This window comes from Arabidopsis lyrata (genome assembly GCF_000004255.2).
Source record: "Arabidopsis lyrata subsp. lyrata unplaced genomic scaffold ARALYscaffold_3, whole genome shotgun sequence".
NCBI lineage: Eukaryota > Viridiplantae > Streptophyta > Magnoliopsida > Brassicales > Brassicaceae > Arabidopsis > Arabidopsis lyrata.
Window position 1 is genome coordinate 21271092 of NW_003302553.1, and position 142096 is coordinate 21413187.

The 142096-nt window shown below is 33.9% G+C and overlaps 18 protein-coding genes and 2 long non-coding RNA genes across 29 annotated transcripts; 10 read left to right on the forward strand and 10 right to left on the reverse strand.

Moving 5' to 3' along the window:
* Positions 1 to 10797: 10797 nt before the first annotated feature.
* Positions 10798 to 11922, reverse strand: LOC110230226. Its single transcript, XR_002333346.1, has 2 exons — positions 11152 to 11922; positions 10798 to 11068 (listed from the first exon to the last, which is right to left on the reverse strand). It is a non-coding gene; the product is annotated as an uncharacterized LOC110230226 (long non-coding RNA).
* Positions 11923 to 14834: 2912 nt separating this feature from the next.
* Positions 14835 to 30155, forward strand: LOC110230221. Of its 4 annotated transcripts, XM_021032344.1 has the most exons (3): positions 14835 to 15435; positions 29715 to 29777; positions 30016 to 30155. In XM_021032344.1, exons 1-3 carry the CDS (start codon positions 14865 to 14867, stop codon positions 30075 to 30077), a joined length of 696 nt encoding a protein of 231 aa, XP_020888003.1. In that variant the 5' UTR covers positions 14835 to 14864; the 3' UTR covers positions 30078 to 30155. The 4 variants fall into 4 exon arrangements, with proteins under 4 accessions (XP_020888003.1, XP_020888006.1, XP_020888005.1 ...); XM_021032347.1 differs by lacking the exons at positions 29715 to 29777; positions 30016 to 30155 and adding an exon at positions 26999 to 27092 and having other exon boundaries at positions 14836 to 15435; XM_021032346.1 differs by lacking the exons at positions 29715 to 29777; positions 30016 to 30155 and adding an exon at positions 19631 to 19862 and having other exon boundaries at positions 14837 to 15435.
* LOC9320072 (amidophosphoribosyltransferase 1, chloroplastic) lies at positions 24699 to 26731 on the reverse strand. The gene has a single exon (XM_021032343.1). It carries the CDS (start codon positions 26587 to 26589, stop codon positions 24898 to 24900), a length of 1692 nt encoding a protein of 563 aa, XP_020888002.1. The 5' UTR covers positions 26590 to 26731; the 3' UTR covers positions 24699 to 24897.
* Positions 30156 to 34030: 3875 nt separating the features above from the next.
* On the reverse strand, positions 34031 to 35136 carry LOC9322124 (auxin-responsive protein SAUR50). The gene has a single exon (XM_021032360.1). It carries the CDS (start codon positions 34865 to 34867, stop codon positions 34430 to 34432), a length of 438 nt encoding a protein of 145 aa, XP_020888019.1. The 5' UTR covers positions 34868 to 35136; the 3' UTR covers positions 34031 to 34429.
* Positions 35137 to 38106: 2970 nt separating this feature from the next.
* LOC110230224 lies at positions 38107 to 39282 on the forward strand. The gene is given in 3 exon segments (XM_021032364.1): positions 38107 to 38410; positions 38413 to 38472; positions 38475 to 39282. Coding segments are annotated over 3 exon segments (183 nt in total). The 5' UTR covers positions 38107 to 38331; the 3' UTR covers positions 38519 to 39282.
* A 3524-nt stretch (positions 39283 to 42806) lies between these two features.
* Positions 42807 to 44368, forward strand: LOC9320073. Its single transcript, XM_021032362.1, is given in 2 exon segments — positions 42807 to 43084; positions 43087 to 44368. Coding segments are annotated over 2 exon segments (309 nt in total). The 5' UTR covers positions 42807 to 43024; the 3' UTR covers positions 43336 to 44368.
* A 6762-nt stretch (positions 44369 to 51130) lies between these two features.
* Positions 51131 to 51816, forward strand: LOC9320074 (probable non-specific lipid-transfer protein 2). Its single transcript, XM_002883961.2, has one exon. It carries the CDS (start codon positions 51263 to 51265, stop codon positions 51566 to 51568), a length of 306 nt encoding a protein of 101 aa, XP_002884007.1. The 5' UTR covers positions 51131 to 51262; the 3' UTR covers positions 51569 to 51816.
* A 263-nt stretch (positions 51817 to 52079) lies between these two features.
* LOC9320075 (translocon-associated protein subunit alpha) lies at positions 52080 to 54093 on the forward strand. 2 transcript variants are annotated; one of them, XM_021032357.1, is made up of 9 exons: positions 52104 to 52144; positions 52211 to 52326; positions 52433 to 52585; positions 52658 to 52708; positions 52792 to 52877; positions 53151 to 53228; positions 53318 to 53521; positions 53632 to 53703; positions 53804 to 54093. In XM_021032357.1, exons 2-9 carry the CDS (start codon positions 52263 to 52265, stop codon positions 53849 to 53851), a joined length of 756 nt encoding a protein of 251 aa, XP_020888016.1. In that variant the 5' UTR covers positions 52104 to 52144; positions 52211 to 52262; the 3' UTR covers positions 53852 to 54093. The 2 variants fall into 2 exon arrangements, with proteins under 2 accessions (XP_020888015.1, XP_020888016.1); XM_021032356.1 differs by having other exon boundaries at positions 52080 to 52326.
* A 372-nt stretch (positions 54094 to 54465) lies between these two features.
* On the reverse strand, positions 54466 to 55355 carry LOC9320076 (probable non-specific lipid-transfer protein 2). The gene has a single exon (XM_002886013.2). The coding sequence runs from the start codon at positions 55024 to 55026 to the stop codon at positions 54721 to 54723; it is 306 nt and encodes a 101-aa protein (XP_002886059.1). The 5' UTR covers positions 55027 to 55355; the 3' UTR covers positions 54466 to 54720.
* Positions 55356 to 59274: 3919 nt separating this feature from the next.
* LOC9322126 (peptidyl-prolyl cis-trans isomerase CYP19-1) lies at positions 59275 to 60324 on the forward strand. Its single transcript, XM_002883963.2, has one exon. The coding sequence runs from the start codon at positions 59640 to 59642 to the stop codon at positions 60159 to 60161; it is 522 nt and encodes a 173-aa protein (XP_002884009.1). The 5' UTR covers positions 59275 to 59639; the 3' UTR covers positions 60162 to 60324.
* Positions 60325 to 71482: 11158 nt separating this feature from the next.
* LOC9322127 lies at positions 71483 to 73276 on the forward strand. The gene is made up of 3 exons (XM_002883964.2): positions 71483 to 71868; positions 71943 to 72417; positions 72810 to 73276. Exons 1-3 carry the CDS (start codon positions 71715 to 71717, stop codon positions 73150 to 73152), a joined length of 972 nt encoding a protein of 323 aa, XP_002884010.1. The 5' UTR covers positions 71483 to 71714; the 3' UTR covers positions 73153 to 73276.
* A 133-nt stretch (positions 73277 to 73409) lies between these two features.
* LOC9320078 (translocase of chloroplast 132, chloroplastic) lies at positions 73410 to 77946 on the reverse strand. 2 transcript variants are annotated; one of them, XM_021032337.1, is made up of 3 exons: positions 77745 to 77946; positions 73702 to 77374; positions 73410 to 73587 (listed from the first exon to the last, which is right to left on the reverse strand). In XM_021032337.1, exon 2 carries the CDS (start codon positions 77355 to 77357, stop codon positions 73797 to 73799), a length of 3561 nt encoding a protein of 1186 aa, XP_020887996.1. In that variant the 5' UTR covers positions 77358 to 77374; positions 77745 to 77946; the 3' UTR covers positions 73410 to 73587; positions 73702 to 73796. The 2 variants fall into 2 exon arrangements, with proteins under 2 accessions (XP_020887996.1, XP_020887997.1); XM_021032338.1 differs by lacking the exon at positions 77745 to 77946 and adding an exon at positions 77549 to 77713.
* A 99-nt stretch (positions 77947 to 78045) lies between these two features.
* Positions 78046 to 81137, reverse strand: LOC9322128 (proteinaceous RNase P 2). Of its 3 annotated transcripts, none has more exons than XM_021032351.1 (7): positions 80803 to 81137; positions 79626 to 80664; positions 79078 to 79179; positions 78810 to 78988; positions 78598 to 78718; positions 78435 to 78503; positions 78046 to 78361 (listed from the first exon to the last, which is right to left on the reverse strand). In XM_021032351.1, the coding sequence occupies exons 2-7, from the start codon at positions 80610 to 80612 to the stop codon at positions 78227 to 78229; spliced, it is 1593 nt and encodes a 530-aa protein (XP_020888010.1). In that variant the 5' UTR covers positions 80613 to 80664; positions 80803 to 81137; the 3' UTR covers positions 78046 to 78226. The 3 variants fall into 3 exon arrangements, with proteins under 3 accessions (XP_020888010.1, XP_020888008.1, XP_020888009.1); XM_021032349.1 differs by having other exon boundaries at positions 79626 to 80670; XM_021032350.1 differs by lacking the exon at positions 80803 to 81137 and having other exon boundaries at positions 79626 to 80790.
* A 3224-nt stretch (positions 81138 to 84361) lies between these two features.
* On the reverse strand, positions 84362 to 87512 carry LOC9322130 (protein NUCLEAR FUSION DEFECTIVE 4). The gene is made up of 3 exons (XM_002886018.2): positions 86885 to 87512; positions 85747 to 86579; positions 84362 to 85042 (listed from the first exon to the last, which is right to left on the reverse strand). Exons 1-3 carry the CDS (start codon positions 87215 to 87217, stop codon positions 84571 to 84573), a joined length of 1638 nt encoding a protein of 545 aa, XP_002886064.1. The 5' UTR covers positions 87218 to 87512; the 3' UTR covers positions 84362 to 84570.
* On the forward strand, positions 87198 to 87655 carry LOC110230225. The gene is made up of 2 exons (XR_002333344.1): positions 87198 to 87289; positions 87409 to 87655. It is a non-coding gene; the product is annotated as an uncharacterized LOC110230225 (long non-coding RNA).
* A 22613-nt stretch (positions 87656 to 110268) lies between these two features.
* LOC9322131 (actin-depolymerizing factor 5) lies at positions 110269 to 111382 on the forward strand. The gene is made up of 3 exons (XM_002883965.2): positions 110269 to 110385; positions 110472 to 110731; positions 110965 to 111382. Exons 1-3 carry the CDS (start codon positions 110365 to 110367, stop codon positions 111113 to 111115), a joined length of 432 nt encoding a protein of 143 aa, XP_002884011.2. The 5' UTR covers positions 110269 to 110364; the 3' UTR covers positions 111116 to 111382.
* A 3656-nt stretch (positions 111383 to 115038) lies between these two features.
* LOC9320079 (subtilisin-like protease SBT1.6) lies at positions 115039 to 117504 on the reverse strand. Its single transcript, XM_002886019.2, has one exon. The coding sequence runs from the start codon at positions 117480 to 117482 to the stop codon at positions 115185 to 115187; it is 2298 nt and encodes a 765-aa protein (XP_002886065.1). The 5' UTR covers positions 117483 to 117504; the 3' UTR covers positions 115039 to 115184.
* Positions 117505 to 120471: 2967 nt separating this feature from the next.
* LOC9322132 (iron-sulfur assembly protein IscA-like 1, mitochondrial) lies at positions 120472 to 122833 on the forward strand. Of its 2 annotated transcripts, XR_002333343.1 has the most exons (4): positions 120472 to 120810; positions 122249 to 122366; positions 122448 to 122606; positions 122682 to 122833. XR_002333343.1 is itself a non-coding variant. In XM_021032361.1 (3 exons), exons 1-3 carry the CDS (start codon positions 120618 to 120620, stop codon positions 122548 to 122550), a joined length of 414 nt encoding a protein of 137 aa, XP_020888020.1. In that variant the 5' UTR covers positions 120472 to 120617; the 3' UTR covers positions 122551 to 122830. The 2 variants fall into 2 exon arrangements, 1 of the variants encoding a protein (XP_020888020.1); XM_021032361.1 differs by having other exon boundaries at positions 122448 to 122830.
* Positions 122834 to 133258: 10425 nt separating this feature from the next.
* LOC9322134 (transcription factor MYB7) lies at positions 133259 to 134584 on the reverse strand. Of its 2 annotated transcripts, XM_021032355.1 has the most exons (3): positions 134046 to 134524; positions 133745 to 133944; positions 133259 to 133708 (listed from the first exon to the last, which is right to left on the reverse strand). In XM_021032355.1, the coding sequence occupies exons 1-3, from the start codon at positions 134306 to 134308 to the stop codon at positions 133398 to 133400; spliced, it is 774 nt and encodes a 257-aa protein (XP_020888014.1). In that variant the 5' UTR covers positions 134309 to 134524; the 3' UTR covers positions 133259 to 133397. The 2 variants fall into 2 exon arrangements, with proteins under 2 accessions (XP_020888014.1, XP_002886068.1); XM_002886022.2 differs by having other exon boundaries at positions 133259 to 133944; positions 134046 to 134584.
* Positions 134585 to 137840: 3256 nt separating this feature from the next.
* On the reverse strand, positions 137841 to 140960 carry LOC9322135 (L-ascorbate peroxidase 3, peroxisomal). Its single transcript, XM_002886023.2, has 10 exons — positions 140803 to 140960; positions 140592 to 140721; positions 140330 to 140454; positions 139854 to 139903; positions 139059 to 139124; positions 138924 to 138972; positions 138671 to 138753; positions 138502 to 138581; positions 138299 to 138404; positions 137841 to 138217 (listed from the first exon to the last, which is right to left on the reverse strand). The coding sequence occupies exons 2-10, from the start codon at positions 140702 to 140704 to the stop codon at positions 138011 to 138013; spliced, it is 879 nt and encodes a 292-aa protein (XP_002886069.1). The 5' UTR covers positions 140705 to 140721; positions 140803 to 140960; the 3' UTR covers positions 137841 to 138010.
* Positions 140961 to 142096: the final 1136 nt, after the last annotated feature.

Genomic DNA, 142096 nt, shown 5'->3' on the forward strand with positions numbered 1-142096 from the left:
GTACACTAATCATTTCTTCTTCGTTGCCCTTGATGAGGACTGCGTTCCCGAGGGCTGCCTTGGGAAAGTCATTAGAAAATGGGACAAAATTGGTATTTTATCCGAAGTTCATGTTTGTCGGTTGTTATAACTTGGCCTTTTCGGCTGATTGCTTTCTTGGTTTTGTGAGCAGACCGAGCCCCAAACTTTTTCGAACGTATTCCCGATGACTTCTTTAATACGCACGAAGAGCTAGCTGCCAGGAAGTGTCACTGGCTAAAGCACTTTAAGTGCGAGAGAGTCGAGAGGGGTTTGAAGCTGCTTCACGGTGTACCATTTCCTTCTTCTTCAACTTCTTCGGATCAACAAGCAAATTTCTTCTTGGAGATGCAAGGAGCAAAGATGACGCTGAGGGAGAAGAAAGCTGCTGAAAAGAAAGCAGCGGAAGATAAGAAGGCCCTCGAGGCGATTTTCAGGCCTCAAACTCCGCCCGAGGTGACTGACGAGGCTGAGGGGTCATGAGTTAATCTTGCTGTTGTTGCAGCTCTTCCCGAGGCAACTGAGGTTGTCCCAACTAGGGACGTTGTCGATCGGGTTCCCGAGGTAAAGAATACTTCAGTAGTTGTTGGCTTGCCTACCGGTGGGCAGGCAAAATTGAAAGGAAAACGTACCCGAGGTGAACATTCCGGGGATAAGAAGAAAAGGTCGAAGAGAATCGCAGTGATTCTCGTCCGATCTTTAAAGATAAGGTGGCTTCTGCCAACCTTATTGCTTCCTGTGTGTGGTCGTTGCTCCCTGCCCTCGAGAACTTGGTCTATGCGGAACAGTACGGCGAAACTTCGGCTAACTTTTTGAAGGTAAATGGGCGTAAAGTATTTTCATTCCAAGGTGACTTTGCCTTATTTTGTACTTAACATGCTTTTTACTATTCTGTTTCTTAGGCCTTCTCCTCGATGAACACCATGGTCCACTCATATGATTCTGCGGCTCGTAAGTGCGAGGCGGCTAAAGAACGATTAAAAATAGTCCGAATTGAGGCAGAATCAAAGGTAGCAAAGGCCACTATGGCGAGAGATTGCGCCGAAGCGTTAGCCGCCGCTGAACAGGATGCGAGGCGAAAAGCAGCCAAGGAGAATCTTCTTTTTAGAATCATGAGAGATGAATCGAGAACGCTTCCTTTTCAGCAGTCGTGAGGATACAGACAGACATGTTGAGTCAGCAGCTGGTACCGATTCAGACGCATCAGAGATTTGCACCACTTGAGGATTCTAGTCATCGAGTGGTTAAACCTGGTCTCGAGTCTGATTTCTGGACTCAGCTTGAACAGATGGCTAAGATCTATGCACAAGAGCAAAGGAAGATTCTCCTTCATCTGGAAGTTCAGCAATCATCGAAGGCTTTGGATAAGCGACCGGTTGTTCATCCTGTTTGGTGACTCAGATCTAGGAGATGTTGATTTAAGCTCAACATACGATACCATTGCTCTGTTCGGATTCTCTTCGCCTTTAGCCTTTAGAGACAGCGACTGATGCTCTTTTGAAGCTGCTCCCGACGAGTCTGATGACGGCATCATAGATCTGGGTTGTACGAGCCTTCAAAGTCCAGAGAGAATCCCATTCATCTTCAAGCAATATCTCGGAATGGTTCTCTTTGAGCACAAGTCTTTGACTTATCGACTCCCTAGGCGAGTTTGATTTGACATTAGAAACCCAAACTCTTTTCCCTCCAACCTAGATATTAAGCGATGGGCTTACTCTTCGTGGACCTTCGAAACAAATAGGCTTAGGCTTAAAACACCTAAAATAAATAAAACTTGAAACACTTAACAAACTCATCAATGCACACTTGATAGCAAGTCATTGATTTGTACACCCCATTGATCAACATCACATATTAGCACAGTTCAGATTTTAAATCATTTAGCACGTATTCATTCACTCATGAACAGAGTTTAGTGACCCAAAAAGGCATTGATACATTAAGTACATTAAGTTAGATTCAGATCATTTTCAGAACTCCACAAGAAGCTGCCACAACCTTATAGATCTTTGATAGATCGACTCTGGGTTTAGTGGCTAATCTTTCACACTGTCATGCCTTTAATTCCAGTACTTCAGACCAACATGTAACAGGCCGTTGGAATTTTATCTGGAGATTTCTCAAGAATCAGAAGTGTGATGTTTTTATTTCCACACTTCTTCAGATTTAGAGACAACAAGTTTTTCCCGTTTTTTCTTCTCTTTTTTATTTTCTTTTTCAGATTCCTGTTACACTATGAGTTTCATATCAGCATCATCACTTGAGTTCTCAACTGCTGATATCAGTGTATTGTAACCTTGACAAGTATGTATCATTCGTATCACTTGGTATTTAGAGAACCATCAAGGCCTAGACACTGCTTAGTCAAATTTGCACAATAGGTTGCTCTCCTAATATCTTTTACTTCCTGTTACACGGCAACGTTTTACAACCGACTACTAAAACCGGGTCTGACACCAATTGTAGAGGTATAGAGGATACACAACACGGTGATTTTGCTTGGAACGCGCCAAGCAAACTCTTTTCTATTTATTCTTATTGTTAATAATTTTTTTACAAGGATTATATTATCTCGCCAGTTACTTGATCTATTGTACCCGAATAATCAAATCCAACTAAGAACAAATCTAAGCCTAATTCTCTCGTCTGTTTCTTATCACTCACCCGTGAAGACAAAGAGAATTAGAAACACTCACCTTCTAAGCTATTGCAAGGCTTCGAAGATAACACACTTATAAAAATATTCTAGAGTGCTTAGGCGGCTTAATGTCAACTCCTAGAATATTTATACTATTCTCCAGAACCCTAAATCGTAGGATCTCTGAGAATCAAGAGCGGCAACTTCCTTGATCTTCAAGCTTATCCCTTTCCTTATTTATTGAGAAGTATATTCACCAAATCTTCTCAACCGACTTTCGTCTTTGATGACCACGCCAAGTCAGTAAGCCTCCTTGGTTTGTCACATCACCCGCCCCAGCTTCGCCACGCCACCTCACGCGTCCATGTCAGCAACTCAAACGTTTGATGTAGATTTGATGCAGCTTGTTGTTATCCAACAGCTCTCTGATATCTATCAGCTCGTTGTTGTCAGAATCTACATCTTCAACTATATCATATTGACATATTTTTATCGATGATAGGTTGTTCTAATACTTGTGATAGATTACTCTGGTTGATGATATTTTTTGTGGATGAATAATATACATATTGTTATGATGTAATTGAAATAGTGTTAGGTGTACAAGTACCTGAATATTGTTTGCTGCAAAACTGAATCGTGCTGGGTAGATGAACATGAGTTTTGTTAGATTTTTAATATGTATATTTTTTCTCACTAGGTTATAATTGTCCCAAACCTATATGATTGTTGCTCATGATTTCCGATGCCGGTGGCTCTACTCATCTATTTTGTATGATTCTACAATATATATGATATATTATTTAATTGTATGCTTGATTGTAACACTTAATAATATCTAGCATGCATACATATATAATCATCCTTACTGTAATTGTTATTATATTGATTCATAATATCTAGCATGCATACATATATAATTAAATTATTTTTCTTCGCTCTTATTTTCAGCGGAAGAGATAGATGTCTTACTTTTTCCCAACAACAGTTCAGACAAGTCATATATATCATTAATTGATTTTGTAAGAACATCTAATCTACACCTTAATTCTTCACTCACTAAAGTATCATCTTCTTCTTTTTTCTTCTCCAAGTAGAGATAATATTTGTTAGCTTCCTTGCAAGCCTTCTCTATCTGGTTAATCTCTATTTCTATTCCAGCAAGCATCGCCAACTTATCATCACTATATTTCTTAATACTTTCTGCGAGTTCCTCTATATTTTTTCTTGTTTGATTAAGCGTCGCTAAAACATCCTCACTTTTTAGTTCATTAGAAGTCATTTCTTATTGGATAGATAAGGTAAATGAAGAATATATGTGCACTTGCTAGAGAGGTGATGGGTAATGGTGGTAATTGAGTGTATATGTGGGGATGACTTATGAGTGAAGTATTGGTAAAATAATAACTAAATCTTTTTTAAAAGATCTTTTCCATAAAATTTAAATGACCTAATATTGTAATGTGGTTGACTCACCAGCATTGATTTTTATATATATTATATATATATATATATATATAGTTTTTCAATAATATTTATTACTTTCATAATATTTAATTAGATCATATCCACTTCTTTTTAATTTGGTGATCATAACTTTTTAACTCTTCACTTTTCCTTTTTAATGAAATTTATTATATCCCCATTGTATTTCCCTGTCTTAGGAATTTCTTTAACAAAACTACACATTATTATACCTTTTTTTTTACATCAACTAGATAGCATTATACAAAATAATAACCAAATATTACATATATATGTAAGATCTTTTTCCATAAAACTTAAATGACCTAATATAATGTGGTTGACTCACGAGCATTGATTTTTACATATGAGATATATGTATATTTTTTATAATATTTATTCTTTCTATAATATTTAATTTGATCATATTCACTTCTTTTTAATATGCAGATAATAACTTATTACTTTACACTTTTCCATTTTAATGAAATTTATTATATCCTCATTGTATTTCTCTTTCTTAGGTATTTCTTTAACAAAACAACATATTATTATACTTATTTTTTTGCATCAACTAGATAGCATTATACATTAGTATGGATAGAAATATAAAATTCTTTTAATTTTATTGTATTTATGCTTAAGCTTTTCTAGTTTTGTTATGTTCTTTTTGTTTGATATATTTATTTATATATATAAATATAATGTAAGGCATATAATGTAAGGCATACAAAAAATATTTATATATATATATATATATATATTTTTTTTTTTTTCAGAACCAACATTATGTTTAACGTCCAAATAATAACGTCGGTTGTTGAAAAATTATTCACGTTGATTATATAACTGACGCCATGTTCATTGTCCGTTTATTATTTATTTTTTTATTTATGGTCATTTTGTTTAATAAAAAGAAATATTGTAATTAACTATAAACTTTAAAGAAACAGTTGACCAATATCAAATATTCAATTAATTAAACAAGTAGTTCTACATGAACATAAATCATATATATAAAAGTTGACCAACTCTCTCCATATGGGTGGCACATCATCACACAAGAAAATGACATGTGTCATTCAACATTATTTAAATTAAAAATCAGCAAAATTAATTAAAAGAAAATCAAAAGTCTCCTATTGTGTTAAATCCTCCAATAATCCATTTCTTAAATGATTTCTTCAAAATAAAAATAAAAGTATAAAATTATTTTAATAAATCAATTACTACTTTTATTTTACTTTTATTATTTTTCTAATTTTTTTTTAAAATTTAATAGTCAATGGTCATCACTCGATAACGACTAAATAATTATTTGTGTTGTAGTTTAGTTGTTTGCTACCTAATATCTTATTAGTTTAGTAATTTTACCTTGAATATTTTTTTATTATTACGTTATGTTTCATATCTTATCATATGACATTCTCTCTTTTCATTTTTGTATCTTATGGTAAGTTCGTAACATTGACATGCAAAATTTTACAAGTAATAGGCTTTTGAGACGTTAGACATACCACGAAATTCAAAACAAATTCATTTCTCTTATATGGCTATATGCAATAACATAAAATCTAAAAGTGTTACTTAAATAACTCTTTAATTTTTGCTTTCTTTTTCTTCTTTTCATACGAAAACTCTTGCGATCAAAATATCTTATATTCTTGTTGTCTGTATTCATGATAATGAACAAATACTAGAATCTTAGATATACAAATAATTAGATTATATATGAAAATGTATAATTTGATATTTAGAGTCAAAAACGAATCTAACAATAAAAATTGTAAGTACAATTCTAATTAAAAGATGATGTGTAAAAAATAAAAGCTGAATCAAATTAATGAAATGATTTGATTGGAAGATAGAAAGCTGATGTGTCAGCTCCAGAATAGCCTAAAATGCTGACGTGGCGGAAGGATGGAGAGAGTTGGCCTCCTTTCATATATATATATATATATATATATATATATATATATATATATATATGATTTTTTTGCATCAACTAGATAGCATTATACATTAGTATGGATAGAAATATAAAATTCTTTTAATTTTATTGTATTTATGCTTAAGCTTTTCTAGTTTTGTTATGTTCTTTTTGTTTGATATATTTATTTATATATATAAATATAATGTAAGACATATAATGTAAGGCATACAAAAAATATTTATTTTTATATATATTTTTATTTTTTTCAGAACCAACATTATGTTTAACGTCCAAATAATAACGTCGGTTGTTGAAAAATTATTCACGTTGATTATATAACTGACGCTATGTTTATTGTCCGTTTATTATTTATTTTGTTATTTATGGTCATTTTGTTTAATAAAAAGAAATATTATAATAAAAACTTTTCTTTTTTTGATTCTGGACCCCGAGAGTTATTTCTTTCAATCTCTTAACTATAAATTTTTAAGAAACAGTTGACCAATATCAAATCTTCAATTAATTAAACAAGTAGTTCTACATGAACATAAATATCTTAGAAAAGTTCTACATACACATAAATATTTTAGAAAAAACGGTCAAATCCATGATATATCATCTAGCATGCTAATCTTATAGCAGTCTGAAAAAATAAAGACTTCGAGGAGAAGGTACAACATATGCATATTGTTGACCGTGCAAGATTCAAATGTTAACATAAGAACAGAACAACAATGAACCATATAGAGGAAAAGTCCAATTTATATGTAAATGCAAAACCTTTACTAAGGCTCACAAAACAGCTAAAGCATCAAAAACTTCCCGTGGACAAAACGTAGAGAAAGCCATAACATCAAAATTGTTTCATACTTTCATTTGTATGTTATTTCTCTATAAAGGAACTCAATTCCACTGCTAAGTCAAGATTTTATGTAAAACAAGACTAATTTCCATAAATTTTATTTTCTAACATTAGTGATTCAATAGCATGACGAGAAATGAACAGATCCAAATCCAAAACAACCATGGGAAATGTGAATTATTCATCTTTCGACATTGAAATTGGAAAAAAAATCACTAAAGATTGAATCAAATCCTTTGTTTTAAATCAAAAGACTTAGAGCATCTCAAATGCCTACTTCTATTTTAGAGCACCTTTATTTTGGAGGTGATTTACGAAATCGATTTCAGAGCAATCGACGATGCAAGTTACGAAAGTTTCCAGTGTTCTCCAATATCGAAATTTCAGTTTCCAGTGTACTCTCATATCTTTTTTGTATGCCTTACATTATATTTATATATAAATAAATAAATAAAAAACAAAAAGAACATAGCAAAACTAGAAAAGCTTAAGCATAAATACAATAAAATTAAAAGAATTTTATATTTCTATCCATACTAATGTACAATGCTATCTAGTTGATGCAAAAAATAAGTATAATAATATGTAGTTTTGTTAAAGAAATACCTAAGAAAGGAAATACAATGAGGATATAATAAATTTCCTTAAAAAGGAAAAGTATAAAGTAAAAATTTATTATCTGCATATTAAAAAGAAGTGAATATGATCAAATTAAATATTATAAGAAAGAATAAATATTATAAAAAAAAACTACATATATCTCATATGTAAAAATCAATGCTTGTGAGTCAACCACATTATATTAGATCATTTAAGTTTAATGGAAAAAAATCTTATATATATAAAAATTTGGTTATTATTTTGTATAATGCTATCTAGTTGATGTAAAAAAAAATATAATAATAGGTAGTTTTGTTAAAGAAATAAATTAAAAAGGAAAAGTGAAGAGGTGAAAAGTTATTATCTGCAAATTAAAAAGAAGTGTATATGATCAAATTAAATATTATGAAAATAATAAATATTAGAAAAAAACTATATATATATATATATATATCATATGTATAAATCAATACTGGTGAGTCAACCACATTATAATAATAGATCATTTAAATTTTATGGAAAAAGATCTTATATAAAAGATTTAATTATTATTACCAATACTTCACTCATAAGTCATCCCTACATTATATATATATATATATATATATATATATATATATATATATATATATATGTGTGTTTAATCTTATACACTCAGTTACCACCATTACCCATCACCTCTCTAGCAAATGCACACATATTCTTCATTTACCTTATCTCTGAAATAAGAAATGGCTTCTAATGAACTAAAAAGTGAGAATGTTTTAGCGACGCTTAATCAAACAAGAAAAAACATAGAGGAATTCACAGAAGGTATTAAGAAAGAGAGAGATGATAATTTGGCGATGCTTGCAGGAATAGAAATAAAGATAGACGAAATAGAGAAGAATTTCAAGGAAGCTAACAAATATTATCTTTATTTGGAGAAGGAAAGAGAAGCAGATGATACTTTAGTGAATGAAGAATTAAGGTGTAGATTAGATGTTCTTACAAAATCAATTAATGATATATATGACTTTTCTGAACTGTTGTTGGAAAAAAGTAAGACAACTATCTCTCTTGCTAAAAATAAGAGTGAAGAAAAATAATTTAATTATATATGTATGCATGCTAGATATTATGAAACATCATAATAACAATTACAATAACGATGATTTATATGTATGCATGCTAGATATTATTAAGTGTTACAATCAAGCGTACAATTAAATATCTTTTATATAAAATAAACAATTATATTTTTATATTCTATCCTAATATACTTTATTTATTTAAATCGATTTGTCAACGTTTTTAATTTTTAAATTAAAAAAAAAAAATTTTAAATTAAAAAAAAATTGTTGATATTATGTTAACCATGATCAGAAAACAAATGATCAGAAGCAACAAGAACAATCGACACCTTTCTATGATTTTTATTGGTTTATATAAGAAAACACTTTAAGAGATTTGGTACTATCAAGTTCCAGTAGAATAAAGAAAATCACCTAAACACAAACACCAAGAGATAGAAACAATATCCCAAATCAAAGTAAAACTATTAAACTAAAACGGTAAGACATGATGTCTTAGACATCTAAGACTAAACCGACTAATCGTTGTAGCGAGGATTAGGTCTCCCTAGCACATCGTATATATTGTAGAATCATACAAAATAGATGAGTAGAGCCACCGGCGTCGGAAATTATGAGCAACAATCATGTGGGTTTGGGACAATTATAGTCTAGTATATATATTTGAAGAATATAACCAAACTCATGTTCATGTACCAGCATCACGATTCAGTTTTGCAACAAGAAATATTCAGGTACTTGTATACCTAACACTATTTCAGTTACATCAGAACAACATGTATATCATCTATCCACAAAATATATCATCATCAAGAGTAATCTATCACAAGTATTAAAACAACCTATCATCAATAAAAATATGTCAATATGATATAGTTTTTAGGTGTTAAGAAATATTCTACTAGCACTGCAATTTTGTATACCTTTGTTTCTGGATTTAACACGACAATCCAAAAATGTGCGGTTTTGACTAAAAAGGATCCTCATTAAACTTGTTTCTCAAACTAAGCTAAGCTCTAAAAGGCGAACTCTAAGCCAATTGAACTCTAATAAATGACATTGTCATGTCTACAAATAAACATTAACAAAGAAAGATTCAATTCACAAAAATAACCCTTTTAGAGAAGAACATGAGAATGGGAGATGTCTACAAATAAGATTGAATTCTCATGAAAAAAATATCATCAACAAGAGTAATCATTAACCTGGTGAAACTGCTCGTCTGATACTCAGGCCTACCCCCAAAAATATTGTTCACAACATGTACCTCAGCGAATTGATTTCTGGTGAAATTGTTCAGAAAAGCCAGCTTTGTCTCCTACCAAGTTGTCAAAGATCCTGGCTTCAACTTTCTAAACCAATAAATCGCTTCCCCAGCAAGATAGTATGGGAAAAGCATGTAGAAAAAATTGTCAGCAGAGACACCTTCTACCTTAATGCTTGAGACCAAGACTTCAAATATCTCGATATGATCCAGTGGTAGCTCATTGGAAAGACCGCGAAATCGGATCTGACCCACCAAAGTTATAGTTTCAGCTCAAAGTCATCCCTTTTGAATGCAGGCGATCTGATCGTAGACAGATTGGAATAGAAGAGATCAGGTCTGTTATATTCACCAATCGGCATTGGCATGTTGCCCGTGTGGTGTCGGTCGTCGAAATCGTACATCTGTTCGTAGTGTTCGAGTTCCTCAAGCCCCTGAAACACAAGAAACAAAAGAAAAGAAAAAACAAGAGTAACAAAATAAAAAAAAGAAGTTTAGACTTAAATCTACACCTAGTCTAATGGTAAATCGAAGAAAACTTCGGCAACGACACCAAATTTGATATGGGTCAAATTGCCTAAAGACCATTCTTTCAAATAAGAGATCGTGTGTGGCACTTTACGATCGAATTTCACAAAGCTCTTGTTGTTCACACAATAGATATACAGGTTTTGAATTAAGCTAAACAGAAAATTAAATAAAGTAAAAGACAAGAAAGCAATTAAAATTGAGTTATAAAATAGATCGATGAAACGTTAGACTCAGGAATTTCTCAAAAAATATTAGAATGGTAGATCTAGCAATTAGTTAGGAATTATTAATGAGCTGTTCAAGAACTTAAATCACAAAACTATAATCAAATAGCAACTCTGTCTGTATTGACTATCTATGCCTAATAGCAGGATTAATAAAAAGAAATCAGAAAAGAGGAGAGAGAATGCAAACTAAAACAAAGGTTTTTTTTTTTGATTATTGTATAGTACATATGAGGACTACATGTCGTTTTATCATATGTAGAAGAGAATGTCGTCTTTCTCCTAGCTCTGATTGTGTACATTCCAGCTTCAGTGCAAAGACTTTTAAAATCATCTCATGCAATCTCAAGCATAGTACGTTGGACTTCATTATCACCAACTACACCATCATCAAATCTTGCACCACCAATGACCTCAACTTCGTCAAAGAACACAATACAAGCTTTCTTGAACAATGACATCTGAAAACAGAGTATTTTACAATTCAGAACAAAATATAGCAGCATTGGCTTGACAAATTCAAATAGCAAAAATGAGTGTTTACCATCAATTACATGAACAATTAACTCCTTCACCAACATACTTGTGAACAAGCTCACTGCCAATAACCATGATAAAGCTAGCATCTGTTGTATTGGCCATAAAACAACATATTTACATCACACCACTTAGTTTAACTTTAGCAAAAAATCTGTTTCGAACACCGGTTTATAGACACTAAACCCTAATAACCAGGGGAACCCAAACCAAATACGATAAGAACACAGTGCCTATAACAGTAGAACCACCACAAGAAGGAATACTAAACCCTAATCATTCCAACCGAGGGGAACACAAACCAAGTGTCATAAAAACAGAGCATCACTAAGAAATAGCTGATACTAAGTGCACGCAATTTTTGTAAGCCAATTCAGTTCCGATTGTAATTGAAAGCAAAAATGGTAAACCTGTCGACGAGCGATGTATCGGCCTTGATGGAAGAAATATTCTGCAAAGTTTCATGCATGGGTAAGATCGAAGTCAATATATGTCCAGATTACCATATATAATTAAGTTCTTAAATATGTTTTATAAAGAGAATTAAAGCTGAATTTGGTTGAAATGGAAATTTAAAACAAACGAAAAAGACTCAAAAAATAATGGCCAGCAAATCAACAATTACAAAGCAAAATTAGATAAGTTTAAGCATAAATACAAGATAATATAAAGCATTTTTTATATTTTATTTATGCATACTATTATTTAAAATAATATATAGTTTATGAGGAAATTAATACCTAGAAAGAAAGAAATAAAATGAGGATAAATTAATGTCCTTGGAAAGGAAAAGTAAAGAGTTAACAGAATTTGTAAGTTGTAAATATAAAATAAATTGATATCATAAAACTAAACTATGAGAAAAAAAGAACTTAAATGAAAAATAAAGATAACTCATACGTAAAAATTCAAGGGGCTTTTGCAAAAATGCCACTTTTTCAATGCCACTTTTCAAAAATACCTTTTTTTAAAAACCTTATTAAAAATGCTCTTAAAAATATAAGAATTACCCAAATATGTATGTAATATTATTAAAACATACACAAACTACATTTATATGTATCTAAAATCTTATAAATACTTTATAAATACCTTATAAATGTATTTTAAATACCTTTAAAAACCTTTAAAATATCTTGTAAAACCTTTGAAAAATCTTTAAAATCCTTTAAAATAACTTGTAAAACCTTTTAAAACACCTTATAAAACCTTATAAATACTTGGATCGAGTCTTCAAGTAGTAGTTACAATCCATAAGTACCTTATAAACCTAATAAAACTTTATCAAAATTTCATATTTAAAAAGGGGCATTTTTGAAAATGGACATCTAAAAGGGGCATTTTTTAAAAGGAACACACCAAAAGAAGTATTTTTAACAATTTCCCAAAATTCAATGCTCTTGACTCAACCACACTATATTTGGTAATTTAAATTTAATGGAGAAAGATCTTTTCTCAAAATTTTATATATTATCTTACCAATACTTAATTCATAAGTCATCCCACATTTATATATATATATATGCTTGTTCTTCAGCATTCAATTACTCATCACCACCCTATCAAACACGCATATTCTTCCTTTACCCTATCTCTCAAATAAAAAATGGCTTCTTGTGATCCAAAAGGAGATGTTGTCTTGACGATGTTTGCTCGAACAAAAAAAATTTAGAGGAATTCGGGGAGATTTTTAAGAAAGTTGACCACATAAATAAAGGAACAGAATTTGATGTTGGTTTTGCTCAAAGAATAGAGAAAATCGATAAGAATGTTAAGGAAGCTAGCCAATATTATTCTTATTTGGAGAAAGAAAAAGCAGCAGATGATACCTTTGTGAGTGATGAAGTAATGGAAATGGTTAAGGATCTTGATAGCGTGAGTATTGGTCTGAACAACCTCTTAAAACAAGAGTGGAACTCATCTCCGTCGATGATGATTTGATAACTCCAAACCAGAGAATAAAAATTAATTGTCATTGATTTGAAGACTAATCCCTACATATCATCATACTAATACAAGAACAACAATAATAACGATGATGATAATTTATGAATACATTGGATGAAATTGATATTTTTCTATATAATAATATTATTTTAATGTATAAATATGTAACATGCATATTGATTAATTTAATAAGATTTTTACAAAAAATAATAATTCGTATTGCATTAATTATTACAAGATAAGAAGCGGATATGTGACGGCCAAATAAGTATGATACATATTGCATATGGCTTACTACAACAGATTTGTGAACAAAAATAAACGTCGCAAATAGCTCAAGGCAAATGAAAATTGTCAGTGTATTCTGTTGCGAGAACAGCCACGCTTCGTTGTTCTGTTGCAATTCTTTTGTAAGTATTACAACGTTCATGTTTGTAAAGAAAAATTGTGTTGCAAAAAGAATAGTCACAGTACCATCACAAAGTTTGTATCACTAGTGCAACGTTATATCGTTTGTATAGATTTTTTATCGTCGTAGTCATGTGTACATTTTTTGTTAATATTATGTTAATCAATTTAGTAGTCATGATTATGTTTATTACACTATCACCTCATGTTTAGTACCCTTTCGAAAACGGAGGTCCTCTATTATGGTCTTGATGGCTCTGTTCTAAAATGCTTCAAATGTGTCCATAATGAATGATCCCTGAAGATTTTGAGAGCTCTTTAGAAAACAATATTAAAGCTTACAATGAAGAATGGAGAATGGAGAGCTAGCAAATGACGTTTGAATGTTTAGAGCCATTTCACTCTTCCAACAAGTCTCATTTTTTTTGGAGGCTACTATTATAATGTTTAGATGATTTGAAAGAGTCGAATACAAGAGAGACTGCCTCCTACATTGTCGGAGTTCTTTAACAAACTTGAAACAATCAACTAAGTACTTTCTAGCTATGACTCCTTTAACTTATATCGGAACCTTATTATAATAGCTGATGACTAAGTCTAAACGACTAAGTCCAACATAACTCAACACAGACCACCCAATCACATCTTCTTTCCAAGAACTCCATGCTGCTCCACAAACTCACCTCCGCTTAGCATCTCTGTAGTTCCATATACAGCAACCGCATACAAATATCTGATAAGTTTTATGTTGTTTAGAACCGCATCACCCAGATGGTGATTGGCGTAGGGGATTATCAACACGGACTTTATTGTTTTAGAGGCATTGAGATGGTGACAATGGCACAAACCATGGAACAGCAGCCTTATGATGTGTGGCATCGTCGATTCGATCATCCTGTTTACTAAGGTTCTTATAATTAAAATATTAAAATGAAATCAGAAAGGAGGAGAGAGTGTGAGAGCCGACTCTCGTCGAAAATTTCTGAAAAACCCTTGGTGCCACATGCTTTAATTGTATTGGTCAAATACTAATACTATTTATTATTTAAATATTAATTAGATAATAAAATAAAAATAAAAATATTATTTTTTAATAGATGACAATCCCACTTGGAGAACTCTAGCAATGTGGATGCTCTTGTATATACATTCTCTTAAATGCTATATATAAAAAGCTAATAATACGTTCAAAAAAATAAAATAAGGTTAATTTTTCCAATGTTTGCAAAATTTATAGTATAACTGAATAATAACTTGGTCAACATCACTAATAATATTGACTGATCGATGAATTCACGTAACATGTATTTCAAATACAATGATGGATGAAAGGCTAAAAAATTTGGTTCATAGAAAAGTATCTATATGAACGGCAGATTTTTTTTCCTAAAAAGGACCATTGAAAAGAGAAAGCTCCCAGGCACAATTATCGAAGTCGCCTCACCAAAACCTTTTTCCGGCACCGGTAGAGCCTCTGCTTGCCGGTGCCGGGATCTTTTTCCTTCTCGGCGATTTCTCTTCAAAATCTCTCTTGGTTGGATCCTCTTCTTTTCGTTTTCTAATCTTTTTGCTCCTTTCAATTTGTCCCTTACATCCAAAAGTGTTGAGACCGACACATACACGACCGTGCTTACTGTTGGAGCTAGCTCCTTTACCCTTAAACTTCCCGCGATTCTCATGGGTCGTCCTTCTCACCGGCTCCCCTCGAAGTCAAGACCAGCAACTCACGGCTCCTCTCTGTTGGATTTAGATCCCCCCACCAAGCGTTTTGCTTGGATGCGGTTGGACCGGAGCTCTGCTTTGACGTCGGAACCGATGAAGAACACGATAACGGATCTCTCAACCCACTCCTCATCTTTGGCAGCGCTGGTTCGGCCAGATCTCGTACCTAGAAAACTCACCGCCGTTTTGCAGCCGCCGTCGGCGAAGATGGGAGGTAACAATTTGCTAAACCTAATGTTGCTCTTTTTATCTTGTTGTGGGCCTAGCCCAAGAGAAATCTACTACCCCTTTAGCCCATTATCCCCTATTTCGAAGCCCATTAAGAGTTTGGTTGGTTTAAGTCCACATATTTTATGGCCCATGATTGGTTTTTACTTTAGTTTGGGAAGCCCAATTGTTATGAATTCCTTCTCGTTTCTGGAAAATAGAAGACGCCTTCTAAGATCAGGAGCTATGGGTTTAGGTTGGGCATGCTTCTCTCTTTCACGAATCATGGAGGATAGTTTTGTTTGTTTGCCTTATGATGCAAGTCTGATCTCGAAACGCTTTGGGCTAACTCCACTTTCTAAGTGTCTTAGAGTTTCTCTGCCCGTGTCTAGTAGTGATAATTTTCTGTCAAGCACAATCCCTTTAGCATCTTTTAACTCTGGTTTGGCTGGTCGAGGACTCCACGCTAGCAGAGTAATGGTTTCTTTAGGCTGGTTTGATAGATACCTTTGTCGAGGTCAGATGATATATTTACATCAAACCCTATCAGAGACTCCCAACCCCAGCCATTACCAATTGCCCAAAAGGGTGAAGAAGAACGGCATTATGATCCCGTCTCTACGGAGCGGTGGTTACCGAAGCTTCTTCAACTCTCTATCTCCGCCTCCCCTGAAAACCAAGCTCATTCATGTGCAAATCAAAGAGTTCAGGTACAATACTCAAACATTTAAAAGCTTGAAGAAGAATGGCATTATGACCCCGTCTCCGAGGAGAGGTGGTTACCAAAGCTTCTCCAACCTCTTATATCCGACAGCCTCCTCCGTGGAGCATTTTCTCAAAAACTCGTTTGCGTTATTCGCGCGAGCCGTCTATGACCATCCGTTGGTCGAGGATTTCGCGAAGCTCGTCTTCATGGTCGAATCCGCTATGGCCTCAAAAGATTCTTCAAACTTTGCAAACCTTTTTAAGATGAGCATCATTTTGGAAAACTCATGGAGCCTTTATCTTTATTCCTATTGCATTTCCTTAGCTTCAGCTTGTATGAACTTCCCTCTTTTGAGGTTTTAAGTGAATGAAAGCTTGTTTGACAAAAAAAAAAAAAAAGTATCTATATATACATTTTTGGAACACTTTATGAAATAAATCCTCAAGTTGCAACTTATTTACAAAGAATGTCATTGACATTAATTATTATCAATTAATTAAGATTCTTAATTACTAGCATTTCTTTATCTAATATATTCCATTAATTCTAATTACTTAAGAAAAGGAGAAATCTTAGGACATTATTAATATTATACTTTATTGAAAGATAAATATTATAGTTATTTAAAGTTTATTAAACGTTTAGAATATTTAACGGAAATTTTTTTTAGAATATATAATATATGAAATCTATAAAAATTAAATAATCGTTTGAAAGAAAACTTTAAATTGGTTTGAATTATAAATATTTTAATAAAAGTATTATTCAAACAAAAAATAATGTTTAGTTTCATCGAACATGATTAGATGGTATGACGGATTTATATTATTATAATATATGAAATTTATAACAATTAAATAACCATTTGAAAGAACATTTTTAAATTGATATGAATTAGATATCTTTTAAATTAAAGTATTATTAAAACAAAAATAATAAAATAATGTTTAATTTCACTGAACGGGGTTAGATGGTAGGACGGGTTTGGGTCGATAGTAATACGAGACGGTATACCACGGTGAAATCCATTAGATATGTTTAATTTCACTGAACGGTATTAGATGGTAGGACAGGTTTGGGTCGATAGTAATACGAGACTGTATACTACGGGTGAAATCCTAGATATAACAATCAAAATACAATTATACTATCTTAAACACTAAACAAAACAAAAAATTTTAACAAAATAAATATAATTTAAATTTAAATTATATAGTTATAATCTAGATTTTAACTTAATGAACTGTATGTTATTGTTTATATATTTTTAAACAGTAAAAATTAAACATAGTAACTGTACACTAAAAATATATAGATATAAGAATGGTACATTTAAAAAATACAAAACATTAAATTATATATATTTTTAATCTACTAAACAAATTAAATTTTTATTTTAAAAAAAAATTATAGTCCCGCGGTGTACCGCGGGTTATAATCTAGTTAAGAATATTTTTATACCTATATAACAATTTTTTTTGCCCAACATATGGGTCAAATAAACCTAAAGACCACTTTCGCAAATAAGAGATCGTTGTGACATTTTAGGGTTGAATTCCACAAATCTCTTGTTGTTCACACAATAGACATATAGTATTTGGATTAAGCTAAACATAAGAGATTGTAAATTAAAGTAAAACAAGTAATTTAAATCGAGATGAAAATCAGATGGATGAAACGTTAGGCCTAGTGAATTTCTCGGGAAATATTAGAATTATAGATCTAGCAGCTAATTAGTATTATTATCGAACCGCTCTAGAACTCAAATCACTAAGCTATAGTCAACCAACTCTCGTCTGAATTGACTAACTAAACCTAACAGCAGGAAGTTCTAACTCTCATCTGTAAACTCCTAAAATTAGACTAGCATTAAAACCAGGTTTGATATGTTCATAGAGATTCCTAAACCAACTCTCGCCTGAATCTAGTCATTTCTGTCCACCTAATATAGTTCCAGTAATAAGCGCACTCTTATGTCTAACCTATTATCCTAAGATCAAGTTCTAGTTAGTTACTCTAGAACTAGCATTAAGAACAATCCAAAGTGAAGAACTCTATAGATTTTATCCTAACAAGTTATCGATCTACCAATTCATCTAAATCTCTAATGAGAATTCTTAAACCTAACAAACAAACTACTCAGCCATGGAGATTGAAATAAACAACATGATTGAATAGAATTGCAATAAGAAATCAAGAGAAAAAGTAAAAGAGTTTAAGAAATCTTCTCTAGAGGGGAGCCCTCTCCAATTATCTCCCAAAAGGTTCAAGCTTCAAAATACAATAGATTGAGAGATATCTCTAAAACAAAACCCTAAACAACTATTTATATGTTCTTCAAAACGTGCAGAGACTTCTTTGAAAATAGGAAAAAGTTTTGAGGCGATTCCGCAAATTTTCAGAACTTCAAAGAGACGCGAAATTGAATTGCCGTCGGATATTGGTGTCGACCGACACCAGGGGTGGTGTTGATCGATACTCACACCAATTTTGGTCTCTAGACTGCTCTTGTAACATAACTTCTCGGTTTTGCTCCAGAATGATCAATAATCTCCAAATTGGTTCTGAACTTGTAAAGACCTGGAAAAAAAAACTAGAAAAGACTCTAGAAATAATAAAAAGACTTTAAAAACCATACATATATCATGGTTAAAAACTGTAAAAACCATGATATATATATATATATATATATATATATATATATATATATATATATATAAAATTGTAGTCTTATATTACCACATATTTAATTTTAGGGAGACTCACAAAAATGCCCCTTTTTCAATACTCTTTTTCAAAAATGCCCTCTCCCTAATAGCTTCCCTGAAATTGACCATTTTACCCTTAATGAGGCTTTGACCTAAAAGACAAAATTGTTCCCCAAACAAGCACGAACCAAAAATCTCGGCGGCTCTCATCACTTTCACCGTCGACGAATAAAAGGTCAATCTCCTGTCATCTTCACCGTCGTCGGACGATGCCATGTGCTTGATATTCACGCCGTCTCCTGTCACCACACCACCGACAAGACCAAAACCTCATCTTCAATCTGTCGAGAATCTTCATCTTTGCCGACCAGAGCTTCGCCGGGAGTTAAATCGGCGAGGATATCCTTCATCTATTGTCGTCGTCGTAGTCGATTTGGTCATCGATTTGTGTCCGCAGTCCAAGATCCGAGTCTGCCTCAATCTGTCATTACCTCTTTCACATATCTGAATTGAGTTAGTCCATCAATTGATTTTTAAGAGATTCGCTTATGTGTTTATCTATTTTCTCGATTTGGTGGAGAATAGGATTAAGAATTGGTCTAACTGTGTAATCTCCTCGATCTGGTTTCTCAACTTTCTGTAATCACACAAAAGTCCTCTTTAATCTCTTCTTCTTCGGTTTAAGTTTTGTTTCACAGCTTCAGTTTTGTCAGTTGTGATTTCAAAATCGATTGTTGTTTTTGCTGCAGAGTGATGAATCATGGGATTAGATTATTGTTTATGTGCAGTGGATTACATTTTTTGTTTCCCGGAGAAGAAAGGCTTCTTGCATAATGGCCTAATGGGTACCTGTGTAAAATTTTAAGGCTGGAGAAGATCTTAAGACTTGATGTTATATTGATTAGTTTGAGTTTTATGTGGTTTTGGTGTTTCTGATTTGTGTTCTTAAGAACTTTAGAACAACGATTGTGATTTGTGTTGTGGATGTGATCTAAAATATATTGTAAACTCTTTTAAATCCACGTTGTATAACCTTTAAAATACTTTGTAAAACCTTTTAAAACCTTTAAAATACCTTGTAAAACCTTTAAAATATATGTTGTCGAACCTTTAAAATACATGTTGTAAACCCTTTTAAAATACCTTGTAAACCTTTCAAATACCTTTAAAATATCTTGTAAAATCTTTAAATTTTAAAACCCTTATAAAACCTTTATAAAATATTTTCAAAGTTTTATAACTCATCTTATACCGTATAAATACTTTGTAAAATCATTAAAACACCTTGTAAAATCTTTAAAATATCTAGTAAAACCTTTTAAAACACATTGTAAAACCTTTAAAATACATTGTAAAACCTTTTAAAACACATTGTAAAACCTTTAAAATACATTGTAAAATCTTTAAAATACATTGTAAAACCTTTAAAATACATTGTAAAACCTTTTGAAACACATTGTAAAACCTTTAAAATACATTGTAAAACCTTTAAAATACATTGTAAAATTTTTAAAACACATTGTAAAACCTTTAAAATACATTGTAAAATTAACTTCACTATTTCATCAAATCATGTATTGAGCCACATTGAGTCACTTGTATAATAATAGCAATCACTTTAACAATTAAAGCACTAAATATAACAATCAATAGTGTTACATGGAATTTTCTTAAGTTACAAACTTACAAAAGACACATAAAAGTTGAGTAAAAACTTTTTGGTACATAACAACATGTAACGAAATCATCATCAAGTTTTCTTCTATTCCAACTAATGGAATCGTATCAGAAGACGAGTTAGGAGAGTTTGGACATGTTTGATTCATCTTGTCAAGCTTCTTAGCAATGCCCAAAACTGCAACGACTTTACGTGATTGACTACATCGAGGATGCTGGTCTTGAGGTGTTTTGCTTCAATCTGCAAGGACCTATGCTAGCTGAGAGTCTGTGCCATTTTTCATGGAACCAAACGTTTGAAGTGGAATAAATCAGAGATGATATACACAAAGTTGAAGCACTAAAATCATTAACAGTAAAAACAAACCTTTAAAAAAACATGTAAACCTTTAAAACACATTATAAAATCCAGAAGTTGAATAAATCAGAGATGATATACACAAAGTTGAAGCACTAAAATCATTAACAGTCAAAAACAAACCTTTAAAAAGCATGTAAAACCTTTTAAATACGTTGTAAAATCCAATGGGTCATTGTTAGACATCTGCGTAAAAACCAAGCATTAAAAGTATAAAACCATATCCAGTAAAAACAAAAGCAAAAAAGTTTAAGATAAACAAACCTTTAAAAAGCATATAAGACCTTTAAAAAATGTTGTAAAATCCAGAATTCCAAATCAAGCAGTAAAATCAATCATTAATAGTCGAAAATGATATCAAAAAAGCTTCTAAAAGAAAAACCTTTCACAGAATCACAGAATCTAACCTGCAAAAGACAAACCTTTCAAAACAGAACCACATAACCACATAATCTAACCTCTAAAGACAAACCTTACAAAGAATCTAACCTGGAATCGATGTGGGACTCGAAAACTGAACGAAAAGGGGACAGAAGAGGAATCTAACCTGGAATCGATGTCGGACTCGAAAACAGAAGGAAAAGCAAAATCGGAACAGAGAGAATAGATCTGAAATGAAAGCGAAATCGAGATCTGTAATCGGAATCGAGATTTAAAATCGGAATCGAGATTTGAAATCGGAATCGAGATTTGAAATCGGAATACTCGCCGATCAACGTGAGAGAGCGAGAGAGAGAGAAGAGATGAGGGAACCGATAGTTCTTAGGTTATGAAAGGAAGGGTAATTTAGTCATATTAGAAATAATTAAGGGGCATTTTTAAAAATGGTAAGCAAAAAAGGGCAGTTTTAAAAAAGGGTATAAGAAAGATGGCATTCTTAACAATTTCTCTTAATTTTAAGTTTTGTTATACGTATATATGTTACACATGTGTTACTATCATTTAAGTAACTTTGATTTAAAATTGTGTATTAATTGAAGATTAATGCCTAGAAGATATAATTAACCACAAAATTTATTATTTTAAAATAATTATTGGTGGAGTCCATAATATTATTTTGGTGATGATATGAACATCCGAAGAAGAGAGAAAACTCTCCCATTATATATATAGATCGTGACTACTTTTTTTAATTTCAGATTTCTGAAAATGGAGACATACCTTCTCTTTGGTAGCATACTTTTCAATATTTTTCTTTGAAAATAAATTTTTCCCAACAAAAAACTCAAGTTTCTCTTAGCCAACAAAAAAATTTAGCCGAACAAAAATCAATAAATTTAAACCATTATTGAAGTCAATTATGTACATTCATGATATCAAGAATAAAAGATAACCATATGAACAATGACATACATTGCAGATGGTTAGAGTAATTTAAAATGTGAAATATTCATATAAATTGTATGAAGAAAAATGTAAAAATCCATTTAATTTAAACTTTATGATAAAAAAAAATTATAGCGTAAAATTTTCACAATTCTAAAAATATTCACATATACATAAATTTCATAAATAATAATCAAAAATTATTAAAGTATAATAGAGATGGAATAAATTGTATAAGATGTTAGTGAATAGTGATACAGTTAAACCTCTATAAATTAATAATGTTGGGACCATGATATTTTATTAATTTATAGTGATATTAATTTATCTATAAATTAATATTTATTAATTTATAGTGTAAATTAATATTTATTAATTTATAGTGTAAATTAATATTTATTAATTTATAGAAAGTTTTGTTTTCATTGTTGAATTTTTTTAAAAAAAAATATGAGGAAAACAATGTGATCGAAATAAAATTAATGTTTTGGATGTTATAAATTTTATAGTTTTAGACTTAAACATTTAATATTTCGAAGAGAAAATAATTGTTTTTTTACAATGAATAACAAAGATTATAGAGTTTACATATATAAACGATATACATAAATTAAAATTTATAAATAGCGACATCTATAGTTGTATTTGAAAAACCTACGATTATTAAAACAAAATTGATGCATATTCTAAAATTTGAAAACTTCAAGTAAATTTTGGCTATTTTTATGAAAACCCCTAATATATATATAATGTAAAAATTTACATGATTATTAATTTATGATATTATTGGGACCATATTTTTATATAGGGATTTCAAAAAAAAATATTATCTTATTATCTTATCAAATTTAGTTAATTTTTACATTGGTCCGACTCAGAACCGGCAAAATTTATTAATTTATCGTGTTTATTAATTTATCGAGTATTAATTTATAGAGGTTCTACTTGAGTTTAATCTTATGTTATCTTTAATAACTATATTACTATGTGTTGTAAAGTCAATGGGTGTGTTAACCGTGACTTGTTACGAACCGGTGTTAATTTTGGAAGTTGCAATGGTTGCTTTCGTGTCTTTAGAGAAACTATATAACTAGGATGTTGTCTTATTGTAAAAGTTGTCGAGAATAATAGAGAATTTTTCCACTTTTTCATTCTCTGTTTTCTCTACCATGCTCTGTATTTAAAGCAATGGCTCCTAGTGAAATACAAGAGCAAAAATCTCAACATAAGAGCCTTAAGGCAAAAAAATTTTTTTGTCTATTGTTATATATAAAAAGAAAATTTACTTATTTTTTTCAAAAATATGTGGTTTTTTAATAGTGAAAATTGTCATTTTCAAAATATTGGGCCTTTTTATACTTTTTCTTATAATGAACGCCTGTTAAAATATAATTCTCATATTAATGATATTTTTATAAAATATTTGGGCATTTTTTATATATAAATTAAAAAAAAATCCTCAGACCGTTGCACCTCCGCCCACCCCTCTAAGCCGGGGCTGCATAAGATAAGTGAAAAAGATACGAATGGATCTTTTTTACCATTCAATACTCTTGTGATATTGCCTTTCACTTGAGTCTTATGTTCCTTTGAAGCATACTCTATTGTCTTTTCCTTTTTCTCGTCCTTAGTTTTCTTGATTGTTTTCTTAATCTCTTCGCAAAAATATCAAATTTATTTTGAATCAATCAAAGTTTAGGTTTATATAGATTGATTTAGTGAATGTTAACTGAAAAGAAAACCTACCGTAGCCCATCTTCTCTCGTTGCATTAGAAACTTCGGACTTCTCTACTCGCTTTTTTTTTTAACCTCTAAAGTAGCGAAAACGATTGACCGTGAGTAGATTTCATATCAAATCCTCTTCACAAATTCTTGCAGAAGTGACAAAATAATAATATTGAAATCTCATAATTACAAAGAAGAATGTTATAACTTACCAATAATTTGAAACTTGAAATATGGATGATTAGTGAGATGTGTTTTAAATTATTTATAGGAAATTTGTTTTTTTTTGCAAATATAAATTAATTATAAAATTAGTATATAATAAAAACGTATTTACGTTTTATAACCATTCAACTTTCTTTCACAATTATGTTTGAATATCATTTAAAAGTAAAGCTAAGAGTTGTGTTACACATTAAAGCTAACGAGTCTAGTGAGAATCTTTAGACATAGCGAGTCAAATGTTTTATAATAGGTGTTTAGAAAGATTCTAACTAGGCTCCATTTATGAATACCTTTGTTTCTGGATCTAGCACGCTGCACGACAATCCAAACAGGTGCGGTTTTGCTTCACTTTGGCTAGAACATGTAAAACCAGTCACTAACCGCATCTAAGCTCTAAAACGCGTATAAGCTTGAAACCAATCGGCAATCGAGCCACATAAATGACATCGTACTTGATGACTTAAGAGGAAAGATTCAGTTCAGAAATAACCCCTTCCCGAGAATAAGAGATGTCTCTCAGCGAACACAAGAAATCCTTGAGAAATGGCAATCTTAACAATAACGATTGGATTCATAAAATGACAAGAGATCAAAATCTTTTAAGATTAAAACCATAACAACTTTAACAACATAAAAAAAAAAAAAAAAAAAGATATCTAAAGATGACAATAATGTCAAATGGATAAAAACCAAGCATAGACTGGAATGCAAGTAAAGATCTTTTCATCACTATTAGTCTCACATTATCGAACCCAACCTGCTTCGATGCTTTCGAAGCTACCAACGAGACCGTCATCAATGAAATCCCCTCCTCCTCGTTTGACCTTAACTTCTGTGGGCTTCACGGGATAATCACCCGTGAAGCACGCATAGCAGAAGCTCTTAGAGTCTTTCCCTAAGTGTTTCTTCAAGGTATCGAACGATAGAAACGCAAGAGAGTCGCTCCCGATGAACTTGTTAATTTCCTCAACTCTCAATCTGTTGGATATTAACTCCTCTGAGCTAGGTGTATCCACACCATAGTAACAAGAAGCTACAATAGGTGGACTAGCAATCCTCATATGAACCTCTTTTGCACCCGCTTCTCTCAATAATCGCACAATCTTAGACGAAGTTGTGCCTCTAACAATCGAATCATCCACCACAACAACTCTCTTCCCTTCTAAAACCCCACGAACAGGAGACAGCTTAAGCTTCACACCAAAGTCTCTGATCTTCTGCGACGGCTCAATGAAAGTCCTCCCTACATAATGAGACCTAATCAACCCCTGTTGAAACGGCACACCGGATTTCGCAGCATAACCAAGAGCAGCCACAACACCAGAGTCAGGCACAGCGATCACAACATCGCACTCAACAGGGGACTCTGTAGCCAAAATCTCCCCAAAAACATGCCTAGATTCATACACAGACCGACCAAACACAATCGAGTTAGGCAACGAGAAGTAAATATGTTCGAAAATGCATTGCTTAGGCTCAAACTTCGGCATCAAACACTGAGACTTCACACCATCCTTATCCACAACCAAAACCTCACCAGGATAAACCTCTCTCTCATAAGTAGCTTCAATCAAATCAAGAGCACAAGTCTCCGAAGCAAAAACAACAGCTCCATTACTTCTCCTACCCATTACTAATGGTCTAAACCCATAAGGATCACGAACAGCAACAAGCTTATCCTCAGTAACAAAAACCATTGAATAAGCACCTTGAAGTTTCTCACAAGCATCAATAATCCTCATAAAAAACGGTCTAGCTTTAGAAATCGCAATCAAATGAAGCACAACCTCAGTATCAGAGCTAGTATTGAAAATAGAACCGTTCTCTTCAAGCATAGCTCTCAAAGTTTTGTAATTTACTAAATTACCATTGTGGGCAACACCGATAGAACCGAATCGATAACCGGCGACGAAAGGCTGAACATTCTTGAGCATAGAAGCTCCAGCAGTTGAGTAACGAACATGGCCAATAGCGAATTCACCAGGTAATTGATCAAGTTTGGATTCGTTGAAAACCTCAGAGACTAAACCAACACCTGTAATGGTTTGAAGAACTTTTTCATTGCTAACTGTTACAATACCTGCACCTTCTTGACCACGATGTTGAAGTGCGTGGAGAGCTAAGTAACAGAGCCGTGAAGCTTCTGGATCGCCGTAGATTCCGACGACACCGCACTCTTCTCGAGGCTTTTCGTCGTCTTCGTCGTTGTAATCAAAAGGGGTATGAGAATGGTCTTCGGTTGGTGAAGGAGAGGAGAAGTAGGAAGAGACTCCATGGATGAGTGAAGGAGACGGAGAGATGGAAGAAGGAAGGAGAGAGAGATGGGGAGGTTTAAGGAAGGGTTTGGGGAAGAGAAGGAGAGGTTTATTGGTGTGAGGATTGTTTGGTTTAGGGATTAAAGAGAGGGAAGAGGAGAAGCTTGTTGTGGCCGCCATGGAAGACAAAAAAGGGTTCGTAGGTTTGGTCTGATTTTGGGACTAAACTGTTTTTGTGTCTGTGTGAAAGCGATAGAAGCCGAGCGGCGAAGGGTTTTGACTTTTTTGACTGTGTCGCCTCCTGAGAATATTTTCTTTTGCTTTCAAGGGTTTTTTGGGGGTTTTCAAATAAATTAAATTCCATATAGATAAGACAAAAATAATACATAAATATTCAGTAAATTTCTATAAATTAATAAAGTAAATTTCTTTTGCTTTCAAGGGTTTCTTGGGGTTTTCAGAAAATTTAAATTTGAAATAGAAAATACAAAAACAATACATAAAATAATATTCAGTAAAATTTCTATAAATTTATAATGTCAAAACTTCAAATTCTTTATTAATTAATATAAATATTACTTTTACCTAGGTTGCATGGAAACGGAAATGCGAAAGCGAAACGTGTGGAAACGTGGAAACGGATTTTTTTAATAATTACGAAATGGAAACGTTTTAGAAACGTGTATATTATATATGTATGTATATATATATATATATATATGAAACACTAAACATCAAAATAATATTAAAAATATATTTTAAATAACATAAATCATTAACAAAAATATTAAATAGTCTAACTAAAATAATGATAACAACACTCAAAATCAAAAATTAAGACCATATATCATGATCACAAATAATAAAATAAGTGTTTCATATTCCTCATACTAATTAAGTTTTTTTTATTTTATATATCAAATAATATTCTTAAAATAATTAATTTTAATGGTTCAAAACTAAAAATTAAGTTTTCGATGTGTTTCCAAAATGGAAACGCGTTTCCATGACGTTTCCACATGTTTCCAAGAGTTTCCGATTCCGAAACGTTTCCGAAACGGGAAACGCACTTTGGATGGAGTTTCCATGCAACATAGACTTTTACCATAAATTATAAAGGAAATCATTTCAAAAAACTTCAATTATTAATCTAAGCTATATTTTCTAGAACTAAAGATATAAACCAACAAAAATAAAATTACCCTTATGTTTATTTATTGTCCAGATTACCATTTTAAAAAAACAAATTTGGAGCTGTTATTCTTTTAACAGTTTATAATTTACCATTTTTTTATAGACATAAAATGACTTTTTTTATCTTTGTAACCAAATTAAACTTGTTTGTTCTTCATTTTTTGGTGTCACAAGACAGTAGTTTAGATGATCTTGTACCTTCTGATGTGTTTGCCAAAAAACGAATCAGGAGCTATAGGATTTGAATGGAACCAGTTTTTGGACCACTTTTTAAATTATAATTTTGTAAAAATTCAAAAATTAACCATTCATGATTCTACAAAAAATAGATTTCTTGAAAAATAGGGAAACAGATTTTGGCAGATTTTATCTATTTATTCATAGAATCCAAAAACCAAGTTTTGTGGGGTTTTTTCAATTCTTTTTCTATTATTTTAAATATGCTATTTTCACTATTTACCAATTCATTTAAAACTAAAACCTATTCTATGGGTTTTTACCTCAAGACTTGCCGTCACTTTGATTTATTTCTTGTAATTTTTTTGAATATATTTTCTTCTATAAAAGAGCAAAGTTTCTTCATACTTGTCTTCTACACACACAACATCTATGCAAATCAAACCTATGTTTATATGCAATATACCTATGTTTAATTTTTTAATTTTTTTTATTATTAAAATTTTTATTTTCAATATTTTAGTAATTTTTAAACACAAAATATAAACCAAAAATTAAAATATATAACTTAAAAAGTTTTTAAAATTAATATTATGTAAAAAAACTAAAAACTAAACAAATTACCATTCAAAATTTTGTAAAAACTAAAATCTACACCAAAAAAATCAAAAACCAAAAACCAAAATCCAAAAACTAGAATCTAAAAACCAATAAAAACTACCAAACATTGAGGGCCATATTCAAAGATGGAGGTTCTTACCGCTTCTTGGAGCCAAGTGTTACATCTTGTAATGAGAACGTCACTAAGGCACACTATAGAGAAACTATAGTCTTACATCCTAAGTCTTGCTTTAGTGGTTCTGCCTAAATATTTAAGAACAAAGATCGTTCCTATAGAGTTGAGAGAAAGGGAGTAGGCACATGTTTTTTGTCCAATGTTTATATAACAGTATTTGTTTTCATAAATTTCTATAAACAATATGATTGTGTGCAGAAAACATGATGAACATTAAGATCCTTTAACAAAAAAAAAAACATGATCAACTTTTACTTGAAAAACAAAATTTAATAACTTTTGACTACAAACAAATTAATTAGTGTGTAATTAATTTATCATATCTGATTAAAATACAAATATTTTATCTTATATAATATCTATGAGATAATCATTCTTAATTTGAGGAGTTTTGATTGTTCTTAGATGTTGATTTTGTTAACAATGTAGAGAATAATAGGACTAAACTCGACTTGGCAAGAAAGCTTATATAAGTAATAGTAAATTGTTTTCAAATTGCTATGGAATAATTATTACTAATCCATGATATTTTGTGACAGATTCAAAATTCGAAAATAAATACAAAATTCGCTTGAAATGTACTCGAATAATGCTCAAAATATGATTAGAAAAACATATGATTTGCTAGTTATTTTTGTTAATGTTATCAATGTGCAATTTTTCGGATCTAAACTCAACATAATGCATGTTGTAGAAAAAAATTGATTCCATTGACCATTTGTGGCAAATTTACTATGTTTTTTTTCCCAATATTCTTAAAATAACTCGGAAGAAACTCTATGTTAAAACTGTTTTCACCAAACGTTGTAGCTAAATCTACCAAATTAAATAGATCATTATGTGTGTGTTTATAATAAACTAGATCATGATCCGTACTATAGCACGGGTTAAATTTTATTTAGTACAAACTTTTTATATTATATATTTTAAAATAAATTTTTGATATACTATAGTAGTAAGTGAATAAATATTAATTTTTTTTGTCAGTCCCAATAATGTATATAATTTTAGAATGAATATATAAATTTTTTTATAATACTCAATTATGGATAAATTTTCGTAAGATATGAAAATATAAAATAATATTATTTTAGAAAAATTAATATTGTTTGAACAATGAGTTAATTTATGTTAACAGGAGCTGCTAATGCATGGAAAGTTGAGAACATCATCTATGGAGCCATGGAGATGCTTAGTGGAGGTGAGTTTATGGAGTAGCAGGGCCGGCCCATGGCTAAAACCCATGAAGCAAGGGCTTTAGGCATCAAATAATTATAAGTAGATTTAAGGGCATCAATTTTTAAAATGTTACTGTAGTCTAGTGGTTAGTTTGAAGTCTTTTGTTGTACAAGTCACAGTTTCGAATCCCAAACATGTTAAAACTTGTATTTTTTTTTATAACAGTTTTTCTTAATGGGCCAAATTTTTTTTTGCTTTAGGCACTCAAATAGTTTGGGCCGGCCCTGTGGAGCAGCTTGGAGTTCTTGGGAAAAAGATGTGATTGGGTGATTCATGTTGAGTTATGTTGGTTTTAGTCGTTTAAACTTAGTCATAAGCTATTAAGAATAAGGTTTCGATATATTATAGCGTATGTGTTCATTGTTATTATTTTTATCAACATCTTTTAGAAGTTTGTTTTTCTTTATAGAATTTATAGAAATGTTAAATTCATTTCTCAAAAAATTTATTTACATGCTTGAAAAAAAAAACTTGCTAGTTGTGATTCTTTCGTCGATCAAGCAGACCCTCAGGTCTATGTTGGGCTTTGTAGTCGAGAGAGGTAATGCGATCCAAAAAGTAAGGTGCGAGATTGAGTGACTATTTTGGTGGTGGTTATATATATACTTTATTTGCATATATGCATTCGCATATAAAAGTTTCAAATAGTATTTGGTAGTATTATTTAGGTTCAAATTAGTTGGACTTTTTTATCAAATAAAAAAATTATTGTGTGAGGAGATGCATTCAATTTTTAGTAAGAACTAGGTCGAAATCCGCGCTACGCCGCGGGATATTTTTAAATGATTTTTTTTCAAATATTGAAGAAATTTAAAATTTAAGTAATGACAGCCAATAATATTTAAAATAACTTGAAGGCAAAAAAGGAACCAAATCAAATTGGAATGTTAAACCGAGACCAAACCGTAAATCAATTTTAGTATTCGGATAAAATTTGTATCTCGAAAAAGTTAGAAAACAATCATTTTTTCTGAAAAAACAAACGAACAAAGGAGAGAGATAGATTAGAGAAACAGTTAACGGAGAAAAAAAAAAGACCTTTGCTTTCATATCTGAAAGACTCTCACTAATGACAGCCAATAAGAGACGATTGCTTCACTGTGTGTCTAAAAGAGTTTCTATCGCCGGAGTGCGGCGGAGCTATGTCGGTGTCAATCGAACTCTAAATCTCCTACGTCTTCGTCTCAGCGATTGATGGAATTGTAATTTGGATTCAGTGTCACAAGTAAATCTCTTTCTTTCCTCTTTTTTTTTTTCTCAAGTTCCCGTTTTTGTTTTCTCCGATTTGAATATATCGTCGATGAAATCGCTGAGCTTTTATCTTTTGACAAAAGTTATGATATATGTATGACTTGGGTACTTGAGAATATGTTATATGGAATGATCATCTTTGCTTTTAATGTTCTATATGCATACTTGATTCATATGTTGAAGAGGCGTAAGAGGCTAAGAGCTTTGTTTGTTTGTTTTTCAAAATTTGAAAATTGAAATTTTGTTTAATTTATTTATAGGAGTATAGAACGTTACTCAAATGATTTTTAGTTGTTCATTAAGATCTATGATGACGCTTATTAAATCTGATGATATTTTTTTGCAACGGTTCTTATCCAATTCGATTTGTATCCAGTTTTATCCAAAGGGTAAACATTACAAGTAAATTGAAGTCCAACAATTCTATTCTAAAACATTAAGCTCATATGTTAGAGCTCAAGAACAAATAGGACAACGATTAAGAAAAGAGGAGGGATGATTATTGGCAAAAAAATCTGATGTGTATTAATCCAAATGTTTTCATTGGATGATGATTTTAATGATGTGTCATGCCCAGAACACTCCAAAAAGCTGAGGTGTCAGCACTGTAGAGAAACCTTTGTGTTTTTATTGTATTTGTAATATTTTCATTCCTTTGACACTTTTAAAAATTGAAATGTGATAAATCAACAAAAGAACGGAATCAATGTTTTGTACAAGCAGTTGTACGGTATGCTATAAATTTGTAAACTTGTAGCTTTGTGCCTTTGCATGATCTTTGGATAGCTGTTATGATATGATGATGATTATATTATGTTCAGAATGATGGTTATTACTTTGTCGAATAATAGTTTATGAAAAATGGGTAGAAAAACTCTTATTTTTAAAAAAAACACATAAAAACCCCCCAACACTTTAATTGTTAGCATTAGCATAAAGGTTAGGAACGAGTAATTGGAAGATCTCGTCCCATATCTAACCTGTTATTGTATCTGTTGGAATAAACTCAACACTTTAACAGTTATGAACATTTTTGAACAAGAAATTTGTCTCTGCTTAGTATTTGGGCTCCAACACCTACTTCTTGTAGAGTTATATTGGAAAGTTATTCTTAGCTGTTTATGTTTCCACCGGATAAGGTGTTTGAACTATGACTTATGGAATGTGTGTGTGGTGTGGACTATTGGGTCTACTTTTCTTTTGGCCCATATTACAAGTCTCATTCCTCATCAAAAGATCTCTGATTAAAACATGATTACCTTAATCCTATAAACTCTTCCATTGGTTCCAAACACTAATCCAACAAACTCTTCTTTTGGTTCACAATTTTCAGTAGTTCTTTGTAGTTGGGCTATTTTATGGCTTTAAATATAAATTTGGGCTAGACCTACTAAACATTATGGACTAGAGTGGACATGTAATTGTTTACTTTTGCTATTTCTATTGAAAACCTTTAACCCATACAAAATTATTATTATTGTATGTTAAATACGAAATATGAAAATCAAAATTTCATCACTAACTAAACATTATGCCCTTATAATATTTCTCGACCTCCCAAACATTTAAAGCAAAACTCTACATAATCCACTACCCTAATCATTCAATTGGGAATTAGTTTGTGCTGTAATGTTATATTTCACACACAAAAAATAACGCTTCATGTCCTGGATTTAAAAGGACTGTGTTTTTGAGGGCACATATACGCTAAAAAGATGCCTTGGTACGAATAAGAATGTCTTCAAATTGTGTGTGATTCAACTATCTAAGCTCTGTCTTCAATGTTTTGAGTTTGGTTAATTAGATTTTAATTGTTGAGTTTATTGATATTGGGAGTTATTTTACGTTTTAGTTTTTTACTAAAAGGTGAAAGTTTAAAAATCCATTAAAAAAGAGGTTTTAAAATGTTTTTAGAAAAAGTGGGGTTTTTTACCCATTTCCATTATTTTGTAAAGATTTATTAATGGTATTGATTACTGAATATTACTTTGTTCTCTCATTACTTAAATCATTTGTTTCGGCATTAATTGATTGCGACTCCATACATGATTAAGGGTCAGAAATTTTTGGACACAGCTATATGTGTTTTGAAAAAGGTTTGGACACAACCACTACTCTTCATCACCATGACTCATTTCTTTTGCTTTATGTTTATATTAATATATCCTTTAATATAGTTTCATCTTTCCTTCATATAGTATAGTTTTATGTAACATAAAGGCAATATATCTTTTCAAATGAGAAGATTTTGTTACAATAAACTTATCATCATGCACGTTGACAAATCCATGGTCGAAGATAAGACAAGAAAAACATTAAGAAATGAATCAAGAACAGCTACCACACGGACTACAGAACAAACCCGTGAGTTAGCAAAATAAAGAAGTGGTAAAATCAAAATCATTCTTGTGTTTAGAAAGTAAATTCAAATGTTTTAGGGACTTTTTTTTTTTTTGGTATTCATAGTAAACCACTTCGGTATTCGTATGTTGAGTGATCATATTTCATGAAATCGGTTTTTAAGAAAAGCGAAGTAAAACATTGAAGGTTCCTTAAGTGATCAACAGTCCTGGTGATCAAACTACTTGACCAACCCATGTTTAGAGTATACAGTATATCCACTCTACCCAAAGGTTTGGTAATTAGCTTTCGGTTTCACATGATCTTGGTTCTACTAAAGTGTTATGTATAGAGACTAGAGAGAAACAGTAAGATAGTATTTTTGTGAACTATATTGACCAACGTCAATTTCTTAACTCCAAAAACATTTGTGTATTCGATGCTAAACAAAAATAATAATAAACAGTCTCATTTCCTTTTTTTTTTCTTTTTTGCGTAAGAACTAAAACCTAGAGATCGATCTCTTTCTTAAAAAATAATTTTTTGGCCTTAAAGCTAAGTTGAATATGCTTGTTAAGAAATTTTCACAAGAGGTAATTTTCTTTACTGGATGTAAAGTTACAGTTTTTTTACTCAGAACATAATAATCATCAAAGATCATAATTAAAGTCTATCACAGATACAATAACAGACGAAATAACCGTGAGGAAAATATTACAAGCTTTCTTGACAGAACTTAAAAAAAAAAATCATTTCGTGGGTTTTTTTTTTTTGTTTGCCGAGTCAAATTTTATTGACCCGTAAAAAAGACCCAAGATGAGCTTAAAAATAGAAAAAAAAAAGAGAGAAAATATAGGAAAGACATTGAAGAATCATTAAACTAAAGGAAAGAGAGAGGATGTTAAAAAAAAAAAGAGAAGCTACTAAAAAATAACTAAAAAATAAACTTCATCTTTAACCATCTCGATCTCAATCTCCTTTAGCTTACTTCTTCTTCTTCTTGTTCTTAAAACTTTTGAGATCTCATCTGATCATGGAAGTCAGATCTTGAAAGAAGAGTTCATCACAAGGAATGGTGAGACCCATGTCATGATCAAAACCAAACTCTTCCTCAGCTCTTCTAAGGAGACATTGAAAGTCAAGATTGGTCAAGAAAGAGATAGGAACTATGTATGTGCTTCTGTTGTGTCCTACATAGACAGGGAAGTGTCCTTTTGGTACATCAAGTGGGAGATCATCTTCTTCGTATCCTCCTCCATTCTTCTTACCTAAGCTTGAACATCTCTTCAGAATCTGCCTAAGCATTGCTGTTTGAGCCAGTTTTGTAGATTTCTTAAGGATGGCCATTTTTGTTTTTGGGTGGGTTTGAGAGAAATGCTTTTGGTTGTGTTTAGAGAGAGAGAGAAAGTGAGTTGGGTGGATATTGAAGGATGATGTGTAAATATTTATAAAGGCATGCATGTGTTGTGTAATGTCTATGTGTCTGAGTGAAAAAGTGAGATATATGTGTGGAAGCCACAATGGCAAAAGTCATTAGAAGTTATAACCATTTTTTCTTGGTCCTCTTATGAGTTATGACATTATGGTCCCTTTGATCTCCACCTGGTTTGTAACAAGATAACCCATAAATGCTATGTGGATTTAAAACATACTCCTATATATGTACACTACTTTACGGATGTTAAAAGTGGATTCAAAATCTGTGACTCGGATCTATTTATGTTTTAGTATGGCCTGATCTTTAATTAATGGTTTTGGGAAAGAAAAAAAGATTGAAGTAAAGTTAGACCGGACATGTCAAACATAGTATTTTGTATGCTAATTCTGCATGCTAATTAATCCTCATTATCACAAAAGTTATTTAAAACTAAACCGCCCATTTTATACAAATAACGGTTGTTTGAGACTTAGTCAGTTACACAACCACACTATATGAAGTCATAACCACACTATATGAAGTCATAATTCTAGAGTTTCAAAAAGAAATGTTTCTGTATAAACTCTGATGTAGTGTTGGAAAAGATAAACACAAATGTTATATATATATATATATATATATATATATATATATATATATGTATGTAATAGATTTTCACAAAAAAGACCAGTCTTCTTCGCATCCCCATAAATCATCTCGCCCAAGTGAGATTCAAATTTAGGCAAAATAAATGATTTTTGTATTTTAATATTAATTGGCAAAATAAATGATTTTTGTATTTTGTTAGTTTTTTCTTGCTTAAGAAATTTTTTTTTTTTTTTTTTTTTGTAAATTAGCACAAGACATATTTGAAAGCACATTTTAAGATGTGTCAATTCGTGTCTCTCTACCTGCAGAGCAGAGGTGTCGTTAAAGTGCGTCAATCACGGACTTTGGAAACATCAATGTACTGAAGAGTACAAAGAAGGGCAGGATTTGTGGTAAGGAAGAGCTTGTGACACTCTCAAACAAAATTTTTATTTTTCAGTTACTATTTTAATTTCCTTCTGCACACACCACCCATGTGCTCTCTCAGTCTCTCTTCCATTCCTATTTTCTCTTTATTTTGTTCATGTTTCTCAAAACTCTGAATTTATCTCTGTTCATCTTTTTCCAAGGTTAGGTTTCAGGGATTCCCTAAAATTCAGCCCCTTAAACATCTATCTTAGTGCTGTCAAATAAAAAAAAACTGCGATCGTGTATACTCGTTGTTTTGAGATTTATCGTGAACAATCTTAAAAAATAAGTGACCTATTCGTTTTTAGTATCGTGCATGTGAGGACATCACGTAAGACATATCTAATGTTTTGCATATTTGGTTATAGAAAAATGAGTGCTTGTGGGCTCTTGTATTAAATATTTGAGTGTTATAAAACTTGCTTTCAATAAAAGATACCGCTTTTTAAAATGGAAAAGAAGATGTCCCGAGAAATAGACCACAATTTCCATAATCAAAGGAGCTGATTTGGTCAAAAAGCCATTTGATGAACGGTTTAAAGGTAGACGATTGCCATATCAAAAACAAGTATTTGTTTTTCAACAATTCTATCTGCATTTTTCTTGGGAGCTATGGCCCCATGTGTTTAGGAGAAACACCTATGTCTCTTAGCTCAACTTTTTGTTGTTATATTCTTTTAAATCTTTATTTATATATTTTATTTTTCCTAAAATATACTTCCTTATAAAATAGAATTAACAATTAGGCTTAGAGCTTATTTGATAATTTCATTTGCTCATATAATCTCTTCACATATTTATACAACAACTAACACTTTATTTATTCATTTCCAGAAAAAAAAATCATGATTTAACATATATAACTGTATTTTTTTTTGTTTGTTCACTATGATTTCACGCGATGCAAACCAAAAACCTTCACAAGTTTTCGAAAATTTTCAAACTATAGAATGTTAATTTTGGTGCTATAAGTTTCCAACTATATATCAACCTTTTTCACAAATTTACAGAAAACAAAATTCATAATTATTCTGAAATTTAAATAAGTTTTACAAGTTTTCAGAAACTTTGTGTGTTTGTCATGTAAACGCATTGTTCATCTTCCTCATCTTAATGGTTATATTTTAACCCTGATCGGAGAATCTAAATTTAAATTCCAATATTTTAAATTAAAACTGCCGTTTTAATCTACGTCAAAGCTCATATTTAAATTATAACCTAGAAGTTTTAACCTAAACCGCTATTTAACCTGTCAAAGTTCATTTCGAATTTTCGAATATGTTTTCCTTTCTTTCTTTTCCTCGCTCCTTCACCATCATGCCTCTTCTAATGACATTAGTTTCTACATTCTAAATACAAAAATAGTTGGCATCTGAAATGAGTTATTGAAATAAATTACTTATTATACATATCTTTCCGTAAAATAAATAAAAACAATTAGAGAATAAAAAGGGACTAAGTTAGGGGCATGGCACCCAACTAGTATATTATCCATTCTCCAAATAGTGATCTCAATATATGTCGATAACTTTGGAAATTTTTTCGCTTACAATAAATTTTGATTGTTGTTGCATTAAACAAATATTAGTTGATATATTTTTTAATCAAAAATAAAAACTAATCAACCTCTAATACGAACTAGTCAAATGTATTTATATAGATATGTTTAATAAACAATGATTTTTAAGCTATGAATATATATTGCAGTTTTTTTAGTTAAGAAAAGAAGAAGAAAGAGTTTTCTTTCTTGCATTTTTTAAACAACGGGCATACTAAACAGTAACATAAAATGAAAGAAAATTAGTAGTATATAATAGCTGGACAGTTAACCAAACTAAAAATAACTAAAGCGACTTTAAATAAAAATGAATTCATCAAATCGAAATTATTGTCTTACATGAACCAAATGACTTTCAAAACCCTTAATGCAAAGACAGACACAAGTCTGGAGCTGGTCGGAAAGCAGATCTTAGCATACATTTTCTCCAAAATTTGTTTCAATTTTCCTTTTAACACGTCTTCTATTTTCTTGGACACCATTTAATTAATAATTAATTTTGGCTTGTCTTTTTTCATATAATTTACGAAAGAAAAATCAGCCAAAGATAGAAAATGGATCGGAGGAATATACGTGATTAAAACACAAGAGGACATTTACATTTTTTTTTTTTTTTTTTAATAAATTCTTCCTTACAAATCTATTGAGCAATTCAAATCAATGCGCTTAATTTTTTCTCTTGTAAATTTGGTTCGTATTACCCGGTTTTGGTACCACTTGGTCACTGAAGATGAGAGAATTAGGAAAATCCAAATTTAAGCATAGAAAATGGATAGAAGACTAAACTAACTAACTATTGTCTTTGACTCGCGCTAGAAAATTATGCTTTAGGCCGAAAGTGCTTGGCTAAACAAAAAAATGTTGGTCTTATTTTGGTAGTTTTGTAGGATGATATGACATTAATTATGCTTGAGGTTAATTAGCTGTGAGCACATGAACGCCATGTTACTCTTCACCCAATTCTCTTTTACTAAGACAATTTCTTTAATGTGCATATCGATCCTACACTCTTTAGCTTCTATAAATGGCATATACCTAACTCGATCAACCTTATCTATTGGTTGTGTTACTGTACGCTCAGGTTTGTGACATGTATTTAGTTTACGGTGCACGTTCATGATGTCACACTGTGTTCCTTCTGTTTCATCTTTTGGACCAAATATTTCTTTAACCACCCATGTCTCCTGTTGCACTTATTACTCAAATTATCGCCCATCAAGTATACACATATCTAATGTGATTTATACATATATTTTTTTTGCCAACAGCTTTATATGATTTGGATGACTCAAATAAGCCAATCCGAGAGAACATTGTTTACATACGATATAAAACACGATTGTACATGAACCGTTCGTGTCAATTTATCCGCTTTAACATTAGTTTGACGAAAAATTAAAGATACATACTTTTTATTATTATTATTGAGATAACTTGAAAACTTAGAAATATTAGTTACACGAATCTTGGGATATATGTATGGTCGCTAATTTAAAAGTTAAAGAAAAAAAAGTAAATTGAAAATTTTTCACGATCAAAATATATTTTAAGATGAATTTGCTAGATGATCATATATTCATATGGGTTTATATTTGTGAAGAAATCATATGTTGGTAAAATCGTAGATAAATTATGTGTGTGTTTTTTTTTGTGTGTGATTAATTCAAATAGCATCGTTATCATATTGAACAATGTGCCGTCAGGTACTAAAGTAGCTAGGTATTTGTTAAAATAAACGAAAAATGTATGCTTTTATGAAAGTTACATGGGTGATAACTCAAGTTATTTACGACTTTGATCGGTCATTTCTGCAAATAAGTGACCAACAGATCGTCATTTAGTGTATATACTCTCTACTTTGTATGAAAATCGACTTGATGAAATTTTTAAAATTAATAATTACTCTAGAAGACCAAGGGATATCAATTTTTTTTGTAAAATAAATTGAAAACCTATATTTGTCAAATTTGTCTTGATATAACAAAATTATTTTGAGGGGAGATAACAAATATATGTGAGTGATGTACTCATGTAATAAATGCAACACACACCCTTTGTATAAATTATGGATTGGTGGTTAGATAGTGAAGTGGGCAAAGTGAAAGAAGGATAAAGATACCTTAATTTATACAGCCCAATATGTAAAAGAGTGCATATGTCACTTTAATCATTGCCTCCAAAGGAGCTGCAACAGGAACCTCTCTTTCTGTGTAATTCAATTTTTGTAGTACAGTTCTTATTTATTCCTCCGGTTTACTTTGTTAAACGTCACCAAAAATAGACATCACCGGTAATGTAGTGCATTCATATTCACTTTACTATAAACACATATTGTAGCTGCAAATTAAATTTTTTTTTTTCTTTTGATAAATGCTACAAATTAGTTTTTGTAGCAATGACTTATAAATTTTTTTTTTGTGTGCACCTCAATTACTTATTAACTAGCTTGGATTATTTTTAATGCTAATTACTACATTTGTGTTTACATTTGAATTGTTTTCACATAGTTTATTTTCTATAAAATAATTTTGTAGAGTATAAATGCAAAAGAAAAATGCATAAAGAAAGCTATATTTTCATTTGCATTTATAATTTTACTTAATTTAGTAGATTCTGTATATTATTTTTTATTTTTTTAAAACAGAGACTAAGTATAGGAGGATTATATGTTCTTTCGCTTCATGCGTACCAGTGTACGGCCCCTAGTTTTGGAAAGGACAGATCATCATATGTGGTCTTAGCATTTCTCAAAGTAGGGTATAAAGTATAAACTACTATTATAAAGCGGGTCATGGTTAAGACTTAAGACTTAAGTCCCACTTGGTCTGATGAAAGTAACATTATTTATATACACATCTTTAGTATGTGGTGTTTTAAAATTATGTGCTAAGCCATGTTAGCCAGATCACATATAGATAACAGAATGATCCAAACAGCCCACAACTTTTGGGTTTATTACTAAATTATTGTTCTTTTAAAAAATTTAATTCATTTATTTTGCATTTTAATATTTGCCCATCTTGAAAATGTATACGTGATCACACCTTTTGATCATAATGTAACCCCCATCAATTTGAGAAGAGATCTTCTTTTGAACTCAGAGCATTATCATAAATAAAAGTCCTCTTGTACTTGTTTTCTTTCAAGCCACTCTGTTTTTAAACTTCTGCTTCATCAATCTGACAAAGTTACACAAGATGGGTTTAATGCGATTTATGATTCCCAACCGGAAGCAACTTTTCAAGTCACAATATTTGAAGAATAAATATATATATTCATCAACACCAAATTTAGGCCTAGTTCCAAAGGGACATGTTACGGTTTATGTAGGAGAACAAGTGGAGAAAAGAGATTTGTGGTCCATTGTTCAGAGATAGTGAGTAGAATCAAAACAAGATAGATTCAAGCTTTATTAAGATGGATAAATAAGCTAAGAAGTTGAAATAGCTTATTAGAGCTTTATTTAGTGCAAGAAGTAAATGAAAAGGAAAGCTTAGTTTAAACACGAAGATCAAATTGACATTTAGACTGATGTCATAAAATGGGAAAGAAAGAGAGCTGTTACAACTGGCAATTCTCTAGGTTAACACCATTGATGTTCAATACTAATTTATATGAATCTATTTTCTTAGTTAGACCTAAATACATGGGCTAATATCATGGACTTCTCATGTGTGCTTTAACCTAGATGTTGGGATTCAATAACACGATGGTGGCTTGACGATCTCTAGTAATTAAGGAAGAAACCTTTCGTAAGCATATCTCTTTACTTCTCGGTTGCATTGATGAGAATTTTGTTTACTTAGTATATCAATCTCACTTTTAAGTTAGGGTTTAGGTGAAACTTCTTTCTCTTTCAAGAGATATTTCATTTTGTTTTAACGTCGTTTTATTATTTAAGTTCATAAACTCAACACAATGGCGGCGAGGTGTCATTTTGTCTTTATAAGTGTCAATTTGTCTTAACTAAACGACATCATTTATTTATGGACTCATATGACCAATACGATGTCATTTTGTTGAGTTTATAGACTCAAATGACCAAAACAACATCTTTGGTTGAAACAAAATGACACATCGTCACCGCCGTATCGTCTAAATGAGTGAAAACAAATAATTGACTAATTATGTTTGAATCCATTTAATTTTACGCTCAAATCTAATAGTTTGTGTAGTTTATTTGAATTGGTTTAGCGTTGAGGTTGAAAAAAGCATTAAGTCCAATCAAAACAGCATATTATTTGAAGAGAATGAGGCGCTGAAAGCACTTACCATATCAGGAGCACATGAATCTCTATGTGCACAAGTTTTCCTTTTGTCATGTTCTTGCATTTTTATGGCTGACGGCCATATTCTTTATTTTGCATACTTGTTTCCTTCTTTAGTGTTTTTGAACATTATTCTAGACTTGTTTATGAGCTCTTTATAAGCTCCTCATTTCTCCATTGTAATATTCAACTCTTTTTTTTTTTTTAATCAATGTAAAATTATATTCAACCAGAAAAACTGTTTTACAAAAAATGCATCATAGAGAGCTGAAGTTTTTGAGAGATTTGTTTGATATTACATTTCCAAATCGAAATTAGGTGCTACGAGTTTGGAACCATAGTCGACTTCCGCCTTCGTATACATCTTGATTTCATATGGAGCTGAGTTTGTTCCTTACACTTTTGTCAATGATGCTGATGACTTTTTGAGCCGGTATGGGAGTGTAGCCGTGGCGTCTACCGTTTGTTTCCCTCCATACACTATGGATTGAAAGCTGAAACGTGTAACGCATGAAGAACTTGGAGAGACTTTTCTGGTTTGGATCGAGAAGTAATGGAAGAAGAGTTTACCAACTTATTGTGAAATGATTGCCTATTGCCTAAAATCCCTTAGATAAGCGATGATATTCAACTGTTCTACAAATTAATAAGCTTTCGATTTTATACAAAGTGTGTCTTTGTGTTTTGTCATCTCAAGTCTAGTGTGTATTCACTTTTCTTGAGTGATTTTCGAGCTGAATAATAACTTGTGGATTCAAGTTGTTTAAATTGTATGTTGAGTGTGGATTCATTCAAAACTTCCGTCTCCATCACTACTTTCATCCATCCGACCATTCAAGCTTCGAACCTTTGCTTCCGTTGATCAAACCATTGGTGGATTCCCGTGGCTGCGTCAGTTCTATTATACTTTCCATTAAAGATGCTTCGAAGTTACTTCAAGCAGATATTTTGTGAATGGTTTTAAGTTATTATTTCTGTCTATTTGAGTTTTTGCATTTTCTTGTAGAATTTGCTTTCTAGTTGTGATATACTTCACTATGTATATATTGACTCACCTTTGGTCATCCAAGTCTATACTAGTTTATATATACTTTCATACAGTAGAGTTCGGATCCTATATCTAGAAGATAGATGAGCAACTGACGACACGTGACGACTGGCGAGGTCCTTAATGAATCAAACACCATATAAAGAGAGCTAACAATAGGATAACCATCCTCTCTTCTCTCCGACTTTCCATATTTTCTTTTCTTTTTTCAATTTTCTATTTAGAGACAAAATAAAGAAAACAAAGACTATTTCTACGAAGTAAACTCATCTTGTTTTGATTGTGATTTCTAGTTACTAATGCATCAGACATGAAGACCATTCCATTGATATTCATCGCCACCATCATAATCTTGACATCATTTCCAGCTACGATATCAAATTCGTCGGTGCCAAAAAAGAGCTACCATTTTGCGATGTGGAGCTTCTACCTTGCGTCCTACCTTTTCAAGTTCGCGGTCACGGAAGCAAACAACTGCCTAATGGCTGTTGTGAGAAAATGAAAAAGTCAACATCATGTATGTGTAGATTCCTAGCGGCCAAGGATCGTAACCTGAACGCAGCTGCTCATAGAATATTCTGGTTTTGCCAAATTTCCGTCCCTAATTGTCAAAAAATCTAGAGATATAGGTTATGGTTTTGTTCTTTAATTCCGACAAGTTTCCGAGCAGTTTCCGATGACATTGGATTGTCGGAATTTTCCATGGTTTCCGACAAATATTTCCGACGAAATTCCGACGAATTTTTAATCGTCGGAAAAGTTTTTATGTTTCCGACGAATTTCCGACGAAATATTATTTTCTTGGAAGTTTGTCGGAAATTCCCCGGAAATCCGTCGGAATAATTCTGACTAAAAATTTCGTCGGAAATGTTCGTCGGAAATTGCTATGTTTTCTTGTAGTGGTAATGTTCCTCGGGTATATTTAAGGGGCAAATTATTATTATTTACTTTATCCACCTTTGTAACTAACACAGAAACATGATGAATTTGTGAAAAGAATAAGTGCCCAAATTCGAGCTAAAGGATAAAGTATATTTTTCGACGAAACATAAAAATAATAAATTATCGACTCCTCATATATTCTTCGACCATTAAAATTTGTTCGAGATTTCTTTCAAAACGCAAAATAATTGACTAGATTGAGAAATCAAACTTCACAACAAATGCAATTTTTTTTACTAAAATGTTGTTAAAATTGGGACACGTATTAGTATGCTTATGTCACTTGTGAACAATGTCCGTTTTTCGTTTTTTTTTTTCTTTGTGGTAAACTAGGAAGTTCCGACCGAAACATATACATCTTCCTAGGTCTGTACTAGCCTTTAATATTTTTACTTGTTCCAGCTGCCACCTTTCCAGTCGAGTTATCGATCTCTGCTAGTAATGTATGTTTCTAAATTGGCAAGTGAAAACGTCGTGTACAAGTTCGATCTACATCACACGTCGTTCTTCGTCAACGCCGGTGAAAAAAAGCATAAAACACGTCAAAAAGACAAAACCACCTTTGTCTTCTTGCTTTCTTCTCCCTCAACCCACGACGGTCAATTCAAGACCAATCTCAAAACCATCATGACGACAAGGATTAGACTTCTCTTCTTTGATTTCCTTCTCTTTGCCTCACTTTTTCTTAAAGGCAGTGTTCTAAAATACGGTCTACATGTTGTATATACGATGTACGGTGAGAAGCTGTTAGGATAAGGATACATCCTTATTAGATATATGTCAATATTCGGTTGTATATTCGATTAGGTCTACGCAACTACTCTCTTGTACTATATATACTTTGGTTGTACATTAATAAGACTCAAGGAATTCCATACACTTTGGCATGGTATCAGAGCCAAATCTAAAAAAAACCCTAAAATTTTTTCCTTCAATCTCCTAACTTCTCTGTTCTAAAACTTCTCTGTTCTCTCTTCTTTAACAACATCATGACTAAACCAGTCGATGGTTCTCCTTCTTCTGAAAAAGATGCGATCTCAGCATCTCCCTACTATCTACACCCATCCGATCATCCTCACCATGTTCTTACTCCTATGCTATTGAACGGTGACAACTACGAACGTTGGGCTAAGCTTACTCGCAACAACTTGCAGGCCAAGCAAAAACTTGGTTTCATTGATGGAACACTTACCAAGCCTCCATCCGATTCTCCTGACTATCCACGGTGGCTGCATACTAACTCGATGTTAGTGGGTTGGCTATACGCGAGTCTTGATCCACATGTGCAGAAATCAATCTCCGTTGTTGACAATGCCAGAGTCATGTGGGTGATTGCTCGAGTAATTACTCAATACACTTAACCGCTAGGTAGTATATTCGAGGTCGATCCACAAGGACCAAAGATACTCTAAAGACTTCCGAGACTCGTTCTTAGCTAAAGCGGAAAGATTTTTTTGTTTTGGGTTTTCAGAATTGTAAATAAAAATGCAATTAAAATAGACGATTTATCTTCAAGATTTAAAGACATTGGGCGTTAGGATATTTCAGAGATCAACGAATAATGGAAACATGAAACCAGGAATTCAGTAATTAAGAACCGTTCTCGAACATGAACACATTTAAACCAATTCTCTTTCAAGACATTAATCACTAACGGTTTCGAGTCTTGGTTTAGTCCATGTTTTGAGTCATCTATCGTGTCAAAGTCCGTCTTTTGGGCCTTTTCGGTTGTGTCTTGAGTCCTTTGCAGGCTATAGGTGCTCGAGCTGGATTCGGAGCATCTTGACTAGGAAATTGCATGCGAAAGTTTAGTAATCGAATAGTCAAATTCGCATTACCAAACAAGTTCATTAAGTTCACAATGCGTCCTAACGTCAACTTTCGTTGGCTAGAAATACATTGCTCAATCCACATTCTTTCAGGCATTCTATCGAACACTTTTGATGCATAGAAAAACCTAGAATCTACAACAGGGTGATCAATCCTATTCTAGCATTAAGAACATGTGAATCAAAGAACCTAGAGAATGAGAATTCCTAACACAACCAATCCATTAATCCATTGAATCTCCTAATTGGAACCCTAAAACCCAATTGGAGAACTACTCACACATAGAGAAAGAGAAAAGACAAATAGATATGAAAGAAAACATGATTCAATAAAATAGAAAAGGAATAGGGTTTAGAAATCTTCTCCAAGTGTCAAGAGGATGGATTCCTTTGCCCAAAGTTGTTTACAAGAGAAAAGTCTCAGAAAAATTGCAGAAAGAAAACGTGCCCCAGAAAATTAGGTCTCTGGGGTTTTTATACCCAAGTACAAAAAAAGGAAGACAAAACCCGGTTTAGGAAAACCGTCTCGGGGCGTCGAGGCTCGGATCGATCGATCCCATGGGTGGATCGATCGATCCAGATATGCTGAATCAATTGGTCGGGCGAATGAGGGTTGGATTGATCGATCCCCTCCTGGGATCGATCGATCTCGAGCGACTGGAACTTTTGGCTTCATCATCACAATTGGGATCGATCGATCCACGCCTTGGATCGATCGATCCCCAGCTCCTGGTGATCTCTTATACTGTTTCTCCATTGTTTTAGCTCCGAATAGGCTCAATCATGCACAAGATGCTCCGAATCCAGCTCGAGCACCTATAGCCTGCAAAGGACTCAAGACACAACCGAAAAGGCGCAAAAGACGGACTTTGACACGATAGATGACTCAAAACATGGACTAAACCAAGACTCGAAACCGTTAAAAACGCAACACATCAGTGGGAAAGTCTCAAAACTCGATACTCTGTTGGTAACGCCTCTCGTGTTCACCAACTAAAATCTGATTTAGTTGCTTGTCGTCAAAATGGTCTGACGGCTGCGGATTACTTTGGTAAACTCAAAGTCATGTGGGATGACTTAGATGATTAGAACCACTCTTGATTTGCTTATGTGATAAAATCACATGTCCTCACATGCTTCGTCAGATCAAACGTCGTGATCATAAACGAATTCACCAATTTCTAATGGGTTTGAATGCAGCAAAATTTGGTACCACTCGCACCAATATATTGGGTCGTTTAAGCCGTGATGAGTCTATCACTCTTGACAGCATTTACTCAGACATCATCGCAGAAGAACGACACTTAACTGTAGCAAGGAGTAAAGAAGAACGCGTTGATGCAATTGGCTTTGCGGTTCAAACCGGAGTTAATGCAATAGCCTCTGTGACTCGCGTCAATAATCTCGGCCCTTGTACTCACTGTGGCAGGTCAAACCACAATGCCGATACATGCTTCAAACTTCATGGCGTTCCCGAATGGTACACTGAAAAATATGGTGAGACTGCCTCCGGACGTGGTCGGGGTCGCAACAGTGCTCCTCGAGGCAGAGGCAGGGGACACGGCTACTCATATCGGGCCAACAACGCACAAACATTGTCTCCGCCTTCTGTTTCTGCTGAATTCCCAGACATACCAGGAGTAAGCAAAGAAGCATGGTCAGCTATCAAAAATCTCTAAAAACCAGAGTCTTCTGCTTCAAATGAAAAACTCTCTGGTAAGACAAATTGTGTTGATTTTCTTATTGATTCTGGAGCTTCTCATCATATGACTGGCTTTCTAGACTTGCTCACTGAAATTTATGACATTCCTCATAGTGTTGTTGTTCTACCTAACGATAAACACACGATAGCTACAAAAGAAGGAACACTTTTACTTGGTGCAAATATGAAAATTAGTCACGTTCTATTTGTGCCGGATCTATCGTGTACACTAATCTCTATGGCTCGTCTTCTTCGTGAACTGCACTGCTTTGCAATGTTCAATGATAAAGTTTGCGTGATATAGGACCGTATTTCCAAGACAGTGATTGGAGTTGGTGAAGAGAGGAATGGAGTTTATCACTTGCAAGGTACTGTTTCAGCAAGTGCTAATGCGGTTAAGAGGAAATCTGGCAAGGCCTTGTGGCATATGCGACTAGGACATCCATCTTCGAAAGTTCTTGCTTCTATTTTACCTACTTTAGATATTTTAGACAGTTGTAGTTCTGATTTAAAGACGATTTGTGACGTTTGTGTTCGAGCCAAACAAACTAGATCAAGTTTTTCTGAAAGTTTCAATAAAGCAGAGGAGTGTTTTTCTTTGATTCATTGCGACGTTTGGGGAGCTTACAAACTTGCTTCTTCTTGTGGAGCTCATTATTTTCTGACCATTGTCGATGATCACTCTCGCGCCGTTTGGACACATCTCATGGTTGCTAAAAGTGAGGTAGCTCCTCTTCTACAAAAGTTTATTGCAATGGCACTTCGTCAATTCAACAAACAAGTTAAGATAGTGAGAAGTGACAATGCTACTGAATTCATGAGTCTAAAAGCTTACTTTGCTTACAATGGTATTATTCATCAAATATCATGTGTTTATACGCCTCAGCAAAATGGACGCGTCGAGCGTAAACATCGTCACATCTTGAATGTAGCACGGTCGCTCTTGTTTCAAGCATCTCTTCCTACAAGATTCTGGGGAGAAAGCATACTCACTGCCGCTTATCTCATAAATCGAACACCTACTCCAATTCTCAATAGCAAAACACCCTATGAGATCCTCTACTCTTCTTTGCCAGCTTATGATCAACTCTGTGTGTTTGGCAGCCTCTGTTTTGCAAAGAAACAGTTACCTCACTCCGATAAATTCCAAGCACGAGGACGCAAAGGCATTTTCGTAGGCTATCCTCACGGACAGAAAGGATGGCGGATTTATGACATTGAATCACACGAATTCTTTGTCTCTCGTGATGTCATATTTCAAAAAGACACATTTCCTTTTGCTGCAACAGAGAATATGACTTCAGCGACCAACTCTTCTCCGGGTATAACTTCTCCAGTTTTGGCTTATGATGATGATGATTTTGACCTGCCTACTAGCCCAGACAATACACAGCTGGTTGTTACTCCTACTACAGAACCTAATCCGGTTCTAGATACCAGTCCCGACTCTACTCCACGCCCTTCTATTGTTCATACAACGCCTGCAGCTACACCTCCTGCTCCTATTGTTCCTCTTCGACGTGGTCTAAGAAATAGACAAGAATCAGTCCGTCTAAAGGATTACGAAACTTATTCAGCCCAATGTGACTACATTACTCCTCCTCCGACACTCTCTTCTTCAACTGAAGCTGTTTGTAAATGTGTCTATCCCATGGCTAATTTTGTATCTTGTGAAAGGTTCTCTGAGAGTCATCAACATTTCCTTGCTGCCATTAGTATGTTTGATCCACCAAATACGTACAATCAAGCTGTTAAAGAAAAGGAATGGCGTAATGCAGTTTCTTTTGAAGTTGATGCTCTTGAAGATCAAGGCACTTGGGACATTACACCGCTTCCTCATGGAGTTAAACCTATTGGCTTAAAGTGGGTTTTTCGTATCAAGTACAACTCTGACGGTACTATAGAACGATACAAAGCACGTCTAGTTGCCTAGGGAAATCATCAAAAAGAGAAAGTTGATTTCACTGAAACGTTTGCTCCGGTGGTCAAGATGCAAACTGTTCGACTCTTATTAGATGTAGCGGCAGCCAAGAATTGGGAACTCCATCAAATGGACGTTACCAACGCCTTTTTCACGGTGATTTGAAAGAAGACATCTACATGAAACCACCTCCGGGATTCAAGACAGCGGATCCTTCTCATGTTTGCAAGTTAAAGAAATCTATCTACGAACTAAAACAGGCGCCTCGTTGTTGGTTTGAAAAACTATCGGTCTCTCTTCTCAAGTATGGCTTTGTTCAGTCTAAGAAAGACTACTCTTTATTCACATCAATTCGAGGCTCCACTGTTCTTCATGTGATTGTCTACGTAGATGATCTTGTTATTTGTGGGAATGATGCGTCAGTAATTGCTAAGTTCAAAACCTATCTCAGTCAATGCTTCAAAATGAAGGATCTTGGTCCTTTGAAATATTTTTTGGGCATTGAGGTCGCCCGCAATCCGGAAGGTATATTTTTGTCTGAAAGAAAATATTGTTTTGATGTTATAGAGGAATGTGGTCTTTCGGGTTCACGGCCTGCGGAAACGCCTTTGAAACAGAATCACAAGCTCGCTTCCTCTACAAGCTCGTTGTTTTCAGAACCCGAAAAATATCGTCGTCTCGTTGGAAGACTTGTATATCTCACTCATACAAAACCAGAGATCTCCTATGTGGTTAACATGCTAGCTCAATTCATGCAAAAACCTCTCTTGGATCATTGGGAAGCTGTTCTTCATCTAGTTCGCTACTTGAAAGGATGTCCTGGCCAAGGTATTCTTCTATCCTCTAGTTCTGACTTGCAACTCAAGGCATTTAGCGATTCCGATCATGCTGGCTGCCCACTTACAAGGAGATCCTTAACCAGCTATTTGGTAAAACTTGGTAAATCTCCGGTCTCTTGGAAAACAAAGAAGCAAGATAAAGTTTCTCGCTCTTCCGCTGAAGCCGAGTATCGCGCCATGGCTATGACATGTCAAGAACTAATCTGGGTGAAAGAAGTACTGATATCTCTCGGCATAACACATAATCAACCAATGCAATTGTTTTGTGACAGTCAGTCCGCTCTTCACATTGCTTCTAATCCGGTGTTTCACGAACGCACAAAGCATATCGAATCCGATTGTCACTTCATACGGGACGAACTCATTGCCGGCAACATTGTCTTCTCTCACATTTCTACGACAGTCCAACCTGCAGACATTTTTACTAAAGCTCTAGGAAGTCAACAATTTCGATTTTGAAGAGACAAGTTGGGCGTTTGTAATCTCCACGCTCCAACGTGAGGGGGAGTGTTAGGATAAGGATACATTCCTTATTAGATATATGTCAATATTCGGTTGTATATTCGATTAGGTCTACGCAACTACTCTCTTGTACTCTATATACTTTGGTTGTACATTAATAAGACTCAAGGAATTCCATAACTTTGGCAGAAGCCTTACTATATTATGGTTATACAGTTGTTTAACACAACTAAAGTAGTCCGCTATTTGTTAAATTGTACGTTCATTGTGGATTCATTCAAAACTTCCATCTCCATCACTACCTTCATCCATCCGACCATTCAAGCTTCGAACCTTTGCTTCCATGGATCAAACCATTGGTAGATTTCTTGTGGCTGCGTCAGTTCTATTCTACTTTCCATTCAAGATGGTTCAAAGTTCTGCTTCAAGCATATATTTTGTGAATGGATTTAAGTTATTCTTTCTGTCTATTTCAGTTTTTGCATTATGTTATAGAATTTGCGTTCTAGTTGCGATATATACTTCACTATGTATATAATTGACTCAACTTTGGTCATCCAAGTACTTTCATATGGTATAGTTCGGGTCCTATATCTAGGAGATAGATGAGCAGCTGACGACACGTGACGAGGTCCTTAATGAATAAAACTCCACATAAACATAGCTAACAATAGGATATAACATAGCTAACAATAGGATAACCATCCTCCCTTCTCTCCAACTTTCCATTTTGTTTTGTTTCTCAATTTTCTATTTAAAGACACCTAAAACAAAATGAAGAAAACAAAGATTATTTCTACAAAGTAAACTCATCTTATTTTGATTGTGATTTCGAGTTACTAATTCGTTAGACATGAAGATCATTTCATGGATACTTATCGCCATCATCATGATCTTGGCATCATTTCCTGCTCCGATCAAAGTCGTTGGTGCCAAAAAAGAGCTACCATTTTGCAATTTGGAGCTTCTACCTTGCGTTGAACCCTTTCTTGTTAACGGTCGTGGAGGCAAATTGCCTAAAGGCTGTTGTGAGAAAATGAAAAAGTCAACATCATGTATGTGTAGATTTCTTACGGCCAAGGAACATAACCTAAACGCAGCTGCTCATAGAATATTCTGGTTTTGCCATATTTCCGTCCCTAATTGTCCAAAAATCTAGAGATTATAGGTTATGTTCCTCTGCCATAATTATGATACTTTGGTTAATTGAAGCTCGACTTGTGTGAGACACAAGCTGAGTTTCAACATATAACTTTTTAAGGGGCAAATTAATCTCTTACTTTATTCTTCTTTAGTACATAAAAAGAAGTTGTAACTAACACAAAAACATGATGAATTTGTGAAATGAATAAGTGCTCAAATTCGAGCTAGGAGATCGTGGATTAAGAAATATATTTTCCGGCGAAACGTAAAAAAAAATTAATTAATTGATACGGTTGAAATTCTTCAACCATTACAATTCATTCGAGTGCAAAATCATCGACTAGATTGAGAAATCAATCTTCACAACAATGCAAAACTTTGTACTAAAATGTTGTAAAAAATGGGACATATTAGTATGCTATAAGCCTATAACACATGAGCAATGTGTTTCTAAATTGGTAAAGCCTAAACGACGTCGTTTATAAAGTCCGATCTAAACCATCACATGTCGTTCTTCGTCAACGCCGGTGAAGAAAGCATAAAACACGTCAAAAAGACAAAACCACCTTTTGTCCTCTTGGTTTCTTCGCCCTTACTTCAACCCCACGACGATCAATTCAACAAGACCAATCTCAAAAACCACCTTTTGTCCTCTTGGTTACTTCAACCCCACGACGATCAATTCAACAAGACCAATCTCAAAAACCATCATGACGACAAGTACTAGACTTCTCTTCCTCGCTTTCCTTCTACTTGCCTCACCTTTCCTCAAAGGTAACACCTTTCTCTGCTCCTCCATAGCTATAAATCTTCTTCATCCATTTACTGACATGATCTTTGTTAAATTCATTATGATGGGTTTTGTTTTGTTTGCTATTAGTTGCTTTGTGCCAATCGGATTCGGAAGATTCTGGCTTTGAAGTTTCTGATGTTAGTGAAGAAGAGAGTGATGCAGAGGAAGCTTTTGGTTTGGAACTTAGCTCAGCTCCTGGAATTGAAACCCTTTGCGTTTTCCCCAAAAACAGTGCAAAAAGTACAGATTTTTACTCTGTTTTACTCTGAAATTAGGGATCTTCTCACTTTGGTTTTTTCTGATTTTCTGTAGTAATAAAAGCTGGAGTTGAGACTGAGGTTCTTGTTGGAATGAAAAATGATGGTAATGAAATTGATTTTTCATCAAATGATTACTTGAAAGTTAGCTAGAAAGTTTCTAATTTTGTGGTTGGGTTATATGAATAGGTCAATCCAATGTAGATATTGTTGCTGTTAAAGGCAGTTTACATCTTCCTTTTGATCAAAATGCTGTTCAGAATCTCACTGCTCTGGTAATTAATGATCTTGCTTCCTATTGTTGGTTCCCTGTCCTTCTCTAGCTTATAATCTTTGATCATGTATGTTTTGACTTGGGTTCGTCACATTTATACCTAGCAACTTTCTTTGGTCGTCTCTCTAAGGCATAGCTTAATTCCATTTCCTCATCTTTGGTCGTCTCTCTAGGCCGTAGCGTTGCTGGATACAGAGATTCCTTCTCTTTTCCTATTATGCCGTTAAGTTGTCTACTTTATATTTGTTACTTTTGTCGTATCTTGTATTTGTAGAGTTTCAGCAACGCATCTGTGCCAACTTCCGCTCAAGCTACCTTCCCATATGTTTTTGCTGTCAGCAAGTTCCTCCAGGTATGTTTGTTAATCATATAGTTCTTTCTAGTCTCCCAAAAGAATATAAAGGATAGAAAAGAATCTGAGCTAACCATTTGTTCATGCAGGCGGGTGCTTTTGATTTAGTTGGCACCATCATCTATGAGATAGATGGTAAGCCATACCAAAGCACCTTTTACAATGGAACTATCGAAGTTGTTGAAGACAGTCCTCTCTTCAGGATGGAGTCAGTCTTCCTTAGTGGCCTTTTGATTTTTGTTATCGTTCTTCTAGCCATATATATCCAAAATGGTTTGAAGCATATGACCAAGGTACATCCCATTTCGCTATCTTATTACACTTTCCATTCCATGTGTCATTTTCTATTAGGCAAAACTCTGGTACTTATTATGAGAATGGTTACTGTGAATTCTTCGCGCAGAAAGCAAAGAGAGCACCAAAAGTTGAAGTTGGGACCGCAACTAAAAATGCTTCGCATGATGAATGGCTTGAGGTATTCGTCACACAAGACCTAAGAACTTGTCCATACTGGTTTTTACTTTATTGAGCATTTTGGTATTGATATATTGCTCTCAATGTATTGCGTAATGCAGGGTACTTCGTACACTCAATCATCGAGTAAGTCAAAGAAGAAGAAGTAGATTAAGAGCAAATCTCACACGCTTTGTTAGGGGACATGAGATAAGAAACCGAAAACATACTAACGTTGCAGCTGTTGGTAGCGAATAAACTTCACAGAATCTGTAATGCTTTTTTTTTTTTTCTCTAGCTATAGATGTTGGAAGGAAACAAATTTCTTTTTCATTTGTTTAAAAAAACATAAATCTCTTTCCAAAGTTCATGAACATAGTAAAGAAAAGTTGAAAAATCATTAGATTAGCAAGGTTTAAAGTTTTTATTTGAAATTTTTTTTGTTTATGGTAATGTGATACTCAAACCCTTTTAGGTTTTAGTTTCTTTTAAATAAAAAAAAAAAACAAAAATTGTATTCCACTGCCGAGGTTTGAACCCGGAATTTTCCATTTTTAGTAGAGAATTTAACTATTGTCCTACAGTGGAACTTTTATTAAACTATGACTGTATAGTGGTTATATTATTTTTTTATTAAACTTTTAAGATTTATTAGAGCAAAATAATAAGGAAAAAAGATGGATTGCTACACGAAGTATCCGCGAAGACATGGCCACACATGCAAAGTTTAATAATGGCTCCTAAACTACATTTATTAGAGCATAAATAATCGTTGTTTCCTTCATTTTTTACGTTTCGCCGAAAAATATTTCTTAATCCATGATCTCCTAGCTCGAATTTGAGCGCTTATTCATTTCACAAATTCATCATGTTTTTGTGTTAGTTACAACTTCTTTTTATGTATTAAAGAAGAATAAAGTAAGAGATTAATTTGCCCCTTAAAAGGTTATATATTGAAACTCGGCTTGTGTCTCACACATGTCGAGCTTCAATTAACCAAAGTATCATAATTATGGCCGAGGAACATAACCTATAATCTCTAGATTTTTGGACAATTAGGGACGGAAATATGGCAAAACCAGAATATTCTATGAGCAGCTGCGTTTAGGTTATGTTCCTTGGCCGTAAGAAATCTACACATACATGATGTTGACTTTTTCATTTTCTCACAACAGCCATTAGGCAGTTTGCCTCCGCGACCGTTAACAAGAAAAGGTTCGACGCAAGGTAGAAGCTCCAGATTGCAAAATGGTAGCTCTTTTTTGGCACCAACGACTTTGATCGGAGCAGGAAATGATGCCAAGATCATGATGATGGCGATAAGTATCCATGAAATGATCTTCATGTCTAATGAATTAGTAACTCGAAATCACAATCAAAATAAGATGAGTTTACTTTGTAGAAATAATCTTTGTTTTCTTCATTTTGTTTTAGGTGTCTTTAAATAGAAAATTGAGAAACAAAACAAAATGGAAAGTTGGAGAGAAGGGAGGATGGTTATCCTATTGTTAGCTATGTTTATGTGGAGTTTTATTCATTAAGGACCTCGTCACGTGTCGTCAGCTGCTCATCTATCTCCTAGTCCTAGATATAGGACCCGAACTATACCATATGAAAGTACTTGGATGACCAAAGTTGAGTCAATTATATACATAGTGAAGTATATATCGCAACTAGAACGCAAATTCTATAACATAATGCAAAAACTGAAATAGACAGAAAGAATAACTTAAATCCATTCACAAAATAGAAAATTTTAAATACTCTCTAGTCTAAAGTTTTTTTATAATATGTTGTTAATTTTTTTTTGTATTATTAAAAGAATTTTTCGTAATAATTTTAGATACAAAAATTAACAACATATTATAAAAAATTAACTAAAAATTTCATATTTACAAAACATATTATAGAAAAATTTCATATTTACAATTATTTTACCTAATTGGTTTTTATTTTATTTTTAGTTTAGTTTTGAAATTATCAAAACTAACTAATTATAAAAATCAATGCATTGAATATATATACAAAATATTTTTATATTGAATATTGTATATATTTTTTTAATTATATAATATTATAAATGATTCAATAACATAATTTTCTAAATATTAAAAAACTAAATTTTTTTTTTTTTTTGAATATTTATGTTGGTCAACGCCGGTCAAACTGGTCAATATCGGATTCCGGCGAAAAATGTAACAAAAAAAAATGTTTGTAATGTTGGCGACATGACTACATATAGTTCGTAATAATAATATAGCCAGCTATCTTTTTTCCAAATAATAATTTAAGGTAAAACTCATCTGATTTGTTGACTTGAGCCTTTTACTACGAAACTGGGCCTGACTGTTCTTAGCCCATAGTTATTGAAACGATATAGTTGCGGTTAAACGTAGTTTACATCTTCCTTTTGATCAAAATTTCAGAAGAATCACATTGCTCTGGTAAATGGTAATTAATGAACTTTATTTCCTCTCAAATTTATTGCCTCTGATCTCATTTGTTAATTTGGTATTTCCAAATCAGTCTTAGAGATCCTCCTTCCTTGTGTAACTTCACATAATCGTTAAAGCTTCTCTTTCTCTCTAGCTATACACATAATCGTTAAAGCTTCTCTTTCTCTCTAGCTATAAATGGTGCAAGGAAGCAATTTTCTGTTTCTTTTGTAAGTTTTCAGAATTGTATTCTTTTGTTTTAAACATAGTAAAGAAAACTAGAAAGAAAAAAATCAATAAGTAGCAATACAGATTTAAATTTTTTATTTGGATACTCAAGATCCTATTGTTTTGTATTAGACCGTATTGTCCAAGGTTTAAAATTTGAGAGTTGTTTCATTAGACTATTATTATGCTTTGTGAAGGTATATGTCTCTATCTCTACTAATAATTTAAGAGAAATGTGGGCTATGTTTTGGTGGAGTTCAAATGCTCAAACAGAAGGGATGCATTGGCTCGCGTGGGACAAATTGTGTCATAGTAAAGCTAATGGAGGGATAGAATTTCGGAATGTGGATGACTATAATACAGTTTTACTAGCATAACAATTATGGCGTTTGATCACGGTCCCTAACTCGCTATTTGTGAAAATCTTTAAAGGACGGTACTATAGGAAGTCAGATCCAATGGATCCAATTAAATCATACTCTCCATCCTACGGTTAGAGAAGTATGGTATCAGCTAGATCTCTAGTTAACAAAGGACTAATTAAAAGGGTCGGCTCTGGTGAGTCCATCTCAGTATGAGAGGACCCCTGGATTCCAGCTCAATTTCCGAGACCATCAAAAAGTAATGGTTCCTCTTCTGAACCTTTACTCAAAAGTTATAAATCTAATCGATACGCGGACGAATTCCTGGGACATAGATAGGCTAAATGCCATTTTTGATTCGGAGGATGTCCAGTTGATTAACGCTATACCCCTGGGTACGTTGTCAAAACCAGATGTGATGGGATGGCATTTCACAAAATCTGGTAAATATACAGTAAAATCAGGATGCCACACAGCTCGTCTTGATAACCCGACGAATTCTTTATTAGGTGGTTGTGGGCCAGATATTAAACCACTTAAAGCATTTACGTGGAAGATAAAGTGTCCTCCCAAATTAAGGCATTTTATGTGGCAGACATAGAATGGGTGTGTTTCGGTTACATCCAATTTTCGGAAACGAGGTATAAATTGCGATGTAGGATGTGACAGATGTGGGGGGTCAGAGGAGAAAATTAATCATGTCCTGTTTGAATGCCCACATGGACGCCAAACATGGGATTTATCACATATCCCAACGGCACCTGAAGCTTTTCCTTTAGGCTCACTCTATGCAAATATGGATTACTTATTTTGGCGAACATCACCTGATGTCTATACAGCTATGTTCCCATGGATTCTTTGGTACCTTTGGAAAGCTAGAAATGATAAAGTTTTCAATAATGTGGACAAAAGTCCCATTGACATTTTACGGCTAGCAGAGAACGAAGAGCAAGCATGGCAGTTGGCTCAGGTAGAAATCCTGGATGACAATGTAGATCCCGGGGTGGTGGATACTCATTTGGTTCCTAGAAGTGAACATATACGGCTGCCCGAAAACGGCTATCGGTGCTACGTAGATGGTTTTTGGAAAGATAGTGACTGTTTTTCTGGATTAGGATGGTTTTGTTGTTATCCGAATGATGGAACGCAAGACATGGGAGCTTCAAACCTTAGAAGAAGCTTAACCTCACTTCACACAGAGGTCGAAGCCTTAATCTGGGAGATGAGATGTATAATCGGCCAAGACAAGAGAGAAGTAGCTTTCCTCACAGACTGCTCTGACCTGGTGAAGATGGTGTCTTCCCCGCAAGAGTGGCCAGCGTTCGCAACATATCTAGAAGCAATTCAGAGTGACAAAGAAGAGTTTGAATTTTTTTCCTTATCGTTAGTTTCTCGAAATGCAAATGTGAAAGCGGATAAATTGGCTCGAAATGTTTGTACCCAATACTATCACCTATGTAAACAATATTCCTCAGAATTGGCTTATTTGAGTCAATCTAATATAGCTATTGCCAAAAAAAAAAAAAAAAAAAAAAATTTGGGCTATGTAGTTAAAATGCGATTTGTAAATCTGATATATTAGTTTGGATACTCGAGACCCTTTTATAATTTATACATTAATCGATAGAGTAATATAACGAATCATATAATTTTCTAAACTTAATAAAACTCCTTGTGCACAACTTTTTCTAATCTTGAAAGAAGAATAAGAGAACAAAGACATGCAATTTAAGGGATGTTTTGGAATGTGGATTTTAAATCATTTGGTGGATTTTAGAATTGATGAGATTTTAGGTGAATTTGAGGGATGTTTAAGTGATTTACTAGATTGTAAGATTTATTTTTAAACTTCAAGTTATTAGTCGTTTGTGATCAATATTACTGACGTCCCTCCTACAAACAACATACATAAAAAGAACATGTATGATGTTTGTAGTTTCAAGTAAAGTAAATACTTTTTTTTTTGTGCGGCTCAGAGATTAGAGTGATATTTTTAAGAAAAAAATATCGTGTATGATATTTATAGTAGTTTCACAAAGAGTAAAGTGAGGCGTCTCAATTAATTTTGTAAAGCTTTTTTTTTAAGTACAAAATTAAAACAAAAAAAAAAAGAATTTTCCGCTGCCGGGCTTCGAACCCGGAATTTTTCTGATTTTTGAGAGAAATTTAACCATTGTGCTACAGCGGAACTTTTTTAACAAATACGAATATATCAAGATATATACATTTATATATTAAACTTTTAAGATTTACTACATATTTTTAGAGCTTAATAATAGTTCATGATGAACGTCATATAACTGTTTCGAAATTGGGCAACGTGAGGCTTTCTCAATTTTTGTTTTTTTTTCAAAACCTGGCAACGGAAATTTACTAATCAAGTAAAGTTTAACCATATTGCTACAACGAAACTATAGTTAGGTTACGAATTTATGATACATATATGCATATATATATATAACAAATTTGAGATATATTAAAGATTGTTTAGGCCTGATTATAAAAATTGTAAAAAAAAATTACAAAAGCGTACGCACAAAAGGTTATCTTATTCTTATGTTATCTTTATCGGAATTTTTAGTTTTCTCCAAACAAATGGGCTTTTTATTACGATATTGGGCTTAACTATTCCTGGCCCGTAAATAAATCAATGTAACGACAGCGTATTCTAGTCAATATCTATCCAGTAAAAAGATAGAAAAAACACACAATATTGAATATTCTCTGCCTCGGATCCACGCAACTATCAACCCTAGTCAGATTCAACACTAACCACAGTTAACACAAACCCTTTTAATCTTCCTCCACGTGTCCAAATCAACGGTCAAACAAAATCTTTCATCGTCTATATAAAACACTACCAAAACCCTAATCTCTTTCACACAAATCACAAAACCTAATCTTCTTCTCCAATCAATCTCAGAAAACAAAAAATGGCACCAAACCCTAAAGTTTACTTCGACATGACCGTCGGTGGTCAACCAGCTGGTCGTATCGTGATGGAGCTTTTCGCCGACACAACACCAGAAACTGCCGAGAATTTCAGAGCTCTCTGTACCGGAGAGAAAGGAATCGGAAAATCCGGTAAGCCATTACACTACAAAGGGTCAAGCTTTCACCGTGTGATTCCGAAATTCATGTGTCAAGGAGGTGATTTCACCGCCGGGAATGGTACCGGAGGTGAATCTATCTATGGACTGAAGTTCAAAGATGAGAACTTTGTCAAGAAACACACAGGACCAGGTATTTTGTCTATGGCTAACGCTGGTATCAACACTAATGGATCTCAGTTTTTTATTTGTACTGAGAAGACTTCATGGCTCGATGGGAAACATGTTGTGTTTGGTCAAGTTGTTGAAGGATTGAATGTTGTTAGAGATATTGAGAAGGTTGGATCTGACTCTGGAAGAACTTCTAAGCCTGTTGTTATTGCTGATTGTGGTCAGATTTCTTAGATCTCTCTGAGAGAGAGAGAGTGAGAGGTTGATGATGATCTACAATGGTAGCTTTGTGTTGTTTTCTTTTCATGTTTTGTGTTTTTGATGTTTCTTGCTTTTGTGAACTTTGAGTTTGGTTGCTACCATTGAATAATAATGAGAATAAATCTTTAGGCTATTATTGCTTCTTGTTATTAAGCATTATTATCTAATATCAAGCATCTTAGAATTGTAATTTGGATATTATTGGAGTGCACGAAGCATCATCATCAAGTGTTGAGAATCTTAGAATTGTCAAGCTTAATATATAAAAATATATATGAGAAGTAGACTTTGGTTCTTATTGGATATGGTCAAGTAATGATATTTTGGACTATGCGACAAAAAGAAAATGATTTTTATGAACAAGAAAATGAAATGGATGTGATTGGTCGGGCTTTTAGGTATCATAGAGAGGCCATGGAAAAAGGTTAAACTTTATTGATATTTTTCTATCGAATTAGTGAGAGTTGGTCTTTTTCTATGTGGTCATATTTTGAACACGAGGAAGAAAGCAAAACCAGAGAGCCCCAAGTATGAATTTTTAGTGAAGGCCCATTATAGATTTTACTCTTGATTTCGAGGCCCAATTGCATATTTTAGCTTTACGAAGTACGGATTGCTGCTGCATTTGCAAGTGTATGCGCTGGTAAGAGAATGAGAATGAGATAGTGTTATTTTTATTTACAACAAACACACTATTTATTGATTAATGAAAAACGTTTGCTATATACGTAATTAACCAAATGAAAGCAAAATTGTTGATAAAAGAAACATAAATTATTGCTACAAGATTTTCTTGGGAAGAGGTTATGGTCTTGACATTTTTTGTTTTACTCGTAGATTAATTTCTTTGAATATCATGTATCCAATATGATGAATTGCCCAAATCAACCCATATGAATCTAGGTGCAAAACTGATAAACAACGCCTTAAACCCTTGATCGATAGAACATTAATAGAAAACTAAAACAAAAATTATTTTTGCCGCCGAGCTTCGAACAAAGAATTTTTCAAATTCAAAGGAAGAATTTAACCATTGTGCAACAGCATAAGTTTTGTTAAGCTATGAATATATCGTGTATTTAGACAATTATATTAAACTTTTTAAGATTTATTACAGATTTTAAGATTTTTTATAAAAATTATTTACGCTATTGGGCTTTGAACCCGGAACTTTCTAAATTCAGAGGAGGAATTTAGACATAGTGCTACAACGGAAGTTTTGTTATGCTATGAATATATCGTGTATTTATACAATTATGTATTAAACTTTTTAAGATTTATTACAGATTTTAGACTTTTTACAAAAAGTATTTCCGCTGCCGGGCTTTGCACCCAGAATTTTCCAAATTAAGAAGATGAATTTAGCCATAGTGCTACAGCGGAAGTTTTGATTATATATGAATATATCATGTATATATACAATTATGTATTAAACTTTGTAAGATTTATTACAGATTTTAGATTTTTTACAAAAAGTATTTCCGCTGCCGGGTTTTGAACCCGAAATTTTCCAAATTCAGAAGAGAAATTTAGCCATAGTGCTACAGCTGAAGTTTTGATGATTTATGAATATATCACGGATGTATACATTAGAGTATTAAATTTTTTAAAACTTATTACAGATTTTCTACAAAAAGTATTTCCGCTGCCGGGTTTTGAACCCAAAATTTTCCAAATTCAGAAGAGGAATTTAGCCATAGTGCTACAGCGAATATTTTGTTAAGCTATGAATATATCGTGTATTTATAAACACTAGTAGAAATTTTTCGTATAACCACGGTTTAGCCATGGACATTCGTGGCTAATTTCATACCAGCCACGAATTAGTCACTAAAAAATAACGTGACAATTTTTGTGGTTTCTGGTGGTTTTTCGTGGCTAATTTTTGCTATGAAAAAGCCACGAAATTTTCGTGATTATTTTATTTTCGAATTTATTTTATTATATAGCCACGAATTTGCTACAGATAAAATCTGTGGCTAGACGAAAACCTAAATCTTAAAGACAAACTCTAAATTTATAAACTCTAAACAAAAATCTAATTACCAATGTATACCCTAATTAAAATTAAGATCCAACACTTTTATAAAATTCTTAGTTTTTAAATCAAACATTTCAAATCTATACCCCAAACCCTCAATTTAACTCCAAATCCTAAAATCTAAACTTTAATTAAAATTTTCATTATAGAAATTAAACCATAAACCATCAAACCAAAATATAACCATTACATTTACATAAAACCAATATTTAGAACCATTTACAAAAAAATCAGTTGTTTGTTAAGAAGAAAATAGCAAAATATTTGAAATCTAATCAATTTTTTAACCCTAAACCAAAACATAATCAGTATAATAAACTAAAATCAAATAAAAATAAAGTCTTAAAATATAATCATCATTTTATAAATTCTAAACTGGAAACCATAATTAATAAATATATTGAACAAATAAAAACAAATGTATTTAATAAAAACACATACAAACAAAAGTTATAAAAAATATAGACAAAATGCAATAAAAGAGACTTGCTTCTCATTGGTTACGCCACATTGACGAGGATCACAGTTTTGTTGATCATCCACCGTTGATAACATTAAATCTAACAGACATAAATCTTCCATTTATTTTGTTTCTCATTCCCAACAAAAGCAATTACTCTCTTCTTCTTCTCTTTTTTTTTACGATCTCTACTTCTCTTCTCCTGTTTCCTTTTTGTTTTTCTGGGTAAATTTCTCTTTATTTTTCTTCTTCTCTATTTCCCATGAATACTAATCTTTTTTGTGTTCTTTTTTTTTTCAGATCTCGCATATCAAGCCTCCGCCACCGCGTCTTGAAACCATCGTTCACCACCACCACCACCATTGACGATGTTCAACGCATCAGCGCCGTGACATCAGCCCTGGAGTTCAACGCAACGACGCCGTCACATCAGCCATGGAGTCTGATCCAAATTCCGATTGCTGCAATGTTTTCAACGGGCTACAATGAGAGCTCCTAGATCTGATGCCCGACGAACCCTCACCCTCCACCTCCATCCACCACCAGATCCGACGCCACGAGACCACCGAAGATGCTTGACGGAAAGACATCTCGTGAAGCATTTTTTAATTTTTTTTTTTTTTGGTAAAGTTTTCATTTTTCTTTTTAGTTAAAATCATTGTATTTTATAAATAAATCAATTTCACATTTTAATTAATAAATAATAATCCTTTTTGTTTTTGTTTTTTTTTTTAATTAAAATTATACGAAAAAGTCACGAATTAGTCAGGATTATTTTCATGGCTATAGACTTGTAGAGCCACGAATATTTAAGTGGCTATCTGTGATAAATCAGCCACGAATTAGTCACGAAGCTATAGCCACGAATATTTTTAGTGACTAGTCGTGGCTATATTGACTTATAGCCACGAATTTTTAGGTGCAACCATGAATATTGAAGTGGCTATATGTATTTTTTTTACTAGTGAAAATTATATATTAAACTTTTTAAGATTTATAACAGATTTTAAGATTTTTTACAAAAAGTATTTCCGCTGGCGGGCTTCAGACTCAGAATTTTTCAATTCAAAGAAGGAATTTAGCCATTGTGCTACAGCGGAAGTTTTGTTATGCTATGAATATATCGTGTATTTATACTATTATGTATTAAAAAATTTTAAGATTTATAATAGATTTTAGATTTTTTACAAAAAGTATTTCCGCTGCCGAGCTTCGAACCCGGAATTTTTCAAATTCATAGAAGGAATTTAGCCATTGTGCTACAGCGGAAGTTTTGTTATGCTATGAATATATCGTGTATTTATACAATTATGTTTTGAACTTTTAAAGATTTATTACAGATTTAAGATTATTTTCAAAAATTATTTCCGCTACCGGGCTTCCAACCCAGAATTTTTCAAATTCAAAGAAGGAATTTAGCCATTGTGCTACAGCGGAAGTTTTGTTAAGCTATGAATATGTCATGCATATATACATTTTAGTATTAAACTTTTTAAAATTTATTACAGATTTTAATATTTTTTACAAAAAGTATTTCCACTGCCAGGCTTTGTACCCTGTTGGTACCGGATCCCGCAAGGGGTCCATTTTACATGTTGGAGAACCATCACTTTACAAAATCCAAGGAGCCCTATCTTGCAAAAGGGGTGGTCAAACTTTGACATTAATTTGTAGTTTAATTCATGAATTAATGGTCATGGTCAAAGGAGTAAACTTGTCATTCAAGTTTAGGAGTTAATTGCCAAAATTGGAGTTATTTAGTGGAGTTAATTCTGAAATTAATGGCCAAGTAAAGACATCCTAGAAGGAAGGAAGAGGCTATAAAAGAGAAGTGAAGACTCCAAGAAAGGGACACTTATATTCTTGGACACAAAATTCATCCTCTATATTTCTCACTATTATTTTCTCCACAAACTTATACGATCTATTCAACCCATCTTTGTGCTTGTCTAATGAGAGCTTTGTCCCATCTTCAACAATGATGTTACCAATCCTGGGGGGGGTTCGGGTTCAACATTTGGCGCCGTCTGTGGGGATATAAAGCTTTCTTACTTCTAAAGCACTAATTCGAGGTGAAGAACAATCAATACTGAGATAGAAATCAACGTCGTAACGATGTCAATCCGAAGCAGAACAAGGTCGTAACGATGATGATTTGGAGACCGACACGTAAAGGTGTTGATCCGAAATGGATCAAAGTTGTAGCGATAACGGTCTCAGTCGTAACGGTGGTGGTCGAAGAAGGACAAAGACATAACGTCCACGGCGTTACAACAATGACAACAAGAGGACTAAAACAGTCACATCCCTAAACATGTGACGAGGAGAGCATATGGAGGGATTACACATACTTACAACCATGTCTAAGTTGACATAAATTATTCTTTTTTCTTTTTCTTTTTTGACAGAAACTAAACGGAGCGATTCCAAGTTATTACGTCATACCATTGACAGAGTGAAGAGGATCTAAGTTGATGACTTAACGGAGGTAATCCGAGTCATACCAGAAGCCACCCAAGTCATGATGATGACTTGGTCACACATTTCCCGAAGACTGAAGATCCAAAACATAGCGTCAACGTAATGGCAACGACACGATCTCGTATTGGTGACTTGATGTTACAGTATTGTTACGGCGATGTAGTCATCTCGCAATAATAACTTAGCGTTCAAGTCACAACAGTGACGATTCAAGTCATAATGATGATGAATCGTGGCTTGATACCACAATGATGTTAGCCTTGGTGTTACCGTGACGACCTAACGATGTTGTAGCAGTGGTGTTATAGCTGTGAAAACCTTCACATATCTGGAGTCCAAGGCGAGACAAAGAAGATGAATTCATATTTGTTGATGAAGTCGGAAGTCTAAACAATGATGGTCTAAGTCATAACCATGACTTAACCGGAGACGACCTAGTCTCGCACATCCATCTAGGTCATAACGTCATAGTTCAATTCACAACAACCACGAATCCACGATCTAGAGACAAGCTAGTTCTTACATTACGGAGATGATCCAGTCTCTAAACGACCGGTGCGAGGAGACACGCCAAATCAAAAAAGAGATGTTATAGTCTCAGGTCGGAGATAACCTCTCCACCTTAATATTTTGATTCGTCATCATGATGAGTGATTCGATTATAAAATAATCAAAAAAGACGATGGAGCTCGTGGCAATGTGCAAATAAAAGGCTAGAAGGAACTCGTCACCTCCACCTCCTAAATATTTGCTTGGTTCCAAAGAAGATGGAGCAATTCCAATTCGTAACGTATCCGAGACAAATGACGAAGTCGTATTGATTGAAGACAATAATTCAAGTTGTTACGAGACCAAAGCAACCGTTGCATTAAAAGATAAAGCTCATTAAATGCAAAATAAAAAAGTTAAGGCCCAAGCCCAACAAATTTGCCGAGTTGACTAAACCCGAAGTGGGGAACTCGCTTTAAGCCGAGCTCAGTTCTCGCATTCTAAAGAGAAAGGTCTGATCAGCCTGAAAATCTCGAAAGCATTGCCACAAGGCCACAAAAGGTTAAAAGCGGACTTTGCAAACCCGCATATAATTTTAACCAAACCCCCTTGGGCCACAACCTAGAAAGGTTTAAAAGCCTCCTCAGGCAAATATCTTGTTCAAAAGAAAATAATAAAAAAGCCTCCTTAGGCAAAAGACATACTTATCCAAATTTAAATTTCAAATAGATGGGACAAGATCTCATCTCGCATCTAAGCCGAGATCTCATCTCGCATATAAAGCCGAGATCTCATCTCGCATCTAAGCCGAGATCTCATCTCGCATCTAAGCCGAGATCTCATCTCGCATATAAAGCCGAGATCTCATCTCGCATATAAAACCGAGATCTCATCTCGCATCTAAGCCGAGATCTCATCTCGCATATAAAGCCGAGATCTCATCTCGCATATAAAGCCGAGATCTCATCTCGCATCTAAGCCGAGATCTCATCTCGCATATAAAGCCGAGATCTCATCTCGCATATAAAACCGAGATCTCATCTCGCATATAAAGCCGAGATCTCATCTCACATCTAAGCCGAGATCTCATCTCGCATATAAAGCCGAGATCTCATCTCGCACCAAACTACATTTAAAAAAAAAAAAAAAAAAAAAAAAAAAAAAAAAAAAAAAGCTGAGCCCGTCTCGTGCTAAACTATGTTCAAAAAGCCGAGCTCAATGCTCGCATTTACGTGAATAAGTCTTTAGACAAAAAACGAGTTCACCTCGCATCTAACAAAGTTTGAATGCCTAATCTACTAATCAAAGTTATTGCCGCAGGATTGTCAAGAATATTAGTTCTCCGAGCAAATCATCTTACTCGAAGAACTGGGGGGCTAATGTTGGTACCGGATCCCGCAAGGGGTCCATTTTACATGTTGGAGAACCATCACTTTACAAAATCCAAGGAGCCCTATCTTGCAAAAGGGGTGGTCAAACTTTGACATTAATTTGTAGTTTAATTCATGAATTAATGGTCATGGTCAAAGGAGTAAACTTGTCATTCAAGTTTAGGAGTTAATTGCCAAAATTGGAGTTATTTAGTGGAGTTAATTCTGAAATTAATGGCCAAGTAAAGACATCCTAGAAGGAAGGAAGAGGCTATAAAAGAGAAGTGAAGACTCCAAGAAAGGGACACTTATATTCTTGGACACAAGATTCATCCTCTATATTTCTCACTATTATTTTCTCCACAAACTTATACGATCTATTCAACCCATCTTTGTGCTTGTCTAATGAGAGCTTTGTCCCATCTTCAACAATGATGTTACCAATCCTGGGGGGGTTCGGGTTCAACATACCCGGAATTTTCGAAATCCAGAAGAGGAATTTAGCCATAGTGCTACAGCGGAAGTTTTGATGATTTATGAATATATCATGAATATATACATTTAAGTATTAAAATTTTAAAATTCATTTCAGATTTTATGATTTTTTACAAAAAGTATTTCCGCTGCCGGGCTTCGAACCCGAAATTTTTCATATTCAAAGAAGGAATTTAGCCATTGTGCTACAGTGGAAGTTTTGTTATGCTATGAATATATCGTGTATTTATATAATTATGTATTAAACTTTTTAAGATTTATTACAGATTTTAGATTTTTTTCAAAATGTATTTCCGCTGCCGGGCATCGAACCCTGAGGAATTTAGCCATTGTGCTACAGCAAAAGTTTTGTTAAGCGATGAATATATCGTGTATTTATACAACTAGCACCTTGGTGTTGACCTTGGTTCCTCCTCTTTCTGGTTTTGATCCACTCGGATTCTCAGCCGTAGTCATGGATTGGGGCTTCTCCACACCGTTGCCGCCACCTTAGTTGCTTCCTCTTTGACGCAAGGCTTCATTGCCTACATTTCATCTCGGAGGCTGCAACCAAGCTTGCATTGGTGCCTTCTTCCTTGTTCTGCTTCAGCCACAGAACTCTCCCTCTGGGTTTGGCACTTCACAGGTTTGTTCTTGGCATCAACCTTCTTCTCAACCCATCTTGTGAATTGTAACGTTGTTGAACCTTGAACTCTGTTTCATGCACACTAACCTCATGAGTTTCTGTTAAGATGGCTGCAGCGTCTCTTCACTTGTCTTGAGCTTAGGTCCACTCAAGAACTTTTGCCTATGAGCTCAGGTCCGCTCAAGGCCTTACACTCTTCCAGAACCATTAAGTAAAAACTATTTTAAGATTTATTTCAGATTTTAAGATTTTTTACAAAAAGTATTTCCGCTGCCGGGCTTCGAACCCGGAATTTTTCAAATACAAAGAAGGAATTTAGCCATTGTGCTACAGCGGAACTTTTGTTATGCTATGAATATATCGTGTATTTATACAATTATGTATTACACTTTTTAAAATTTATTACAGATTTTATATTTTTTACAAAAAGTATTAATTTCTGCTGCCGAGCTTCGAACCCTGAGGAATTTAGCCATTGTGCTACAGCAAAAGTTTTTTTAAGCAATGAATATATCGTGTATTTATACAATTATATATTAAAATTTTTAAGATCTATTACAGATTTTAAGATTTTTTACAAAAAGTATTTCCGCTGCCGAGCTTTGGACCCGGAATTTTTCAAATTCAAAGAAGGAATTTAGCCTTTGTGCTATAGCGAATATTTTGTTAAGCTATGAATATATTGTGTATTTATACAATTATATATTAAACTTTTTACGATTTTTTACAAAAAGTATTTCCGCTGCCAGGCTTCGAACCCGGAATTTTTCAAATTCAAAGAACGAATTAGCCATTGTGCTACAACGGAAGTTTTGTTATGCTATGAATATATCGTGTATTTATACAATTATGTATTAAATTTTTTTTAGATTTATTACAGATTTTAGATTTTTTACAAAAAGTATTTCCACTGCCGGGCTTCGAATCTGGGATTTTTCAAATTCAAAGAAGGAATTTAGCCATTGTGCTACAGCGGAAGTTTTGTGATGCTATGAATATATCGTGTATTTATACAATTATGTATTAAAATTTTAAAGATTTATGACAGATTTAAGATTTTTTACTAAAAGTATTTCCGCTGTCGGGCTTCGAACCCGGAATTTTTCAAATTCAAAGAAGGAATTTAGACATTGTGCTACAGCGAATATTTTGTTAAGCTATGAATATATCGTGTATTTATACAATTATATATTAAACTTTTTAAGATTTTTTACAAAAAGTATTTCCTCTACCGTGCTTCGAACCCGGAATTGTTTCAAATTCAAAGAAGGAATTTAGCCATTGTGCTACAGCGGAAGTTTTGTGATGCTATGAATATATCGTGTATTTATACAATTATGTATTAAACTTTTAAGATTTATTACAGATTTTAGATTTTTTACAAAAAGTATTTCCGCTGCCGGGCTTCGAACCCTGAGTTTTTCAAATTCAAAGAAGGAATTTAGCCATTGTGCTACAGCGGAAGTTTTGTTAAGCTATGAATATATCGTGTATTTATAAAATTATGTATTAAACTTTTAAAGATTTATTACAGATTTTAGTTTTTTTACAAAAAGTATTTCCGCTACCGAGTTTTGAACCCGGAAATTTTCAAATTCAAAGATGGAATTTAGCCATTGTGCTACAGCGGAAGTTTTGTTAAGCTATGAATATGTCATGCATATATACATTTAAGTATTAAACTTTTTAAAAATTATTACAGATTTTAAGATTTTTTATAAAAAGTATTTCCGCTGCCGGGCTTCGAACCTGGAATTTTTCAAATTCAAAGAAGGAATTTAGACATCGTGTACAGAGAATATTTTGTTAAGCTATGAATATATCGTGTATTTATACAATTATATATTAAAATTTTTAAGATTTTTTACAAAAATATTTCCGCTGCCAGGCTTCGAACCCGGAATTTTTTCAAATTCAAAGAAGGAATTAAGCCATTGTGCTACAGCGGAAGTTTTGTTAAGCTATGAATATATCGTATTTATACAATTATGTATTAAACTTTTAAAGATTTATTACAGATTTTAGATTTTTTACAAAAAGTATTTTCGCTGCCGGGTTTTGAACCCGGAATTTTTCAAATTCAAAGAAGGAATTTAGCCATTGTGCTACAGCGGAAGTTTTGTTAAGCTATGAATATGTCATGCATATATACATTTAAGTATTAAACTTTTTAAAATTTATTACAGATTTTAAGATTTTTTATAAAAAGTATTTCCGCTGTCAGGCTTTGTATCCGGAATTTTCCAAATTCAGAAGAGGAATTTAGCCATAGTGCTACAGCGGAAGTTTTGATGATTTATGAATATATCATGCATATATACATTTAAGTATATCATGCATATATACATTTGATTATTTATGAATATATCATGCATATATAAATTTTTAAGATTTATTACAGATTTTAGATTTTTTACAAAAAGTATTTCCGCTGCCGGGCTTCGAACCCGGAATTTTTCAAATTCAAAGAAGGAATTTAGCCATTGTGCTACAGCGAAAGTTTTGTTATGCTATGAATATATCGTTTATTTATACAATTATTTAATAAACTTTTTAAGATTTATTACCGATATTAAGATTTTCTTGCCAAGAGTTATGATCACTCTCATAAATCAATTCAAAACTTAAGAATCTTTGGATATCATGTGTACCAAATATGATGAATCTAAACAGTGTGTGATTGCGATATTGAGCCTCATCAAGCAAAATAATGCATAGCCCAAATCAACCCATATGATTCTAGACGCAAGACTGATAAACTACACCTTAAACCCTTCATCCCATGTAGATCCATAGTTCCATCATGAAGTTGTAACGGTTAAACTACACCACTTATGACACCAATACTTGTTCAAATAATCAAATTAGTATACTTCCTACCAATACTTATTTAATTACCATCATGGAAGAAGCATTAATGTGAAAAAATAACACTTCGACATGAACAAAACATACATCTTTTAAATCCCTGATTACAAATACAAATTGCATGACTTTCCTACACTTCAAGATCTTTCTCCTTAAATCAAGAAAATAGCCAAACATCTCCAAGAAATTGCAAGAACAATGGACGATGTTAAAATTTGTAAAATGCGTGCGGGTAGGGTCGTGTAAAATTTCTTCTTTTTATTCACACTTCACGTGTTGTGTGTGGAACTGAGTTCACATTAGTTTAACAGCTCGACACAACCATATTCATACAAAGTCTTGATAATATTGATTGCGTTAGAGCCAGAACCTTCAAAAAAAACCTTTAAAAAAACAAAAAAAAATTATATTTTAAGGAACAACAAAATTTATTGCTCAGCACAGAAGGTTAGGGAGATCATTAAGAGTCCATTACAAAATTTTGGGAGGCTGAAACATTAATGTTCTTGACTCGTACGGATACTCTCATGTTCATACACATAAACTAGTTATGTTTTTGTCTTTGTCAACAACCTCAATTAATATTTAGCAGTTGATGGTTGGAGAGGAACTTTTTATTTACTCTTTTTATCTTCTGCCTTTTAAAGACTACTTATTTCTCTTCTTCTTCTTTATTGCTTATAGCTTCTGAGCATCAATGGATCCACATCATAATAATCTTCTCTTTGTAGCCTTTTTTGTTCTCTGCTTAGCCGCGAATGAAGTAACCGGATATGCCACGGTCACAGGCTCGGTGTTTTGTGACCAATGCAAGGATGGAGAGAGATCTTTGTTTGATTTTCCTGTCTCTGGTAATAATCATTAGCATTTTTACATTGCTGTCTACGCTTGTGTTCCTTAAGATGTGTTTGTTGATTTGTTTCAGGAATCAAGGTTAGTGTCACATGTTCTGATGAAAATGGAGAGGTCTACATGTCAAGAGAAGAGACTACTAATTGGCTTGGAGGATATGTAATGAGATTTGATGGTACACCGGATCTGAGTAACTGTTATGCTCAAGTTTCAGATAATGGAGCCCCACAAGACCCAAGTAGCTGCAGCATTGCTTCAGGTCCTGCACAGAAACTTAAACTAATGTTCAGCTTTTTTGGGATTGAAACGTTTGCTGCGGATGCGCTTCTTGCTCAGCCACTTCAGCCAAGGTCTTTTTGTCCTAAACCACCCGCAGCTCCGGTCATGCCTCCTCCTCAAGTCCCGGTCATGCCTCCTCCTCAGGTCCCGGTTAAGCCTCCTCCTAAGGTCCCGGTTATAAGTCCTCCTCCAGTTACATCACCTCCTCAGTTTAAGCTTCCACCTTTGCCTCCAATGCCATTTGTAGAGCCATCAGCTTGTTCTCACCAGTGAGCTTTCTCTCTGATTCATTACCTAGCACACTTCAAATGAATGCTGGACTTTCGGTTTTTCGGTTCCATACTTGTTTGCTCCATGAGTGAGCTTTCATATTTGTTCCTTATAGCACTTCAAATTATGCTAAGTCATTTGGTTTTTAAATTTGATTTTTCAACTAAAACCAAATTTTTTGTTGGTTTGAAATTTTTTGCCTATTCGGTATATATATGATATGGTTTGCCAATTCGGTATATATATACATGAGGAGTATAAATTTTACTATTAGACTTTGATTTATTCAGTTTGGTTACGTTAAGCTTGGTTTTTAGTTCGGTCTTATTATGTATAGTTAACATTCCATATAAAGAGTAATATTTCTTAAGATTTTGTTTTGGTTATATAGGTTGTGGATGAAACCTGAGTACAGATGCTACTGGAGGGCAATAGGTCCAGACACGAAGGTTGCGGTTGCATTTGGGCTAGTAGCTGGGAGGAGATACGGTACTGATATGACAGTACGTGAAGCGCTTGACGGGCGAGGAGAAGCCTATAAGACACTCTTAAGAGAGGCAACAACTGCATTACTCAATTCATACAACTCTCTAGGATTTCCATATAATTCCATCGCTGTGATCACATATACCAATTTGGCTCTCCTCGGGAATTCGGAACATGATGTTCTCATGACCGCTATTCGTTTCATTAAGGCTAATTCCGGGACCTGCAGATTCACAGTCTGTAATTGATTTGTTATGTTTTTCGTACTTACATACTCTACACTTTCATTGTTTTAGGGTCCTTGTGTAATACTATAAAAGTCTATACCTGGATTCATTGGAGAATTTATGGACTATTGTTACATTCCCTGTTTTTACTAAGCGTTAAAATTAGGACAGTGAGCACTAGAATTGGAATTTTGTTTGATATGATAAAACATCATTCAAACATAGAAATCAGTTTTTACATCTCACAGATATAATGCATCATTGGTTGGAGAGGGACATGAACAAAAATAGATATGCTTCATTCATAAGAGAGATCACAAGGTCTTAGAAATAGAAGAAAACAACCACTGAACTATTTATTATTATATATCAGACAAGGAACGTCCTGTTATGTTTCTGGCTATTTCAAAACACAGGCTTTGGTCCATCAATTGGTCTTTTACTAGCAGACAGCTCCTGCTCAAAACCAAAGCACATCAACATCAGCAAAATCCGTTAAGAGGGTTTGCAGAAAAACGAAAAAAAGAAACGAAATCAGCGATCAAAGCAGATATAGATCAGGTTTTGTACCTTATAAACTCACTCTAACGTGTTCTTTTGACTAATCATTTCCTAATACTCCATTGCAAAGGGATGGAAGTGAAATCAGCCTAAATGTTTCTTCATCATTGTCCATATTGTGTTTGCGGGTAACAATAACTAAGTAGCTTCTTGAAGAGAGGAACAATTGCAACCATAGCAAGTTGGAGCTGCTCGGAGCTGTTTACACGGACACTTACTTGCCCTGCTCCTCTATTATTCAGATTAGCACGAGCGATTAAATTAGAGGAACGTCCAATGGGAACCTGAGACTGTATGTTCCCTCCGATAGCAAGATCACCGTGCCAATCCATTACAGAAAGTCCAAGAGTAGTCAAAAACCGGCCAAGCGGATAATCTTTATCTCTCAACTGAGCTTCTAAAGTACCACCATAAGCAAAATCTCCCCGACTAGTCATAGCTCCACCAGACATTACCATTCTGAACCATTTACTAGCAATCAACTTATCTTCGACTTTCAACCCTGCAGAAACCGAATCACCCAAGAGTGTTACAGAAAGACCAGCTGCAGCTTTGTTTCTCCTGAAATTGTTAAATCTCGTTTCGCTTCGAAGAGTATAAGCCAATTCCTTTCCAACAGTTTGCATGTCAAAACCTAGGGAAGTTGATTTACCCTCTCCATGTTTAACCGAGCTGGCCATTTCCAGCTGCACATTTGCATCCTTCTTGTCCTTTGTCACTTGGCCTGAGACAGATATTGGTATTTTGTCTTTTACAACAAAGAGCCGTTCTGCATTCACACCTTCATAACCAATATCATGATCCCACCCATGGGTTTCCAGAACTGGCCTAACAAGCCACTGATTGGAGGAATCAAGGTAGCGGTAGCGGTGAGTAGGGTTATCAGAGTCAAAAGACGCAGGTAAAGATAAATCTGGCATGGGAACTGGAACTGATGCAGGTCCACCACTCTCATCTTCCACATTTTCACTAAACCCATCAGGCAAATCTTTAATCTCTGCAGCAAATTTCTTAAACATCTTACGTCTCTTTCTTTCCTCTTTCATTTGCTTTTTCATTAATAGTTTCTCCCGGTACTCCATCTCATCAAGATACTGCTTCTTCTGAGATTTACTAAGCGTAGCCATTTGAGCTTTAGTCAAACTCTTAAAGGGAGGAAGCTGATCATACTCTGATTCTTCGTCTGAATCCGATGATTCGTCTAAATCATCTTCATCTTCTTCATCCCCATACTGCTGTTCAGGAAGCTTAGGTTGTGGTCTTGACTGCAGAAGTGATGAAAGGAGAAATGGTAATGGCGGAGCCTTGGACCGAGCTGCAAATGGTCTCCCAGGAATATTATCTTGTAACTTCAGAAGAGCATTTGCTTCTGCTAGAATCTTGGATGCAAATGAGAGTAACAACAAATGTGGCTTCCACACTTGGCCATTCGGTAATACTCTCTGGCCTGCCCGATTAGTCCTGCAAGCAGAGTGATTCTCAACTAAAGAAACAGGGTTCATGAGCCTCATATCTCCAGCTGCTTGGCGAATAGCCTGCTGGATGACGTGAGAGCGTTGTGTTACAAACATGTCATAGCTAGAAGCAGTGCCATTTGGGCCATCTGGTGGAACAGAAGCGGCATGAGTCAAACCCACAATGGCATTAAACCAAATCGATGGACCAAAAACATCACTTATGGTGCGCAGGAGAGGCATGTCACCAGAATCTCTGCTTTGCATATCCAACCTATCAAGATATAGTACAATGTCAGGTGGATTCTTCTTGATGAAAGCCTTAACAGAATTCAGGATCTTCTCATTCTTGGCTTGATCAGACCAGGAAGGTAAGAGACCGGGAGTGTCAATCACCCGTACCTTAATTCCCTGAACCAAACCATCAACATCTTGAACCCTCTTTGTCCCCATCTGGAATGCATCAGTACAAAATTTCACTTCATCAAATATAGAATTGATCGTTGCACTTTTACCAACCCCACTTTTACCGAGAACCATAATCGTACAAGAAAAATCAAGTGGATCCTGTCCAGCAGCCTCAAGCTGTTCTGCCATGGCACTGGCACGATCAAAACTAAAAGCACCAACACGGCTTCCATTTCTGCCCCTCAACTGCTCAGCCAATCCAAGCCTGTATAAAACCTGAGCAACAACAACATTATGCGGGGTTTGCCCTAGTCTATGTGCAAGCCTCAAAAATTTTACCCTGATCAACTGGAGCTTCTCACGGGTCTCATCATGCTCATCAGTCTCTACAGTGGTAGAGTCCTCAGCTTGCTGAGACTGATTGTGAGACCCATTCCCATTGACACGAGACTGTTGAGGAGCACGTGATGCAGGTTCCAAAAGAGGAGAAGCACGACCAAGACCTGCTGGACGAGCAGGTGGTAATGCTGTAGGATTACTTCTAGACTCTGTTGGTGAAACAGAACTTACTACCTCAGCTTCTGTTTCCACATGTGAATTTTCCTTAATCTCTGGATCTACATTTACTCTGCTGCTTCGCTGCTTCTCAAGTTCCTTATTAGGTTGAGGCCTCTGTTGGACATCATGTCCTCCATTAGAATTTCTAACTGTCTCGTTTTCTCTAGAAGTTACCCCAGGGGAGCCACTATTGCTGCGAATTTCAGTAGACTCAGGATTTGAGTTCGGCGAAGAAGCCAATTGTTGCTCTGGTTTTAAACAAGTACTGTCCCCTTCAGTCTCTCCCTTTTCCCCGGAACTAGATTTATCCAATGGAGATGAAGTCTCAGCACTTGCTACTTCAGTACTATCATTCACAGATTTGTCACCTGAAGCATTAGTTTCAATATCACTTGTGTAGGCGGCACCAGTCTCACCATTTGTTTTTGCCTCGGACTCATTGTCTATACATACTGAACCAGAACCATTCTCAAATAGATTCTTACCTGTTCCTGCACCATCCACAACTTCTTCTTCTGTCCTTTCCTCAAACAGATTTTTAGTTGTTCCTTCACCATCCTCAACATCTTGTTCTGTCTGTACGCCATCAACTCTTTCCTCCCAATTTTCAACTACAATGCCATCATTCCATGGTTCCTCAATCCCATCATCTTTTGGAATAACTTCAGCCACCACTTCTTTATTATTAGGAGAGACGATTCCATTTCCCAAAAAAGAATGAGTCTTTCCGTTTTCAATACTCACATCCTCAGCCGCTAACTTCAAACCATTAGTATCAGCCATCTCAGTGTTCTCAACAACATCCAAGTTCGATTCAACTTTACCATAAGAATCACCTGCACCTCCTTCCCCCTTATCACCATTCATTTTCGGAGCCACAACATCAAATCCAGCCTCCCCCGCACCATGGCTCTCTCCAACAACCGAATAATCAACATGCAAATCTTTAACACCCCCTTCATTACTACTTGTTTCATCCAAATCACCAACTGCCTCTTCAAAATCCTCCACTTCATTCTCATCCTTCGAACTTTGACGAGTTTCCTCTAAAGGTAAATCATCGGTCTCCAACAATTCACGTTTTGGATCCTCCTCCTGCTCATCATTCTCTGAACCAATCGCTTCCTCAAAAACATCATCTTCTTTCTCATCCTTTACTTCAACAGATCCCAACAACTCAGTCTTCGCTACTTGCTCATCGCTAATTCTATCTGACCTAACAACAACCTCAGTCCCATCTCCCATTTTCTAGATCACCACCGCTACCCAAAAAAAACAACCAAATCAGAGATTAGAAATCACTGCAACGACCAAATATAACCATCAATATAAAACTCCAACAACCAAAAAAAAAAAAATCGAGCACACAGCTAAAAAAAAAAAACCCTAGATCAGAGTTAATCACCACCACGAATCTTAGAATCATCATCACTTACCAATCCCAGAAACTGAAATTCAATTGAAGTGAAACAAATCGCTTAAGCAAAAGTATATTTAGTGATAGGGATCTCCAAACATACAAAGAAGAACTTGTTGAATATAGCAAACCAAAACCTAAACAGAAGAGAGAGACGACGAAGACCGGAGACGAAGACGAAGACGAAGAAGAAGAGAAATGGAGAAAAACCTTACCAGAGGTTAGAGATAGAGAGAAATAGAGAGAAGGTGAAAAAGTGTGAAGATCCTTCATGCGCTTTACCGGCTGCGAGCCTGCGACTACGACGGGGAAGGAGATAAGAGAAGTTGATCAACGGTGGAGATCGGTTTGGGTTTAAGCATCGTACGGTTGATAATTGCTCGTTGATGCAATCGTGAAATGATGCTGACGTGGACTAAATAAAGTTGAGTGAGTGAAGCCGTGAAGGCAGTAGAAAACCCTTGTGTGTCAATTCGATTTAACCAACCCGGTTCGGTTTGGTTCGGTCTGATCAACTACAATTTTAACCACTTTTTTTGGTTCTCTCTTTCTAATGAGCAAATTTCAGGCCCTTACTATAGAATCAATCATGTTTTTTGTGTTAATCTTTCGAATAAAACTCAACAAATAATCCTGTTTTCGACGGCGAGATACATGAACTCAATAAGCTGTTGGAGCTACTAAGAATCTTCCCATTTCAAGAAGTTGCAAGCTTTCCATTACTTTTAGGTGAATCTAAAACACTTTGTCTGCTAATACACATCCAAGTTCTTGAAGACTCTTCATTGTTTTCGCATGAGACCGGGAAATGCCATGACCCTTTTTCGGATTCCTGATTTGTCGAAATGTAATTCAAAAAATATCCAAACGGGGGAAAATAAAAGGGACTGAGATGGTAAACAAACCTGAATGACAACCGAAAAAGGAGACGGCATTTCAAGCTTCAGATTACCTTTCACAAAAGTATACCGGACCTGTACCAAAACCATAAACCAAATGCTAATTGTAGATTCCTCAAAATTACAATTTTAGTATAAAAAGTTGCATATTATAAGTTTATAACTCTACCTGATGCCTTTCTTTCCACTTATGGAAAAAACTGCTCCCTAAAAGTTCAAAAATGTGATCCCTCATCTCATCATTTGTTACAAGCAAACACTTGAGCTTAGCAGCAGCATATAGCCAATACCTGGAAAGGTTAATATACAAAAGATGAGTGTTGTAACCAAACATTGTTTTTTTTTGAACTAATGGTATCTAAGAAAAGCTAAAGTTCATACCAATCATCATTGGATCCTGGTGGAGTTGGATATAGGACACCGTTACTAATCCATTCTTCAACCAGATTCCGGTGGGTTGGGTTTTCTAAAAGCGCCCTGACCCGTCTCTTGTGCAATAGAATTAGGGGCCATTTGTTATTACCACTTTCACGGTAAAGTTCCTTCACCACAGATTCAAGCTGCTCTATCGCACATGTACATTGTCAGTATCGTAGGAATGGATTCGCAAATATGTAGGAAGAACAACAACTAAAAATAGATGAGAAACCTGTGGAAGACTGAAACTGCCATCTACAAAATTTTGTTGGTAGAGCCCAATATTTGCTCCATCTACTATAGCTTCGTAATTTCCATGTTTCTCAAGCCAGTCCTGGCATATATATGAGCAACTTTCAACAAAGATTGACATTTGAATACTCAAGATAAATATTCTTTGTATTTATATAGAAACTCCGTTTCAAGCTCAAAACTTAGTAAATATCATCAAGGACAATAAGATATAATCATACTTACATTACATCTAAAAGAAAAGAACTTGGCAAATGCCTATCTATAAATATCAAATTCGGAACTATACAGTACTCCGATAATGTTTCCCAATTGATGAATTCGTGCTAAAAGCAATTAAAAGAGGAGATTGAACTCTCTCTCGTACTAAAAAATTCAAGCACACCTTTCTCTAAATACTTTATCAAAGTTAACTAAGCAAACATAAACTTATATCTTCTCCTGAATTTTTCTCTCATGCAATTTTCTTATGTCCAGACTTATTAGAAGCAAGTTAAGAGAATCTAGGAATCATCCATTTTTCCTAACCTGAAATTCGCTGAAGTCCACCTGCGTCTCGCATGAATTCATCTTTGCCTTCCTCTCCATAGCCAAAGCCACCAAAGAATCCACAAACTTCTGTGTTTCCACCTCATTGGTATCTACACAAGCCAACTGCTCCCTGCAGCTCAAACATCTTCCGGTTGAGCTAACATTACCTTTCTTTACAGTCCATTTGCCCTCACCAACCCACCCATGCCCGTGCCACCCACCTCCATTCTTCAAAACAGCTTCTCTAAGCATCCCAACATCAGAACCAATTCCATTATCACTAACCTCACCAGCTTTCTCTCCACAGAACCATTCCTCAATAATTTTCGAAGTTTCTTCACAAACGCAGCCAACATATTCCCTCAACTTATGTAAATATCTATAAACCTTGTTTTCTCGGCCCGTGGCAGCGCTTACCTTCAACAACGCCAAGATCTCTGCCTCCTCCAATGCAATTCCTGCAGCTTCCATGTGCTCTTCCACCTCATAACCCATGTCAGCATCCAATCTCTCACAGAAACAGAGCAAAGCCGGCGCATAGGTCCTCAGACGGGGAATCGACACACCGCCAACAGAAACAAAGTCCTTAACAACCTTGAAAGCATAATCACCATCACCTTTAGCAGCAGCCAACCTAGCCACTGAAGTGACAGATGCCTCATTAGGACTTATCCCCGAACTAACCATACGATCAAAAATCTCGAAACCACGGTCAATGGCAAGGCTCCGAAGAGATGTATCACTAATAGAAGCAGAGCATAGGTACACAAGCGTCTGAAAATGTTGCTGGCTGAGGCGTAATTCGCTGGAAGTGACGGCTGCATCATAAAGGGCTAATGCAGCTGAGAGGTCCTTGGACTTGGAACATGAATTGAGGTTGAAGAGGAGATTTGTTTCAGGGCTTCTGCTTATCTTCTTCTTCTTGTTGGGTCTTGAAGAGCTTTCGTCGTGGTGGCGAGACCGGTGTTGATCAGAAGCAGCCATGTAAATCTCAAAGTTACAAGCTTTGCATTGGCAGATAGTGGAAGATGAAACCCTAACCCTAACCAGAAAAAATCCACAACTTTAAGTTAGCTGAAACAAACAATGAACACCATTAAAACCAATAACAGACAGTTGCAAAACATATCCCAGTTTCAGTTCCTAAAAACAGAACAAAGATGAAAGACCTTACCTTGTTTCAAGTAAACAACGCCGGCGAGATAAACCAGCTGACGGAGGTCCAAAGCGATTAGATGGTGGCGCAACGTCGATTAGTGGAGGAGAGACGACGAATTCGACAAAGACCACGGCGGCGGCGACTCACTGAGCAGAACAGATTTAAAAGGTGAACCGGGTTTTGAATTGTCGATCCCGGTTTAGCGTAATCTTGGTTAAGTTTTCGATTCACATTTGTAATAGAGCTGGTTAGGCCTGGGAAATAAACCGAACTGAATGTACCAAACCGAAACCGAAGCAAAAAAACGAACCGAGCCGAACCGAAAATTTGAAAATAACCGAACAGATACTAAATTTTATAACCAAAATAACCGTAACCGAATCGGTACCGAACCGAAATACCTGAAATACAATTATATTTTCAAAATAATTAGTTATTTATAGACCAAATAATCAAAAATACTTGAAAAATTTATAAAAATAGTAAAAATACTCGAAAATAACCGAAATATATCCAAAAATATCCGAAAATACTCAAAAATAACCGAAATATCCGAAAATATACTAGGCAAAATAACCGAATGGATACTAAATTTTAAAACCAAAAAAAACTGGAACAGAACCGAAAATTTAAAATATCCGAATAGATACTAAATTTTAAAATCGAAAGAACCGAAACCGAGTGGACCTAACCGAAAACCGAACGGATAACCGAAAATCCAGGCCTAGATCTGGTGGTACTAGTCTACTCGAATACAGGAGAAGGTGTTATGTTGAACCGGTCACTAGATTTATATATTCTTTTCAATTTAAAAAAGTAAAAACGCCATAGCTTCCAACAACAAACCCTCTGGTAGATGGAGAGTCTTTGCCTTCCAATACCAAGTCAGCTCTCAGTCAACATTTCCGTTGACTTCCTCTTTATTTCGGCCCCCTCAAGTTCTTCTATTCCTCTATTGACCCATTGGAACATATCAAATATCCAATAGAATATTACTGCCATAACTGTATATAGCAGTCACGGTGAATATGAAAAAGGTCCAAAGATTAGGGACAAAGGTTTGGAGCAAGAGCAAGGTTGATAAATCATCGACAAATTTGTTCATGTCTTCTGCTTCCATTCCTACTTCCTAGCACAATGTGTACGACTATCGCGGCATCACCATCAATCATGTGTTCGTGGAAACCTTCATAGCTAAAAAAAAACTTTATTTGATTTCCTTAACCCAAGAAAAAAAAACACTTTATTTGCTTCGAGGTGTTTTTAAGTTTCAATCAAAAGCTCTATCCACTGATTTTAACCACGAGCTTGAGTTTTAAGTAAAGTCTCCAAGTAAATAGATGATTTTTTCGTCAGGAGCAAATGGAATGAAGTGTACGTGTAATTGTCTAAATCAAGTTATGCAACTTAGCATCAAGAAGTTGGAGAATAATAGACGAACAAGAGTGTTGTAGATGAATAATATTGAGTTGCAATTGAACGAAATAATAACGATGAGAAATTAGAGTGATACTATGCAAAGCCTGAGTAGTTTAAAAAATGAAATAAAAAAGAACGATAATCCTTCATATATTAACAGCATAAAACAAATATAGCTGCTGCAAATTTATTATTCATATCATTATTATTAAAAAAAAAAAACAATACAAAAGACAATTGGATCATGTAAACAACGATTCAGTGTTGAACCATTGACCAAAGATAGTTCCCAAATCCCCAAATTGTTTAAAGATTTGGAGAACATGTAGGAATTTGCTATGAAGCGCCATCTCACTCTCCAAGCCCAAGATATCCAACAAGTCGTTTATTAGGCTGAAAAGCTTTTGCAATTTCTGAATACAACGATATAATGTTGCCACAAAGTCGAAGAAACTGCGAACTTTAGAAATAATCGTAACAAAAAAATTGCAAATTTTAGCCACGATCATAAGAAAGAAATCACGAAGCTTAGAAAAAACAGCAGCAAAGAAATTGCGGAGCTTAGTAATAATGGTATCAAAGAAACCACGAAGTGTTGAAATGAGAGAGGAGAATGATTCTTGGACCCTTTCTACCATTGGGGAGACTAAGTTATGAAGCATGTTCTTCGCAGAATCGAACCATTTCGAAACTCTCGAAAACAAATTTCCCCAAAACATTTTGCTCTCTACTTCTATTATGATTTGAATATGGAAGGGAATTATGAGAAAGAAAGCGTGAGGGATGGTTCTTTTTATATGGTTGTGCAGTTGTGCCATGCATCAATGTGTATATGTGACCGTCAAAATTCTTTGACTTTAATTATGATCGACTTTCCATCTATTAATTTCCCGATAATCAATAAGTGATTGAAATGTGAGAAGGCTTGGTGAGTTTCTGCATTGTTTTGTGTGTATACATAAAAAAAAAAAAAAATTATATATGCCTAAAACTAAATAATTCTATAGAAAAAAAATATGACGAGGTTCATTTTTTTCTTATCATTATTGGCTACTACTTACTCGGGTTCTTGTCCGCCCTACGGATGGGTGGGCAATGGGCATTTACAATTTTCATTTTTTTTTTTTTGCTAAAAATGTAAATATTTCATTAGAAAATGAAAAAATTTAGGAATTACAAGAATGTAAAACCTATAGTTTGGTCCCATGGCAATTCTCATATTTTTCCCCTTCGATTATTCAACTCGAATTTATTTTCATAATTTTGTTATAAGACTTGGATAGTTTTTTTTTTATACGGTTAAGAGGTTCTAGGTCTATCTATTACCATTTCTTCAGAGTTCAGAGAAGGATGTCTCTATGAAAATTAACGAAGGCACAATCTAATTTGTGTGTAAGTGTCTCATGTTTCATACTTTTTAGATTCTCTTGAAACGTACGAAGAGATACATATGGTCCCTTTTACGAGCTACCGAGCCGAAAAATATGGCTCGTCAATCTAGAGAAGCTGAGATGGTTAGCTCACATCAGGAGGTCACAAATGTTCATGATCATTCTCTCAGTTCCCAACAGGTACCTTTAACTTTTGGATTTTGCGGGTACTAAAGTAACACCTTTAGTTTTTATTGGCACAGAATAAGGACCTCCTTCTGCTAATGTTCTAGTTGAGGGACCAACCTTTTGGAACCAATCTGAGGTGATTATTGTTCGAGTTCTTTTGGTTTTGGAGGATAATTTAATAAATTCTGAAGATTACTCAATAAAAGAAGGTTGAAGACTGATAACTTAGAGGCCGCAAAGATGGAGGTTGCCCATGATAAGAGTGTGAGGAGAAGCGGGGATTAAAGTGCTTTGACTGGGAGAAGCTAGGATTCTCTCAGTTGTCCGTGCATTTTGTCGAATCCGATAAACCAAATGTTGGAGACGAAGAGCAGTCTCCGAGAAGAAAGGAACTCGACTCAAGAATCAGAATGGTGATGTTTATTTGGTTGATAACAGGGGAATTTCTGGACCACATCAACTGCATGAAAAGTGTTAATTTTGTTACGCTCTTTTTTAAAACATTTATTTTCTTATTTCGTTAATTATTCCGAGACTATATATAATCAACCACTTGTATATATATACTTGTACTAAATAAAATCTTAGAAACGAAGTGGATGGGAACATCAAAATGTCATTCATTTATATGATTTGAACAAATCTCGATAAAAAAAATACATTGGCGATGTTCCTACAACAATGATTTCTGGTACTTGCAATTTTGTTCAACAATATCTTGAATCCGATATTGTATCATGTATACAAAATCAGCATCTGAAACGTGACAAACAAATCTAGTGCGACCGAACTAGATCTATAATTCTTAACTAAGGCTACCACCAGATTTTTTGGACTTCTTGCTAGCGTGAATCTTAGCGTAAATCTCCTTCGTCCTATAAGCCAACACAAGATCCAAACCGACTCCAATAACAGAAGCTAATGCCATGACTATGAAAATGAGACGGTAACAATGAGCTCCTACGCACGTGTTGCCCCCACCAGGAGTTGGTGTGGCCTCTGCATCGTAGAGGAAGCCAGCGAGGAGACCCGAGAAGAGGAACGAGCCAAGTGGCAAGTTAAGTACTAAAATGTTGTAGATGAGACCATAGTATTTGAGACCAAAGAGTTCGGACGCTGTTGGTACGGTTATGGCTAGACGAACACCGTAACAAACTCCAACCACCATTGAACCAATGTAGAGTGAATTGGGTACGGCTAAAGCCATTAGTATATATCCTACGGCCATAAGGATTTGAGAGGCTGCATTCCATAGTGGTCTTGGTGTTCCAGCTTTCCTATAAAATTAGAAGAAAATTATATATTCTTTGGTTAGTAAAGTATAAAATCAACATGGTCATTGAAATGATATATATGTTGCATAACCTTTAAATTTAAAATCTTATAAATCAGTAGAATGTAAAAGTTTCAAAAGAATCCAAAGGGGAAATTTAGGTGGAAAATTAAGTTAACACGTGAAGAGAAAATTAAATACCGTGGTCCAAAATAAGGAAAAGAGCAAGATATTTGATTTGGAATTGTCTATGTAGTACCAAAACTAGTTAAATGAATCAAACAGAAAATTCTAAAAGATCCCTTTTCTTTATATGAGAAAAATCATTTAAGGAAAAAACAATATACAAATTTAGAACGCATTGAATTTTGTATGTCCATATATGAGGATGAAAAATGATATACGTCACGTTACAGTTTTGTAATGAATGTTACTACTTAATGTTAGAACGATAATTGATACTTTCAATGATAGCATCGTAAAGAACGAGACAGAGTAAAATGGATTGAACAGTAAACTACGGTCAAAAATGTGCATAGCTTATGAAATTTTTACTGTTAGTCCGCTCCATTTTCTGAATGAACAGTGTAAAGCGGACAAATAATGTTTATTTATCCGTTATTCACTGTTCATCTTGGGAGCAGATCAAACGGTGAATGGTAAAAAAATGCATAGTGTTAAAAGGAGGAGCCGAGGAGGAGAACTTACTTGAGAAAGTATTCGGAGAGAGTACCGGAGAGAATGCGACCAAAGAATCCCCAAATACTGGTCATGGAGACAAAGATTGAAACATTTGTGTATCCAAGGGCAAGACCTATCTGACCCATATTGTTCATCACAGCTAAACCAGTTCCTACACCACACAAGAAGGACACAAAAAGCACCCAAAAGTCAACGGTCAATATTGCTTCCATTATAGTGTGGTCTTCTCCCAACACCGGTTTCTTCTTCTTCACTTCTTGTTCAGCTGCCACCGCAGCTACAACCACCACTTCTCTCTCCGCTGCCGCGATCTCGGATCTAAGCAACGGTTCTTGAATCCGTCCTTCTAAGTCATCTTGTTCACCGTGATTCAAGCTCTTGATGAAAGAGTGGAAAGGAATGGCTATTGGAGAAGCCAATAGGAAGAGAAGTATGGAGGCGAAAGCAACAGAGAACACTCCGGTTTTGATTCCGATGATGTCGTAAGACTGAAGGTACACGGCGACAACGACGGCCACAATGTTGAATATAGTAAAGTAGCGAGTCTCTTCATTCTCCTCGGCGGCAGAAGAAGCTGGTGAGATCTCACGGAGGAAGAAAACCGCCGTGAGACAGACCGCGAAAGGGATGACTGCGAGCAAAACCAAAAACGACGCCGGATCGTTTGAGAACAGAGCAGTGCATAGGTCGGTGAATATAGCAGTGCTTAGGCCGACATATCCTTTCAAGATCCCGGAGACAGGACCACGGTTTCGTCGGAAATTACGTATGCAAGTCACTAAAACCGCCGTGTTCATCCACGTTGTGCTGTTCCCTCCCATACAGAGGAATATACACATCTGAAAAATTCAAAAGAAGAAATATTCAATCAATCTGAAAATTAATTTTTTGACTAGTGGTTAGTACTAATAAGACCTTAATTCGTGAATATGCGTGTGTGAGTTATAGACGGTAATTCATCATTTACCATATTTTTTTACAATAAACCCTAAAAAATCTCTTATCTCACATGATTTTACCATTTACACAATATTATTCCCACGCATTTGCGCGGGCAGTCACCTAGTAAGACCTTAATTCGGGAATATGCGTATGTGAGTTATAGACGGTAAAAAAAAAAAAGAGAAAAAAATATTGTTAGTACCTGCCAATAAGGGATTGGTTGGATGGTGCGGCTAACAACAAGCCATTGTACACCATAACCGAGAAGACCTTCAAAACAACCAATAAGAAGGATGACAGGAGTAGGAAGACGGTCAGAGGCAAGGCCAGCGAGGATCCCAAAGGCTTTTCCAACGTCTTTAGCGACAGAGAGGTTGTTGAGCTCGAGCTGGTTGAGATTCATGAGAGACTTAAGAGCACCGGAGTAGTTTGAAAAAGTGTAGTTGTTGCCGGAGATGGCTTGAACCCAAACAGCCGTTACAAATCCAAGCCATTTCAATGCAGAAGAAGAAGAGATAGATCTTTGGAAACCCATTTGTAGAAAAAGAAGAGAAAGTGTGTGGGTCGTGGAAATTCTCCGTGTGGACGGTTTTATAGAAGAGAAAAGGTAAAGGGTTTTTTATGCTTTGCGTGTTTTGTTTTATTTTATTTAATTAATTAGGTTTTGACATTTTAAATTTTTAATTAACAATTAATAACAACATGTCGAATGGGTTTTATTTTAAGATGTGGAATGAGACCAGGGAAGGTACGTACGACACCGACGTGTACGGGTTAAAGTAGGTGTATAAACCGTGGATGTATTATAACATGGAATACTAAAATACGGCGTGCTCTTGTTGTGTTTTTTTTTTTTTGTTCCGGTCGTTTGAAATAATAATAATTGTATGTGGCCAACTTGGGAATTGATGTATCTTCTGGAATATACTGTTGGATCTATTACTTATTCCAATCAATTTTGCAATTCTGAGTATCCGGAGATCTAGATACCAAGATACGTGTAAATTACTACGTTTTTATGGATGCATGTTTGGGTACTAAATTTTGGGGTTTGAATACTCGTACCATAATTTAATAAATAGTTAAAGATAATTTGGCCAATGATATGCTTTCATGCAGAATCTAAATAGTCACAAAATTATACAAATTTAATTTTTAACATAGAAACTTGAACTGTTTTTCCAAAACATCTTATATAGTGAAACAAAATAAAATACCTAAAACATCCTATCATATGAAATAGAGGGAGAATACATTATTAGAATTTAAATCATATATAAATTACTTTTATACATGATTTAGATTTTTAATTTTTTCTAAATTAATTTTTTAAACTCATATATATATAAGTTTTACTCAAATTAATCTTGTTTTAATTTTTGAGTTTATTAACACTGAAAGAGCTCAAAGTATAAAATCCTTTTGTAACATCTAATCTCGACCGTCACATTTCTTGTCTACCATACTCATTACTCAGCATTTCTTAAAAGTATTGATACTAAAATCAAATATTTTATGGTTCGAGGACAATAAAATCATGAGATAATTAGGTGTAAAGTATAACTTTTTATCCAAATTAAATTTTTTACAAATCATTTTCAAACCTAAACAACATCAATATTTCTCCCATGATTTTTCCAAAAATAACCTCACTCTCTTATCTCTTCAATTTCGTATCTCTCTCTCTCTCAACTCCATAAATCTCATTTCTCTCTCTTTCTTCTTCCATTTTTTTAACGTTGATAGCTTTTTTATTGTTGATTCTTCTTCTTCATTTGTTTTTTTTTGTCAAAAACATATTTATATGAGATCCGGTGATAATCTACGATGGATCAACAATGGCAACGTGCTTGCGGTGGTATTGTTGCGAAACTTTGTTGACAATCGGCGGTGATTCAACGATAGATCTGGAGTGGTGGTTCAACGACGGATCTGAAGTGGTGATTCAACGGCGGTAACCCGCTTATTATGGTGGGCTTTATATATCGGTTTTTGGTTAAATTATTGTAACATAGATATGTATTATATATATTGGATGTTTATATCACTAATTTGGTTGTAATATATGTTTGTATCGTGTATACAATTGTGTTTGTATGTGTAAAAATGTTAATAACGCTCTATATATATTTACAGATATACATTTGTTAATAACTTTCTAAATGTAACGAATATGTTGGGTTAATAACTCTTATATATATATTTCACATGTATATATATATATATGGTAATAGAGTTCTATATATGTATTTACATCAATACAAATGTTAATAACACCCTATGTATCATGTAGTATATGTATGTAATGATATGTTTACATCTATAAAAATGTTAATAACGCTATATTTAAGTGTTTCAATTCACCTGCGGTGCATTTAATGTTGTGGCACCAGAAGTCAACATTCTCGCAAACGCGCACCTGCTGGTTTTTCCGTAAAGAGAGTGATATGGAGACCCTATTTTTGCTGTTTATTATCGCGCTTCCTAGGTAGACAAACTGATTGTCTCTTACCTCATTTATTTGTCCATTTTTCACTCTCAGCTAAACGTCTCTAAAATCATTGATACATTATCAACGTGCTCTCTTTTAGGAATGAACACATAACAAATATTTTGGAAAAACAATTATCCATGACCCACTCCATTTTTACTGGATATCTAGTTTTATCTGTTTTGCTCTAGAAAAAAAAAGAAATCCTAAATATTCATAAAGATTTTTGAATATCTGAAAATATTTAAATTGTTACTTATAAAAAATGAAGGAAAACCCACAAATTTGTAAGAAAAAAAATATTTATTCAATATGCCCTAACAAATGAAGAATATATGAAACCATCTAATTTCTTTCTAACAAAACTAGAGAAAATAGAAAAATAAAATATTAAGACGGTGGAAAGAGAAAATCCGACATTTTGTAGTGTTTGAAAAAAATAATAATTACGAGAAATATTTTTCCTTAAAATTATAGTATCAACTTTTTTTTTTTGAACTGAATATAAAATTTTATTCAACCAAAAAGCTTTTGTACAACGAATGCATCAATTTGTTGGAATCTACTAGAAAGAAAACACTGAGAACAGAGGAAAGAATTTAAAATGATAGCCGAGATCTTGTTTATGGAGTTGATCGAGTAGAGAACCATAGCCTTAGGCCGTTATCATAGCGATGATCACCCAAGTTTTTGATTGAGTTGATGCAGTTTCAAAAAAAAATCATCGATGAATTTAATGAGTCGAGTTTTTGGATATTGAATTTCTCCATGTCTTCTTGCATTTCTCTCACACCATATATGATTTAGAGTGGCTTGGAAAACATACTGAAACGAAAATAGATTGAACTGTGGGATGGTTACGTTGTTGAGCAATGCAACCAATCCAATCCGTCTAAGTAGTTGTTATTGAGAAGACGTTGAGCTAATTCCTTCCAAATTCCAGCGGCGTACGAACAAGAGAAGAACAAATGATCTCTTGTCTCTTTAGTATTTTCACATATAACGCATTCAACACGCTGTCCCGAGTGCTAAATTTTTGATTCAATCTCTCGTTGCTAAAATAAGAATGAGTGTTTTGGAGTTGAGTAAGAAAACCATATACCTTTTGTACCATTCTGCCCTCGGATGAGACATTTGAATATTGTTCCAAGTGTGCTTTGTCATAAAAGTTTTACTAAACTTATCCCTGAGAATCTCTATAGCGAGATTTTTTTTCTTTTGCTCTAGTTCGTTGATACATGACATGAATCTCTGCTTCTATTTTGATAAAGATAGCAACTCGATGCCTTTTATTTCGACAAGATTGTAGCATTGTTTCAACAATTGCTTCAAGAAGTATGTCCATACTCCACGAGATTCCGTCACATCAATTGGCCTATCGAATGGCGACCAATCATCATACCCAAATGATGAAGAGTAACCAACTTTAACTTCCACTTTGTGCATAGTTTTCGCAAAATTTTGATATTTTGAGCAATTTTTTCATATCCAAAATCCCGCATTTTAGTTTACTGATATATCATAGATTTTACCGTTTTTAGTCATGATATATGTGTTAGTTTTAGTGTCTTTTGTTATTTCTAGTCTTTTCTAGTCTTTTTCAGGTTTATACACGTTTGAGACTAATTTGGAGATTATGAATCATTCTGGAGCAAAACCGAAAAGTTATGCTACAAGAGCAGTCCGGAGACAAAAATTCGTGCAAGTGTCGATCGACACCACCCCTAGTATCGGTCGACACCAATATCTGACGGCAATTCAATTTCACATCCTTTTTGAAGTTATGAAGATTTGCAGAATCAGCCCAGAACTGTTCCCTATTTTCAAAGAAGTCCATGCACGTTTTAAGAACATATAAATAGATTTTTAGAGTTTTGTTTTAGACATCTATCAACCTCTTATTCTATTGTATTTTTGGAACTTGAACCCTTTCTTTATGCTTTCTATTAATTACATGCTTTCTGTTACCATGATCATGTCTGAGTAGTTTGTTTGTTAGGTTTAGGGATTCTCATTAGGGATTTAGATGAATTAGTAGATCGATAAACCTGTTAGGATAATATCTTTAGAGTTATTCATCTTTGATTGTTCTTAATGCTAATTCTAGAGTAATTAACTAGAATTTGATTATAGGATAATAGGTAGATTCGAGACGTCATCTATTACTAGAACTATCTTAGGTGGGCAGAAATTACTAGATTCATACGAGAGGTGGTTTAGGAATATCTGTGAACAAATCAAACCTGTTATTAATGCTAGTCTAATTCTAGGAGTTTTACATTCGAGAGGTGGAACTTCCTGATATTAGATTTAGTTAGTCAACTCATACGAGAGGTGGTTGGCTATAAATTAGTGATTTGAGTTCTAGAACTGTTCGTTAATAATTATAATTAATTTGCTAGATCTACTATTTATTTATTTCTTGAAAAATCCCTAAGCCTGAAGTTTTTCTCATCTGATTTTAAAACCCAATTTTAATTGCTCTCTTTTATTTTTTAATTTTCATATTTTCTATTTAGCTTAATTTAAAACTTGTTATCTATTGTGTGAACACGAGAGCTTTGTGAATTTCGACCCTAAAGTGATGCAATTGATCTCTTATTTGAGAGATTAGTCTTAGGTCTAATTTGACTCATATCATTTACTTTAACCGATCAGAATAAATTTTTTTTATGAGATACTTCCATATCTTAGCAACCCACAAAGATGATCGCATAGAAACTATTCTATGTATATATAGTCTGCCAATTATAGTATAAACCTTTAATCTATTTTTCATCAATATTTCTTAAATAATAAAAATATTGAAATCTATTTATTGTTCAAGAACACATTTTACTCAAATAAAGTCATTTATTGGTTGTTTAACCCTGAATTTTTTTAAAAATATTGGTTTACCATGCATTTTTATATAACCCTTTCCCTCTCTATTCTTTAAATAGATAAAGCAAATGTAAATAGACAATTTTTGTCGCCTATACAAACTATGACTCATCACATGACTGCTCATCTAAACTAAAATAATATACGTTTATTTAATACCAACACAAATTAACATGCACTGAAAAGTAAAAAATATTTTATAAATTATATAATCTTTATCACGGCTTATGTCTATTATATGATTAGATTCTATAAATTAATATTAGATAAATTAATAATTTTTATAAATTAATAACTTTTATAAATTAATAAATTTTTCTGATCTCGAGTTAGAACTAGTGTAAAAAATGATATAAATCGTAAATTAATAAGATAATAACTTTTTGAAAAATCCTTTGTATACATATGATTCACCTATAATATAGATTAATAAGTGTATAAACTTATCTATATATATATATATATATATATATATATATATATATATATATATATATTATGACAGTAATTTATATATATCATATATAAATATTCTATGTAAAAAAAATTAAATTTGTATTAATTCTTGATAGATTTTAATTCTAATATTTTTAGTACATTGAAAAAAGTTAGTGTTGTTTTTTAAAACTAATAATTATTTTTCTACATGTAATTAGTTTTAGAAAGATATTAAATAGAAAGAAAAAACCGTTTTTCATATAAAGTTTTTTTAAATAAATTACAAAATTAGTAAAATCTCTGTATTAATTTATCGATAAATTACTACCTCTATAAATTCATAGAATTTCTCGGTCATGACATTCTTAATTTATAGAGGTTATATTGTATATACATTAAAGATTAATTATCATCTCTAGACATATAATGGTGTTGTTTTGGAACTTTCAATTTTCCAAGGTCTAATTTTAAGACTTTTAGTTCGAGTTTCACTTAGAAGGAGTTTCGACGAATTTTTGTCCTAACGGAAAAATATTTACACTTAGACTTTGAATTCTTGTTTTTTTTTTTTCGTCTGAAGATTGTATATTTATATATTGATAAAAGGAACATTACAAACCAAGCTTGAAAAAAGCCAAGGTGAACATAGATTAGTGTTAAGAGAAAATAACACATGTACCAAGATAACCAAAAAAAGGGATAAGGGAGATCAACAAGAGTAGCACATAAGGAGAGACTCTCTCATCAACAAAGAGCCTATGTAACCAATTGAGATGGCCAATTACAACATCCGATTGATTCCGGGAATCCGAGATGTCATTTTGTGCGATGAGAGAAACTCTTCTATTTGTTCTATTTGTTGATGTATTTACACACTCCAATTTCTAGTCCTTAATCACTTACAAATTTTAATGAATCTGAGAGACTTGATGATTAAAAGAGACCTTAGACTCTTCATAATACCATTTAGTCTGAACGTAAAAACATTATTTACGGATTGCGGACTCCGCCATAAACTTTCAAAGCAACACTCAATCATAACATAGACTTCATTAATTTTACCCAAAAAAAAAAAATGACTTATTTAAAATTCTATAGAGAACGTGCTATAGACCAAAATTCATATAAATGATACTCCCTCCGTTTCGTTTTACTTGTCGTTTTAGAGTTAAAATTCTGTTTCATAATAGTTGTCGTTTTAGGTTTTCGATGCAAATGTTTTGTGAAAATTCCAGTTTTATCCCTACTGTTTTAATGTTTCGGCCAATGATTTTTTTATAAAATATATTAATAAAGGGTAAAACAGAAAATTTAATGTTTTTCTTAATTTGTGTAAAAAACCTTAAACGACAACTAAAACGAAGCAGAGTGAGTAAATAAAGTTAACACCCATGTTCATACTTTTATTTTATCTTAATAAAATGAATGTGGCCACTTCTGACTATATTCACGTTGTAGCCATCGTGTTGAAAAGATCTTAAGAGAAAGATAGTTTTTAATATGCGGGGTTGAATCGTTTACAGCTAGACAACCCACGATAATCGTGGGGTTTCTACAAAAGTTTTATATTTCCAGTATGTGAAAACAAATTAACTTTATTGAAGCATTTGAAAATATATTTAAGGAGTATTATTGGTTTTGTGATTTTTAAAGAGTTATAACTTTTGAAAACTTTACTGTTATTCAATCTTGTATTAATAAAGACTCTAACAAAATCACGTGCTATTGGTTTAATATTTATAGAAATTTGTTTACATACCTATATTAAAAGTCATGTGTTATTGAATTAATGATTTTAGAAATTCATTCAAAATCAATCGTTATTGGATTAAGAAATACTTTAAATAACTTTCAGATTATATTAAAATTTAGTGTTATTGGTTGATTGACCGACTTTCAAAATCCTAGATGGTACGGTTATATTCTGTAGAAAAATTATGTGAATTTGTGAAATCTTTTTGAAAAGTCTTTAAATATTTCTTAAATTCTGCAATCATTATAATCATTATAATTCTACATTAATCACATTCGAATAATATTAGAGTATTTTATTTTTGAGTTGAAATTGAGTAATACACTAGAAAATAACTTTATTATAACATCCAAAATAGAATAATAATTTGGAAATGGTCCAATACGGTAAAAAAAATTGATATAATGCGGCAAAAGTTTTCATGACGTAAATTTGAGAACAAGTAGGCATGTAGGGTTGAAGTCATGCAACTTGCGAATTATATAATTTACAATACGAATCAGTTATAAAATGATAGGGACAAGAGAATAATAGATTGATAAAGACGAGTCTCTATCTTACATCAATAATAGATATTTTTTTGAGCTATCAATCTGATTTGCGGGAGAGGTTATCACATTTTGCTTATCACATTCGAAAAAGACAGAAATTTGAACTTTGAAAATAATCTCTTTGGTACTGGCATTGTACTTTGAACAGGCTGTCTTTCACAGCCTCCACCGCTAAATAAATGATATGATGATCTTGTTTTTCTTCACATGGATACACATAAACCTTAATTTCTCTCAGCCGTATTGTACAAAAAAAAGTGATCACTTAACAAGTGACAAAAAGTTATCACTTAACCAAATACACGACCATTGTTTTGTCTTCCCTTTGATTTGAGAGGAATCTACAAGTGGCCGTAGATTGTCTCCAAAAGCCATTAGTGTATACAAAAGATATATATTATATAAAAACAATTATGCAAATTTTAATTTTCGAATAACCATGTTCCACTAATATCAAACAAAAAATAAAATAATATCGCACCGCGTCGAATCAAATCTACAAATGCTAGACCGAATCAAATGTGTCGAAAAATGTGATTTCTCTCATAGTATATAGTTCATTTGTATAATGCATTGTATATGCTATTGTTTGTATAGTTTGGTTTGAGTCTGTATAGTTTGGTTTAGACTCTGGTTATAAGCCTGGTCATTTGTATATAAATTAATTTACATTAATTTTACATGACTCAATTAATGTAAACTTACAATAGATGGGTTTATATACAAGTGACCAGACTTTAACCAGAGCCTAAACCAAACTATACAGACTGAAGTCAAACTATACAAACTATAGTATATACAATGCATTATGCAAATGAACTATATACTATTATAATTTCATTTTAAACAAGGTAAAATAAAACAAAATGTTTAACTTCCCCATATAAAACAAGTTTCAAAGTACAAAATTCCCCATATTAGGGTTTCCAATTCTGCATGAATAGGGCATACAAGTTTTCTTGCATCTAACAACCTACATTAACAAAAAATTGCCAGCTACCTGAAAAATGGTTTTTTTTTTTTAATCTCAATCCTGAAGATAGATCTGAATTTGAAATAGAACTGAATATCTCCAAATTTTAAATCTAGAAGCCTAATCAGAAAAATTTAAAATATTAGAGAATAAATGACCAACTAAGAAACTGCGGAAATAAAACCAAAACAAAATATTTGAAAGAAGAAGAATGACAAAAAGAAACAGATATCATAGTATGTTTAAAATCAATTATAGTGACCCAAGGAAATATCTTACCTACATGCAGGTACAAGGCCAAAGCAGTAGGCAAGTGGGTGACCTTGTTTTGCGGCTGAACTTAGACATGTTAGGTGTGTATGGTTACTTCATGTAAATAACAATGAAACAAAAGTTATGGTGAATAACAAAGATTAGACTTTTATGTTGGCTGATCGATCATTAGCACATTTCTTTGATCTATGCTTAAGTCTGGAGAAAGTTCAGCAGAAACGAGGATCACAAACAGACGATAGTGATTCAAACACGTCATTTGAAGACATAGGAGGAGACTCAAACACCAAGAAATTTAGTTCCTGACAATTTTTTTTTTTTTTTTTTATTAAATGGCAAAGTAAACCACCAACAAAATTCAATGATCCGAATGTATAAATAGTTTATGTTTGTCTACTTAGGTAGAGCCGCAGAGGACTACACTAAAAATATTTGTTAAGCATGTCTAAGACACAAATTATGTAAATGAACTCATAAAAAATATTTGTTAAGATCTGCCCAGATCAGACTTCACTTGACTCCGACGGTTTTTGCTTCATGGTCTTCTCTCACGGTTTGGACAATGACAAATGCTGAGAAATCTCCCAAGCTTCTTAGGCCATCTCCAACGGGTATGTTTTGCATCGTCTCTCTTTATTAAAATAAAGAAAAAAATAGGAAAAAGAGGAGAGAGGGAGAGAGTCGTCGCTCTTTTGGGAGACTTTAAGAAACGTTTCTCACAGATGTCCGACTATAATTAGTCTAACTAAAATATTTATTAATAAAATATGAATTTATTTATGTTCACATTTAAAAGTTGTGTTCACACATATATGAGAAACTGAAATAGAGAGATGAGCGTTAGTGATGCTCTTAGAAAACTCGTTACGCAACCTGTTTTATACAATATCTGGAAGCAGAGAAACAATCTCATTCACAATCTTGTCTCGATTCCTGCAGCAACAATCTTCAGAGAAACGGATAGATTGGTTCGCAATACGATCACAGCCGGGAGACACAAGCGTCATTTTGGAAACTTAATGGCTCTTTGGCTTTGCTGAAGACAAAATCTTTTGTTTCAACTCCATTGTTTCCTTGTTTTTTATTTTATTTTTGCCAAGGAAACAAATTTTTAAGTCTAAATTCTTTGTAACACCTCAACTTTCATATAATGAATATTAACATTTGTAGCAAAAAAAAAAAAAAAAGAACTCATAAAAAAAAATTATTTAAAATTATTTACATTCTTAGAAAAAAAAATATCACTAAACGTCTTCTAATATCACATTTATATAATTCACATCTGAAAATACATTTTTTTGAATTTCAGGAAATGTTTTACATTAATGTTTTATTTATAACTCACCCTTTACATATTTCACTTCTAGTAAATAAAAAATTGATTTATTTTTAAAAATAATTTTATATGGTTAATGTTTAAGTTGTATCCCCGAAAATAAAGTATTACAGTATATAGAACGTCGATATGGGCATATGGCTAAAATTAAAAACGAGATATTTTCTTAAGACCTTCTTTCTAATCTAGAGTGTTTCTTTAGGTTGAGAATAGAGATTTGACCGGGATAAACTTTTCCCCTTAGTGAATTTTATCCTGTTTACTGCGCTGGTTTCTGGTTTTCTTCTCCTTCCCAGATAAAAGTCTAGGGTTCTTACTCAAAAGTTATCTCTTCACGTCGTTTCTTCTAGTTTTTCTTTGAGATTTTAGATCGTGGGTCTTTCCTTTGTTTCTATTGGAGTGTGGGTAGTAATTTTCGAGTGTGGTTCTTTAGTTTGTGGTTGTGTCTCTCAGATCGGTAATTGAAAAAGTGTTCTTTTCCAGTTATGTCTTCAGCCATGGATAAAGCTTTGATGGCAATGTCTCTTGAAGAAGAGGATGTTCCTTTCGACATGCCAAATCCTCCGGAGAACTCTTCCTGTGAACGGAATGCTTTGAGTTTGGTTGGGAGGTGTCTTAATCCGGATTGTCAGTCTATAAAGCATTTGATTAGAAATATGCCACGCAAGTGGCAAAAGATTGGAAGGATTAGAGGAGTGGCTTTGTCCAAGGAAAAATTTCAGTTCTTCTTTAATTTTGAGCATGATTTGGAGGAAGTGTTAGAGAAAGGGTTCCATACTTTCAATGAGTGGGCTATAGTGGTGGATAGATGGTATGAGAATCCTCCTGATAATTACTTGCAGTTTACCCCAATCTGGATCCAAATGTGGAATCTTCCTATCAACTTCTATACGGAGTTAGCTATCTCTACTTTGGGTGAACAGATTGGTCGAGTTATTGAAGTAGCTTTTGATCCGAGTATTGCTCAGGTTCAGGAATTTGTTAGAGTGAAGGTTTCGTTTGACGTCTCAAGACCTTTGAGAAGGGCAAAGCTGGTGAATCTTCCAAAAGGAGGTACAGCTAATGTATTCTTTGAATATGAGAGGGTTCAGAAGCGTTGCTACGAGTGTCAGCGTATGACTCATGAAAATGACGTATGCCCGGTTATTTTTAAAAAGCGTCAAGAGGATGCTGAGGCTAGGAGAGCTGGGAAGCCTTTTAAAAGGAATAAAAAAGAGCTTGTTCTTAAAGAGTCTGATCCTCTCTTTGGTGTTTTGTTGGAAGATCAAGTGGGTGTTGATCCTTCTACGGGTAGACATAGAATTGCTCTTGAGGTCTTAGAAGGGATGAGACAATATCTTCGAGTTGCAAATGCTGATGAAAAGCTACTTCGTATTGATAAGGTGATAAAATCAGTTAGTGAGGTGGAGAAGGATCCTTTGGCTAAAAAATCTATTCTGATGCTTGAACCTCCTCCGATCTTTCATCAGGATATATCCAGAGGTAAAGGCATTGTGTTTAATTATGAAGCTGCTGCTCCCTCTAATTTTTTGTCTCTTCCTTCGAGCTCTGAGTTGGTGATTCCTCTCAAGTCTGGTGAATCTGAGAGGATGTAGCTTGTTGAATCGGTTCCTACTCAAACGATGGAAGCCTCTGGTTCCTTCCTAGCTCTTTCTCAGCCTTTTCAAAACAATTCGACGGGTTTCAAATCTGGCTTCTGTGAAGCTGAATCATCCGGGATTGTTTCTGTGAAGGCTAAGGTTAAGCCGAGAAAGAGACCGTCTAAAAGCACCAGAAAATTAAAGCCTCTCATCCCAGGATTAGGGATGGAGTTTCCTGATGTGTCTATGGGTTTATTGAAGGGAATCAAGGAGAAGAGAAAAACAGATGATGAGGGTACAAGCACTGTCAAGTTGGTAAAGCTTAATCCTCAAGAGGTGATCCCAAAGGGGGGATTGCCTAATGTCCAATGAGCATCATCAGCTGGAATTGCCAAGGATTGGGACGGTCGCAAGATTTGGTGATTCCTCGGCTCAAGGAGTTGCGTAAAAAGCACTTCCCTGAGATTTTGTTTCTTATGGAAACCATGTAGTGTAGAGATAGTTTGGTGGACTTGCAATGTATTTTGGGTTATGATAGACTTTTCACAGTGGAGCCTGTCGGTAAATGTGGAGGGTTGGCACTTCTTTGGAAAAGTAGTATTCAGCTGGATTTTCTATTTGAGGATAAAAACTTGATTGATGTTCAAGTGCAGTATGGATCATCAAATTTTTTCCTTTCTTGTGTTTATGGAGATCCAGATAGTAGTATGAGAAGTGGAGTTTGGGAAAGACTCAGTCGTTTTGGAGTGGGAAGAAGAGATAGGTGGTGTATGGTTGGTGATTTCAACGCTATTCTCAATAATGGTGAAAACATTGGCGGGCCAAGAAGAATTGAAAGTTTCTTAAACCTTTCTCTGAGATGTTAGATGTTTGTGGAATGGTAGAGTTGGCTAGTTCTGGTAACATGTTTACTTGGGCGGGTAGAAGAGGTGACCATTGGATACAATGTCGGTTAGACAGAGCTTTCGGTAATAAAGAGTGGATGGATCATTTCCCTGCTTCCAATCAAGCATTTTTGGATATGAGAGGTTCGGATCATAGACCTATTTTGCTCAGTTTGGTGATGTCTCAAGATAGCTACAAAGATCAATTTCGCTTTGATAAAAGATTTCTTCATAAAGCTGAGGTAAAAGTGGCCATTGCAAGAGCTTGGAAGCCGAGAAGTAATAATGTTGCTTTTTTGGTTTCTCAAAGGTTGAGGGATTGCAGGAAGGCTCTAAGCTCTTGGAAAAAAAAGAACAGCATGAATTCAAAAGAGAAGATTCATCACTGTGAAGAGGTTTTGGAAAGAGTCCAGTCGGAAATGTGGCCTAACCTGCAACAGGTTCATGTTTTAAAAAGGGAATTGGCTAAGGCTTACAGAAATGAAGAAGTTTACTGGAGACAAAAAAGTAGGCAACAATGGCTAAGATCGGGTAACAGAAACTCCAAATACTTTCATGGGGCTGTTAAAGGGAACAGAGCCAGGAAAAGAATTGAAGTTCTCAAGGATGTTCATGGCATTGAAAAAAAATCTGAGGCTGCTAAAGGAGAAGTTGCCATTGATTACTTTAATAATTTGTTTAAATCTTCAAACCCGCAGAGCTTTCATCATTGGTTCTCTGATTTCCCTTCGAAAGTTACAGAGGATATGAATAATGAGTTAGTAGAAAAGGTTTCGGCTGATGAAGTTAAAGATGCGATTTTCTCAATCAAGGCTTCAAGCTCCCCGGGTCCTGATGGAATGATGGCGTTGTTTTTCCAACGGTATTGGAATATTGTGGGTCAGCAGGTTACTAAGGAGATCCAAGGTTTCTTTGATAATGGTGAATTCCCAGCTGAATGGAACTACACTCATCTCTACTTATTGCCAAAGACGCATCACCCCACTGAGATGACTGATTTGAGGCCGATTAGTCTTTGTTCTGTTCTTTACAAGGCTATTTCTAAGATTTTGGTGAAAAGGTTACAACCCATCCTTCCTCAGATTGTTTCTATTAATCAATCAGCATTTGTTTCTGAAAGGTTGATAACAGATAATATTTTAGTTGCTCATGAAGTGGTCCATTGTCTCAATGTTCATAAGGATGTCTCTTCTCAATTTATGGCAGTGAAGACGGATATGTCGAAAGCTTATGATAGGGTTGAGTGGAGTTATTTGCGATCTCTTTTGATTGCTATGGGGTTTCATATAAAATGGGTTGTGTGGATTATGAAGTGTGTCTCTTCTGTCACCTTCTCGGTCTTGATCAATGACCAACCTTTTGGACTTATTACTCCACAGCGAGGCATTAGACAGGGTGATCCGCTCTCACCATTTTTGTTTGTCTTGTATACGGAGGGTCTCACACATCTGCTCAATCAAGGTCAAAGAGAAGGAAAATTGCAAGGGATCAAGTTTTCTGATGGGGGTCCGGAGGTTCATCACCTGTTGTTCGCTGATGATAGTTTATTTATGTGTAAAGCCTCTTTGGATCAATGTATTTTTCTTCAGGATACTCTTAATCGGTATGGTGCAGCCACAGGACAATGCATTAATCTCAGTAAGTCTTCCATCTCGTTTGGGGCCAAGACTCCTCTGTTTCTCAAGACAGAAATTCAAAATAGAATGGGTATTCTATCAGAAGGAGGGGCTGGTACTTATTTGGGGTTGCCTAAATGCTTTAGTGGATCTAAAGTGGAATTGCTAGGATATATTAAAGATATGTTAAAGGTAAAACTGTCTGGTTGGTTTTCAAAGTTTCTGTCTCAAGGAGGTAAAGAGGTGTTGATGAAATCTCTGGCCTTGGCTATGCCTGTTTTTGCTATGTCTTGCTTCAAGTTGCCAAAGACGACTTGTGACAATCTTTCCAGTGCCTTGGCAGATTTTTGGTGGAGTAATACTGAGAATTCAAGTAAGATTCATTGGCAAAGTTGGGAAAGGCTCTGTTTACCAAAGGACCTAGGAGGGTTAGGTTTTAGGAACATTCAGACCTTTAATCAAGCTCTTCTTGCAAAACAAGCATGAAGGATTCTTCATTTTCCTGACTGTTTGCTTGCAAGACTGATGAAGAGTAGGTATTTCCCAGATTCTGATTTCTTGAATGCGGGTTTGGGTTCAAGGCCGTCATTTGCCTGGAGGAGTATTATTTTTGGAAGGGAGCTGCTGTGTCTTGGTCTAAAAAAGAATGTGGGAAATGGGAAGTCTTTTCAGGTTTGGATTGATGAATGGATAGAAGATGAGGGTTGGAGAGCGCCTTATAGGAAAAATTACTTTTTCAACCCGGATCTCAGAGTGGTTGAGTTGATTGGTAGGGTGAAAAGGGACTGGGATCCTCAGAAACTTGCTGACAACTTCTTTCCAGGAGATATTCAGAGAATCAAGAAGATCAAACCTGTTGTTGATTTACATGATTTCTACTCTTGGAAACATAATAAGAGTGGTGATTTTACTGTTAAATCGGCCTATTGGTTAGCATCTCAGACAAATAACATTCAGGTTAGATTGGAAGCAAGCCAACTTCCTTCTACAAATATTTTAAAAGCTCTTGTGTGGGATTTGCCAACTGATCCGAAGATAAAGGTCTTTCTCTGGAAGGCTCTCTCTGGTGCCTTGCCGGTTACAGCAGCTCTAAATCATAAGGGGATGAAGATTGATGAAAGGTGCCAGATTTGTGGTGGTGATGAAGAGACTGTGAATCATGTGATGTTTTGTTGTTCTTTGTCAAGGCAGATTTGGGCTCTTACAGGAATTCCTTCTCCTGAATTTGGCTTTCGTAATGGCTCTATCTTCTCTAATATTCATTATCTGTTAATGAATAGGAACAATTCACTTTGGCCTGAGGAACTAAGGAGTTCATTCCCCTGGACTTTATGGAGAATTTGGAAGAATAGAAATCTTGCTTTCTTTGAAGGTAAAGGTTTTTCACCTTTGGAATTTGCTCAAAAAGTCAAAGAAGATTGGTTAGAATGGTCTGAATCTCAGAAGTTGGAGGATGAGAGTGATTTTGAACTTGTAAATGCAGAGCTTGGTGTGAGTGTGGAGCAGGTTCCTTCGGAGAGTTTAGGTATTAAGCTATGGAAAGCTCCTCCTTTGAATTGGTTCAAGTGTAATGTAGGGACGTCTTGGTCCAAAAGAAACAAGTTGGCTGGTTGTACGTGGGTGTTAAGAGATCATGCAGGTTTGGTACTGCTCCATAGTAGGAGAGCTTTTTCCTTGGTTAAGGATAAGTTTGAAGCACAAGTCAAAAGTCTGATGTGGGCGATTGATAGCATGAGGAGTCATTGTGTTGACAAGGTGATTTTTGCATTGCAGGATGAGGTTTTGGTTAAGGTGATTACCAAACCTACTGCATAGCCTTCTTTTAGTTATCATTCTATGGAGGCACTTTTTTTTCTTAAATCTTTCGTAGACTGGAAATTAATTTTGGAAAATTCATCTTCAAACAGGGGTGCCAATCTTATTGCTCAGAGTGTCACAAATGAGTGCAGGCTGCAGTCTTATGTTGCGACTAGTCATCCCTCTTGGCTGAGAGGTTTGTTTGCTGAAGAAAGTGCATTTATTCCTGTTTGATTTTGAGTTTTTGTTGGTTATATGGCTCGAGTGGGGGAGCATATTCTTTTGTATAGATCCTTGTAAGGTTGGTTAAGGTCTATTCTTTTGTGGTGTGGTCAAGGTCTCATCTTAGTATGATTGACGTTCTGGTGTGTAAGTGTTGTATCATACTTTCATCTTCTAATATAATTACAGTGACAAAAATAAAGGCATATGGCTAAAAAAAAAAGATGTTGGCAAAAATGCGCAAAACCTTTATTGGCGTAAATGTACTTAAGAACATATATGGTTAATGAAATTCATGCAACTTGCTAACTTGATTATCCATAAAAGAAATAAAATATAAGTGATAGAGACACGAGATAAATATATTGATATTAACCTGAAAACTAGAACGACAAGAGAGAAAATAGATTGATAAAGACGATATATGTATATCATCAATAATAGAGATCAGCTGCATGAATCTGATTATCGTGAGAGCTGGTTATCACAATTTACTTATTATATTTTGATAAGACTCAAATTATTGAATTTGAAACTTTCTCTCTTTGGTAGGTCCAGGCTGTCTTCCTCAAGGCCTCATTTTTCTTCAAATGGATCCAAATGGCTGAGAGAGACGACAGAGGAACCTAACAGCATGGTATATTGTAATGTTGTGTATTATTTCTTTTTACAGCTAACCTTTTTTTTTTTCCGAATGACACCCAAAAATAAATCATAAAACCTACGACAAATATATAAAATTCTTGGTTCATAGTGTAAGAACTTTAAAGAAACACATCTTTAAGTTTTTTTTTCTTTGTTAACACATTTTAGATCATCTCCAACTCACCTCTATATTTGTCTCTAAACTCTATTTTAGAGGCAAATATACTCCAACCACCTCTATTCTCACCTCTAAAATAGAGATTTCTATTTTTTTCTCTATATATAGAGGTGAGAATAGAGAATCTCTATTTTTTCCCCTATAAATAGAGTTAACTTTTTAGAGGAAAAAATATAGAAACACATTGAAGTAAAAATAGAGAAAATTTACCTCTATTATAGAGATAGAGCTAAAAATAGAAAAATACATTGGAGATGGACTAAGATTCTATCAAAAGTTGATACTTAGTGTTTTTATCTATTATTACATTTAATACATTCTCAAATTTTATTAAGGGTTAGTAATAGTTTTCAAAAGTTTATTTGTGAGGTTCGATACTGATAGAATAGAGCATAGGGAACTGCAAAATCTTTTGCTTAGTCGAAGGGCAATAAACTCCAAGGCTAAACACTATTTTAATGTTGAAATTACACCATGTTAGTGTAGTTTTAGCACTAATTTCTCCAAACACAACACCAAATATTAGACTAAAATAATACTATCTACTATTATCTTATTAATTAAAGAGTTTCTTTATTATTTAATAGTTTGATTAATACATATTATTATATACTTACATCAGATTAAAAACATATTACATTAATATATAATTTTAAGAATACATAATAATATTACTATTTGAATACATCATAATATAAAAAATATCATTATTAAATAAACCGTCTCGATTTATAATATATCATTATATATATTCCTTATATTATTTTATATTTTTCTTTAATTTTTTTAAATAAAATAAGTGAATAGGTATTAGCGATATGAATAGTATCACACTAAATTTGGTATCACATAAATTCACAATAAAATAGTATCACACTAAATTTGGTGTGACATAAATTGTTAATAGTTTCACACTAAAATAGTGTACATTTTGGAGTTCCATTTTAAAGCATTTAGTGTAAAAATTACACTAAAATACTGTTTTAGAATCCTATTAAAGAATGTCCAAACAACTCGCATCCATGTTGTCGTTGAGAACGGATTGATTATGAGTTTCTATAGCTTTTTATCTGATTTTAATAAAACTTCTATCTTCCACAACACTTAGAAAGACGTATCTGTAGTCAAATCCCAAAACCTAGCAGCACTGAAAGGATGTTAAACGCTCATCTCCCATTGAATATGAGTATTTTTCTTTACAATAATTTTAATAGTAAGATTATTGCGTTCATTACATTTTTGCCTCAGTAAACACAACTTTCCCACCCACTAACTAAAATGTTAAAAATTAGTAATTTATAAATGAAATCCGAAAAAAATCACTTAACAAGTGTACAAATTGGTTTGCTCTTACTAATCCTAATTAAGATAGAGAGATATTGGCTGCTAATAAGTGTACGACGTGAAAAGGACCGTAGCGTTCTACAAGTGGCCTTGGATTGTCTCCAAACGCCATTACTTTACAAAAAGCATATAGGACAGCGTTATGCTTCATGCTTGTCTATTTAACAATTATGCAATAATGCAAATTGTATCCTTTAGTTTTTAAATAACCATGTTGCGGTAAACTATATAAAAAAAAAAATTAATCAAAAAAATCGCACCGCATCTAATCAAATGTGCCAAAATAAAAAGGTAAGCTTATTTTACTCTTCTTAAGATCAAATATTTTATGAACCACGAAGACAAATATATCCAGCTGTTTTTTTTTGGGTACTCTATACACTATAGAGTATATTCTCTAAAATAAAACCAAGAAGAAACTAATATAAAGATATTAACTATAAAAAATGCTAAAATTAAAACCAAGAAAAGACAATAATAATTTTTTAAAAAAAATACAAATGAAACAAAAAAAAAAAACCAGATAATAAATCTAGAAAAAATTAAGTGACGTATGAAAATATCTTACCTACCTACAGGTACAAGCCACAGCAGTAAGGCCGGTGGGTGACCATTGACTTGCGGCTCAAATTGAAACTCATGACTCATCATTCATGCACTTTTTCTTTAATTTGTGGGAGAATTACAATTCGTTATTAACAACGAAAACAATTGGCGACACACCAAAAAAAAAGAACCAAATAAAAAATAATTAGATATCTTTTTTGGTGCATAGAATTAAATATCTATCTTTCAATTTTTTCACAATCGAACCTTGATTAGTTCCTTCAAACCTTTCACAAATTCTCAACAACCACTGGACCACAGCTGTGTGGACTAAAAAATACATTTGTATGGAAAGTCTGGGCTTGGACCAAAGGCCCAAGCAGTTTATCTGGTAGTCCAGTAACAGACGATCTGGCTACCCCTGGCATTAGTCGGAAAGCATTCCAAACTCGAGACAGACAGTGTGGTGGCCCTTCGGGGAGAAGTCTACTCTGAAACACTTCGGTACGTTACTACCGAAGCAGACCGGATCAACCGATAAGGTTTATAAAAAAAAAAAAAAAGACAAACTTATAAATTCATAGACAAACTAATTAAGGTGTAGCAGTGGTGTGTGAAATGTCACGGTATGAACTTTGGTGAAGTCTAATTAAGCTTTAGATATTTTGAAGTTAGAAATTAGATTTTGTGATTTAATAATCTTATAGGTTGGAACTCTGTATTGGACCTGTTTGTGTCATTTAATTTGCCTGGTGATGTATGTATATGTGTGTTAATGGCCAAGAAGTAAATATACCTCAACGATCCAACTAATCCCAAAATGTGGGGAAAAGGATATATTTCAAACTCAACAATATTTAAATTGCGTTTTTATATCTTAACAAATATACAATGTTTTTTTTAGCTTCTATGCTAAAATAATTTAAATAAATTGTTCAGACTTTTCAACTTGAACGTAAAACTACATTGAGTTAAAAAGAAATAGGTAACCATTTGTTTTCGCTCACTTAGAGGATACGATGCCGACGGTAGGTAACGTCGTTCTGGTCATTTGAATTTATAAACTTAACACGGTGACAACAAGGTGTCATTTTATATTTACCAATTGTTATTTTGTCTTAATCAAACATCGTCGTTTTATTGAATTTATGGACTCAAATGACCAAAACAACGTCGTTCGATTCAGTTTATGGACTCAAATAACCAAAATGACGTCATCTGATAAAGATAAAATGATACATCGTTGCCATCGTAGTTGACTAATTTTGTTTAAGTCAATATAGTTTTACGCTCAAATTTAGTTATCTGAATAGTTTATTTAAATTATTTTAGCGTTGAATTGAGAAAAATATTATATTTTTATTGAGATATAAAAACGCACTTCACAATTTCTTCGGATCAAAATACATTTTTCTCCAAAATGTGTATGCAGTACGGAGGATTAGCCCAAATAAAATTGGTCACAATTTGAACAGTATAAAAATGGGCCTACAATATATTTCTTAGCCCAAAAAACCATCACGAATCACATTTCTTGAGCTTCACTCGCAGAAACTATTACGTCGTTGGCACACTTCAGAATTCAGATTTTCCTTTAAACATTTTGTTGAACACATTTCATGCGACGGATATTTAGCGATATATCCTCAATATATTAAAAAAAATCATTAGTATCAAAATTGAAAATCTCAAATTCATTTAAAATTAATAATTATGAATATTGATTATATTTCTAAGTTAAATATGTTAGATTCATGAAACAATTTAAACCCATGTTACCACTTAGCAGTCATATTTAAAGACAAGCCACTACAAACACGTAGTCGAACCCTCGAAATAACAAACGCCGAATGATCTATTATGTCCACTATAAAAATCATGTTTATGTTCCTTGTGATTAATTAGTACTACATCAAGGCCTAGTGATTTATTGTTTCTTTTTAGAGTTATCTCAAACAACATTAACCCAATTATATGAAAAGGATAACAAAAACTATTTTTGTAAATTGGATGGAGTAAGACAGTAAATCTATATAGCTCCTCAAATACGTTTTCTTTCTATTATATCTTCTCCACCATAACATAAACCAAATTCTATCCAGTTTTAAAGAAACATTGAACATATTTTCTGCAAACTAGTTAAACCCAAAAATACACTTCCGAAATCATATTAGCCAATAATCATAATGAATCTGTTGGAATTCTCACAATCTCTCTATCTTTCACTCTTTCTTACTCGTTTGTGTTCACTTGTTCTAAAGAGAAAACAAGAACACATTTTACTTTAATTGTCTACATTTTATTAATGGATCACAAGGATACTTCTTACAAGACATACACACACATACTTATACTAGTTTACCTCTACTTAGTACACACACTTGCACCATACTTATACTTAGACCTAGACCTTACTTTTAGACATCATTACTCTAGGGTATAACCAAGCTTACAAGCAAGCAAGGTACAACAACAACTCTTACACAACTCTAGTCTTCACTAGCTAGACTTTAACATAACACACTACTCATTTTGGGTCTAACAAAACAATTAGCCCAATCACTTATTATCTCAAAACAACACAAGCCCAACTTGTTTCTTCTTGTGTTGACTTTCCTCTTTGTCGTTGACATCTTCTTCTCTTTGCTCTGTTCTTCTTCTTCTTCTTCTTCTCCTTCCCACTAAAGCTTTCTCCTTTGGTGCAGGTTTAATCAAGGACTCAATTCCCAACAGAATCAGAATCGTTTATAGATTTTGATTTAAATTTGATTTTCTTTTCCCCCTGAAACCAAAAATGTTAAAAACCGGAAAAGGATTGGTGGTGAAAGGCTTGTCGACCTTACGTGGCCATATATTTGCTCACCTAACATTAGATTTTAATGTTAGGTCTTTAGGAATGATCTTTTATTAGGTGAGCGTGCACGTACACTCGCGTACTCATATACGCAAATTGATATCCATTTTTATTTATTTACTTATGTCATGTATGCACTTGTGCGTATATATATCTATATATGGTATAGTACCAATGTTGTGAAGTTGCTCAATATGTACCATTCATGCATTGGACAATTTCATAGGGAAGACTCGAATGGTTTCGGGATTTAACTAACATCTTGAAATTGTGTAGTGACCTTTAACGTATCCTTATCTTAGAATCTATGGACCCATTTTACAATCAAGATCAATACAAAAACTATAGTATTATATACATATTAATATGAATACATTTGTGCTTGTACTATCCCAACATATAATACTAATAATTTCTTACCTATTACTATTAGACTATTATTGTTTCGGATGCCCCATCTCATCGCTGAATTATCTGTTTGAATTGTCAACTTATATACCAATAATAGAAGTTGAAAAACTAACGAAAACAAAAATGGAATAATATGACATCTATATCTCAATTCTTAGCTTTCACGTAAAGTGTCACTTGAGTTTTGAGTAACACGAAATTGTAAAGATCAATGAAATTGTTGGTGTTGGTTTTACTTGGAGATCCACTTCTATTCATTGGGACCACTCTCTCCATTCCTAGCGTCACATTTTTTCTAAGTATTATAATTGCATATAAGCAAGCATTGACCTATTATTTCTCTTGTCCCGTATCCTTTATATATACTTTAATTTTCTTTGTATTAATCCCATAATGTGCTTAGTCGGGCACCCTATAATCATAGTGGTGACGAGAGGTTCACAAAAAAAAGTGGTGAAGAGAGTACCCACGAGAACAGTTTTCAAAGATCAATACTGAATAACTAATCTATCATATTTTTTTTTTCAAATGGTTGATAAATTCTTTGAAAAATGAAAATGTTGATCCAAATTCCATACGCAAATAAATCATTTGAAAAAACAAGAAAAAAAAGCAAGTAATTACTTATTTTTTGATAAGATTTGCTGACAAGATTTATTAGTGCAGAGCACACGGTGACGTTTATATGCCGACGAGAAAAAGAACAAAAATATTCGTCTCTAACGAAAAAAGTTGACAAGGATAAGTTTGTAATAAGAGTAAATAGTGATCGCATTTGTATAGGCATAACTTTTTATATAAAGACCTCAAAGTCTTACCATTTGAACAGAACAAAAAGCTCTCCACGCCTAAAAAAAGAGAAAGAGACAAAAGAAGAAAAAGAATCAAACTTTAATCTTTAGCAACAATGGCGATGGCTTTCAAGATGGTAAAATTCAAATTTGTTTTCCTACGTTTAAAGATTCTTGATCTGATTTTCAAATAGATAATGATGATCATCACACGTTTTCGCAGGCGACGACGGGGATGCGTGTGACGGATGAGTGTACGAGCTCATACATGGAGATGAAATGGAAGAAAATTCATAGATACATCATTTTCAAGATCGAAGAAAAGTCACGTAAAGTCACGGTCGATAAAGTCGGCGGCGCCGGTGAAAGCTACCACGATCTTGCCGCTTCTTTACCGGTGGATGACTGTCGTTACGCTGTCTTTGATTTCGACTTCGTCACCGTCGATAACTGCCGCAAGAGCAAGATTTTCTTCATTGCATGGTTAGTCCAATTTACCTTTATACCCCTCTTAATTCAAGTTACAACCAAGGGTAAAACAGGTATTTCGTAATATTCTTGCCTCATAGCAACGCTAAATCCTTAAACATTCGTTTTGGCTGAAGGGTATAATAGTATAATTATATGTTTTTGTCGGAGTTACATCGCCGGAGACGTCGATTTACAATTATACCCCTGTATATTCGTATGGCTAAGGGTAAAATGGTAATTTATAGGTCACCGGAGGCATCAAAGATAAGGGCAAAGATATTGTACGCAACGTCGAAAGATGGGCTGAGGAGAGTGTTGGAAGGGATTCACTATGAGCTTCAAGCCACTGATCCGACAGAGATGGGTTTCGATATTATCCAAGATCGTGCCAAATAAATTTATTAATCAAGAGTATATGATTTGACTCACTTTGTCAATAATTAACGTTAATTAGGTTATTGATTAATGTTTAATTATTGCTGGTTAGTGCTTACCTTTTTGAGTTTTTCCTTCAGTCTTACCAGCACTATCCTTTAATTATGACGTTTGTGTTTTTGATTGTGTTGTTGTTTATATATTTTTGTCGGTTAAGCAAACATAAAAGTTACGAATTTGTTTTACTAGAAACGATGTTATACATCTATGAGAGACTTTATTTTTATACGTCTTCTATATAAATTTGTTGTGCGTGGTTTAGTAGAAAGCACAAATTTTGGCCATGTTTGAGATATTGAAAGCTGAGATTAACAATAGTACAGTTGGTAAGAAGATAACTTTGGACAATTACGTATGAAGAAGAGATTAGATTTGTCCATCTTTAACGACGTCGACATTAGTCTCTTTAAAGTCAACTTTTCTTTTTGTAGTCAAGTTTGGGTCTAATTTGCCTCCGCGTCAACTTGGATTCATTCAAATTCTTATTGAGCATATATTATTGTCGAAGGGACCATTTATGTACTATCAATATGATCTTTATGTCCGCAATAGGTTTGTGCATTACAAGTATTAAGATCGTGACATACCATATTAAATTTTGATATAGATAATCTGATTATCTAAAACCCATGTTTAAAAAATCGCTAGGCGTTAGTCGGGCGTTTGGAGTGGGCCTAGCGCCTAGCAAGAAAATCGGAGATTAAACGGGGATTAATCGGGGATTAGTTTTATGATTTTTTTTAGAGAAATTGTTAAAAATGCCCCTTTTTCAATACCCCTTTTCAAAAATGCCCCCTTTGAGAGTCCATTTTTAAGTTTGCCCTCTTTTAATTTTTAATGACCATTTTACCCTTATTTGAAACAAAATTAGGTCCACAAAATACAAAATATTTTTTGGCGGGAAAAGTGATCCCGCAATTTTCCCGCCAAAACACTTGTAAAAACCTTTTAAAAACCTTGTAAAATTTTCCCGTAAAAATTTTTCCCGCCAAAAAATTTTTTTGCGGGAAAAGTGATTCCGCAATTTTTTTTGCGAAATTTTTTTGGCGGAAAAATTTTTGGCGGGAAAAATTTACAAGGTATTTTAAAGGTTTTACAGAGTATTTACAAGTGTTTTGTAAGGTTTTACAATGTATTTTAAAAGGTTTTACAAGGTACTTATAAGGTTTTATAAGGTATTTATAACTTGTAAAACCTTATAAAAAACTTGTAAAAACCTTATAACTTGTAAAAACCTTATAAAATAGCTTGTAAAATCTTATAATATCTTATAAATACCTTGTAAATACGTTGTAAAACCTTTTAAAATACATTGTAAAACCTTATAAATACCTTGTAAAAAACCTTTAAAATACCTTGTAAAAAACCTTTAAAATACCTTGTAAATTTTTGGCGGGAAAAATTTTCCCGCCAAAAATTTAACGCCAAAAAAATTGCGGAATCACTTTTCCCGCAAAAAAAATTTTTTGGCGGGAAAATTTTTTGGCGGGAAAAAGTTTTACGGGAAAATTTTACAAGGTATTTTAAAGGTTTTACAAGTTTTTACAAGTGTTTTGGCGGGAAAAATTGCGGGATCACTTTTCCCGCCAAAAAATATTTTGTATTTTGTGGACCTAATTTTGTTATATTTCCTTATATATTTGTGATAGCTTTTATTAAAAGAAGGGTAATTTAGTCATTTTGTACATAAAAAGGGGTATTTTTAAAAATGGACAGCCAAATGGGGCATTTTTGAAAAGGGGTATTAAAAAATGGGCATTTTTGTGAGTCTCCCTTTTTTTTAATCATATATATAACATTTATGCAAAATTTACTAATATGTTGGTGTGTTCAATGTTATAGTTTAAAGAAACTCTATTCAAAATTTATTAGTTTTATTAACAATATTTTAAATATCTAAGTTATAATTTTTGGTTTATTAACGTGTGATTATTACCAAAATATTTCTTTTATTATTATTATAAAATAAAATGTGGAGGCAACGTCAATGATTATGCATTCAAAACAAAATAATACGAGTATAATTAAAATGAATGGGGAGAAGAAACGGTCAGCAATGTAATTAATTGTTGGAAAAAGAAAAAGACAAATGCAAGTAATACAAAAGTCTCACATCCGTAAGGAGTAAGAGTTGTTGGAAACTTTGCTTATATAAATAATAGTTGAGGTTTCTCATTCTAAACAGTCAATGGGCTTTCAGTAATTACGGCCTACCACGTTTTAAAAAAAGTCCAGTTTTTTTTCCGTTAATCGGTTATTATCCGATTTTCAACGATTAGTGGTCAACTAATTGGTCAACGATTAAAATGGCCGATTTGGCTATAATCGCGGCGGTTGGGCTGCGCCGAGCGCCTAGGCGGGCGATTAATCGCCTAGGCGCCCGCTAGGCGCCCGCGTTTTTGAACGGGATCTAAAACTATTATACAAATATATTTTTAAATATAATTGATATTTAACAAAAACATTGTTGATTTGGATCTACATAGTCCATATTCTCCTATAAATTCCCCACACATGTCAATTACATTTTTGCTTCTCCAATAGACACCGACATACAAAATCAGCAAATCTTATCACCATCTCTGCTTCACTCATAGAGAAAAAGACAGCGACCATATTTCTTTTAATTGAAAAGAAGAAAAAAAAAGAATATTAAAATTTATTTTCTTAATGTCTTTCTCTTTTCTATACATACTATATCTGTATACCCAAACAAAACTACGAAGAGCCAGCCATGCATTTCAAATGAGATAATCCTTTATGAATATGTTCCAATGAGACAATCATGCAAGAAAGAACTAGAATTCTATATCTAGGCTTTTTGGCATGTTGTTGTAAGTGCGGATGAGGTATGTAAATCGCGGAAAGTAAACGAAACAAGAAATTTGTTAACGAGGTTCGGTTTTTCCTACTGCCCGGGACCAAGTCCAGATTTCGATTTCACTAGAACAAGAAAGCAAATTACAACCAATTCGCAAACGCGTAAAACAAGCCCAACCCTCTTGATTTACCGCTCCCTTCTATAACGTGAAACCTTAAGGATAATCTCTACCCTTAACTAAACTCCCCTTGAGTCTAGATTTAATCAGGATAACCTAACCCTGAGCTAAACTCCCCTTGAGCCTAGACTTCTAAACAAACCACTTGATCACACAAGCACAAACCCGCAAAACTAAGTTGCACACAATCTCACCGAAAGCTCTCAAAGATTTCTTCTTTATGCCTTAGCTTTCTTGCCTCTCCAAGACGTCTTCCACTCCTCTTTATATAGCCAAAACGATTTCCTAATCACCATAGGAGAAGATTTTCAATTTCCATAAGAAAAAGTAAATTTCCTTTTATACTTTTCCTTTTTCTCATCAAACTCCACTTTCATCAAGTCTTCCAAATCTCTTTAAGTCCTTTTTCCTTTGTGATTCATCCTCTAAACACGCTCCAAACATATCTTCTCAAACCTTCTAGAAACCGACACTCACACAAAAATAGTCGCATCTTGACTTACTTCTTGAATCATTCAGCAACTCCATCAGACAAAAACGTGTATTACTTCTTAACTCATTCAACAACTTCATCAGACTGCAGCTACATCTTCAGTTGTCTGATCAATGAGCATTGGGTCTCAAGTATGGCTTGTACATGGGCCTATGGAGTGAGCTCAAAAAAGGTTGATGTGTAGAGTGAAGTCCAAGTCTGAGCTGTTTTTAAAATGTAACCAATTTGAAGGTATAGAGAATTCTTCTTGGGTTTGTGTGTGTGAGTTTTTTGTGATCTTGTAACTCAAGTGGATTCCTCTTGTAAGCAAGAAGAAGGCACACATTTTTTTTTTGTTCTTTCTTTTTTAGTGAGTTACAAAGAGTTTTTTTTTATATGTTTCTCCTTTGATATATGAGGAATGTGAAAAACACAAACGGCAAATATAAATATAGCTAAGAAGAAAAAAGGGAACAACTAATAAGAACCTTAAAACTTCTACAGTTACTTGGCATACAAGATTCATTCATTAGTCATGATCGGCCTGACCCGCCCTGACTCACAATGGGTCAATCTGCGTCACCACAACTGAGCTCCGAACCACATGTCTTCCACCGTCAAACCAAGTAACCGAACCAAATGCCGCACCGGTCTCACCTAGCACCAGACTCTTTGTATCCACCGTCACTGTTACAGCATAGCTTCGTTTCTTAATGGTCGACGTGAACACCAACATCGACGGCTTCACCGTCACTGTCACTCCTCTAGGTGACTCTACCTTCGCCCTATAAACCGCCTCGGACTGTCCAACGTTCGTAACCGTCCGGTACAGAGTCTTGCTCAGCAAACCTCTGTTTGAGGTTGGGAACAAAGCCGTGATCGAAGGATAATTAAGATTAGCAGGCGAGGGTTTCCTTCTCGGACATCTCACCGGGGTTCTAGTGATCACCTGAATCGATTTCATCTCATAGCCGATGGAGCAAAGAAACGTGATATAGTCAACATTGGTTATGTCATAGACAAGACCTGGATCAATAGCCCGACCAAGATTAAGATGACCCGAACCAAAGTCGTAAGGTGTTGAATGTTTTCCAGTGGACTCGTCTATCAACGAACGGTTCGAGTTATCCACAAGGCTAGCCGTTGTCATCATGGCGGATCTTATAGCGGCCGGACTCCAATCCGGATGAGCAGACTTAAGCAGAGCCGTGGCTCCACTAACATGAGGACAAGCCATGGAAGTACCGGAGAGAATGTTAAACTCTGTTTTCCGACGATCGGAAACTATCCCTGTTGGTCCAACCGCGTCTGTCCAAGCCGCTAAGATGTTAACCCCTGGAGCAATCAAGTCAGGTTTTAAAATCTCCGGGTTTAAACCGTTTGGTCCTCTGCCAGAGAAAGAAGCCACGACAGGAGCCGGTTTAACTCCGATCACTGTCCCTTTGAAATCTATTGTAGCTATAGGATTCGGATGAGTCGAAGCGTAGGCTTTGATTCTGTCTCCGGCGCTTGATCCAACGTTAGAGGCAGGGATAAGGTGAGCGTCTCCGACTAATCCTTCTCCGTTAGAGACGGCGTTAGCAAGTATCATCCCAACGCCGCCTGCCTTCTTCACCACTAGTCCTTTAGCTACTCTAGGATTGCTTCCACGGTCGCAAATAACAATTTTACCTCTCACAAGCTTAGCATCAAGTGAATTCTCCATACACAAAGAAGCTGCTAACATCCCCTTCTTTCCCGGATAAACCACCGGGAACATCTGTCCGTTGAGTGGCACACCGGAGTAGAGTGAAACACCTCGGAGACGGTGTCCATCTCCGAGAACAACATCAGCCGGGAAATCCCGGTCGATTGTTCCCGCACCGACAGTGGTTATCCACGGAGCTAAGTTAGTTACGGACATTCCATTTGGTCCATCGTTCCCTGCAGAGGAGGAGACAAAGACTCCCATCGAAGCGGCACCGTACGAACCTATAGCGATGGGGTCGAGATAATACGGAGATGGGATTCCATCTCCTCCTCCAATGGAAATAGAGATGATGTCAACTCCATCGGAGACCGCAGCATCAAAAGCAGCGAGGATATCGGAATCAAGACAGCCAGAGTCTTTCCAACACACTTTGTAAGCAGCAATACGTGCCTTAGGGGCTACACCTTTGGCAACACCAGAGGCGTAGCCAGCCATATTGGCCCTAAAGGCCTGACGACCCGCTGCGGTTGAGGCCGTGTGACTTCCGTGTCCATCCGCATCACGCGGGGACAGAAACTCAACCGTTTTATTGATTCCACTGAACATGGCGGCTTGCTGTCCTTTAGCAAAAAACCTAGCGCCGACGATTTTCCGGTTACAGTTTCTAGCGTCAAACCTAACTCCTGTCTGACAAACACCTCTCCACCGCTTCGGAACCGGTCCAAGGTTTAGATCCGAGAAGCTTCTTCGCTCCGGCCATATTCCGGTGTCTAAAACACCGATGATAACATCAGATCCGTAATCAGAGTTAGACCAGAGTCCTTTCTGGTTACGTAAACCTAAGAATTGAGGAGAACGAGTGGTGTGAAGTTCACGACGACGATCCTCGAAAACCGCAAGAACCGCAGGATGGTTACGGAGGTTTTCAGCGTCGTCTGGTGTAACACTTGCGGAGAAGCCATGAAAGACTGTGTCGTAAAGATGGAGAATTCGTGGACCTTCAGTGAACTCAGAACTGTACCAATGGTAGTGCGTAGAGAAAACTGACGGTTTTAGTCCACTGTCTACTCGGAAAATGAAAGTCTTCTTCTCTGTTTTAAAGGAAGTGATCGGAGAACAGAGGAAGAAGAAGAAGAGAAGGAGAAGAAGAAATATGGAAGAGGCCATTGTGTGTTAGTGGAGATAGTGGAGTGTTGTTGTGGTTTGAAAAATATAAAGGAAAATAATTGTTACTTTTTTGACTGATTAATTAGTTTTAAAATTGTTTAATTATTTTGCATATTTCACGTCGGTTGAATGATTTTTTTTTATTAGGTGAAGTGAAGTAATAGTGTGAACTGTGAAGTATACGAGAGTCATGCTTTTATGAAATTGTGTAATTTTTACATGAATGATATCTAGAGAAAGTTGCAATTAAATTTTTTGAAAAGCATGATTATTGGTTTTGATTTTAGATTAGCTTTAATTACGGTGATTAATGAGAGATGGTAGTTGTGGATATGATTTTGTCGTGGCATTGAAACACAGACCCGATGACTCGGCTTTTCTTTCATTTTCGGGACCCAATGCTTTTAATTGTGTAGGATCGGAATTTCAAACGAACCTTAAACGCATTCGTTTTGGATAATGCTGGTGTCAATCTTGTTGTTTGAGTGATGTGAACGTCGTAAATTGTAGTAGAAGTATGTTTAGTTCTATAAAGTAGAACTGTAGCAGAATGATAATTAATAAATTAACCATAGATATGCGCATATATTATGTTGTTTAATATTAATTTCAAGATCCTTCAGTAACTTAGGCAAACATAAGATTTTAAAAAAAAATTATAATGACATACAGTATGTTGTAAATGTAATCAAACTAAATGTTTTATTAGTGATCGATCGCTCAGTAAATCCAATCTGTAATCTTGATTTTCTCTCTCTTTGCCTCCTCTTGATCTTCTTTTGATCATTATTTCACTATTTTGATTCATTCCACCTCCTTTTTGCTCATAAGACTACAAATATCTTCAACTCTTCATGATCCATTCCATAAACCTAAGAAAGACAAATTCACATGTATATGCACAACTATATGCCTAAAAATGAATGCAAAATAGAGAAAACTAATTGAAACTAAGATTTAAAATCACAAGATATCAGGGTGTTGAATTCATTTGAAAAATTCAATCTGGTGATTTAAGGAAAAGATGGAGACCGCTAGCGCCACATGTTGGGCTGTCATTTGATGCCGAGATTTTTGAAATTTTTATCTCATCTTTATTGTTTAGAGTTAATTATTTAAGTTAATTAATTTATTATATTGGAGGATATTTCGATATTTCCAAATATTTGTATATGTGTAATTTTGCCTTTAAGTGAAATTTCATTTTCTTTGCGTATTAGGATGTACTTATTAATACGCATCTTTTTATGAAATAAAAGAATACTTCCACAAATTCTAACATATTATTATTATTTTTAATACAAAAGTTCATTATTTTTTTATATTATATTAGGAGAGAATTTTTTTTTTCATTTGTCAACCACTTATATCAAAATAGATCGGATCAAATGAGCCAATCCAAAGGAATATTATTTACAAACATTACATATTGCGGTTGTACACGAACGGTGTGTGCAAACTTATCCGCTTTAGTATTAGCTCGTCTAGAGATGAGATCTATGGAAAAAGCTGAAAAAGCTTCCCTTAATACGATTGGTTTCCTCCAGATGTGTTTTAATATAAATAGAAAATTGTTTCATTGATTTGAACAAAGAAAAAATTTTAAACTATAATTTTTCTATTAGTCTTTAATAAACTCTTGTTTGATCAGGCATTGCAGGAGAAGGTTCTCTACCTACAGGGAAATTTCACCAGATCTGATAACGGGATATGGAGCATTCACCCTGTTAACCCTAGACTTCAAAGGTTTTTAGGACAAAAAGATTCTATGCAGGCTGGTGTACATTCTATATAACGATATCGTTGTGGAGAACATCGAGGTTGTGTGCGATGCTGCCCTCAAGGACCTTTTTTGAGTGGATAGATGAAAAAAATCAAGATCCCAAATTAGATTACACGGTTTTATCTAATCCTTAGGATACATGATTAAAGAAGATACTTAGAACGACTCAAGACCCATATATATTTATATATTTTTATTTATTTATTTGGTTTTCGATACATTGTTTTTGTTGTATGAGATATATTCTACAGTTGTAATGAGTCTCCACCCAAGCAAACGTGAATATGAACCATTGGTGTTGTTTTCAGTAACATAATCTTAGAATGGAACTGTTACAAACAAGATACTCCTCTTCCCACTAAGACAAGATGGTATTTGGTGAATCAAGAACCACCTTCATATTGGAAGTCTGGAAGATCTCAATAATTATCTTCTTTTTTTTCCTTCAATGTACTGGTTATCTATTTTAGTTTCCAGAAAACCTAAATCGTATCAATTATCTTTTCTAGAATCTCATTTTTGTCCCACTCAAGATGCGGTTGGCGGTTAGTATAGCTTGCTGATATCTTATGACCAATTTACATCATGAGATCATCATAGGCTTATCAATTATAAAAACAAAAGGAAGTTTATTTTAACATCATGAGATTATCATAGGCTTATCTTATAATCCATGAACCGTCAAGACTTTGCATTCCTTATCAATCTTGAGGCAAAGCTTCATTCATATCCATATTTAACATGTCCATGAAAGACTCCTCGGTAACACGGAAACATGATTAGCCCTCTTTAGCATCGATGAATCCTTGTTCCTTAATGAACATGTAGACGATTAAACAAAATCTAATCTAATTCAACCGACTGAATTGTTGTGATCTATCTAGATAAGTTTTGTTTATTACTTTTAATCTTCTTTCGTTATTTGAACTGATGGATTTCTAAACTTCTGATTTTCAAACTGGTACATGAAGTGTGTGTGTGACACAAGAGTTGCTAAATAGAGTAACATAGATGAATTCAAGAGGAATGTGTAGTTATTCAAATATATGAATAAGAAAACATAAATATTTGGAAATAGGTAATAAAATGTGGTTGAAAACCAAATAATATAAAAATAAATAAATTACGTAAAAAATATAAAATCTGCCAATACACGAGTCCTATTTAATTTTAGTATATTTATAAATATAATTTTTAAGACATTTATATTTTTTTTTTTAAGCAGAAAAACCAGACTTGTTCATCTTTTCTATATAAAAAAAACAAACAAAAGGAGACATCGTCTTCTAGCTTTTTGATTAAGTCTGATAAATTATGCCTCTATATCTGTAATTCTCTGAGAATTCGATTCGATGAAAGCTTCTCAAGTTTTGGCGGCTGCGGCGGCGAGGGTTGGACCGGCGTTAAGGAAGCAAGTATTAACCTTGACGGACGAAGCTGCCTCTAGGGTTCATCATCTCTTACAACAGCGTCAAAAACCTTTCCTCCGATTAGGCGTTAAAGCTCGTGGCTGCAACGGATTGTCCTACACTCTCAATTACGCCGGTAATACTTCTGGGTTGATTTTCAATTCACCGCCTTTATTGTTGGGTGGAATCAAGTTTCAATTTTGATTTTAGGGGGATTCAGTTTTGAATTGTGATCTTGTGCTGTGTTTTGTTCCTATTCCTCTCTTTGATAGCTATAGACGAGGAGATATAGTGTGTTCAAATTGAGTTTTTGAGTTAGACTTTGGTAAAATTGAGATTGGGGAATGTTTTTGATGTGTATTCAATAGTGATGAATCTGGTTTTTGGGTCATTGATGATTGCTATGTATTAAGTTTTATCTGAGTCAATGATTCTGCGGATGTTTATGAGTATTGTCGATGAAAAAGCCGTATGCAATTGCTATGTTCCAAGTGCTATCTAGTTTACAGTAAAACATTCAATGGATGTTACCAAGTTTCAATTTTGATTTTAGGGCATTGATTTTTTGAGTTTTAATATTTTGCTGTGTTTTGTTCGTATTCCTCTATTTGAGAGCCATAGCATAAGGAGATATAGATACTAGACTTTGGTAAAATTGAGATTTGTGAATGATGTGTGTTCAATAGTGATGAATTTGATTTTCTTGGCTCATCAATGATTGCCATGTATTAAGTTCTATCTAGTTATAGAGTCAATGACTAATTGACTATGTGGATGTTTCTTGTCTTATGAGACAAATTCAGGGACACTGTAGCTGAATGCATAGGTTCTCTTAAAGTCTCTAGATGTTAGCCGCAGGTTTATACTCTGGTTTTTAGCTCATCGATGAAAAATTTGTATGGATAGCTATGTTCTATTTTGTTCAATAATGATGAGTCTGGTTTTTGGCTCATTGATGATTGCTTTGTATTAAGTGCTATCTGGTTATAGAGGTCAACGATTCTGTGGATGTTTCTTGTCGTATGAGACAAATTCAGGGTCTGTATGCATAGTTTCCCTTAAACTTCGAGCTGTTTGTCTCATAGATGAAAAAGCTATATGCATTGCTATGTTCCAAGTGCTATCTACTTTAGAGTAAACAAATTGATGAATGTTTGTCGGCACTAAGTGTGTAGATGTTCTCAAACTTGATTGTTAGATTTGGTAGATCTGTAACATTTTTTTGTTCTCAAACTTGATAGTTAGGTTTGGTAGATAGTAGATACGTAACATTTTGGTGCTCCAGAATTTTTCTTGTTCTCAAACTTTGTAGTCAGGTTTACATTTATATTTGTTTATATCTGTATATGACTGAATCGGCAAAAGTAATGGACTAGCCAACAAAGCAGTGTACACTAGTATCAATATATAGTTCAAGGTTTTATGATATACTGAAATCTCTATCTTCTAATCAGCTAATGCACAATTTATGATGTACTGAAATCTCTATTACGAGTTTCTTGCTATATTTCACGCTATTGCTTGCAAGTGTTGAGTTGTTGTCTAAACAGTTTTCTCCGCAAGTCCTGTTTCAGATGAAAAAGGAAAATTTGATGAGCTGGTGGAGGAGAAAGGTGTGAGGATACTTGTTGAACCAAAGGCCTTAATGCATGTGATTGGAACCAAGATGGATTTTGTAGATGATAAACTCAGGTTTGGACCTCTGTGACATTTCAAACGCAAAGTCACTTATCGATTTTTAAACCCATATTAACCTCTTTTCTTTAATTGCAGATCAGAGTTTGTGTTCATCAATCCTAACTCACAAGGACAATGCGGGTGTGGTGAATCGTTTATGACAACATCTACTTCTAGTGCTAAGCAGAGTGCTAGTTAACACACAGTGATGCGTTTGCATTTGTCGTTGCACTATCATATATTATATACTGTTACTGGAATTGGCGTCAATGAGAGACAAAGGCTTTGCAATAAGAATTGAGTTTTATGTTTGTGCGCAACTTTAGGCATTAGATTGGTCACTTTATTGCATATACGTATAGAAGCTGTCCTGTTGTTGCTTAGAGATATTTCTAAAGCTATGTATTTAGTGGAACGGGTAATTGTGCTTGTGATACCTTTGAGATCAATTAATGTATTCCTTAAAGGCCTTGGAGATAGAATTTGTTTCTCTTGTTACTACAGCTATGTTACTGAGGACCGGGGAGTCCGTGGGCTGGCCATGGACAGTCCGGTCTGCAGGATGATTAGACTTGAAACCAAAACCATAATTTGGCTGGTTCAGGCTGCAGGCTTAAACCAAAACCATAATTCTATCTCAAAATTAGGATTCAAAATCAGGTTGTATTTACGGGTGTTTAATTTGGACAAACCTATCACTTCTGAACTGAATCAAAACAAATGATTTTAAAACTGAACTATATTTTAACATTGTTTAAATCGATTCATTTATGTTATATATAGAAAAAGAAAAGGAATCCAATTTTGACCGAATCAATATAGAACCACCGATCTACTAGTTATTATTTTTATGACAAAATTTCTAACTCTTGAAAGGAAAAGTAATTTTTCATTTGTACACTTTTCTGCCAATCATGGAGAAACTTTTTAACTAATGTGTAGTTGACAAAAAATAAAACAATCAAACATATTAACCTTAAAATTAACAATGGGATCAAAGGTGTAATATACAGTTGTGCAATCTTTGTTTAGTATGTGACTGTCTTTATCATGTGCAAGTAGTGAAGTTGAACATAAATTTGATTCAAAAAGTTTCTTAATTGATTTTAAAATATGCATATAAATCTGTAATCTTTAATAAAAATATTTTACTAAATAAATCTCGAATAAATGTTTTGAAAAGATGGCAGATATAATTTGATACGACCAAAAATACATTTTAAAGCTAAAACAAAAATTATCTAAGATTATGGGCCTGATTGGTTCCGGCTGTAGCTTTAGATATATATCTGTAAATTTTAGGCTGTAGATGTTTTGGATGTGACTGTAGATTTTTTTTTTTTTTTTGTCATCTGTAATTAAATAGTACTCAAAAGAGCCATTCTTGTGGAATGTTGTTTACATAAGTGATATGAAGCGGTTCCGTACGAATTTTTCGTGCCAGATTATCCGCTTTTGCATTTGCACAACGAGAAATTAAAGATAAAGAGAAGGTAGAGAACTCTTCCTTGTCGCTCTGAAATTCCTCCAGATACACTGAGAAGGCCGGCCATTCGGTTGGGGAAGACACCATCTTCACCAGGTCAGAACAGTCTGTAAGGAATGCTACCTCTTGATTATCTGCACCAATCATACACTTCATCGCCCAAAGGAGGGCCTCGAATTCGGCATGTAGCGGAGATAGGCTTCTACGGAGGTTGGCAGCTCCCATTGTTGATGGCTCACCGTTTGATGGTGTACAAAACCACCCTATCCCGGAAAACTTGTCGCTGTCTTTCCAGGATCCATCCACAAAACAACGGTATCCTGTAAAATCCGAATCTAGGGACACCCCCCTCGTTTGAGGCCGATTTGGAAATTCCACTGAAGCCTGAGTTTCAGTATGAAGCTCCACTTGAGCTGAGTGCCACAATTGTGCCTCTCTTTCCGCTAACCGTAAAACCTCTAACGGATCGTTATCCACATTTTCAAACAATTTTTCATTCCGTGCTTTCCAAATATACCAAATAATCCAAGGAAAAGCTATAGAATCAAACTCCGATGGTATTCTCCAAAATAAATGATCCAAGTTTGCAAAAGTGACTGTAGATTTTAATGCTATAGTATTTTTGCTGTAGAATTTAAAATTTTGGAAAGTTGAATATTATATGTTTTAGAAAAAAAGCTTTCTACAAAAAAAAAACAATGAATTATAGAAATATTTTGGCTGTGAGAATAAAAGAAAAGTCAAAACTTCTAAAGCTTGATTGGATCTATTTCAATGCTTTAGAATTTTTTTTGCTTTGTAAAGATTTTAAAGCACTTGCTAATCAATACTCCCTCTGTTTCAGAATATAATATGTTTTAGAGTTTTTATTTTGTTTCAAAATATATGATGTTTTATAATTTTCTATGCAGTTTTAAATATATTTGATATTTTATGACTGTTTGTATTCTACAGTCTTTTCTCTAATTGGTTGAATTTTTAAAACTAAATAATAAATGATAGTTTTAAGAGAGCAAAATAAATTTTCTTAAAATGTGTGATTTCAAACAAAACATCATATATTTTGAAACAGAGGGAGTCTATAATTTATCTAAAAAAAGATGGCAGATATTTGTTTATAGTATTGCATTTATGATATACATTATAAAATTTCTTCATATTTATGATACTTCTATATTTGATATCTACATTTATTGTTTTTTATTCTTAATAAAAGGTATACATTATATTTATAAATCCATCGAGATAGTCATACAGGCAATACATTGAGATATCAATATTTATTCAATAGGTATCCATTACAATAACAGAAAATAGGAAATTGTAAGTATAACAAAGATAAATAGATTCTACTTCTTCTTCGTAACAAAAGATTTATGCGCCCACTCCTAAGGACACTTTACCATTTATACTCTAGTTTTGGTATGTCTTTACCGTGTGTAAAGTAAATTCCATCTTCTCTAATATCCCAGTAATTCGTCTTACCATGATCAAATGAGCCACTAGCACCTTGAAATGCCCTAATCCTTACTAATTTATATTGTAACTCCCTTATGTCACAATCCATTTTGTTTGTGGTTACAAATTGACCATGAAACCAATGATCATAGATTTCTCCAGGCTCTAAAAAAACTACGAATAGTTGTTTATTGTTCAATTTACAAAAGATATTGACTTGCTTTCCCTCAACAGAATTCTTAAATTGCACTAAATTTTTCCCCCATATCTTTGCATTACCCAACCCGACACACAAAACCATGACAAACAAAAAACGCAAGATGTTATTCATCGTTCCAATCAACCGTTGTGGTTGTTTAGTGGGACTATATGTATCTAGAAGATAAAATATTTAACTTATAAAAAGGTGTAGATATGTATATATAGTGTTGAGATGTATATATTACTACAACAAAATCGGTTTTTAACGTAAGTAATAAATAGGGTTGACGTCGGTTTAAAATTGACTCAAAAAAATTAAACTAAATTTTTGTGATGTATGTTACAAATATGCACTCTAGCTTTTAATACATGACCTTAAAATTGTGCTTTTATTCATTTTTAAAACTTTTATTACGATTTAAGTTTCTTTATAAAAAGACGATTCTTTTTTTTTTCTTTTGTCAACAAAAAGGACGATTCTTTATGAAGCCATAAAGACGATTCTTTATGAAGCCATAAATTAATGAGAAAATTAGCTGCTATACCACATTTCATCGAAACATTTTTGGTTCTACCACTTCATATATTCATTTTTCTCTTCTACCACAATTGCTGTTGGTAAAGACCATTTTACCCTCTAACATGAGAGACCAAAACCTGTAGTTGATGTGCCCCTCTGACTTTTCTGCCTTCCTTTATTTCTCTACATTGGTAACTACAATTTTCTCTTTCTTTATTTGTTGTTACATTTTTATTTTCTTTATTTATTTCTTTCACTTTCACTTTATCTCTCTCTTTGTCTAGTTTTTTCTTTCATTCACGAGAAAACTTTTTTTCATATAAACATTCTCTACTGTTGTCCAGATCTTGTCCCCGAATGGGAATTCTCTGTTGCGTTTAGATCTTGTCCCCGATTCATCATTTTGTTTTATTATCATGAATTCCATATTTTGTCTACCAATTGTTCTCGTTTAAGGGTTTTGAATTTTATTTAGAATTCTAGGCATCTATTTTGGTCTACAGATTAGTCGAACAATATTGTCCTCACTTACCCGGATTATTGAACCTTTTTTTTCCCTCTGGCTGGTAAAACAAAGTTGTCCCCGAGTAAATCCAGATCTTCGTCTTCGGCTCTCTGGCGGAATAAAATAAAGATCAAGTTGTCTCCGAGTAAATTCAGATCTCTGGCTGGTAAAACCACATCATCTGGCGATGGACAATCAAGAGAAGTTGTCCCCGAGTAAATCCAGATCTCTGGCTGGTAAAACCACATCATCTGGCGATGGACAATCAAGAGATCTGGACTTATTCTTGGGGGACATCATTCACTCTATTTCATAATTATTGTCCATGGTAAATGTAAACTGCATTTAATGCAATGTTTTGTCATTCTTCTCTGACACAAAGTTGTCTTTCAGACAAAGTTGTCCTTCTCTGACACAAAGTTGTCCCCGTTTCCCAACCGGCGTCTACTGTAGCTCCTTCTCCTGACACATACTTGACGCACAGAGAAGGGCAAAATCGTCCAAGAATTGCCACACAAACACCAAATGTGATATGAATGCTAAATCCATTTCAAATATGGTACATTTGCTAAGATTTTCCCAAAATGTGGCACATTTGGCAAAATTCCCAAAATTAATTTCTTCCAAATTTTTTGCCGTTAGTTTTTAAATTTAATGAGAAAAAAACAAAGAAAAATAGTTAGACTTTGCACACACACACAAAATACGTTTTAAAGTTTTATTCAAAACAATAAACATACATATAGCTTTAAAAATTAGTCTAATTTATTAAAATTTTATTTGATGTTATTTTCAAATTCAATGAAAATAAAATAAAGAAATAAATAGGATTTTTTTTGTCTAATTTAATGTTACCTCTTTCTATTTTTAAATGATTAAATATAGATATATATATATATATATATATATATATATATATATATATATATATATGTCTTCCGGATATATTTAGATATTTGTTTAATAAAATAAAATTTAGTGATAATTTAAAAGGAATGCCACATGTCGAAAGGATGAATGCCACATGTCAACTACTTAGAGCTTGTTTTTAGAGAGTATAGCTTTAAAAATTGGTTTAATTTATTGAAATTTTATTTGATGTTAAATTTTAAATTCAATGAAAGAAATAAAGAAAATAAAGAAACAATAGAAAAAACAATTTGCCTAATTTGATGTTATCTCTTCCTGTTTTTTTTAATGATTAGAAAAAGAAAAATATGTCTCTTGGATATCTTTAAATATTTGTTTAATAAAATAAAATTTAGTCATAATTTAAGAGAAATACCACATGTCAAAAGGGAGAATGCCAAATGTGGAAAGGAGAAATATCACATATCAACTACTAAGAACATGATTTTAGAAGAAAAACCTTACTTAGACGAATCATATAATTATAAAATAAATAATGTTGTCACTTCTTATTACATAACCAACAAATTGTGCACTTAACATATTTGGAAAAAGTAATAATGCTAAAATCAATAAATAAAAGTTATAAAGTGGATTAGAATTTGGTGTAAACGCATGTGATGAACCCTTATTTCAAGCATCTTATTCATTACACGTTTACAAGTCTCTACTTATTCAAACATAAGAAAATCCATTCATTTTCAACCTTGGAATATTAATCTAGTTACTTAAATCATCATTGATTAAAACAAAATTTTGTCCAAAACATCTATCATGCGGGTTTTTTCGTGACGCAACAACGATATCAACACAAATTATTATATTATTGTTCGCAAACATTTAACTATTATATTATAAATTTGATGAAGAAAAAAAATTTGTTTCCATAAAATTTATTCACACTCAAATTCATATATTAAAGTTCTGAATGGAGACGTATGATGTTGACGATATCGTATGAAAGGTCTATACATATACATATATTTTAGAGTGAATTTGTGCAGAGATAAAAACGGGACATCTAATTAGCTAATTGGTAATAGGCAATTTTGTCCCAGACAAACAAAAAATCAAGCGTTACTAAATAGCCTTCAACTTTAAAAGAATTACAGAAAAACCAGTTAGTTACAGACTTCATGCGCGTGTGATAGCGCCATTGACTTTTGGGGAGGGAAAAAAATAAAATGACAGTTATTAAATGCTCTGTTGTAGAAGTGATATTTACGCAGCCATAGAAAGAAGGAGGAGACTTGTATTAAATGCAAACTGACGGACTGTCTTCGAATCTCTTAATTTTGAATCTATAACGCAACTTGTTGAGCGAGAATTTGAAAATTTAAACCACTAACCTAATGGAATAGACACCCAATAAATATGCATGCAGCTGTGTTGCAAAAAGTATATATGTAAACACATATATAGAGCGTTAAAAATAATTATAGTGTTAAGTTATTGGATCTATGTATACATGTACATTAAACATGTACACTATGAGACGATCACCGGCAGGTTCTTCTATGTCGGCAAATAAACGAGAAGGAAGCTCCATATCAGCCATCCTGCAAAAAAATTAGATCTACGAAGGGGAGATAACAACATGAAAGTTAAAAATGGAGATCCACAGGAAATTATGAGTGTCTATATGTAGGTCTAATGTAGGTCTAAGTAAAATAAGTAGAGATACAAATGGATTTGGAGAGGCCTAACAGAAAAGTTAGAGTTTAAGATTGGAAAACACCAGTCGAAATTAGAGTGAAACAATTGAAACGATGGGTGATAAGATCGGAAAAACAAAAGAAATCGAGAAACAAAACTTCGTGTAAATTTTACCCTCCGGCTTACCGAATTAGAGAGGAAGACGCTTTGAGACGGCGACTTAATTGTGACAACGGCGGGAATTATGTACTTCGTCGGAACAAAAACAAGTTCTCGAAGAGGAAAATGAGAAGACGACGAGACTAAGAGAAATGTTTTGAGAGAGAGAAAATATGAGACAAAGATGAATATAAATGAAGTTAAATTTGGGCTTCTCTATTCTCGCGAGTGAGGGTAAAGAAGACAGAAAATTGGATTGAAATTATCATTGTCATGTGCTAAAAAGATAAAACCGGAATTGAAATAATGTAAATTATTATTATAAAATTTATTATAAAATTTTATTTGCTAAAATCCAACGGAAATCCCAGATATGATCGATGAAAAGTCTTTAAAATATGTAGTAATGAATTGAAACATGTACCATCCAACCACTTCATCCTCACACAACTTATCATTACTTGAAAAATCTCAAGCTTCTAGAAGTGAGCATAGAGAAATAAATAAATTGAAATTTTGTAATAACTAGGATATTCCCTAACTAATCTCTATAGAAAATTAAGCATTTTGTCATTTAAAATGTTCACTATGGCCAACCACGATTAAAATCATACTAAAAGGATATTAATTCTAGCTATGAATGATTTTGAAAACCTTTCTCTTAAAAAGTAATCAAATTGTTAAGACTTTCATTGGTTACGTCATATTGGTCAATTAAAGATATAATTTACACTATACACTAATTTCTCTTTTACGTAACACATGGATGGTTAAGGTGGTGTTATTCAATGATGAATTTTAATAGAATTGAAATCCAACACTAATTCAGTGTTATTCAACTAATGATTATAATTCGAACGTTAAAATCTGGTGTTATTAGATTTTATACTTCATTAGATTTTAAAAATTTGGTGTTATTCAATGGTGGAGTTAAGTCAATTCTTTAAGGTTTGTAAAATCCAGTGTTATTCAAAACTAAAAGACTTGTAAAATCTTTGTATATTAAGTCATTTCAAATGAAACCTCTTTGGAGTTTCATGAGTAAATTATTAGAATCAAAATCCAAGATATAATGCAGAGATTTTGAAATCCACACAAACAGATTCTTAAAACCAATATCAGAAAACAAATCTAAACCTTAAAGAATTGACTTTAACTCCACCATTGAATAACACCCCCTAAATTTTTTTTAGAGAAATGGTCAGAATCTTGATCAAGCAAACCGGATAAAAAAAATGCTTGAAAAAAAGAATTTAAAATGACTACAAGATCTACTAACTGTTAGATGCAGAGACTAGACGTTAAATCATATCGTATCTATATATACATTTTTGGATCACAATTAGCAAATAAATCCTGAAGTTGAGAAGTATTTACAATGACATGCCATTAGCATTAATTATTTAGATTTATTTTATTTGAGTAAAGATTTTGAAATCAAATATGTTCTCAACAATTTACCAAAAATCTCTACTCAATCTTTTTAAAGATCTCGACTTAGTTAACTTCTGATTTTTATCTGCAAAAAAAATAAAATAATTGTAACGAGTGATGTAAAAATCGGGAATGTTGATACTACAATTTTTTCTACTTTTTTTTTTTATATAATGAAAATTATTTTTAGGGATATTTTCTTAAAACTCTAAACAAAACAAAGGGTTTCAAAAGATAGCTTCTCTTTTGGCGGGTCGACCCGCAAACCCGCAACTCTCTACGGGCTTATCCGCATGAACCTGCGACCCGTAGTGGATAAAAATATTATTCAAAAAAATAACAAATGATGTTTAATTTTACGGGACGGGGTTATATGGTGCAACGGGTTTAGATCAATATTAATATTAAACAATATACTATGGATAAAATCCTAGAATTAAAAATCAAAATTTAATTATAAAATCAGAAACACTAAACAAAATAAACAATATTAACAAAACAAATACAACTTAAAATTTTGCAAAATAATTTTTTAGTTATAAAAAAATCGACCGGCGGTGTACCGCGGGGTAAAATCTAGATTTGGAAGTTTAAGGAAGGAAATTTTTTTAAAAAAAATAATAGCTCCGCGGTGTACCGCAAGAAAAATCTTTCTCCTAAACTGAGGCAAGAAGAAGAAGAAAACCAAATGTCGTTTAAGTGTATATATAGATATACCATTTAAACCTAAAACACAATTAATATACTCAAAACTATTAATATAGACATATAGATGGTACATTTATAAAATAGGTCAAAATATTATAGTATACTCTTTATTAATAAACAAAAATAATTATATTTAGATTTTTTAAAAAATAATTATAACCCCGCGGTGTACCGCGGGTTCAAATCTAGTATATATTATTATTTTTTTGTCAAAAAGTTTTCATATTTACTGATATTTTTAGGATCTTAGGTAGATACAAATACATAAAATAAAGACATAAATTAAAACACACAAACAATAAAAGGCCCAAACCAAAAAAGATACCAAGTCCAACCGAGGAAGAAGCCCATAAACGTAGAAGAGCCCACCGGCCCACTAAGCCCACAAAGCCACATCAAAGCCAAAATTAAGTTTTATCCTAGCTGCGACCACCGGCGCCGTCAGAGATTCCGGCGTCCGCACTAGACAAAATATGGTTATAAATCCTATCGTATATTATAACCATATTTAGGAATTTACAAGTTCTAAATCATGTTGTATGTCAGATAGCTAAGTCTACATGATGCCTGATGGAAAATAACGTGTTGATGATTTTTATCAAAATACACATTGATCTCAGAAATATGATTATGGGTTTCCAACTCAAAACCAACCGACAATAAGTGGATAAGTCCATATATCTTATATGCTGTAAGAATCTTTGTCAAATTTTCGATGTGATCCCTAATAATAGGAACACATGGTCTTGCGGTACTTATTTTTTTTTTTTCTTTTTTTTTTTTTTTTTTTTTTTTTTTTAATAAAATTATTATTTCGAAATCCCAATTGGGCCAGGCCTTTGGCCCATACAAATTTGGATCAGTTACAAAACAGAGATCTGAAAATGACGCCGGAAAACTTAAAACGGAGGCTCGGATCTTGTTGATTACCGGTAGCAGAAAGTCAGTAGCATTAGATCTGGCGAATTCAAGGTTCACAGCTTTGCGACATAGAAGGAGGATTGAAACACACCGTTGAAAGAATTCGGTTTCCGATGAAGCATCCTCACCGCCGACTCGCCAATCCCGCTACAAACCTCCCAGAAAACTTGACTCTCCGACTGACCGGCTCCACGTCGATAGATCCTGACCGAGCAATCTGTCGCACTGGGACCAAACCCCTCCAATCCAGTTCCGAACATCTTCAAACCTCCAGAACAAAAAAAACTTTCGATCCGGTCCGGTGGATGCGAAACCGCAGCGAATCCAGGCGCCGATGGCTCAGACAAGCATCCCGACTCCGTAACCTGCGATAGCCCTCTAAGATCTAAGATCTGCAGCTAACCACCAGACAAAACAAACCAACCCTCCAATTCTCCTCCGAGTTCCGCCGTAGCCGCAGCGACCGGAAGAACGGCAGAGCCGCGAGAAGACATCCAGGCAAACCTTCCAGCGTCCTCAACCGGAGAGCCACAGCACCAGAGCTTCTCAACCGTCCCAACCGGAGCCACAGTTACCTCGAAAGAAGAATAAACCACACCACGGTTGTCGGAGAAAGAGTTTCGCTCACCACTGATCCATTTTTGCAGAGCCGCCACCTACGTTGAAGCTCGATTTATCAAAACCCTAGATCTAGAAAAGTTTCACCAAGCGAGAGAGAAAAACGGGATTCCCGATGCAACGATTGTGCTTTTTTTTCGTCTAGATGTTTTGACTTGTTTGTCGCGGTACTTATTCTTATAGCAACATTAATTCTCATAATAGTCTACTTAAACTTCTAATCAACGAATTATTAACTCATCTCAAATTAATACTAACCTATCATAATTTACGTACTTACAAAATATTTACTTTACTACTGAAATGGTAAATACAAAACAACTGAACTCATATGAGACGGTAAATCTGATTTGAAAATTTCAAGTTAATATACAAATGTTGGGAAACAAAGGGAAAACAAAGATGGAGTAAAAAATGGCAAAATTAAGAATCTAACATTATCACACCTAAAAATTATCTTTCTCTATTCATTTATTTCATTTCCAAGCTTCGAAAATCCAAAATTCTTGTCTTCAAACCCAAGAAGTCATAACCAACGTTGCTACTACTAATATCAATAGAAGAATAGCTAATGCTACTACTATCCTCTGTTTGACATTTCACACTTTCACTACTACACTCCATGCCGTTTTCCATGTAAAAACGGGACGCAGTGCAAGGAGATATTTCTCTCTGGTTTTGCCATGGTGGACTGATCCTAAGCTCAAGATTCAAATCTGGGCATATATTTTCTTCAACAACAACTCTCTCTTCTTTGCACACTAACCCATTTCTAATATGCTTATTTTGCTTCTTGTCCCCAGACTTTTCTATTTTCTCAAACTTAGACCCAAAAGAAACATCTTTTACAATTTGGTCCTCTTTTTTCTTCAAATCAGAAACTTTCGCCTCGTTGATCGCTCTATGCGTAGCCGGATCAATCCCTTTGCTCAAAAGCTTCCTCTTTATATGTGTATTCCAGTAATTCTTGATCTCGTTATCTGTTCTTCCAGGTAATCTCGCCGCAATTAAAGACCACCTGATACAAAAAAAAAACACAACATAAGTTTCAAGAAACAGAGCAAAAGCTTTCAAGAAACAGAGCATAAGTTTTCAAGAAACAGAGCATAAGGGGCTTACTTGTTGCCAAGGAGGCTATGAAGCTTGACGATAAGTTCATCTTCATCATGTGTAAAGTTTCCTCTTTTGAGATCAGGTCGGAGATAGTTAATCCACCGGAGACGACAGCTTTTACCGCAACGGAGGAGACCAGCGGCTCTAGGAAGAGATCGCCAACAACCTTCACCGTGAGACTTGATATAAGAGACAAGTCTCTCGTCTTCTTCTTTAGTCCAAGCACCTTTGTTCATGTGTTCTTTCTCGCAACAAGGAGATCTTCCCATAGCTCTCTTCTTCTTCTGATGATGATGAAGATGTTGCTTTTGATTCTGTTGTTGAGGGTTTTATGGAGAGAGAGAAGGAGAGATAGGTGTTGGAGGTGGAAGGTGAGCCTAATTGCTTCTAGAAGAGAGTTGGTAGGACACGTTTGAAGGAGTGGCTGGTGGGGCTCTTGATTTTTGTTTAATCTTTTATTTTACATCAAACTATAACTGCCCACATTCACATTATTCATTATTTTAAACCTTTTTCTTTTTGTTTTCCTCTTAATATATCAAATCTTAACATATGAAACACTACAAAATTTGCGGTTTAACAAAAACAACATCGGGTTTGATTAGTAACCTTGTATTACACGGCCTGGGATATTCCGTTTTAACAATTATTAATGACAAAAACGTTATCTTCGAATTGTTTGTACCGTTTTTTACTGTTGTTAACCGTTTTTCTATCAACTAAAATTTTTTTTTTGCTAAACATCAACTAAAAATTATACCGTTTTGTGTGATCAATATTTTATATAGAAATATATATAAGTGAACTGTTTTATCGTCAACTTTGAAATCTCTTAGTACCACTTTTTCTCATTTCTTACCGTTATAACAAAAATAAATAGTTACCATCTTACGTATTAGCGGGATATATAAGTACGGATAGTTTGTTTTGACAGAAGAAAAATAAAGGATATATTATTATAGTTTGAATTTGTGGGATTAACATAATTTTGTTTATAGAGAGAGATGAAAACGTTACTACTTGGAAGATCGACGAGAACGAAAACGTTATTACTTGATAATAATAATAATATACATACTTAAATCCTACATATTTTAAAGAAAATTAACAATATCTGTTAACACCATTACACCTTTGAAATTTATTTTTTAATAATTGCAACCACGTGTCACCGATTGTTATCCTCAAAATATATAAAACACAAATACAAATAGATAAGTACATACACAATAAAAAGAGAGTAGGTGTTCTAGAATATCAATGTTGTACCAAACTCATATATATCACTATCATCTTGTTGGAACAAGCCCTATGTGCCCATACGTGACGCCTTGTTGATGAATAGTCCAACTTCATTTAATACAAAATTATTTATTATCATAACTCCAACTCTTCTTTTTTCATTTTTCTAAATTCTAAATGATTGATTGATGGGCTAAAAAATGGTTTGTTGGATGAAAAGGTTATGTTTATTTAATTTAATTGGTTGCGTTTTTAGATTGCTTGTTCAAATATTGTTTTACTTATTTTAATGAATTTGTTAGGACAAGACTTGATTGATAAGTTAAATTAAGCCCTTCAATCTTATTAAAAGTACCAATCCCTTTGAACCTAAAAGATAAACATATAGTTTATCATATGATATACGTAATACGTCCGCATATTTAAACTAATGTCAGTTTTAAAATGTTAAGCAAGCTCAAGTTCGGTTCGTAATTGACGGTACAATTTTAATATACAATATTCACCTATTGTTGCTTGAAATGTGGTGATATTAATTTCAAATATTAGAAATAGTCTGATCCTGATCAATGAGAAAAGTAGCTCGATGAAGCATATCCATGAAAAAACTCGAACAAGATCTTTCAAACCAAACATGCATGATAAAGAAAACCCCAAGAATGTCACGTACATATAAATTAGTATCCAATATAATAAATGCAATATTCTAAAATACCAAATTTTAAAGTTTTTTTTCTAAAAATAGAATCAATAGTTTTGTTTTTGTCTAAAAATACTACAAATTTTTAATCTTAAAATGAATCAATTGTAAACGGTAAAAATAGAAACTGTAAGTTGAAAATAGGAAACCCAAAAAATAATTTTTAAATTTGATTTGTAATTTATTTTGGTTGAACAAATATTTTTATAAAAATTTGTGGTATTATTGGGAAAATAAACTAGTGATGGTATATTTGGAACGAAAATTTAAGTGTGGTATTTTAGAGTATTTCTCTATAATAAATCTTCGAAAAACTAAAATCATGATTTCATATTTATTTCCCATGTTTGCCTTTACCTAGTCCAGAATAATCCAGTCAACAAGAAAATACTACTAGACTTATACAAAGTAGTAGGTTCACCAAAGTGCAAAGGATTACCTAGTTCTAAAAAAAGTGGTTCGAGACTTCGAGTATCCAAAGTCGTTAGTTCACGAGAAGTTTGGATATTGAAATTGGTTAAAAAGACAAGAATATATATACGTTTTAGTGTTTTACTTAGGGAAATTTACATAAGAAATAGAACTAGCAAAAAGAAGAGTGGTTTGAAATGAAAGAGAGAGGTCATGGCCCGACCTTATACCTTACAAATTACAATGTACAAAGACACATTGCAATATAGACCGATCAATCAATATCCTAAAAGTTGTTCTAACTACTTTTTCTAATTACCATATTAACCTCCTCATTTTTATGCTGGTTGCGTCTGCATCTACTATTATACAAAAAAAAAAAAAAGTATTGCGATTGAAAAATACACACTAATATTGAAATCTCATTACAAAAAAAAAACATATTTTGCTAAAATGTGCACACAAATGTGAGTGAAGGAAACAAAACAATCAAAGAGTACATAATACTCGAAATATTATCCTAAAAATTCGGAAAAAAAATTATAAGGACATAAAGCCAAAAAATGTCTAAGGAAGCTTCGTAATCGTACCTAACAATACCAACCATGTCAAGTCCTCGATAGGGTTCGGTTTCCGGTGAGTCCCACTTTGTTGTAAGGTGTGGTGGGTACTTTTTCACCAATCTTATATCAACTAATGCTACTTGCTATATGTATTAAAAGCTCTCAATGTTATTGTTACGTAGAGTACGAGGCAACCATAGATCTCAATAGAGTTCCCAAAAGGCAAATCAAATCAAATAGAACCAACCACACTGAACCAAACTAAACCGAATTTAACATACTATACCTTTGAGATAAGTTCTAAACCAAACCTAATCGAGCCTTTAATAAACCAAACTATACCAAAACCAAAGTATAGAAGAAATATTTTTACTGGACCTAGGGGTATAGAATTCAAATAAAACCAAACCGATTCAAATCTGTAGAACCAATAAACCAGAAAAAGTCTTCACTTGTTGATATGATATTTTACTTTTTAGATAGCTGAGAAACCAGAAATAAACCAATCCAATTCAAATAGGTAAAATTCCAATCTCAAAACCAGAAAAAGTCTTAGGGGGTGTTATTGGTTTGAGATTTAGAAAGACTTTTAATGAGTTTAAAAGTTATGTAGAATATGTTGTTATTCAATCAAGACTTTTAAAAACTCTATTACAATTTGGTGTTATTGGTTTGAGATTTATAAAAAGTAATCTAAAATCTTTATAAATCTAGTGTTATTGGATTAAGAGTTTTATAGAGTCATTAAAAGTTTTGTGTTATTCAATTAAAACAAAAGAATCTTGGATTGTTGAAAAGATATGGCTTTTTAGATATCCGAAAACCGAAAACGAATAGCAGCCGAATCAATCCGAACCAAAACTTAGCTCTATAGTCCTATAGATATATCCGGTTTAGATCTGAATCATATATACCGAACCAAAACCACTGAAAGTGCCCTTCTGTTGTTTCAGAACTAGTTCATATTATCTTGATAAATGCATGCAAAGACTTCAAACAAAACCATTAAATCCAGAGAGAAGGTTAGAGGAATCGTTTCTTCTTTCTTATCTCATTTACTTCATCCTTTTGTGGATTTCACTGAAGCAGCTAAAGGCCACAACAGCAGCAACGACTGCGACTCCAAGCTTTGAAAGTTTTAGTTCCATAGTAATGATCCACTGAGTCTCCTCCTTAGTGACTGAATCAGTTGGTGTAGTGAAACCGAGCTCTGAAAGTTTCTTGTGTGATTCTGCATAGTCTCTGAAGAATGCATCTTCGTCCTGTAAGGGACAAAAGTTAGAAACTTACACTTGTTAAGAAACAAAACGATTAATAGTTCAAATCGTTTCCTTGAACAATACCTTTGCGTAAAGCTCAACATAACGACGGAACGCTGGTACATCCAACAAAGTCTCGTCCGTCGAAAGTTTCAGCAAGCCCTCTGATTCTTCTCCTTTCAGCAATTCCCTGGGACCAACAGAGATCATAGAATAAACAATCTACTACTCAGTCAGAAGAACTATTTGTTGTATCCAAAAAAAAATAATTTACATGAGGATCTTACACAAAGTATGAGTTATCAAACTTAAGAGGATCCCGAGTCCATGGTCCATCGAAACCTGATCTCTCTAGATGAGCCCTTCCCTAAACATCGAAATCTAAGTAAAACACTATACACACTTTATTTATTTTATACCGAACGAAAAATCTGAAATTTGCAACAAAGAATGTACCAGAGTATGAGCTCCTGAGAGTGCCACAATATCTTTATCAGACAGTCCCATCCGATAGAAGACATCTTTAAGATGTTTGAAACCTACATGCAAAGATCAGACATAACTTCAAATCCTCATTCAGGAAAGAGTACATTCAAAAGGAAGATTACATTGCACATAGTTCATTTGCTACTCAAATACAAATTTTAGTATTTTAGTTTGTAAAATACATATTGGAGCTTGTGATTAATGGAAAAAGATTTCATCCAACCTTGATTAGCATCAGGAAGTCTTCCTTCTTCGGTGCAGGCATTTGAATCCTATAAGAGAGAAACATACAGCTAATTTAGTTAAATGCTTTTGAAAGTAAGCTGTTATAACATCTTAAAGGCTGATAGAATATTACTTTTCTTCCAGGAACAAAACTGATGTCAGGTCCACCAGTAATTTCAACCGCTACAACACCCGCAAGCTGAAAAATGACAGAACCATTTATTGATTGAAAACGACTCAGATTCAAAACATGCTTGCTATAAGATAATAGCATCCCTAACTAGCAGCTACTAAACCTTGATGTGCAAAAGCTCAACTATGTAAGCTTCATATAATCCAGGGCTAAATAGAACAACACTGATGAGTATAGTTTAAGGTAACCAATTGAAATGTTTATGCAGCCTTATTGAAACTACCAGATTCATGAAATGTTTCACAAATTCACAGTCAACGATCAAGTGTCATTTTTCTCTTTTCTGGTCTTTCGTGATGTGAATGGTTTTAATGTTTTTTAAAATCTCCTCCATAATTGTGACACTGTTTCAATATTATTTACATGACAATACAATTGTGAAAGCCAAAGAACACCAAAGACACCAGTAGTATTAATCTATGTGAAGAATCTTCACACTGCAAATCAGCCAAATATTACAACCCGGAAGCACAACTTCAATTCCCTTTTAACTACACCCTGATGAGGACTGCAACCACCCAACTCAGTCGAATATATCTAGTAAACTAACACTTCTGATGAGTTTCTGATACACAGCGGATAAAAATTTCCAGAGAATTCTAAAGAAAGAGAACAAATAACAAGGCGAAGGAAAATTATACTACCAACACAACTAAACAAAAGTGATCTTATACTGATCTTTGTTTACAGAGTTAAATCCAGTAGGGACATTTATGCAGTTTTTGTTTTAGTTACCTGGTATAGGTCCCCATAAGTGATTTTGGGATGTTTAGCTTTCACTTCCTCTGAAAATATCAAATAATCACCATCAAATTCAAAAGAAAAAGTAAGATTGTTTCCAAAAAATTTCTCAAGTGACTAGCCAAAATGATACCCCACATGAGTACAAGGTCAAAGTTTCTAAAATTAACGAGTATATCAGACACACAGTAACAAATTTAACATGTCAACTTCTCATAAATCCTCAGGACTACTAGTAGAACAAGCTCATTACAAGTAAATCTGTATATTCCAGGTAAAACATTGTCAAAACAATAATCATCTATATACAAAACGATTTCAAAAGCCAGGTTCAAAATGTGATAAATTGAGTGTAAGCAAAGACTGCAATAGATAAGTTAAGAAACGTAATCAATCCCTAGAACGATGAACTCAATTAGTCACTGAATCTCAACCACAACCTAATCCATAAGGAAAACGAAAAAACGTACCACAGAGATCGATAGCGATCTTCAAACCACTGTTAGCACCATGACTGTACTCTTCTTCGGTCCTAATCGAGCCATTAGGTCCACCAGTCTTCGATTTGACATCATAAGTTCCAGCATCATGCCACCTTCACAAAACCAGATAACACAACATGAAATCGCAGACTCAGTGAACAATATTCAACAGCATCGCAAGGTTTCTCAAGTTCGTAGCACTCAAATATGACGGAATCGGAAAAAAATGATGAGGGAAATGGAAACTTACGCCAATCGGAGCATGATCGGAGCGCAATTCTTCTGAGAGATGAGAGCACGGAGCTCACGGCGAGCCTTGTCGATCTCCTTAAGGTAAACCTCATCAACCACGAGTTCCGCCATTGTTGTTACTCTCGAGTCTGAAGAAGAAAGGAAATTTCTTTTTAGCGGCAACAACATTTTTGATTAATGATATTTATCTAATCCTTAATTTAGCTTACCAATTTGAATTTGTAAATTAAAAGTTCACTAATGAGTGTTGACCTGATTTGACAACTTTCTATTTTTAAATTTATATACAAGTAAGTTTTAGTCTCCTTCCAATGCTAGAGTCGATGTGGGACACTGAAATTTACTTCCTTCTTGTACACTCACATTTTCTTCACATACTTTTTCTTTTTGGATTTCCACACATTATACTTTGTAATTTTTTTTTGGGAATTTTGTTGAATGTGCCATGTTCTGTAGAAATCTTTTGATTTATGCCACATTCGTTTATTCCTTTCAAAATGTGCCACATCTCATCTTTCTGGCATGGGTTGAAAGACAAAACTGTCCTTTATGATGTTTCAGCGGGAGTTTGAAATTGGCAGGTGGAGGATTTGACGTGTGAGAGTTTTTTTTGTTTGGAGTGGCATTTAATGCTGCCATGTCACGCAAAGGACAACTGGTTTCTTAAAGGGGAAACGTAAATTTTAATTAGGTTGTAGGTAAAACAATTTTTTTTAAGTTTGTCTTCAAAGATAATGATATGTTTTGAGCAAAGAACTGAAAATCATGTTATTATAATTGTTGTGTTCTTCACTAACCATCCTCTGTACTTGAGCATTTTACTATGTATTGGCTATTATGTTGTCCATTAAGCAACGTTAATGTATTGAGTAAGGTCTTATGTCTGAATCTGAACAATGATACTAATGACAAATGAGTAGACAAGATATTTGGTATAATGTGTAGACAAGCTATTTGGTATCTCCCTGATATTGTCCATTATACAATGACGGGCAACAGCGAGTTGAATATAATAGGGGACAAGTTCTACATAGACAAGTATACGTAGACAAGTTATTAGTAGACAAGTTATTATGTATCACCTTGTCCATTGTATGGTATAAGTTATTAGTAGACAATAAGTAGTAAACAAGTTTTTATGTATTATCTTGTCCATTGTAGCGAAGGACAACATGCAACAATATGAATGTGGATCCGATGTCAACGGATCCGAGGGGAGACGGTGAAGAATGCCGGAACTCGGCTCGGTGTGTTTCTTCATGTGGACAAGAAATTGGAATCAGACAAAATGATAGACATTCGGAATTTCAATTTCATTTCTTTTACACAGAAATTATTGAAATTATGTCCACTGAGGGAAACGAAAACAAGAACTTACAAGCTGGGTTGGCCACCGGCTTGCTTCCCTTCGTCTGTACCGGAATCAGATGGACATGCCATCAACCCAGATGCCATTGACGGATAATGAACAGTAACTGGATTCAGATCTGCAACTCCAAGTAC

Bases quoted from the DNA above. Each gene is read 5' to 3' on its own strand.
- LOC110230221 (XM_021032344.1), top strand. From the start codon at position 14,865: ATGAACGGCAGATTTTTTTTCCTAAAAAGGACCATTGAAAAGAGAAAG. The intron at 15,436-29,714 runs GTAACAATTTGC...TTATGTTAACAG, and splicing joins GCCGTCGGCGAAGATGGGAG to GAGCTGCTAATGCATGGAAA. The intron at 29,778-30,015 runs GTGAGTTTATGG...TTTTTGCTTTAG, and splicing joins CATGGAGATGCTTAGTGGAG to GCACTCAAATAGTTTGGGCC.
- LOC9320072 (XM_021032343.1), bottom strand. From the start codon at position 26,589: ATGGCGGCCACAACAAGCTTCTCCTCTTCCCTCTCTTTAATCCCTAAA.
- LOC9322124 (XM_021032360.1), bottom strand. From the start codon at position 34,867: ATGCATGCCTTTATAAATATTTACACATCATCCTTCAATATCCACCCA.
- LOC9320074 (XM_002883961.2), top strand. From the start codon at position 51,263: ATGAAGATCATTTCATGGATACTTATCGCCATCATCATGATCTTGGCA.
- LOC9320075 (XM_021032356.1), top strand. From the start codon at position 52,263: ATGACGACAAGTACTAGACTTCTCTTCCTCGCTTTCCTTCTACTTGCC. The intron at 53,522-53,631 runs GTACATCCCATT...TTCTTCGCGCAG, and splicing joins GTTTGAAGCATATGACCAAG to AAAGCAAAGAGAGCACCAAA. The intron at 53,704-53,803 runs GTATTCGTCACA...TGCGTAATGCAG, and splicing joins CGCATGATGAATGGCTTGAG to GGTACTTCGTACACTCAATC.
- LOC9320076 (XM_002886013.2), bottom strand. From the start codon at position 55,026: ATGAAGATCATTTCATGGATACTTATCGCCATCATCATGATCTTGGCA.
- LOC9322126 (XM_002883963.2), top strand. From the start codon at position 59,640: ATGGCACCAAACCCTAAAGTTTACTTCGACATGACCGTCGGTGGTCAA.
- LOC9322127 (XM_002883964.2), top strand. From the start codon at position 71,715: ATGGATCCACATCATAATAATCTTCTCTTTGTAGCCTTTTTTGTTCTC. The intron at 71,869-71,942 runs GTAATAATCATT...GATTTGTTTCAG, and splicing joins GTTTGATTTTCCTGTCTCTG to GAATCAAGGTTAGTGTCACA. The intron at 72,418-72,809 runs GTGAGCTTTCTC...TTGGTTATATAG, and splicing joins CCATCAGCTTGTTCTCACCA to GTTGTGGATGAAACCTGAGT.
- LOC9320078 (XM_021032337.1), bottom strand. From the start codon at position 77,357: ATGGGAGATGGGACTGAGGTTGTTGTTAGGTCAGATAGAATTAGCGAT.
- LOC9322128 (XM_021032351.1), bottom strand. From the start codon at position 80,612: ATGGCTGCTTCTGATCAACACCGGTCTCGCCACCACGACGAAAGCTCT. The intron at 79,180-79,625 runs GTTAGGAAAAAT...TATATATGCCAG, and splicing joins TGGACTTCAGCGAATTTCAG to GACTGGCTTGAGAAACATGG. The intron at 78,504-78,597 runs GTAGAGTTATAA...GTTTTGGTACAG, and splicing joins AGTGGAAAGAAAGGCATCAG to GTCCGGTATACTTTTGTGAA.
- LOC9322130 (XM_002886018.2), bottom strand. From the start codon at position 87,217: ATGGGTTTCCAAAGATCTATCTCTTCTTCTTCTGCATTGAAATGGCTT. The intron at 86,580-86,884 runs GTACTAACAATA...TGAATTTTTCAG, and splicing joins AACCAATCCCTTATTGGCAG to ATGTGTATATTCCTCTGTAT. The intron at 85,043-85,746 runs GTAAGTTCTCCT...CTAATTTTATAG, and splicing joins CTCTCCGAATACTTTCTCAA to GAAAGCTGGAACACCAAGAC.
- LOC9322131 (XM_002883965.2), top strand. From the start codon at position 110,365: ATGGCGATGGCTTTCAAGATG. The intron at 110,386-110,471 runs GTAAAATTCAAA...ACGTTTTCGCAG, and splicing joins TGGCGATGGCTTTCAAGATG to GCGACGACGGGGATGCGTGT. The intron at 110,732-110,964 runs GTTAGTCCAATT...GGTAATTTATAG, and splicing joins AAGATTTTCTTCATTGCATG to GTCACCGGAGGCATCAAAGA.
- LOC9320079 (XM_002886019.2), bottom strand. From the start codon at position 117,482: ATGGCCTCTTCCATATTTCTTCTTCTCCTTCTCTTCTTCTTCTTCCTC.
- LOC9322132 (XM_021032361.1), top strand. From the start codon at position 120,618: ATGAAAGCTTCTCAAGTTTTGGCGGCTGCGGCGGCGAGGGTTGGACCG. The intron at 120,811-122,248 runs GTAATACTTCTG...GTCCTGTTTCAG, and splicing joins CTACACTCTCAATTACGCCG to ATGAAAAAGGAAAATTTGAT. The intron at 122,367-122,447 runs GTTTGGACCTCT...CTTTAATTGCAG, and splicing joins TTTGTAGATGATAAACTCAG to ATCAGAGTTTGTGTTCATCA.
- LOC9322134 (XM_002886022.2), bottom strand. From the start codon at position 134,308: ATGGGAAGATCTCCTTGTTGCGAGAAAGAACACATGAACAAAGGTGCT. The intron at 133,945-134,045 runs GTAAGCCCCTTA...TTTTTGTATCAG, and splicing joins CATAGCCTCCTTGGCAACAA to GTGGTCTTTAATTGCGGCGA.
- LOC9322135 (XM_002886023.2), bottom strand. From the start codon at position 140,704: ATGGCGGAACTCGTGGTTGATGAGGTTTACCTTAAGGAGATCGACAAG. The intron at 139,125-139,853 runs GTAACTAAAACA...GTCATTTTTCAG, and splicing joins CTTATGGGGACCTATACCAG to CTTGCGGGTGTTGTAGCGGT. The intron at 138,582-138,670 runs GTACATTCTTTG...TTCGATGTTTAG, and splicing joins TCTCAGGAGCTCATACTCTG to GGAAGGGCTCATCTAGAGAG.